This window comes from Polyodon spathula, chromosome 19 (genome assembly GCF_017654505.1).
Source record: "Polyodon spathula isolate WHYD16114869_AA chromosome 19, ASM1765450v1, whole genome shotgun sequence".
NCBI classification, from domain to species: domain Eukaryota; kingdom Metazoa; phylum Chordata; class Actinopteri; order Acipenseriformes; family Polyodontidae; genus Polyodon; species Polyodon spathula.
Window position 1 is genome coordinate 12,184,820 of NC_054552.1, and position 144,179 is coordinate 12,328,998.

The following is a 144,179-nucleotide window of genomic DNA, read 5'->3' on the forward strand; positions in this document are numbered from 1 at the left end:
AAAGCTTGCTTGTTGACATCGAGGAGGAGAGCATCCACTCCACGGAGAGAATTACTACAAGAACTATGACGTCTCTGCCCAGCCTGGACCGTCAGAAAGAGCCAGAATTGCTTAGGGGATTTAATCCCAAACTAAGAACAGTGAGGATTCATAATGTACACTGAACAAAAATATAAACACAACATGTAAAGTGTTGGGCCCACGTTTCATGAGCTGAAATAAAAGATCCCAGAAATTTTCCATACGCACAAAAAGCTTATTTCTCTCAAATTTTGTGCAAAACTTTGTTTACATCCCTGTTAGTGAACATTTCTCCTTTGCCAAGATAATCCATCCACCTGACAGGTGTGGCATATCAAGAAGCAGATTAAACAGCATGATCATTACACAGGTGCACCTTGTGCTGGGGACAATAAAAGGCCACTCTAAAATGTGCAGTTTTGTCACACAACACAATGCCACAGATGTCTCAAGTTTTGAGGGAGCGTGCAATTGGTATGCTGACTGCAGAAATGTCCACCAGAGCTGTTGCCAGAGAATTGAATGCTCATTTCTCTACCATAAGCCGCCTCCAATGTCGTTTTAGAGAATTTGGCAGTAAGTCCAACCGGCCTTACAACCGCAGACCACGTGTAACCACGCCAGCACAGGACCTCCACATCCGGCTTCTTCAACTGCAGGATTGTCTGAGACCACAAATTGTCAGAAACCTTCTCAGGGAAACTCATCTGCATGCTCGTCGTCCTCACCAGGGTCTTGACCTGACTGAAGTTCAGCGTCATAACCGACTTCAGCGGGCAAATGCTCACCTTCAATGGCCACTGGCACGCTGGAGAAGTGTGCTCTTCACGGATGAATCACAGTTTCAACTGTACCAGGCAGATGGCAGACAACATTTATGACGTTGTGTGGGTAAGCGGTTTGCTGATGTCAACGTCATGAACAGAGTGCCCCATGGTGGCGGTGGGGTTATGGTATGGGCAGGCATAAGCTATGGATAATGAACATAATTGCATTTTATCGATGGCAATTTGAATGCACAGAGATACCGTGACGAGATCCTGAAGCCCATTGTCGTGCCATTCATCCACCGCCATCACCTCATGTTTCAGCATGATAATGTACGGCCCCATGTCGCAAGGATGTGTACACAATTCCTGGAAGCTGAAAATGTCCCAGTTCTTCCATGACCTGCATACTCACCAGACATTTCGCCCATTGAGCATGTTTGGGATGCTCTGGATCGACATGTACGACAGCGTGTTCCAGTTCCTGCAAAAATCCAGGAACTTCACACAGCATTGAAGAGGAGTGGGATTCTACAGGCCAAAATCAACAACTTGATCAACTATACACGAAGGAGATGTGTCACGCTGCATGAGGCAAATGGTGGTCACACCAGATACTGACTGGTTTTCTGATCCACGCCCCTACCTTTTTTTTTTTAAGGTATATGTGACCAACAGATGCATATCTGTACTCCCAGTTATGTGAAATCCATAGATTAGGGCCTAATGAATTTATTTCAATTGACTGATTTCCTTATATGAACTGTAACTCAGTAAAATCTTTGAAATTGTTGCATGTTGCATTTATATTTTTGTTCAGTATAGTAGGTTCATGGAGCGGGGTGTTACTTTAAATGATACAATCGCTCACCGTCTGTGGCAAACTTTTGTTTTTAGCTTTGTTTTGTTTGCTTTTCTTTATTGTTGGTACCCTATTGTCAGGGTCTGTGTTGTTTATTAAATCTGCATGCCTCTGTGGCGTGTCAACACCCACTGCTCTGTGTCTGCCTTATTATTCAGTGATGACACACATAGGTAACTTCACCCTGTTACAGTCTCTCACCCATTTGTTTTTCATTAAATCTTTGAAACTTATTTTTTAAAAGATTTGAGCTCAACATGGATTTGACACTAAATGAGTGTTTATTTTTTACATTTATTATTTTAAGTATAAACTGCTCCTCAAAATGTTTCAGAGATGGGAAAAGACAATAAAACATCACTAGTAGACCTACTGCTGTGTTAATAACTAGTACTGTAGTTTTTTTTTAAAAAGATTATTGTTTATTTGTTGATACTGTAATTGTATAACTAAAAAAATAAAATGCTTGCATGTGTTGCATGTGGCTGTGTGTGTGATTATTATTCTTTTTATTTTATTTTTTTGACCCTCACTGTAATACCACCCTTGCTTATTGCCTGTTTTTGCCCATGGCCCTTACCTGTGGTATAAAGAGGGTTAGGGTTAGGGTTAGGGAAGATAGTGTTCCTCTATGTTGGGTAGTAATAGAGAATATCCAGGCCTATAGCTACCAGTGTAAGACAGCCAAGTCACAAAGCAATCAGCATCATATTTGACTTATAAAAAAAATCTGTTTTTAGACAGTGTTAAACGTGAATTTGCTTGATTTCAAAATTTGGAGCATTATAAAGTCAATCCATTTGTATAGAAATACTTCTCACTTTTTCTTTAGTATATCTCAAACACTGTATTTGGGTAAATAAGAAGTATAGTGCAAATAATGGTGTTCTAGTGCATGTATAGGGTGCATACTGTACATACGCTTACTGTGAGATTGACAGACATGAGCTTTCAAAACCCCTCTGATCACACTCTGCCTGCTCCAGCTCCAGAACTGACGCTTCACACTAACATCTCATTGTAAAGGATTTTGTCTTGAATGCAGCAGAAACTGTTATTTCATATATAGTTTGCACTGGTTCTACACAAGATACAGATAGTTTGTTTCTATATTAATTATAGAGCCTATTTATGACTGAACAGAGTGTTGCAAAACTGTATGGTGGAGTCAAGGGAATAATTGCTTGCTATCCCCCGCTGGAATATAGTGGTGGCAACTGCACATGCAGTATGTAACAATTTAGAGTTATGCTTATATATCTGTAGAAACACTTTAAAATGTTATGAAACTTGCGAAGGACCTGCTTTAGTTACTATCTGGGACTATATGAAGGTACTCAGTTGTCACAATGAGAAGTGACCCTATACTTCCAAGGGTAAGAGGTGTAAATTAGTCATACTCTTTTCTAGTATTATATATTATATAAATATATATGATATTAGATATATATATATATATATCATTATTATAGGATTATATCATATATATATATTAATTTCTTATCCCAAGGGTGGGGTTTCTTGTTGCCAGGAATTGATCACATTCAGTGATTAATTCAGATGTGAGGAAAGGGAAGATGAGAAAGCACCTTTCAGATTGGCTGAATCTTTTCTTGTGTGGGAATGTTAATCTAACTCAGTGGGAGACTACATCAAGATCAGGGAGAAGCGGGTGTGCTCGTAAAGTACAGCCTCCTCCCTTACATGTGTCATCAGCTAATCCTTTCATACAGAATATAACAAGTTCAGCAAAGTCAGCAGCAGCACCTTAAAATATACACACACACAGTGGCACTCGCACTCCGACTGCAGACTCCTCCACTCTAGGTGAAGCACTGTCTAATCCAAAAAAAAAAAAATGACTTGGTCACAAAACCTGCTTCTTTTAGCTTGCGGATTAATTGCACTTCAGAGTTCTTTAGCAGCTCAAGGTAAGATGGACTTTTTTATTTTTACAAATGGTATGTTAATTTGTTTATTTGTGTTCTGAAACACTATTAAACTGCTGCAGAAAATGTGTATCAATGAAAGATTTTCTCTCACCTTCTGAGTGTGATAAACAGTATCCAGCATCAAATATTGAGTAGGGTTACTACATTGTGATTCAGAACATGCTGCTTTACTGATTCCTATGGTCTCTTTGACTAAGTTTTGGCAGTGAATTTAGAAAAAAAGCTTACAAACACTTGAAGCCAGGCACCCAATTCATTTCTTTCTATTTATTTCAAAGCGTGATGAGGGGCTGTGAGGTGTTTTGGTAGCCTCATAGATTTCCTCAGGTGTTCTAACCTGCCTGGCAACACAAAAAAAAAGCCCTTTAGTTTCCTCGTGGATTGGGTGTCTCCTTTTCAATTTATGTTATACAATATCCAGAGGGGTTTTATTTAGGTTGGGGTGGGTGTATTCCACCGCAGAGGCCAGGCAGTTTATTTAGTGTGTGGTTCAAGGCAGTGATATGGGGAGTGTTTGCTGTACACACGTACCTCTTCTGCTTCAAACAGCCTGCTGTTGCTCAGGAGCAGTGGCATTTTAGAAATTCTGAAAAAATATAATACATGAATGACAAACATTTAGACTAGAAATCTTTTTTAATGTCTTCAAACATTTGTCATTGAATTTATGAAGTTTCTTTTAGTATTCCTAAACTAAGCGCTGTTGAGGGTTTAATATTTATGGACAATGCAGTGGCATTGTGTTTCTTTTCTCCTGCCTTTAGTACCCTTCAGATTTTAATTTAATTAGTCTCTGATTTTGGCCATGTCCACTCAAGGAAAGATAGATGTATGACCTGGACTTTTCAGATTTCTTATTGAGCACCGTAACTGTGACCTTGCTCCGACACTGAAACTTCAGCAGCCACAAACCAAATACACCACAAAGCTACAGTCGGCAGGGCATCTGACACTAGTGATTTTTTAAAATTGCTATTTAAAAAATATCAACCAGAGGGAGGACAAGCAAGCGTAGCAGGGATTGAGCTTGGGGGGAAAAAGGAGTCCAGGTTATTTTGTAATTTCTGAACTCCAACTGGACTCTTCACTTTCAATCAAATGAAAAGTATGCATTTTAATATTCTATGACAGTTTTGTATGGAATGAAAAATAAATGTATACATATGTTCAGTTGGCAGATTGCGGCTTAGCCTTTATTATGGGTAGACAATAGACAGTAACATAAAGGGAATCAGTCACACTTTATTTTAAGGGTACATTTTTGTAGTTTATTAACTGTTAACAATATGCTTACTAAGAGGTTAACATCTGCGTTTTCATTATATGTTCACAGTTAGTTAATATATTTATATAAACTAATGAAAAAGGTAGAATAAATTAAAACCTGGTCTTGTTTGTCAAACATTACTAAAAAGTTCAATCTTTAAAAGTGTTGAACAAATCTAAACTTATTTCAATAATATGATCAACTTGATTGGAGCTGAAAACTTGATAAATGTGAATCTGATGTTTGTTGAGTTTCAGTTGGCCTTGTTTTATTACTTTTATAAATAGGTTACTATGTCTATACAAAAATTGAACACCATACAAAAATTGAACACCAGTAGTATTTAAAAGTTGATAAACTAAAAAAGTGCCGCTTAAAAAAAGAAAAACCAGCACACATAGTAGTTACGTCTGGTGGCTTCGCTGTGGATCCGCAGTGCGAAAAGTTTCGGAGGACGCGTGTTTCGGAGGACGCGTGTTTCGGAGGACGCGTGTTTCGGAGGAGGCGTGTTTCGGAGGACGCGTGTTTCGGAGGACGCGTGTTTCGGAAGACGCGTGTTTCGGAGGACAAGTGTTTCAGCCTCCGTTTCAGTTGTGAACTGGGATGAAAATAATAATTACGCATTCCAAATTGTGGAGAAAACCGGAGTAAAAAAAAAAAAATGTTAATCAAAATTTTGAGACATGAACATTTAAACTTAATACGAGCATATCGAGCTTTGAACTATTCTTAATTCTTTAACTTATCTTACTAACTTGTTTTATTGCATATAAACAATTCCATTTGACTCAAGTGTTATTGCTGATTACCTCTGAAAAGTAAATTTCAATGAAGTTTATATATCACCATTCTTTAAATCTGTCAATCATTATTTACATTCAGGGGTGATTTATTGTGTTATAAGGAACGGTCTCATTAAGATAAACCAGGTGCCAGGTGTCTGTATAAGACAGTTCATTTGAAGTGACTCAGATGCTATTCTCCCTTGCAACAATTTATGATGTGCATTTGAATGTGAGTTGTAAAATATTATATATTCAACATATATATATATTATATATATATATATATATATATATATATATATATATATATATATATATATATATATATATATATATATATATATATATATATATATATGGACGTTAAAATGTCACAAAAGGCTATGACGGTGTATAATGTTGGACAAGGAGTCTGAAAGATGAAAAGAGAAATGTGTCTGATTGCTGCTTAGCCTATCGTGCATTAAATTCACAAGCATAAAAAATCAATACGGGTTGTTTCATCAATGTAAAATTAGGATCCCCTTTAAATTTAGATACTTATTTTGAATTTAAATAAAAGGGAACATGTTATCACAAGGAAATGTACATAACCATGGCAACCTACATAAATATAACTTAAACTTGTGGTTACCAATATTTCCAGGAACGGTTAGTTTACTAAGAATAGATAGTGACGGTAGCAATGTTTTATCAAGTATGAATCAACGGATGCAGATTTGCTGGCACTTTTACAGGGCTTGCTACTTCTTATTGTTTTTAATAAATTACTTAGCATTTGTTTAGTGGAAAACACCAGCGCACATGACATTATCCTCTTTTAATTCATCTTTCATAGTTAATACGATTATTTCTACGATTTCCCAGAGAATTCTAGACTAATAATTCTGGTATTAACCAATTTTTAACTGGGCAATCTTAGAATGATTAATGTATGACTTCTACACTGTAAAATATAAATGTATAGAGTCCATTTTTAAGGTACCAATAATGATAGCCTTTTCATGACAAAAAGTAAGTTCTTGATGGCAATCATTGTAATCTCATGCTGATGACTAGCTTCTAATACTGACCTTGTCATTCCTATTTTTTTGGGAGTGGACTGAACTTCTTAAATACAGACCTTCCCAGACAGGGGAAATCCATAAACACTGTCATGTGAACATGAGGAAATATGAAAAGTGAACAAGAAGAGGTCATTTGACCGATCAATGCTGGTCCATATCCCAGTAGTTGATTAATCCTAGAATTGTGTATGGTCATAGATTGGTAATGCAGTCCATACATGCACACCTCCCCACAGTGTATTATAGAATAATAGATGGGCTTCAGTGAGCTACAGGAAAATAATTCCATCTCAGGTTTATGTGGCATCATAAACTACGAGACTGTTAGGATGAGTAGTTTGTAAAGTCACAGAAACCCGAATGGAATTATTTTCCTTTAACTCACTGAAGCCTCTCTATTATTTTTATAATACATGGATATTAGTATTTGTAATAAAAAAAGACAATAAACAGGTGTTAAGGATACAATTTTCAAATGAATTTAATTAATATTGACGTAAATTGTCAATATTAAAGAATTGCAAATATAATTTTCTTTTTGATAATTCAGGAACGGTGAATTATACTTGAAAAATGAAAAGGTGATTCAATGGGGTATGCTTTTTTTTTTTTTCTTAATCGCTGTCAGAGTCAAACATTGTCTTGCTTGCTTGTTTGGTGCTCCCACTGATGGAGGATGATTGTAAATCTTCACAGAGACAGATTTGTTTAAAGTGCCTAAAAACCACGAATTGTGGGTGTTATCGAGTGATTGATTTATGTTTGAAAGTAGTCTTGGGGGGCACAGGAGTCAAATATGGGTCAAGGTCAAGTATAATCTTCTAGAGGAATATGCCATTTTGATGTCATTACTGCAGTATTATGGCTTTTTAAAATTTTTTCGAATGGCTCATATATATATTAGTTATTAGTAGTATGTTAATATATAGACAGACTATGCTGATGAGCTTTGACCTGAATTCAGGGCAGCTCTTAAATTACTAATTGCTATAAGAAACATTCATAGTGGTTGCAAACATCATAAAAAGGTAACAGAACTGGAAAAAAAATTTAAAAGTGTCATTTGAAGCTATTTAACATTAAATTGAATTGGCCTTAAATCCCATTGAAATTTACCGTGTACATTAATGCCACAGTTAGAACATGTTACAAGTTTGCTAATTAAAACTCTATCTGAAACTAAGAAAAAAAGCTTTTTTTTTTTTTTTTTTTTTTTAAATATCCCAAAATGGTCTTACTTCAGATCAATCCTCAACCTTCACAAACCCCTCTATCCATCATCTTAATGTGACTTTATTTTTTGTATTTTGTCCCGGTCAATAAAAGGACAATAAAAAAGATTTCTGACAAGCAAAAAACAAAAATGTCATCAAATTTATTATGTTTTTCTTAGCATTTTCTTTTTTAAATAGGCCAAGTACTGCAATTGGTGCCCCAAAGGATGAGACCGTGGGTCAAAGTATCTTGTTACTATCTATGTTCAAAAGTGGGTCTCTCTCTCACTCTTTGAATGTAAAATGGTTTGCTCACAGCTAAGTGCACACATTTTTCACCTGTTAGTTGTTTGTCAAATAGGGGTTGCTGAAGTGTGATGATGTGAACAATACCGAGCCATAGAAATTGTATATACGAATTGAATTCCCCACCATATGAAATGTTCAGAAGGCATGCTCTCACTCTCCACTCCCCTCTCTCCCAAGGTGTGATACGGAGCTGTAGTTATGGTGGGTTGTTCCACGTGGAGCAGAATGGGCGCTACAGCCTCACGTACTCCACCGCAGAGAAACTCTGCATGTCCATTGGCACCACTCTGGCCACCAAAGAGCAAGTCCAGAGGGCCTTTGACCTTGGCTTTCAGACCTGCAGGTGAGTTTCTTGAAGCTTGAAAAATCTAAACTTGTCCTAAGTGTTCTCTCAAGATGACATTGTCTGGGACCTGGCGTATTGTTTCAGATATGGTTGGATTCAGAACCACAGTATAGTGATCCTGCGACAGGAGCCTTACACCCTATGTGCCGCTAACAAAACTGGCATCATCATCATCAGCGACATGATCTCACAGCCCTATGATGCCTACTGCTTCAACGTATCGGGTAAAGAGACCACACCTGTATAATGAATTGCAAATGTAAAATAGTTGTCAAATATATAATGGAAAAGTGTCAAACTACTAATGTATCTGTGCAGATGTGTGAAAGGGGAAGATGACTGCAGAGGATTGGGACATCTAAAGGAAGTGTGAGCAAGCTAGTTTAGCCAGACAAGTGTTACACTTGTTAATTGCAGCTAACAAAATAATTTAATAAATCTTTTATTATTTTGTTAGCTACAATTATTTACAGGAATCCAATATATATTTGTATATTGAAGTAAGAAGTGTAGTTTGTACTCCAAGGTGTGACAGCTCATTGATTGCTGCTGGCATTGAGTAACAAGCGTTAAGATGTTTCATCATCGCTTACAATACGTAGATGGTTTTATGCACTGACACCACCTCATCTCTCTACAGATACAAAGGACAAAAACTGCGAGTTTTCGATCGTGCCGTCAAATACATTTGAAACATTCCTGGACGCCCATGTGGATAATGAAAGTACCACAGGTACCATTATGTTTGGAGATCTTGAGTATGACCAGAAAGGGTAATCCAAGACATCAGTCTCACATAAATAAACTTTTTTCCACAGACAATTTTAACTTCATGCATATTCTCCATACTGAAAATCCATTTTGATTTCCCAAGCAAAATGTATGTCATTCATTCAGGTTTTTTTTTAAGAGAAAATGACATATCAAAAAGATGTTAGCATGTCCCATTTTTATTGTAAAATGGAAAACAACAGCTCATAAGAACATTCTCAAATGATTTCTTTTTTTTAAAGTGTTAACTTGAAGGTAACATAATGTAATAAGTAAAAGAAAAGAAAAATACCAATAAACACATTGGAAAGACCTTTAAAATATTCCAACGTTTTGGACTTAAGACGACAAAGAAAGTTTGAAATATACAGCATATTCAAAAAACACCGTGCTGGGGTAATGGATACAATGGGTCCAGATAAACCATCTGGTTAGCAAAACAGAGCTATCTACTTTACTTGCACCTCCGCCTATGGCAAACACAATAGTGCCAAGTAAGAAGTATTACAAGTTGTTACCTCTGTGCTTAAAGGTTATTAGTAGTATGTTAATAGGTTGTCAATCATTCCTTGTTTATCTAACCCATATATCTCCAAATCTGGTTTGGTTTCTAGATGTCAAATAACAGAAAAAACCACCTCCACTGAAAATGTTTAGTAGCTAATTTGTATAATTATAAATTAACAGTTTGGACTGGGGATTAATAGTTAGGCTAGTGTGTAGAATTGAACTGTCCTGTATGATGTCAATACTTAGGTAGAGGGAAAGTATTATAAACAATAAAAGCAGGGAGAGACAGTAGACAATGAAAAGTGCATGGCTGTGTGACAGCTACTATATAGAGTGTAGGCAACTTTTAGGTCAGTCTTCTGGAGTGTATCAAGAGGTAACAAGGGTTCTTGTCTTCTGTGTTACTGCACCACACTTACATACCACTCCCAGGTTTGTCCGATGGGAATAACAGTAGAACAAGGTTGTTCAACTTTATAATTTATCATAAAGGGATTATTTTGGTTCATACATAAAAGCCCCGAGTTCCACTTGTGCTTCTTATTGGATTTTTGGTTGTAAATGTTTTGGACTATAAATACAATAACCTTGAATTCAGAAAGTCAATATGTTCTATCACAAACATCATCAAATAGAAGTAGCTCCTGTGGAAGTAATTTCTATATTTCTCCTTCTGGTTTACATAGAGTTCACCCCAGCATCACCTCGCCCTGAAGGGGAGCCTGCAGCGTTGCCCACCATCACAGAGACCACACAAAAGACAACTGCAGCGATAGTTCCACCAGTACACATGGGTGAGGACGAGGTCTCTCATACTGGTCAACATGACGATTCCACAACTGAATCTATGGTTATTGAACAAGACTCTGGAACTGGCACTGTTTCCACAACCACCTCTGCAGCAATAGTTCCACTAGTACACATGGGTGAGGATGAGGTCTCTCATATGGGTCAACATGATGTTTCCACAACTGAATCTATAGTTATTGAACAAGACTCTGGAACTGACATTGCTTCCACAACCACCTCTGCAGCTATAGTTCCACCAGTACATGTTGATGAGTACAATGTTGATACAGGGCCTCAAGACAAGCTCATCACTCAGTCACCAACAAGTTCAACCTCTGAGCCTCTAGCTGGAGAAGACAGCTGGCAAGATATCAATAAAGGTTAGTGGTTTAGAAGAATGTTTTCTTTTGATGTGGCTTACAAGTCAGCCTCGTCTGTGTCCAAGTTAATGAACGGCACTTTTCGTAACATTTTAGTATCTTATCTTGCCATAAGTGTGGCCTAGTGCACGGCAGACTACCAATTAACAAAAACTTAACATTACTGACTACTTAGCCCCAGATGGATATGGCTTACCTGAATGGGATAGACTTTATAAAATTAATTTCCTTGGCACTAGCAAGGCTATCTCTTATCTTTGTGAAATATGTTTAAATACACATGATCAAACAAGCAAACACTACTTGCTAATCTTTAAAAGGTAACATTTAAAAATATATACATAAATAGATATGATCCGTTTGGATAAGAACAATACTGTCTGCCAAATGTCTCTTACACGGTTTTAGGACTGCATCTACAGTCACAACATTTTGTGAAAATGGAATTTACTACTGTATATGTTTGTATTTAATTGCCCAAGACTTCTTGATGATCCAACTTCTGTATTTAAGAACAGACCAATCACCACAGCAAAATTTTATATTGATGGCTTATCACTGTAACAAATCTACCAGTCAAGTATAGATATTTATTTTACTTGATTATTTAAAAAAAAGACACAATCAGGTTTTTTTTTTTTTTTTTTTTTTGCTGTAGATCCTGAAACTGGCACTGTTTCCACAACCACCTCTGCAGTGATAGCTCCAACCGTACAAGTGGATGAGGATAAGGTCTCTCATACTGGTCAACATTTTGACTCCACAACTGAATCTACGGTTATTGAACAACACTCTGAAACTGGCATTGTTTCCACAACCACCTCCGCAGCGATAGTTCCACCAGCACATGTGAATAAGGACAAGGTCTCTCATACTGGTCAACATGATGATTCCACAACTGAATCTCCAAATGTTGAAGAAGACTCTGAAACTGGCACTGTTTCCACAACCACCTCTGCAGCGATAGTTCCACCAGTACACATGGGTGAGGACGAGGTCTCTCATACTGGTCAACATGACTATTCCACAACTGAATCTATGGTTATTGAACAACACTCTGAAACTGGCACTGTTTCCACAACCACCTCTGCAGCGATAGTTCCACCAGCACATGTCAATAAGGACATGGTCTCTCATACTGGTCAACATGATGATTCCACAACTGAATCTCCAAATGTTGAAGAAGACTCTGAAACTGGCACTGTTTCCACAACCACCTCTGCAGCGATAGTTCCACCAGTACACATGGGTGGGGACGAGGTCTCTCATACTGGTAAACATGATGATTCCACAACTGAATCTCCAAATACTGAACAAGACTCTGAAACTGGCACTGTTTCCACAACCACTTCTGCAGCGATAGTTCCACCAGTAAACGTGGCCAAGGATAAGGCCACTCCTATAGAGCCCACTGCTGGGGACACAACTGCAAATGACGTTCAGGAAGGTGATGACGCAGGGCCGGAGGTCACTACTCAGTCACATCACAGCTCAACCTTCCACATCTCAGCAGGAGAAGATACATCACAGTATGGGAATAACGGTTAGTGGTGTAGAAGACATTTTTCAGTTGTTACGGTGTATGAGAGTCGGCATTGTCTGTGTTATGTATTGAACACAAAAAGATCTGAGACAATGTTATTGTAGAGATTAGAGGCCCTCAATTTATGCACAGTAGATACCAGGAAAGTTGTCAGAGCAGAAACTTAGAAAGTAGGTCTTGTAAATAATTGTAGGCAAGGATGTTAATTATGTTGAGATCAAATGTTCAGATATTAGCCAAGTATCGACACTGGGCATGTAAATAGTAGTTAGCCTTTGTGCTTAAAAAAGTCATTTATTTAGTAGTCAAAATAGAATAGTTTTAAAAGCATTGTAGTGATTAGCCCAACAGTGAAGTAGCATCCTTGGATCAGAGAAACCTGCTGGTCTGCACATCCAGGCTGTGTGGATGGATGTATAGTTAAGACTTTGCACAGGCTTACATTGCAAAATAAATGTATGGCGATATATGCCCTGATTGGCTTTTGAGCTTTCTAAAAAATAGGAAAGCAATATCGAACGAGATATCAATGTATTGCAGGGACAGCATCATAATGTTTATTGAGAACACTGATAAGGGCATTATACAGTACTGCTCAACAAACATAGGAGTTAACAATTTTAATTACTCTTCAAATTCATTCACAATGGCAGTGATTATGTAATACATCACAAAATAAACATATGTAATAATACACCCTCAGGTTTCAACTGTACATTTATGACAGGAAATAATCTGCTTCTGACTCACTTGTGTTGGGGTTTATTTTTTTATTATTCCATGGCAACAAAAAGAGGAAATGTGATAAGAAGCTACGTTTACTTTAAATTTGAAACACTTTATTCATTAATACATTAGAACAGCTTTCTGAATATATTTTTTCGATATGCAATTTGTTGTACATAATTAGTTATTTGATAGTCACATACAGTGCCATGAGAAAGTATTTGCCCCCATCTGATTTTCTGAATTTTTGCATATTTCTGACACTGAATGTTATCATATCTTCACCCAAAATCTAATATTAGATAAAAGGGACAATGAGTGAACCAGTTACACAACATTTTGATACTTGTCCCCGTGTGAAAAAGTAATTGCCCCCCTTAGACTCAATAACTGGTTATGCCACCTTTAGCAGCAATAACCGCAACCAAACGCTTCCTATAGTTATTGATCAGCCTCTTACAGGTCCTGCCACAACACCTCAATGGGGGGTTTAGGTCTGGACTTTGATTAGTCCATTCCAAAACTCTGAATTTCTTGTTCTTCAACCATTCTGATGTAGACTTGCTTGTTTGTTTCCGATCATTGTCTTGCTGCATGACCCAGCTGCACTTCAGCTTCAGCTCAAGGACAGATGGCCTGACATTCTCCTGTAGAATTCTCTGATACAGAGCAGAATTCATGATTCCTTCAATAATGGCAAGTCGTCCAGGTCCTGATGCAGCAAAGCATCACCGAACCATGACACTACTACCACCAAGCTTGACTGTTGGTAGGAGGTTCTTACTGTGGAATGCAGTGTTTGGTTTTTGCGAGACATAACAGGGCCCATGTCAGCCAAGAAGTTCCACTTTTGACTCATCTGTCCATAGAACAGTGTTCCAGAACTCTTGAGGATCATCCAGGTGCGTTTTGGCAAACTTGAGACGAGCATTCATGTTCTTCTTAGTGAGCAGTGGTTTCCACCTTGCTCTTTGCCATGGATCCCATTTTTGCCCGGTGTCTTTCTGATGATGGAGTCATGAACACTGACCTTAGCCGAGGTGAGAGAGGCCTGCAGATACCTGGATGTTGTTCTTTGTGACTTCCTGGACGATTGTATGCCTTGCTCTTGGAGAGATTTTGGCAGGACAGCCACTCCTGGAAAGATTCACTACTGTTCCAAACTTTCTCCATTTGGACAATATGGCTCTGACTGTGGTTTGGTGGAGCCTCAGAGCCTTAGAAATGGCTTTGTAACCCTTTCTAGAATGATCGGCATCAACAGCTTTTTTCCAGAGGTCTTCAGGAACTTCTTTTAATCGTGGCATGATGTGCCTCTAGAACCTATGTGCTGACAACTTCACTCTGATGGTAAGGACCAAAGTTAGTCAGATTTATATTGGGCAGGCTGGCCCAAATCAGGCCTGATTGTTAACCAAAGTATTCAAACAGCTGACCCTAATTATCCCTTTAATTGGGTTGAGTTAACTAGGGGGGCAATAACTTTTTCACACCTGAAGATTGCATTTTTGATTACCTTGCACACCAAACAAATGAAAGAAGCACCACACTTTGGTGTCATTCTTTCTCTCAGACTCCCTCTATATACTACTACAACCCACAAAAAGATCTGACCAAATTCAATGTGAAAAATGTGCAAAAATGCAGAAAATCAGACAGGGGGCAAATACTTTTTCATGGCACTGTTTATTTTTAGTCTGGTTTGATATGGAATTGTAGTGAGTCTACACATTAAAAAGCAACATTTAAATGAAGTTCTATAATACTATGACAAAGGCAGCTGTTTCAGTAAATACATTCATAAGTTATACAAGTATCAACCTGTGGAATTTGGAGGCTGTCTGTCTTTGTCATACTAATATTCTAACTTATTCATGATGAAACTTGAAACAGGCATTATTTATCACAAGACATAGAGAGTAGGGTTAGCACGGTCGACTAGTCCAATAGAAAAGCGAGTTGACTAATTGCATGTCACGTGATTGTGAAGCGTGCGGCTTTACATGGACAGAAGTGTAGTTGCGGTTGCAATCCATTAACATATAAATTACATTTTAGAACACGATGTTATATGATAGCTCTTTGCATTTATTTTAATTTTTTTTTTTTTTATAGTAAATGTAAGTAAACACCTTTTTCTGTTGCAAAACCCCATAATTACAAAAGCATTACATCTATCTTGATCATACTAACACATCAGGGAAAGAATCTAAGTAATGTTTAATATACTGATTTTTATAATGTACTGGTAAAATGTACTACAGACCCACAGATCACAAATACCTAGAATCAGTTATTCAGGAGGCCAGTAATTCTAGCATTCTGCAGCTGTTTCTTACACCAATTGCGGGATCTTCAAAGTTATCCAAAACTTGTTATGTTATTAAACAGGTCAAATGGTTTGAAAACAAACATCTGTTGCATTCATCTGTGATCAAACTCTTGTACACCCTGCAAATCTTTGTTTCTATATAATTTGAAGCATTGTTAATTAGTCATGCATTTGAATATTGCAAAACCTCAAATGGTTTTGAATTAAAGGAGTGCCAACCATATTAAACCAGTGCCTACACCTGCAATTGGCTGAACAGACTTTTTGAATTCAGTATAAGTATGTGGGTAGAGGTTTACGGGGTGTCTAGCTAACTGCTTTAAAATCCCTGTTCTTATTAGAATTAGCAGTGTATGAGGCGTATGAGAGGAAGAAACTTTGGTATGCTCAACTAGATGCTTAAGTGGAACAGCGAGGATGGAGAGTCTGAGTTTACCCAGTGGAGGTGGGTTGTCGAGGATTTGTGGCACACTCTACAACCCGGTTTCTCAGAGATGTCAGGTTCAGTGGCCAGGTGTTGCATCGCACAGTGAGGAACTTATCTGAAGCAGCAGAAAGGAGCAGCAACTGGCTGTGATTGAGATGGAAAGTTTCTGGACTAGTCAAAGAAGAAACTTCGGTATGCTCAACTAGCTGCTGAAGCGGAACAGCAAGGATGGAGAGTCAGTGTTTACCTAGTGGAGGTGGGTTATTGAGGATTTGTGGCACACTCTACAACCTGGTTTCTCAGAGATGTTGGGTTCAATGGCCAAGAGTTGTGTTGCACAGTGAAGCAGCAGAAAGGAGCAGCAACTGGCTGTGGTTGAGATGGAAAGATTCTGGATGGGGATCTCAAGCACAATAGAAAGAAAGCAACGCTGATGTACGGGTAAGTAAGCTAGGCTGAGTTGAGTGGGGGTCTGGGGGGGGGGTGTGTGATGCTGGGATGCCAGAATCACTGTTGAGCCCTCTTGAGGTGTCATGGGCTAGTCGACGAAACACGAGGACAGAACGTGCCCACTTCAAGACCCCAGAGATGTACCCTACTTAGCTCAATCCAGACAGTTGTCATGCTGATGTGCTGGGGAGACCACACTGAGGTTGATTCCTAGAGCCAGCATCATAACCGTTGTGTGTGCTGATGTGCTGAGCAGGCAAAAAATAAGCAGATCCGTGGAGCCAGCATTACACTTCAGCCATCAGCATCAGGCAGAAGGATATCTACATCAACAGATGGAAAGAAACGCAAATGGATGGAGATGCAGATGGATCACATTAGTTCACGGTAAAGCTACGTCTTAGTTGATGCTTATCCTGGCGAGAGCCGAGTTCAAGTTTTAACGTCTACTCTCATGTAATGAAAATCAGCAGCGATATCATTATGCCAGCCTTTACTTGTAAGCTCCCCTTTGGAGGAAAGAAAATAAATGTATTTAAAATGATTTGTTATCACTGGAACTGATTGGTTGGGAGGCAAAATACTGGCATGCAATAAAAGGTCAACCCATGAAGAATAGCGAGGCGCTGTTTAGCTAAGGTGTTTCCAACAGGGAGACCTTTTACTGCAGGTAATGATTGGCTGCCAACCACTATAGCAATATTCCAAATGACCTCTAAAATATGTGTATTGTAAGATTTAATTATGTTTACTTACTGGTATGTTATATAACTTTACAATGGAAGTTGAACCATAGTGTTTAAGTGTAGGTTTGTATTGTGTATTTCCAGTACATATACAGTATATATATATATATATATATATATATATATATATATATATATATATATATATATATATATATATACAGTACTGTGCAAAAGTTTTAGGCAGGTGTGAAAAAATGCTGTAATGTAAGAATGCTTTCAAAAATAGACATGTTAATAGTTTATATTTATCAATTAACAAAATGCAAAGTGAGTGAACAGAAGAAAAATCTACATCAAATCAATATTTGGTGTGACCACCCTTTGCCTTCAAAACAGCATCAATTTTTCTCTGTACACTTGCACACAGTTTTTGAAGGAACTCGGCAGGTAGGTTGGCCAAAACATCTTGGAGAACTAACCAAAGTTCTTCTGTGGATTTAGGCAGCCTCAGTTGCTTCTCTCTCTTCATGTAATCCCAGACAGACTCGATGATGTTGAGATCAGGGCTCTGTGGGGGCCATACCATCACTTCCAGGACTCCTTGTTCTTCTTTACGCTGAAGATAGTTCTTAATGACTTTCGCTGTATGTTTGGGGTCATTGTCATGCTGCAGAATAAATTTGGGGCCAATCAGATGCCTCCCTGATGGTATTGCATGATGGATAAGTATCTGCCTGTACTTCTCAGCATTGAGGAGACCATTAATTCTGACCAAACCCCCAACTCCATTTACAGAAATGTAGCCCCAAACTTGCAAGGAACCTCCACCATGCTTCACTGTTGCCTGCAATCACTCATTCGTGTACCGCTCTCCAGCCCTTCAGCGAACAAACTGCCTTCTGCTACAGCCAAATATTTCAAATTTTGACTCATCAGTCCAGAGCACCAGCTACCATTTTTCTGCACCCCAGTTCCTGTGTTTTCATGCATAGTTGAGTCGCTTGGCCTTGTTTCCACGTTGGAGGTATGGCTTTTTGGCCGCAAGTCTTCCATGAAGGCCACTTCTGACCCGACTTCTCCAGACAGTAGATGGGTGTACTAGGGTCCCACTGTTTTCTGCCAATTCTGAACTGATGGCATTGCTGGACATCTTCTGATTGCGAAGGGAAGTAAGCATGATGTGTCTTTCATCTGCTGCAGTAAGTTTCCTTGGCCGACCACTGCGTCTATGGTCCTCAACATTGCCCGTTTCTTTGTGCTTCTTCAAAAGAGCTTGGACAGCACATCTGGAAACCCCTGTCTGCCTTCAAATTTCTGCCTGGGAGAGACCTTGCTGATGCAGTATAACTACCTTGTGTCTTGTTGCTGTGCTCAGTCTTGCCATGGTGTATGACATTTGACAGTAAACTGTCTTCAGCAACCTCACCTTGTTAGCTGAGTTTGGCTGTTCCTCACCCAGTTTTATTCCTCCTACACAGCTGTTGATGATCATTAGCACCTGTTTGGCATAATTGTTTAATCATACACCTGACTATATGCCTACAAAATCCCTGACTTTGTGCAAGTGTACCTAGAAGAATTGATGCTGTTTTGAAGGCAAAGGGTGGTGTGACGAAGTGCCACCCCTGTGTGTATTTTCTGGTATATGTTGCGTGTGATGTGTTAAATGTTGATGTATAGTCATTGGTACACGGGATATAAACGGGTCTGTGTAACACAAGTGTTTAAAATGTATATTTGTATTTAGCCATGAGGATTGCACAGCACTTCACGTGCAAGTAAAAAGTAATATATGAGCACGGGGAATTGCACTTTATTAATTCACGTGCAGTTGTACCGAGACTCCAATTGAATGATTGATTAGCAATCGAGTCTTGGTACAGCTGCATAAAAACAACATGTTTTCACCCACTCGGGGTTGGGTGTTCGGTGAGTGGAGAATGGGAGAGAGGAGAAATTATTTACAACAATTGCTATTGCGTGCTGGTGGGACCAGCACGATACTTGTTTATGTAAACTCACCGTGTTTGTCATTGTGTCTGTCCGTGCACTGTTTTGTTAAGTATAGTCTGTTTTTGTTTGTCTCTTTTATTTTGCCGTAGAGTGCCGTGTCTTGTTTTCTGTTTGTTTAAACCCTTTTATTTTACAATAAACCGGCGCAAGCAAGCGCCATTATCATTTCACATCATCTGTCCTGTCTGTGTATATTCCTTTTCCTGGTTCTGACGCCGCCCACTTCGGCTGCCTTTGTGACAGGTGGTCACACCAAATATGGATTTGATTTAGATTTTTCTTCTGTTCACTCACTTTGCATTTAGTTAATTCATAAATATAATCTATTAACATGTCTATTTTTGAAAGCATTCTTACTTTACAGCATTTTCTCACACCTGTCTAAAACTTTTGCACAGTACTATATATATATATATATATATATATATATATATATATATATATATATATATATATATATATATATATGTGTGTGTGTAAAAATCAAGCAACCTGCTTATAAGAATTATTTGGGGGCAATCAATAAAGCTGTGCTTTCGTGATTAAGCACGTACACAGAGTGTGTAGTATAATCACTGGACTGCAGCGACTCCCAGTAGAAAAAAAGCAAGTCGTGCAGCTTGTGTGTGTCGATATGGCAGGAAAAAGAAAGATGTGCTACTGTATTGTATATGTGCACTGCAGTAGCTGCATTTATGATAAGAACTGCAGTGTTTGTTTGCTGGATGGTATTGCTTGATGTTAACTTTGCTGCTTATAATAATATTATGACTGATCTGGGAAGAGGGAGAGTGTCGGTGACCCGTTGAACAGGAGTGGTTTGGTATAATATATCACAACAACCACGCTAGTGTAGTACAAAATGAAGCATTGTAAATGACTGCACTGTTCGCTGCACATGGAAGCAGTGGTAGTGTTGAGAATGGCAATAACCCCAAGCAGCTATACATCTCTCACTGCACAACTAAGCACAGGACCGCACAGCTCTGCACAGCACAGCACAGTGCTGCACAGAACCGCACAGCACAGCACAGCACAGCACAGCAGAGCGCTGCAAGCACAGTGCAACACAGCTGAGCACAGCAGAGCACAGCGCCGCACAGAACCACACAGCTGAGCACCGCACAGCACAGCACCGCACAGCACAGGCACAAGTCTCCATTTATCCAGATTGCCTTAAAATAAAGATCACAAATATGTGACCCTTGGTTGTAATGTAATGCATGTCAAATAGCAATGTTTTATATACGATATGTGATACCACGGTCTGCAGCTGCCACTGAGACTATCAGCAAATTCTATCTGCAAATTTGTGGATTATTTCATAAAATAACAGTAACTTCAACTCTGATGAAAACAATGACTCCAGTACCAGAGACAAACGTTTTTTTTTTAATCCCCCATGAGAAGGACAGAGCACGAGAATCACCAATGCAGCAGTACGGAAATCGATGTAAGATCCTTGCAGCATTCATGATCACAAAACACCCATACCTCAATAGAACTTTTTGTCTCTACATGTCCGTTGTGTCCATTTGTCAAATTGCATGGTAGTGACCTGTACCATGGCGTGCCCACCCCTAGGTGGCATACATTGAATTGATTGGTAGTGGCCCTGCAAGAGTGATGAAGAAGTACAAAGCAGACACACAGTCCAAGGATGAATCACACAAAATAATAGACAAAAGAAAACATGTTTACAATACAAAAGAAAGGAAAGGGTGATTACCCCTTTAAAGCCAGGGGTGGTCTTTCAAGAAGCAGGCTAACAAGGAGTCCAGTTGAACACAGCATCCAATGTTAGGGTTTAATTATTGTACTGCAACAATAACAAACCAGGTTATAGTCTGTGGTAACACACTTCAAAACAACAGGGTTCTGGCACTCCAGCTGGATCTTCTCTTCTTCCTTCCCAAGACTCCACTGACACTGTTACACAATCCCCTTATATGCGCCAAGCTCCACCCCTAGAATCAGTGACACACCTATCACTAGTTGAGAGGTGTATCAGATAATGGCTGACTATGAGGGGAAGTTCAGAACGCAGGTGTGCAGTTCGACTCCACCAAGATAGCCACCACATAGACTTAAGGTCTGTTCCATCTTGGTGAGGTTGCAGAGCTAGTGAACACAGTGCCACCAACAGTCAGGAGGCCAGACTTCACCAGCAGGGATAACCTTACCCTGTTACAAGCAGGAAATATAGTACTTACCCAGATATTACAATCTGCAGTCTATTCATGCCCCATCATCTGAAGTGCTTTAAGAAATCAAGTGTGTTGAGCTGTACCTGCAGAAACATCTTTTGTTGTTAAATGGTTTTGTGTTTTATGGTCTATTAAGGTTGAACCTGTTTAGGCAGATGCTAATGAAATTCAACATGATGAACCAGATTGAGCTAGTGGGTCCAAAACATCATGGTGAGCGCTGTTGGGACTTCATGTAAGACTGACGGGAACCTCATAAAAACATCTTGGGACTCTCGGGACAAATAGTTAAGGAATTATTGAACTGTCCGCAACACACATGGGACATTTCAAATGGATTATTAACTCTCTCCCTGCTACTTGAAGTTACATTACATAAATAAAAACAACTTATAAATGAATTGAGACAAATATAAATGTTCTTAATATATATCTCAGTAACCAGTGAACTAAATGATATGTACTCAGCAGCATAAATATACTCTGGGAAACAATGGGTAAAAAAGAGTGAAGTTGGCACCTGAATGTTGTCTATGAAGATGTGTGCAGGATTTCTTAAAGATTAGTTTCTCATTGCAGTGCAATGCCTTGTAGCAGCCATAACACCTCGAGTATGGTTTCATTTCTGATATCCATTACTTTGTTCTAAACAAGTGTTGCTGTTCAAATGCAGTATAAAGCACTGTGCTGAAGAGTGCACAACAAGATTGTTTAAAAGTAGGTCACTGTGACTCTAACCAGTGGAGCTGGCCTGGACTTGTGGTTACATCATCTGCATTGGGTTGTTTTGCATTATAAAGGACAATGACCCTCTGAGCATTTGAACAATTTTGAATATCCTATATTGAATATAACATCCACACCATTGAATATATGCATAAACAATAGTTTTCACATTAAATATGAATGATTTGTTTTTATATGTTTTACTGCCTAGCGCACTGCAACTATATACAGCTGGTCCAAAAATAGTTTCTTCAGTATTGTTTTTATTTATTATAGATAACAATGTTCAGTTAAAAATCTGTGTATTATTATTATTATTATTTATTATTATTATTATTATTATTATTATTATTTGAAGATAAATACAATAAATAATTGAATACAATTTACACATTTGGAGATACTTAGGGCCCGTTCACACTGGGTACGTTTTCCCCGAAATTCCGGTCTGGTTTGGTCCGGTTGGCACTGTGAAAGCCTGCTACATTCCCAGGTATGATTTAAAAAGAACTGTATTAAGACCACCTGAGGGAGATGCTCTTGGTACAGTTGTCTCAGCTTATTTGTGTGTCAGTGTGAAAGAAAAATGTACTCAGTTCAGTGCCAAACTCTCAGCCTTAGAGTTGATGGAGTACTCTGGTAAAAATAAATTAATGAATAAATAAAGAATTACATAAATAAATAAAGAATTTCTTACCTTGAAACTTGAGATATTCCCCATGGCTATAAACATGTTAACTTCCCAGCATGCACTTCAACGACATCATGTGTTGTTTGTGTTCTCAGTTGTGTTGCTGATGTGTAGTGTGAAAGGGATATGTTCTCAGTAAACTTGATAAGACAGAAGTGTATTTAATGTATTTACTAAAATGCCAAGAAAAATCCTGTTGTCAGCGCCATCCATCATTCCTTCAATTCTGACCAGTTTCCCAGTCCCTGCCAATGAAAAACATCCCCACAGCATGATGCTGCCACCACCATGCTTCACTGTGGGGATGGTGTTCTCGGGGTGATGAGAGGTGTTGGGTTTGTGCCAGACATAACATCTTCCTTGAGGGCCAAAAAGCTCAATTTTAGTCTCATCTGACTAGAGTACATTCTTCCATATGTTTGAGGAGTCTCCCACATGCCTTTTGGCGAACACCAAACGTGTTTGCTTATTTTTTTCTTTAAGCAATGGCTTTTTTCTGGCCACTCTTCCGTAAAGCCCAGCTCTGTGGCGTGTACGGCTTAAAGTGGTTCTATGGACAGATACTCCAATCTCCGCTGTGGAGCTTTGCAGCTCCTTTAGGGTTATCTTTGGTCTCTTTGTTGCCTCTCTGATTAATGCCCTCCTTGCCTGGTCCATGAGTTTTGGTGGGCGGCCCTCTCTTGCCAGGTTTGTTGTGGTGCCATATTCTTTCCATTTTTTAATAATGGCTTTAATGGTGCTCCGTGGGATGTTCAAAGTTTCGGATATTTTTTTATAACCCAACCCTGATCTGTCCTTCTCCACAACTTTGTCCCTGACCTGTTTGGAGAGCTCCTTGGTCTTCATGGTGTTGCTTGCTTGGTGGTGCTCCTCGCTTAGTGGTGTTGCAGACTCTGGGGCCTTTCAGAACAGGTGTATATATACTGAGATCATGTGACACTTAGATTGCACACAGGTGGACTTTATTTAACTAATTGTGTGACTTCTGAAGGTAATTGGTTGCACCAGATCTTATTTAGAGGCTTAATAGCAAAGGGGGTGAATACATATGCACGCACCACTTTTCCGTTATTTATTTTTTATAATTTTTTTAAACAAGTTATTTTTTTCATTTCACTTCACCAATTTGGACTATTTTGTGTATGTCCATTACATGAAATCCAAATAAAAATCCATTTTAATTCCAGGTTGTAAGGCAACAAAATAGGAAAAATGCCAAGGGGGCTCAATACTTTTGCAAGCCACTGTATGCATTCAAATTCAATTGTGTTCGTTGTCCGTAGCTTATGCTTGCCCTACCATAACCCCACCGCTACCATGGGGTGACATCGGCAAACCGCTCACCCACACGACGCCATACACACTGTCTGCCATCTACCCGGTACAGCTGAAACCGGGATTCATCCGTGAAGAGCACACTTCTCCAGTGTGCCAGTGTCAATTGAAGGTGAGCATTTGCCCACTGAAGTTGGTTATGACGCCGAACTGCAGTCAGGTCAAGACCCTAGTGAGGAAGACGAGCACGCAGATGAGCTTCCCTGAGACGGTTTCTGACAGTTTGTGCAGAAATTCTTTGGTTGTGCAAACCCACAGTTTCATCAGCTGTCCGAGTGGCTGGTCTCAGACGATCCCGCTGGTGAAGAAGCCGGATGTGGAGGTCCTGGGCTGGTGTAGTTACACATGGTCTGCAGTTGTGAGGCCGGTTGGATGTACTGCCAAATTCTCTAAAACAACGTTGGAGGCGGCTTATGGTAGAGAAATGAACATTCTGTTCTCTGGCAGCAGCTCTGGTGGACATTCCTGCAGTCAGCATGCCAATTGCACGCTCCCTCAAAACTTGAGACATCTGTGGCATTGTGTTGTGTGACAAAACTGCACATTTTAGAGTGGCCTTTTATTGTCCCCAGCACAAGGCGCACCTGTGTAATGATCATGCTGTTTAATCTGCTTCTTGATATGCCACACCTGTCAGGTGGATGGATTATCTTGGCAAAGATGTAAACAAATTTGTGCACAAAATTTAAGAGAAATAAGCTTTTTGTGCGTATGGAAAATTTCTGGGATCTTTTATTTCAGCTCATTAAACATGGGACCAACACTTTACATGTTGTGTTTATATTTTTGTTCAGTGTAGTAAAAACGAATGAATGATAATAAATGTTTAAATTATTGTATTTTTATTTTTTCATTCTCATAAAAAATCATTTAGGAACCCTGTAGCATATTTCAGTATTTTTGCATGTATTCCTCTATGATTTGCACTAGAGAATTCCACAGGGAAAGTACACATTTAAGTACATTCTAGCACCTGATTTACTTCCCCCCCTTTTTTTAAATCTACAGATAAGATGATCCGGAGTGGAGGACTTGGATTAATGACATCAGCCCCTCCAGCAAAACAGGCTTCTAGAGTTGCTCCAGGTAGGGCCCTATGGGAGAGGGAGTATGGGGAGGGGTTATGTTTACAACAGGAAGAGATTGCAGGTGCACTAGGGAGGCCTGTCTCCCTCAACACTCTTGGGTAACAGGATTGCATTTTTCATAGATGCAGTTAAAGTATGTAGTCCAGCTGTAAATTTGATTTTTTGAAGTAAACAAGTATCAAATTAACAACTTTTATATCATTTAATGTGGCGATATATTCAGATATGGAATAATCATACAGAGAACTTTCAAATGTACAGACAACTCATTGCTGTTTCTCATTCTTTTGTTCTCAGATTGGCTGGTTATAGTAGCTGTAGTGGCTGCTAGTTTAATAATAGTCCTTGTGTGTGCAGTTATCTCATCCAAAAAGAGGTAAGCATTAAGACATTTATTATTGTATTTCACGGGGCGTGAGCTGGGGGGTGAGGATAGGGCAGAAGAAGCAAAAGGGAGCGGTAAGTAGAACAGAGTGCCAGCTAGAAAGGACCGGACCTAGGATAGAAGAGCAGGCGAGGCCCTCTCTAGTAGCAGACCAGCGAAGCTGGACATGGAAGCTAGGATAGAAGGTGGTCACTGACTGAGGGCGGCGATGCCGACATGAGCCCAGGGGCTAAGGACCCAGCAACCAAAGAGAGGATACAGAAAGTGGTCACTGACTGAGAGCGGCGATGCCGACACGACCCAGGGGCGAAGGACCCAACAACCAAAAACACATATGAGGGTTATGACTCGGGGAGCCGCCCCTCGAAGGAAGACGGTCCCAGAAGACTGGGACACGAAAGGAGATAGAGAGGGATAGGTACCCAGCGTCTGAGATTTCTGTAAAGGGGCACTCGTTAGACCCCCAATTGGTCGAGACTTCACGCTGCCTGGGACCTGAGATAAGAACTGAGACAGAGTATAGAACAAAGCCTTGAGTGAGGCAAGATAAGTGCAGGAGCTGCGAAAGAACAGAGTGTGGCCAGGGGTCCGCTCTGACTCACATGGTGAGAAACCCCCTGAAGGTCAAGGGACGCTGAAGCCTGCCCTGAGGTCTGGGAAGTGAGATCACTTGCCCCCCAGAGACGACCGATGTGAAGACATGTATGAAAAGGTGGAGTAGGGAAGGAGGAGGAAAACAAAACGCTAGACAGCGAAGATGCAAGTGATCAGGGCTTAAATAGAAAATAGGTACTAATTGACAGGAAATTGGAAGCCCCCTGCTGCACGCCCCCTGAACCACTCTGGCTAACATTAAAAGATTAAATAAGCTTTCTTCAAATCAAATTGTAAAGTTGGTGCAGAAACTATTTCCATATGCAGATACAGTATTAGTGCTAGTTGTGTTCCGCCTTATAAGGAGAATGGAAGTGTGTGTTTAATGGTATTACAAGGAGAATGAAAGTGTGTGTGTGTAATGGTATTATGGGGCAAATAGCACCGCTGTATAACAGGTGCACTTAGAAACCTATTATAAATCATTAAATAAATTTAAAAAATAAATAAATAAGTAAACATTTTATATAGAACCTGTTGTGCAAGATCTACAGTCTCCTCAAAATTCGAAGTATATGGGAACGGGAATGGAACTACAACTACGCTTTGAGGGTGGCTTCCATTAGAAGCTAGTCAGCTGGCATGAATGGAAGATATTACATCAAGGGTAGAGATTTATGAGAAGCAGGTAGCTGCAGGCCAGGATCTGATCAAATATAATAACCCTAGTATTAAAAATAATAATAATACATTAAACGCTATGAAAACTAGGTGTGTCTAATTCCCTGCTTGTTTTGGGATTTAGTTACAGATTTAGTTGAATACCCTTTTTCTTTGCTTTGTTAATTCGACTCCACATATAAAGAATATGTCTGTTGGGGTGTAAGTTATAGATTGTGGGGGTAGTTTCTATTCTTCACTCGGGATGACATTTGTCTATACTGCATACTGTACCACCGTTGATTCTGGGTGAAGATCTCCTAATAGGTGGTCTAGAGCAAGTTTAAACAAATAGAATTGTTTGTATCTGTTTCTAAATTCAATTTTCCCCTAGAGCAGGTGTTCTTTTACCTGTAATAAATAGTGCATTGCTGTTTCTTTGCTTCAGGTGGTGTGGGAAGAAGAAAACTCTCGTGATCAATGGGAATGCTGGTGAGAAGGGGGGGAAGGAGCAGGAGATGGTGCAGCTGATGAATAAGGAGAAAATCCGGCAGAATGGTGCAGCCAGCGAGGAGTTCACCATCATCACCCTGGAGGAGCCAGCCGAGAAACGCAGTTAGCATAAGGGCGACTACACCACATCACACAGCAGCACGGAGGGAGGGAGCACCTCAGGGGCAAGGGAGGGGTGCAGTACAATCTGGAGTTAACAGCAATTCATTGAAGACAGAGCCAGCTAACTATTATTAACTCAGCGCACAAAGCAGAGGCGTTGAGCACCAATTACACGTGAGATCTTTTCAATGATTTTTGAGCCACTGTTATGAAACTCAGTCCTTCAGGTTTATTCCTTAGTATGGATTACCAATTGGCAATTTGGTGAGCAATGTAAATGTACCATTGTAAGATGGATCACCTGCATTATGAAAAGAGAACTGCACCTTTGTGGAGAAGTCCGATCTCCTCTGTGGACACAATCCCGTACACTGTTTTTGCAGAATACCATAGCAGGTGAAAAGAAACTCTGTCCAGTTCTCAAATTGAAATTCCTGTATCCTTATAAACAGGAGGTTTAGATCCCTGTTAATGAATTCCTGCATCTCAGTCCAGCATTCTCATCTTTATTAATAACTGTAATATAAATAACTCTGTGCCATTTTGTATCACAGCAAGATATTCAATATGAAAGACTGAACATATCAGACAAGAGAAGAGCTGTTTTCCTGCTGCCAAAACTATTGTCTTTTTTTGTTTATCTCCTTGTTTGGGGGATTGTTTTTCTTTTTGGTTTGTTTCCCTATATTGAAAAGAGATTTCTTTTGTATTGCTGTTAAAAAAAATAAAATAAATAAAATAAAGGGCATTATGCTATTTTTGTAGCTGTCACTAATATTTTGGTAAATGTTCATATTTTTGGTAATGATACCAAATGAGTGTAATATAATGTTATATTATTTGAAATGCAGCTTTATTCTCAAAGCTTTGCACTATTTGCTTTTATATTGCTGTTTGCAAATGTCTGGATGGATAGTAAAGATAGTGGTTTCTTTCTGATGGCTATAAGAACATAAAGAAATTCTAGAACAAGAAAAGATCATTTGGACCACCTATGCTTGCTCGCTTTGGTGCCAGCGTGGTTTGTTAGCACTCAAGAGAGGAGAAACAAAAAAAGCCCTAACCATGTTAGTAGGGGAAATGAAACCTCTGAGAATCCGAGGCAAAACGGACAGCCCTTCCTCCACACTACTAGCTAAAGGTCTTATTGTGGCCAGAGAGAGGGTTATACAACAGGAGACACATGTTCTATAAGTTCCAGTTATCTTACCACATCTTTTAATAGACCGTAATGTCTCCAGCAACACAGAGCAAATATTACTGTTACTTTCTTGTATGATGTGTTTTATTGTTAAAAGAGGTATTAATATAAAATACATACATGTCTTACAGAACACTACATTTTTTACAAGATCGCTGTGTCCCTTTTTAATCTCACATCATAAATCAACCGCACAATTCGTGTCAACTTATAGGCAACGCTCAGCAGGAGAAAAAAAAAAAAAAGGTCTTCTAAGGATTGCAGTGTATCCAGATCTCACTCCTTCCTGCAATGATGCTGGTTTTCTGTTCACACAATACACCACTCATTTCAATCAGAGCACCAGCTTTGCTGCAGGAGGACAACAGCAAAGCTACATAATATGTTTCTTGTAAACACTGCTGGAGTTTGGGTTACACTTCCAGCCAGATCAGAATTCTGTAAGTCGTTAAATTATCATCCTGAGTTGTTCCTCATTAATTTAGTAACATTACCAGTAGTATTTTACTTTTTGAAATATCGTGCAAATTTGACACTGGAGGTAAAAGCTTTGATAAATGGCTAATTCATTATACAGTCCTATATCACATCGCACATGTTTTTTCTAGATTGTTCAGATGTAGAAAATGTTTTCATTTGATTAATTTCGGACAGGATTCCTCAATTAGTACAGGGTCATTACATTTTAAAGTCAGCTCTAGGTGGGTAGGTATGTATTTAAATGCTAACACAACACAGAAAAATAGGGGCAACTCTTCGGACCCCTTGCTCATGGTCAAATCTAAACAAAGGGGGCACTTGCAACATTGGCATTGGAATCTATGGGAGGATTACGCATTTAATAATTGTGGCCTCGGAGGCATGAAATGCGAAAGAAGAGAAGTAGTTACTGTTATTTTTGTCTTGCACAGCATCACATAATTACTGGCTACCCCCACAATCAGTCACCTACTTGAAATGTAAGTATTGTTTTTTTAAAAAGGGACAAAAGTGTTTGTTGTACAGGAGTTTAAATAAAGTGTTGGGCTTATATTGTGTTTTGTGTTTTATGGGGAGACTACAGCTTCAAAAAGGAACCAGTGAATCCTGGGGGAGGCCTGATGGTTGTCATGGTGCCCAATAACTCAGAAAAGAGGGGAGATGTTGTGCATATAGAAAACCAACATATAGAATGTGAATTAAGAGTTTATTCAAGAACAAAATGTACTGGGTAAGTTTTTCCAAGTTTGTCACATTCAAAATATGGGCAGAATGAACAGAACCAGATAAACAAATCTGATAATGAGAGCTGTGACAGGGCACAAGCAGTGTGGTATTGCTGTTCTTCCAAATGCACGTGCAGACTATGGCTGGGATTTAATTGATTAATTAATGATTAATTAAGCCCAGCCACAGGTGTATGTAAGGAGCAGTCTCTCCACTGGTGGGAGATGAACCCAGGGCAAGGAGCACAGCACAGCAGAGAAAGGATTTCCTTTTTCCTCTTCTTCATGGACTGAACACAGGTAAGTACCTCCAGAACATCAAGAGACAATTACCTGCCAGCCCAGCCTCTACTGCTATGCCTGCCTACAAGCATCCATCTTGTTAAGTACCTTGCTCTACATGGAAGATTGTGTAAATAGTTGTAACATACTGTATTACTTTAATTTGGCGCCACATTTATTTTAAATTGATCAAAATGACTGCAGCCCTTAAACCAGGGTGGCGATTATACAAGAACGTCCTTTATTAATAATACTATGCTTTACAAACGCTGCAATATTAAATTGCATGATTTAAGGTATTTTATAAACAGTGCCGTGAGAGGCTCCGATCTGAAGCACTGTACTTTTGTGCGAAAGCCTGCTTAATTTTTGCAGAAGCCAGGACACAGTTATGCTCTGTATCAATCCTTCTTTTTTGCCAAAGACTGTCTTGGCATTTCAAGTCAACCAGTCTGTGGAATTGGAGGCTTTCCATCCACCTCCTTTCCAGTCTGACAGAGCGACAGCTCCATAAGCTCTGTCCTGTGCAGGCCTGAGCGTGTTATGTTGACAGGACGAAAAGTTGGAGGCAGCCAGAACCATTTTTTGTCTGTATGAGGTCCCATGGTCAAGCCTTGTCTAAACAGAGGCTGTCCAAATAGATAGCACATACAGTCAGGATTGCCTAGGAGTGAGCCAACTTGCCTACTCCAGAAAAGCTCACTGCCCATTCCACCAGGGGCATGACAACTTTGTGGACTTTTTCCCAGGGTGCATCTCTCAATGATGTGGCAGTGGTGTGGGTTACTCCCTATACCTTTACTAGATTCTACAGGCTTAATGTCATGGATCCTCAAAACCCCGGTTTTGTAACTACAGCTTTAAGCGCGTCTTCCCAATTGACCCTTACAACATAGGCATAGAGGTGTTGGACAATGGTTTGACATGCTGCTTTGGGAAAATAAAATTGTCTAATTATGTCTTCCTTCTGCTGTCTTCAGCTTCCTTTTTCTCCATAAATTCTGTTTTGGATTGTTCAATCTATTTATGACCCTGTTCCAACTGAGCTAGTATCGTTACTTATTAAAATATAATCATTCTGGCTATTTTGAGGAGTAGCAGCTCCTGAACCTTATTGGCAGTGTCCACTGGTTTTGTGGTTAACTGGCATCATCATTTTGGGGAGTGCAGCTATCGTGTCCATGGATTCCCTATAGTCAGCCTCTCCACTAATCAGCAAGCTAAATTATGGGCATGGGTACCTCAAAGGACAAGGCTTGTCTAAGCTTTTATAAATGTTGTTCTTGAACCTACTTTTCTGTGTAAACTACCTGCAACACCCCCTGCTCCTAAAAAACCTGTGATAGTTTGGGTCAACTGTCGCTATAGTAATTTCAATTACATTATTCCATGTATTTACTATTTTTGTTTTAGCCAGAGTTCTATATAAAACAATGGAAGAATATAATGTGCGATTTTTGTAATGATAGAACCAATATGCATGTTAAAATGAGCAGAATGTTTGGAGTGCAAGATTAAAAGGACTTTCTATAGAGTATGTGTTTGCACTTGTTGAAGTTTATTGCTCAGCAATTTGGATTGGACTCGTGAGCTACTGGGTGTGTTGTACAATAAGCAATACTTTAAGCACATCTCAGAAATTAAGTAGAGAGGGAAGGAGACATTTCTTCACACATAAAGTGGTTAGAGTATGGAATTTTCTGCCCAGTCATGTTGTTGATGCTGCATCAGTTGGATTTTGTAAGACCAAACTTGAAAAAGTTTTAAGACCAATCAGATACTAGGGACTGGATGGGCTGAATGCCCTCCTCTCAGTCATACTTTTTTCTTTGTTTTGCCAACTTTGGCTGCTCAATCATGATTGATTCATTGGCGTTGAATAAAATATGTAATATGCATTTAACCTACAGTGCCCATGGTACAGTAAGGATCTTTGGGCTATGAAGAAAGCAGGTTTAAAGACTGAACTTTGAAAAAGGGATTGTAGGATTGTTTGCACCATCGCGCATGAAATCAATTTTAGGAGGTATTCTGACTATCAGATGTTTCTCTGACATGACTGGAGTTGACCGTGGTCACCCCCAGTCCACAATCTAACCAACGCTTCACCTGGAAGGTAAATCAACCCCAATGAGAATTCAACTGAAAAAGGAGATTCCTGAACATCAGTATCAGAGCCTAGTTTCTTTGAACAGTGAGCAGCAGGGACTTTAATGCTAACAGTACCCAAATCCGTTAAAGCATAACATGTAGTTTACTCAGTCTGGGTTTTTTGCCTGTTTTTAAGAAAACCCTTTCATCATCTGGATCCATTTGTGATTCAAGTCCAGTGTTTGGCTGCTGCCTAAATAATAATAACAAAAAAAAACAAAAAAAAAACAAAACAAAACAAAAAACTGTTATTGAGAACCAACTTCTGCAGCGATTTTTCCTGGCAGGATTTCTAGACTTTGTTTTAGAAGTAGTAAAAGAACATTGTTTGAGAATTATTCAGTGACAGATGTTTCCACTACAAGTTGAAAAAGACATTGAGTGTTTACTAGTTTTGGACAGATTTCATTTATCCAAGATGTAGGTTTTTTCAATGATGCTCATGTGGTTTCTACATTATAGGTCTCTGGTTTGAGGGCTGTGTGTGTTAGGTGCCATTTTCATAAATTGTACGATAAATCAATAGACCCAAAACAGAGTTAGTTATGAATCAACATTTATTAGTTTCCATAGTATGTACACCAAAGGTATAACACGTAGTGATATGTACTGTATGAACAGTGTTTTTAACCTGTCTGGTATAGAAAGGATTGCTTGCGGATGTGTTTATTTTTTACATCAGTATTACAGCTACACAAAATAGGAAATTCAGAAAACAGATCATTATAGTATTTCAAACCTGAAGTGAGAAAAGTTTCTAAATACTAGTGCTACACTACTCTAACACTGTAGAAAATAGACGTGTACGTTAACTGACTCATCATATAAACATTGTGTCTACAAATACTTGCATGTGTTCAAACTGATACTTTTTTAAAAGTAATAGAAAAAAGCCGAATTTAACAGAATCAGATTTCAGCTGGAATACACTCAGGATATGCCACCCTGGCTGATTTTTATTTTTATGTAAGTAACAGTACATAAAAGCGGTTTTAATGCCCTGAATTAATTTATCAAGATGTAATAAATGAGATAGATTTTGCTACATTCAACAGATTTGAGGCAGATATTACTAACTTTCTAAAGCTGGTGGGAAGTTTAGATAAATTAATTCAAGGCAAAAAACAGCAGCATTTCATTTTTGTGTCTTTCGTGAATCTATAACTACAGTTCAGTTTTATGTTTCACAGGCAGTTTTCCCAATCGCACCAGGCACTGTCTGAAGATCTGAGGGAGAATTTTAGACAGGCATTGCCACGGTCACCTCAGAGGGGTCCTCAAATAAAATAAGCATTTAATAATGAAAAACCTGTTAATTTAATTAAATGTGACTTTTTATTTTCCTAGACAGGCTTAAACTGTAAATCTAGTTACACCTCACAACAATACCCACATTTCACAAACTGACACAGAAGTCACATGACCCCACTTATATAGCAAAACTGAACCAGTATGCGTGTCTGAACTGAGACTCTTTCATCAGTGCCCATCTCTGGAAAATTCTGGATTGCAAAATTGAATACAATAAAATGAATGCATGCATGACTCAATTTCATGGAACAAACATTTTAAATGTTTACATAAGATACAAAAAATAGATATGGATATATTTGACTAGTACAGCTATACAAGACTGCTATGCAAAACAGTTACTCAAATGCAGGACACATCTTTTTTTTTTTCTTATTCTTTGACAGAGCACATGGGAGGAATATCTATTGCTTTACAAAATAGTCACACAAATTAAACTATCTCTATTCACCATTTCACAGAAATTAGACATTTTTTACCTACAGTTTCTACAAAGTGCAAGGAGACACTTTATCTCATGCTTCAGAAAGTGGTACAAATTACATTTAAACTCCAAGCTTTTCAGGACAATCAGTACTTTTACTTTGTAAATAAAAAGAATGTGTTTTTACACTCAGTGCCCATCTGGTGAATACCTGCTCTGTCACAACAAATAACAGCAAGGTAATTGTTTGAGAATAAAATGGAATTTAGCTCTATAGATTATTCACACAGTATCGTATCGCATCAGATTTATAGAAATGACTTGTATTTTTTCACATTTACATCAACATTTCTGTCTTTGTCAACTGAATGTACTCACACTGCAGCAGTGAGATTGTGAAAGGGAATGTTAAAAAAAATGTCAAAGATTTTCGAAAAGCATTTATCATCTATTCACAGAGATAGGAAAGAGCTACAACAGTATATAAACTGATTCTGATATATTGTTTATACATAGTAGAGTTCTGTATAGAACCAACTGTATATATTTTATACATGTATATATTTCTGTCTCTCTCTCTCTCTCTCTCTCTCTATATATATATATATAATGTATGTACATATTTAATGTACACATGTATACAGTATATATGAAATTTCATGTGCTTCTTAACATTGCCAGTAAATATTGCAGGTATAAATCTGAAAGGAATTGATTGTAACAACACGAATGCCCAATTCAATTCTGTTTTAAAAAAAGAATGATTATGGTAAAAAATACTAATCATCACACTGTCTGCACTGTTTGCAGTTATAATCTTCAAGGCAAGGTTGACATTGAGAAAAAAACAAACACAAATACAAACATCTGGTCCCATGGTTTTGCCATTTGGTTCTATTGAGAGAAAAGGATTGACCCCTTTTTCCTATAAGGAATGTACTCTGTTTTTTTAATCTTCATATCAAGTCAGTGTTCTCCTTTCCTGATTATCAGGCCTGTGGCGTATTGCCAACATCAGACATACACTGTGGTGCTTTGAGGAGACTCCCTCAGGGGAGCTAAGAACAGTCATGAGCTTTAGGATAACAGCCTGAGCATGTGTCCCTGCACCTAGGGATAATCTCCCTATTAAAAGGGTGGTTATCTATAAACAGCACAGGATAAAGTTTTCAATGTTTTCCTTTTTCCTGTATGCAAGGTTCTAAGGTTGGTAGGGGGCACTACAGTTTCGGTAGGTGGATATTCCCTCAACCCAGACTGTGAGCCAAGGATGCTGAACTGAGACAAATGCTTAGATTCGGCCAAAGTAATGGTGAATTTGGAATGTAAATCATGACCATTTCTCAGACAGTAGCTCTAGGGCAGTGTGCTTTTCAAAACTGAATTCCAGTTATCAGCAGAAGAATTATTTGGTGCCAACTTCAAACACCCACACCTTTTCTCAGGGAAATGCTCCTAGAAACAGACATGCATACAGTAGAAAATTTAAAAAAGGAAGCAAAATAGCGACAGCCTTTGAAAAAAATAAAATAAAAAATAAAATTATATATATATATCTGTGAGCCAAGGATGCTGGACTTTAAATACTCTGTACAATTCCAGAAAAAATGCTGTGTATTAATTTTTCAGAACACTTTTCTCAGTTCCTTGGCAACAGCTGTGACCAATTCTAAATCAAAGCAAAATCCAGTTTTAACGTAAACAGATTGTACCATATACACTGTTCAAAAAGCAGCATTTTTAATTAACCTCCTGGGATTTCAAAGATGTTAAAAACAAAGCATTATAATCAAACATGTAAGCCCCAAAAAAGAAGCTACTGATGTGGCATTTATAGCTGGAAAAGATTAGTTTAAAAAAAGCCCCTGCAATTAAGATAACCTATTTATTTGCATTTTATAGGAGATTTTTATATAAGATAATTGTCTTAATGGGTTGTGCAACAGTAGAAACTGGGCCATGTGTACAAACAAGCAAACAAACGCATTACGATCCAGTTAAACCAAACATAAAAGCATCTTTCCTTAAGAAGAAGGCAGGAGAGTCAAATCTCCCCGTTGTGTGCATTACAAACAGGCTTCGCGGATGAAGGCCATGCATATTGGTTTAGCTCCACCTTGATTCGAAAGTACACTTTGCTCAGTTAACGCTGGCCTTTTGTGCCTCCCAAAGTTAAAATCGAAAAGGAGAAGAGAAAATATGTTTAGTTATAATGCTCCCAGACTGATGAACTCATTGCCTTTTTCTATTGGAGATACACGGTTGGTCAATATTTTAAAGTCAAGATTAAAGACTTTGATATTTCAACTTGACTTACAAACATAATTGTTTCTATTTTATTTCTTTATATCTGTTTTTAGACATTGTGTTTTACCCATCATTCTTATTCAGTTCTAGTTTTCTTCAATAGTTTTTTGTTATTATTGATATCATTATTATTATTTCCTGTTATTTTGTGATTTTTACTTCTTGATACGGCATACTTTTGTTCTTTTTCACCAACATGTAAAACGCTTTGAGATACTGTGTTATGAAAGGCTCTATACAAATAAATGCAATTGAAATTGAGGTTTGAAATTAAAATTACAGTTGAACCCCAAAATATTCTCCATTTTCCAGGAAAATAGATCAAGCAGGAGTGGTTAATTTGTTCTTAATTTTGTGATCATTCTGACATTCCATATGCTAACAGTCTGGACAGTCAAAACTGCAAAAATCAGTTATTTGGGGAACAAATATCATGAAGAACAAATATTCTTGTTAGTAGTACATATATAATATTTTGGATAGCAGATCATTGATCTTTCATTTTGCATGCATTTGAAGATGGGACAATGATATTTTCAGCGATACCAAGCTATTTTGTGAGCAAGCAGTCTGAATGGCCCACCGCAGTCATTTTGCATTTATTTTTTCTGTCTTAATAGTCTTGGAAGGTGATGAATATAGATATGAAACTGCACAGGAAAAATCTTAACATCCAAAAAGCAGAACAAAGTTTGTCATCTCCTAATGAGTAGTCGGTACAGTAAGAGATTCCTAAAATAATTATTAGTATATATTTACTTAATGAAGTTGCTTTAATCTGTGTTACACCTTTATGTGTTTTATATGATTCTGTTTTGCACTTTGACACAATCACTTCTTTAAAAAAACAAAACAAAAAAAACTAAAGCAGCCTGAAAGCCTTCTGGATACACGACAGAGAATCAGATAGAACGCTCATGCAATGCTGAGGAGCTAAGCCTACACTTGTTATGTTAAAGGTATAATTAAAACAGGCAACTGTAAAAAAAGGAGTATGTGAAATAGGAGAGGTGACACAATTGCTCAGTCCAATTAAATGTTTTTGGAATGTATAGTTATTGAGAAAGTGGCCATTGTTTTTTTTTTTTTTTTTTAGAGAAGAGTAAATAGCTTCAATTGCATTTGAATGGGTTGTTAATTTCCCCTTCATGTGGATCAGATCTGTTGCTCCTATAGGGACATTGAGAACAATCTTTACCAATGGCTCTACCCTACTTTAAAGCTAAATTCCCTCAAGACTTTGGACATTTTATTTGATTTCCTCATTTCAGAAAGTAGTATGAGTGGAATGCCAGATAGCAGTCCAAAGACAGGATGAACTTGGCTCAAATTTACTGGAGAAAACAAAGGGAAAGCTAATTTAAACTTGGAGCAACTAAATCACCCAATCACATCTTAATATGGTAAAAGAAAAAAAAAAATAGTCTTTAACATAGTGGTAAGGCGCTAAGGTTCTAGCAACCACTTACTCAATAACATTGGCTGCCATGTTTGGAAAAGTAAAGACAGTGCCAGCTATAAACATAGCTCTGCATTAAATATACACAGACCCTTGCTCATATAGTTATGCCATAACATAAAATGTCTTTCTAAACCATAACCCTACAATTGCATGTAATTCTTAATTAAGGACAACCCCTTTATTCCTTATTTTTTCCCTCGTGTAATACTATCGGTATACAGGAAGCTGGCTGCTTTATGAGAAAAGTGTTTTAATTGATAATATTGTCAGAACACCTTGAGGTAGAACTGATACTGCAGGGATGTTCACCTGAGTGCCTAAAGCGGGGATCACTGTCTTTTGATCCCCCAAAACAAACCCCTTAATCACTCCCTTATAAGTGTGGGTTCAATATCAGATTATATCTTCTTAATCTTATCTCCTAATCTACGCGTGTGTAGCTTCAGATTGAAGGAGTGATGAAGGGGTGGGGGAATGCTCCGAAAAGACAGGGAGAGAAGAAACGAGTACCATTCTAAGATTTTCCACAGATTTCTTTTTCTGCTTTGCCCACTTATTACCCTAAAGCTGAAAAGTTCTCCCCGCCCCTTTTGCTTGAAGCATGTGTGGCGAGCTGGCCCCTGGAAAACCACGAAAATAACTGTTTCTGATCTTCACAGCAGAGCCCAATGAAACAGGGTTTAAAGGCCTAATTCCCACCCAAGCCTGCTACAATCACAATGAATATGTGCTAGTTAAATAGTTAGTTCATGAATGGCTGAGATAATTAATAGAATTTTCAGCTAAAGTATTAAACCAATTGTTAGTTTGTTTGTTTTGTTTGTTGGTTCACCAGGAGGCAAGCTTCTGGAGCTCAGGATTAGCTGGAGCAGGGGCTTGTGTTCTTTATTTTTCATGTTTCCATGGTTCCTCCTCAACAAGTGTGTATTCAGCAGTGGAGCCATTTGTGGCCAGAGTGACCTGAAAGCAATTATTAGGGACATCGAACTCAATGACCAAGGCACTTTCAAAGACATGTTTCAACAGGTGTGGAGCAGAGAGACCTTGTTTTTCTTGTTCAGAGACAAAGATTATGGGTTGACAGAACACAGTTATATCACTCTTCAAAGTCTCTTTACAATCACTGATGCCAATGGAAAGGGAAGATAGGCTTCAACAAATTCTTTTTTTTTTTTAAATAATTCATTATATTAAGTAATTTTCCTACAGTGTGCATCAATAAATGATTAAAATAAATATAAAATACTGATTAAATAAATAAATATCAATAAATAAATACTGTAACTACATAAACGGGTCCCTTAAGAAAACAGTATCTCTGCTCCATTGTATACAAGTACATACCACTACTTGACAACTGAACTTGATGACAATCATTACAATACATGCTCACAGCCTCTTGGCTAAAACTTTAAAAAGAACACATGACTGGTATTGCATGAAAATATATTAAAAAAGAGAGTTTCATTTTCTTTGTTTCTAAATAATAAAACCTTTTGTGATATATTGCATGCATTATAACATATCTGAATGTCAGCTTCACAATACCAACTCTCTCAAAATTAAAACAAGCAAATGTACAGAAAATAAAAACAAACAGTGCATCATGAAATAGCAATCTTTATGCCTCCCAATCACATTTGTCAACATATTAGAAAGAGAAAGCTTATTTAGTGAGTAGAGAGAACTCATGCTATTGTGCCACCAATAAATCTTAACCAAGCCATGACTGCTAGAAACGGCGGTTCCCAGTTTACCTTATTACTGGACTTTATTTTGAATCCTTCCTGTTTTTAAGTTAAAGTATTTTGCATTTTACTACAGGACTTAAATTCTGACTTGAAACTAGATGGGTTATTTTAAAAGGAAAGTAGTGGGGTTTACCATTGAGTAAGTGTGTTTCAGTTCTATTTTCAAAAGACAGTAAGTTGTAAGGTTACACAGATGGTTTTCTGTTCAAATGTATGCTACATTAGAAGTAGTTTCTGACGTAACGTCATTCTTTCAGGTAACTACATTCTATTCAAAATTTAGTAAAGACAATGGACACATCATTTTACACCATCTCATATGAAAATGTAAATAATTACGATATATATATATATATATATATATATATATATATATATATATATATATATATATATATATATATATATGATTTTCAATAATTAAAAATCTAATTTCTCTGTTTTAAAGAGAGAACAAAGAAGGCAGCATCACCCTGACCCCGCAAAAAACTCATTTATTGGTTTAGAACTACAACTGTTGACCTTTGGGAGCTTCTCGATTCCCACACTGCCAAAAGCCATGCAATACAGTTTTTAAGTACTAAGCATTTCTATGCCACCGGTTTGACACCAGGTGTCTAGTGGCAAAAAGAAGCACTGAAGCTGTCCTGGAATAAATAATGGTGCATTAAAAACAGGTACTTTTACTAAACATTAGGGTTAAACACAATGAAATACCATTAAAGTAGTTAAAATACACACACTAACAAATGGTTACTAGCACTTGAAGTATACTGGTCTTATAATAACTGTTTTCAGGGGCGTGCCGTCAGGGCCTTCAGAGTATTCTCTCTTGACCAGAGAGCGCCAGCTAAACTGTCAACATCACTCAATTTACTGTGCTTGCTTATATGCTGAGAAACATACTCTAATATTTGTCTGAAGGGCCTGCAATGCCATCAACCAATAGATCTGCATTTTCTCCGCTGCAGTCCAAGAATAAGTGAGTGGAGGCAGGACATAAACAGTTGAAGGTATTCTCTGCCTCAACTGAAGGTCTTATGTAAGTTTAACCAATGGGAGAGTCAAAGATCTGCCCCATGTTATGCAGGTGTCCAATCATGAGTGAGCAGAGGCGGGACATAAACCATTGAAGGTATTCTCCATTTCAGTTGAAGGTCGGAAGTTTAACCAATGGGAAAGTCAAAGATTTGCCCTGGTTTTGCAGCTGACCAATCATTAGTGAGCAGAGGCGAACATAAATATGATAGGGTAAGCTGTGTAAGAATAGTTGAATTTCGCGTGATATTGTTATTGAGAATTATATTGAGAATTTCAAAGTAATATTTCGGATTACATCATAGTCGATTTGGTTCTAAATCAAATTTAAAGAACTTTCTCAGAAAAATTGGAGATTGTTAAAAAAGGGAGGCATACACCACAAATATCCAAAATGACACAGGAAGTGAAGGGATATACTTGCCACTTCCAAAATTCAAATTATGAAAGGTATCTGTGGCTTACCAGTACTAGTACCGGTCTTTTGTTCAGTACAGAATAGGCAGTATGGAACAGCACTCGCTACAACAATCTAGGATGTCTAACAAAGTCAGCACAAAACCACAAGCATTCCCAAGCTCACTTGCGAGCCACTGTAACACTCAAAACTCTTGGACAAACTGGATGAGCAGAAGTATAGGGATACAATACATCACAATGAGCAAGTAAAAAAGGATCGTGAGGTTCTTAAAAGCTTGATTGATTCTGTTGTTTACCATTACAAGCAAGAATTGGCATTCAGAGGACACGATGAATTCCTCAAATAGAGGTCTGTGACAGAGAGCGAATGAATCCAAATCAACAATCTCCCTCTCGACCAGTGAGGGCACTGTACAACAGGAGCTGCGGGCTTCCTACTGAATGGTTGGGCAGTTCATCCCAGGGACAGTCGGGAGCCGGCCATTCAGGAAGAGGGCGGCGTTACGGTACCTGGAGTCATCGCCCTAGTACGGTGAGCGAAGTTTCAGTCATGAATTGGAGGAGACGTGATTGAACTAGCTATCGGAGGGGGCGGGGCTTAGGGTACTTTAGGGGGACGTGACGCCGTAATTGGCTCCTTTGTTGTGGTTAATGGGAGGAGACAAGGACAGAACCTTGAATGAAGTGTGGGTTCATTGAGAAGTGTTGTGTTTGTTTTGCCAGACAGCTGATACGAAGCTGGAGCTGCAGCGAGAAGCCCAGATCTGAACGCGCACGAGCACCAGCAATCAGAGCACCACTCCTGCACCAGAGCACCAAGTTTGGAGACGTGTTTTTGTGTTTATTATTTCGGGACTGCAACCCCTTTGTTTTGTAGCTGGCAATACCCATTGCTGGGTAGAGCCAGCTTTATTATTTGAAACCCGGTTTAAAAAGGGCATTAAAAGAAACCTGACCGGTAAACTTTGTGTTTGTCCTTTGTTGGAGCACCTCAAATCACCTATACACCGGAGCACTACAAATCACTTTGCCACAAGGTCATTATGTGGAATTATTTTCTCAGATTTTTGACTACTACAGCATGTTAAGTAATCACTTGTCAACAGCCATAGTATTCTCGGGTGCCTCTAAAAAGATTCAGAATGAGGGTAGGCATGCGGGTGTTGACTCTGCTGCCCCAGTAGATTTTGTCACGGCACACCACTGGTTGTTTTGCACTTCACTGTTTCCTCATAATAAATCTAAAAGTAATTCATAATCTGCGAGTGTACAAAAAATACTAAAAAAACAGTAGCTTCTTTTTAAGACACCTTCCAGACCACATTGTAAAATACAAATGTCATAACTAGAATGTAACTAGAAAACAGGTGCTTTATGTACACCCATGTTTGTGAAACTCTGTGTTAACAGTATATACTGTCAGCGTTGCAGATAAGCTGCATACTGGGTATTTCACGAGTTGAAAAAATATTTATTATGCATGATATTTAAATTTAATGTGTAAAGAATACACACGGCAACTTTGTTGGTTCCTGGCGTCTAGAGAATGGATCATAGAAATTCCGGGGCAGCTAATTGTAGGGAATTGTCTGGGAATGGCCAGATTCTTGACACTTAGTTCCCCTCAACCTAATCTACCAATTTTCCTATCTGTCAGCAGTGTGTATCATGGTCCAGTTCAAGGGTATAAATAAGTAGATCACTGGCTACCACCATGAATAGATGGGGTCCCTAAAGACTGGAAGCTTGCAAATGTTGTTACATTATTTAAAAAGGGGGATAAATAAAATGATGTAAGCAATATTAGGAGGTAAGTTTGAAGACAATTATATAGCAACGGTATTATAGGGGATAGCCATCATGAGTTCAGAAGAGGCAAGTCATGCTTAACATACTTGACATTTTTGAGGATGTTACAGCTAATTTAGATGATGGCAAGACTTATGACATCATTTATCTTGATTTTCAAAAGCCTTTCACAAAGTCTCCCATGAAAGACTTATAAGTAAATTAAAATCATCAAGATTACAGGGGAGGTCATGTAATTGGATACAGAACTGGTTAAAAAACAATAATTGTGAAAGGTGTAAAATCAGATTGGGGTGGTGTACTTAGTGGGGTACCACAAGGGTCTGTACTTGGACCCTTACTGTTCATCATTTATATGAATGACTTGGACCAAGAGACACATGGCAAGATTGTCAGATTTGCAGATGATACCAAAAGCTAAAGGTATTTGGTCCTTCTCTGTAATTGGGAAAACTTGTGGCAAATTAATTTTAATGTAAAGAAATGTACGGTATTGTATATTGGGCGTAAAAATCCATGTTATAAAATGAACGGGATAGAAATAGGGGACGAAGACTTTGAAAAGATCTCTGGTTATAGTGGAGTCATCAGTAAAAGCATCTCGCCAGTGTGGTGAGGCAATCAAAAAGGTTAATAGAATGTTAGGCTATATTGCAACAAGCGTGGAATAGAAGTCTAGAGAGGTATTGCTATGTATTACACAATGCATTAGTTAGACCCCCATCCCACAAAAAAAAGACTCAAGAAGGTACAGATAAGGGCAAATAGGCTGATCCCAGGACTTAATGACATGAGCTATGAGGACAGGTTAAAATAATTAAATATCTTCAGCCTAGAAAAAAGAAGGGAATGAGGGGACTTGATTGAAGTCTTTAAAGTTATAAATGGTATAGATAAAGTTAACCCAAGACTCAAATTTAGCGGAGAGAGAAGAACACAAGGGCATAAGTGGAAGCTGATTAAAAGTTTAGAGAAGGTAGGGAGCACTTCTTTTTTTTTTTTTTTTTATAAATGTATGGAATAGCCCACCAGGTGAAGTAGTAGTATCTACAACACTGAGAATTAGTTGTTGTAAATTAGTTCTCCCCAGTTAATTGTGTGCTAACAAGGGATGAGCACTGACGGGCCGAATTCCTCTATTTTACTTTAGTGGAAGATAGGTACCACAATTCACCTGTAGCATGTGCACGTTATCGAGTAAGCACTTTCTCTGACCAAAATAAATATTAATTAGGGTGCAGACTGCCTTCTTACATGATAGTAATGTAAAACGACTTTCTTCAAAGTAATACTGCTCTACTATGTTCTGAAATTCGATATGTAACTGGGAAACTGATTCTTTCATGTGCGGCAAGTCCCACTTAAACAATGAAAACTACTCTTCTTCAAAATAACCCCCTCAAAGTGAAGCATACAAACAATTTGTCAAAACATTTGTTTTCTTGATTTGTACCTTACATGAGAACATCAGAAAATGTACGAGCGAGAGGAGGCCGTTTGGCTCCTCTAAGCTTGTCCAGTTTAGTATCTGACTCTTTTCAAAACTTTGTGAAGTTGGGTCTTAAAAGATCAAAGTGATTATGACTCAACAATATGACTAGGTAACCCATTTCATACCCTTACCACTCCCTGTGTAAAGAAGGGTCTAATTTTTGCTTTTTTCACACTTATGCTTTCTTCCTAGGTGGATGAAGTGACATACTTTGGTTTCAACCTGGAGCCAAAGGCAGTAGTAATCTCAAGAAAGAAAAGTAACAAGAAGTCAAATCAAATTGGGGAAAACTGAAGCTACCCTGATTTGTGAAACACATTAGATGTTTAAACCCTGTAACTGAAGGGAATTTGTTTGTGAGAGCCTCTGTGATAATCCCTGTTGAATTGTTCTGTTGGATCCGTCATATTTCAGTGACGACCTCTTTCAGCTTCTGAAGGTACACAGATGAAGTGTTCTTGTACAGGTGTGTATCAGCTTCATACTAACTTAAATTTCACCATGATTTTTTACAAGTTTAAATCAATACATTTGTTCGAGTAGACTGTCTGAAATCTTGTGAAAATTGTACACGTTTGTAAATTCAGCAATTTGACTGAAAGGTGTACTCAAGAACATATAACGACCCCAAAACTATTGTAAAGTATACTTCAGAAACTTACTTTAGATCATTAGTAAACTCTTTGACCAAGTTTGAAAGTTATTTTATTCCATCTACCTTTTTAGCTTCACATAAGGCCAGTAAGCATGATATAGTACTGATTCTCATGAGGTTACTGAAACTCTGGGTGGCACAGAGACTGCTGTTCCATTCATAAATAAATGTATAATAAAAAAGTGACAGTTTTGTTTATATATATATATATACACACACACACACATATAGAGAGAGAGAGAGAGAGAGAGAGAGAGAGAGAGAGAGAGACAAACATGCAATAAAAAGGAGGAGGCATGCATCACTATAGTCTCTAAATCCATAAATGGGAAATGTACCTTGCACTCATCTACTACGGCAGAATTATGAGCTGCATAAACACACTGGTTGGAGTTGTTTTCCTGGTGGTTCTTGAGGTCATCATACAGCGCCTGTGTTTTGGTGAGCTCCATCGCTTCTGGGTGGCCATGCTGGGCATCAAGGCTATCCAGTTCTGCCTTGGATAAGTGGTAAACAATCCCAGCGCCGAATGAATCCCCTACCACGTTCACTGAGGTCCGCAGTCTGTCTCTGAGGGGACACACAAGCACAGGTATGGCGCATTGATCACCTTGGGCGCAGTGCTTTGGTGGCTTGGACTGCAATGGGGTGCAGGGGGTCTCACGATAAACTTTATAATTCAAAAATGGTTCAGGCATGAACATGACACAATGACAGTAATGAAAGTTATATCCATAGGACACCTTTTTTAAGATCGTGCCAAGGCAAAAGCATTTTTTTAGTGAGGAATTAAACAACAGTACCATGCTTCTTGCTTTGTTTAAACTGTTACAAACTGTATAGTTTTATTAATTTAGCTTTTGTTTAAAAATAAAGACCATACTGTTCCTTCCTTGTGATATTTATCATTTTAATGTGAGTTTGAAAATGTAGGAATGCATACACAGCACATGTTATGAGACACTATTGAGGAGCCTTGTATTATTATTATTATTATTATTATTATTATTATTATTATTATTATATTATTATTAATAATAATAATAATAATAATAATAATAATAATAATAATAATAATAATAATAATAATAATAATAATAATAATAATTTTCTCTTTTTGATCAGCTCCTTATAAAGGCTAGCTCACAATTAAGACCACATACAGATACTGCACCAATTAGAACACACTCTATTAATACCATTCTCTTTGTTGGTTGTAGAGGGAGAGGGGATTTCTAATGTATTATATTACATACAGGGCTTCTGATTTTCTTTAAAAAATAAATCGGTATATGGTCAATAAACACCGGAAAACACCGGAAAAACAGTGGCAATGGTTACTGAATAAACATTGACCAACTCTTTCCCATTAAAAAACAAAAACCTACTTAAAAAAAAACACAAACTAACTTTCCCAGTGCAGCTTCCTGACTTTTATCTATCATTGATTTGCTCTGAATACTTTAAACCCACCCAACTATCGAGTGGATGCACATTTTTATATTTCTAATGGAGACTTTGCTTGCGAGATTTGAAACGAAATTGCAATTAGGAATGGAGGCTTCTTCAGGGGGATTTAAAGCTGTATCAGAGTTAACATATGGATGATTTAAAACAGAATTGCAAATTGTGGCGAAATATAAAACAATGCCTACATACAAAACCCCAGAAGAATGTACCCGTGACCATAGGGATTTTGTTGTGGAAGACACAAAGGAAAGAAGTGTGCAAGTACTGTTGAGTTACTACGATACATATTTTGACAAAAAAAATGGCCAAGCATTTTGGAAAGCATCAGAAAATGAAATTAATAAAAACCAAAAAACAGAAGCCCTAATTATACAGTAATTGTTATTAATACTAATAGCAGGAAAATAAAGCCTTTTTCTGCCTTTTCAAGGACAGAAAATATATGCAGTTCAACTTCCAAAAGCTTTTTGTTTCAGAGCAAAATATGTACTTGTTAAAGCACAATTTTAGGACTCTTGAGTGCACACATGCATCTCGGTTTGCAACAGTAACATTTGTATGTGCTAATGACACAGGAATACAGTGTTACTTACAGAAACCAGTCGACAGCCACTAGAAGACTGATGTCCTGGGTAGGCAGCCCCACTGCTGTGAGGATCAGCAGCATGGTGACCAGTCCAGCACTGGGAATACTGGCTGCCCCCACGCTGGCCAGGGTTGCTGTCAAGCTGGGAGAATGCATATTATTCAGTTTAGTCTTGTTTAGTTATTTGCCAGTGCATTGCTATAACTCCAGAGGAAGTGCAAATATAACACACTATAACTTTCTTTAACCTACCATGTACTTCTTTCAGAACTGCATACACAAGGTGATATTGACAGGTAATATTATCTCATTAGCTATAACCCCTTTAATGACAGATATTTGTTAAATCTAGCTATGCAAAAATCTGCCTTTTTGCTTCTCACTGAAGATTTGTTGATCAACACTTGAACCAACAGGGCTGCATTATTTCTAGTTTGTATGCAGTAATATGAAAAGAATTGGAGCAGAAGTAGGCGTCTCACCTGACTGTTACAATCTGCCCTGCGTCCAAATGGATCCCGTTCATCTGTGCGATGAAGATGGCAGCCACAGCCTCGTACAGCGCAGTGCCGTCCATGTTGATGGTGGCTCCGACGGGCAGCACAAAGCGTGTCACACGCTTGTCGATTCCAAGATTTTCTTCCAGGCAGCGGAATGTGACTGGGAGGGTCCCGGCGCTGTCGATAGACAGAGGCAGAGTGAGGGAAGGCAATTCATTATGAGTAAGACTAGTTTGAGCCCTCTTTCAAACAAACAAACAAAACAATGCCAAGTCATTTCTCATAAATACTGTCATCTTACATTTTATATTCAAGTTTAAAAATCTGTAGCTTCAAAATTGGGTTACCACATAGTATTGCTTAACAAAGTGTGAAATGTAAGTGTATATTCATAGAATTTATACAATGGCAAGAACAGAGAGAAAAATCTCATTGGCTAAAAAATGTTCCAAGCTGTGCAGATATGCCTCCAAACCTGCCTGATTACCTTGACAACCAAGGACAGAGTTGAGGGGGGTGCCATTTTATTAGTCAAATAGCAAACTCAGGGTGATGAACACAATAACACACTCAGGGGTATATGTGCTAAGATGAGCCAGTTGCAGCGCAAACACACCACAAATTTGCATTGCTGTTGGAACAATTTCCAAAGTATACATTTTGTCGTATGTTAATAAAGAGAGCCGTAATATATTAATTTTAATATTTGTTGCATCATCTTAGCGAGATCTCTAGCACCATTTTTTGGAATAAATGTTCGTGCAACATTTCTTTTTAATAAATAATGAAAAGTAGTTTAATCCCATCAGATTCTATAGTGGGGCCCCCACCATCACCCCCAAATAAAAAATGTGTTTCTCTCAAAAAGCTTCTCATAATCCTACAGTAGCCCCTCACTAAACCATATATGTTTGTCTGACATAAGGAGGTGTCGTGTTTAATGAAATACAATAAAATCACTCTCAGACACACACACACACACACACACGCGTATAGCGCTCAATGTATTTTAAATGTATAAATCATTGCGCTGAAATAACACTAATGTGTTTTGGGTAGGCTACACATTACATTATGAAAAAATATATAAATCTGTACAGTATACAGTACAGCAGTAAAATCAAATGAATACCTAGCACACTTTGTTTTTTACTTTCGCCTGTAGCTAGAGTACCGTGACACAAAAGAAATCATGCTGCTGCATTTTACATATTGCAAATGCAAATAAATGATTGAAATTGAAACTTAATGATTTTAATGGTTTTTAATTATTATTATTATTAACTTGGCATACTTAGTAACCTAGACAATTAATACAAAACAGATCATGGTGCCGCATTGATAAGTTATGATACTTATAGGAGGACAGTCAATTCTCGTGTATATGCACTTCACGCGACCAGCAACAAATATTGCATTACACCACTAATTAGTATTATCACGAGTAGCCTATAAGCCAAGTGTATACTAGTTTTTATTTAAGTTAGTCAGGGTGTACAGTGCTAAATTGAGCACAATTACAAATCACCTGCACATTAATAAAATAGGTGCGTTTCCTATTCCTATACAGGTGTTCAGAATGAGGTGGAGGGGAAAACAGAAATGCCATAGCAATTTGTTTCAAGGCTTGTAAGTACACCCTGCTTTTAGGGAAGAATAGTTATTGGGATGTTCGCTTCAAAAATGCTTTCAAAAGTTCTTAACAAATTGATGCAATTGTAAGTGTTGCAATTGTCGGCATCTTCAGTACATCTCATTATAATATCTGAGAACCAGTAATCCCCCCCCCCCCCCCCCCCCCCCCGCCCTCTTTTGTGAATTTATGCAGGAACACCTATAATTACATATTCATCTAAGGATGACCCACAAAGCAAAACTGCTACCCCAAAGCATTTCCTAAAAGGTCGCTAACAGCATTGCGCATGTTTAGTACATTTCACATAGACTTTTGACTCATTTGCAACTAGTTTGCGACTATTGTGACAGCCACAACACTTTAGTACATTTAGGGTGATGAACACAGTAACACACTCAAAAAATAGTTCAAAAATTGGTTTCACCTCATGACGAACAACATCATAATTGAACATCTTTTTAAATTTTTTTTAAAATTGGCAATTATTTGATTAGTTTCTCCCAATTTGGCATATCCAATTATTTTTAGGCACAGCTCACTGCTACCACCCCCGCACTGACTTGAGAGTGGCGAAGACGAATACACAATTTTTTTTCACACTGCAGGCTCACCATGCAGCCACCTCAGACCTACAGCATGGGAGGACGATACAGCTCTGGGCAGCTTACTGGCCTGACCTCCAGGCTATGGGATGCATCCTGCACTCCACTCGCAGTGCCTTTACCAGATGCGCCACTCGGGAGCCCCATAATTTAACATCTTGTTGTGTGTTGAAGCTTTCATATTTCCATGTGATACATTTATCATAAAAACAAGAAATAAATATAACACAACACAGCCTAGAAATATTCCAAAGAGACCCTGGAACATACAGTGCAATTTAAGTAGAGTGATTGAGGTATATCCTGAGAGTAGACAACAGAAACAAAATGAATGCTGTTGTTATGAACAGGGTACCTGGAGGCAGTGCCCAGAGCAGTGATCCAGGCCTGGAAGATGCCCCCAAGGAAGGTGAATGGGTTTTTGCGCACAAAGACGAAGTAAATGAGTGGCAGGAAGATCAACCCATGGATGACAAGCCCCACGATGACAGTCACCATGTACATTCCCAGCTGACGAGCTACTACCTCCAGATCCTTGATAGAGATAATCTTCCCACAAATCAAGCAGGCGATACCCAGCGGAGAGTACCTGGGGAACAAAAGCAGCATTAACCATTGCTTTACATGTACTATCTTATGTTTGTTTAAGGGTTATTTCTGTTTATATATGAGAACATAAGACCATTCACAAACAAGAAGAGGTAATTTGACTCATTTAAGCCCCCCAGTTCTCAGAACTTTGTCAAGTTGGGTCTTAAAGGGACATAAAGTAGGAATGCTTGTAGCAATGTATGCTAAAGCAGCAATGTATACAAATGTACTAATGTATACTAATGCAGCAATGTATACGAATGTAGCACTGTATACTAATGCAGCAATGTATACTAATGCAGCAATGTATACTAATCCTATACTTTAACACAGTAAGCCATGGCAATGAATATCAACAACATATCAGAAACAGATCAAAGATATCTTTATAGACAGCTGGGATTTGTGTAGAGCCTTACTGACCACATGATCATGATGACCAGCTTCATGACAATCTCATTGAGGATGTTGAAGAATTCCAGCATGAGCTTGGCCTTCTCCCCCATCTTCCCCATGGCAATCCCAAAGGCAATGAAGAAGCCAATCACGCCTGTGGACACACACCAGGGAACCATCAACATCAACACACATCACAGGAGACAGCGAGGCACAGGCTCAGACTGCCCATCAACACACATCACAGGAGACAGCGAGGCGAGGGCTCAGACTCCCCATCAACACACATCACAGGGAGATAGTGAGGCGAGGGCTCAGACTCCCCATCAACACACATCACAGGGAAATAGCGAGGCAAGGGCACAGACTCCCCATCAACACACATCACAGGGAAATAGCGAGGCGAGGGCACAGACTCCCCATCAACACACATCACAGGGAGATAGTGAGGCGAGGGCACAGACTCCCCATCAACACACATCACAGGGAAATAGCGAGGCGAGGGCTCAGACTCCCCATCAACACACATCACAGGGAGATAGTGAGGCGAGGGCTCAGACTCCCCATCAACACACATCACAGGGAAATAGCGAGGCGAGGGCACAGACTCCCCATCAACACACATCACAGGGAAATAGCGAGGCGAGGGCACAGACTCCCCATCAACACACATCACAGGGAGATAGTGAGGCGAGGGCACAGACTCCCCATCAACACACATCACAGGGAGATAGTGAGGCGAGGGCTCAGACTCCCCATCAACACACATCACAGGGAAATAGCGAGGCGAGGGCACAGACTCCCCATCAACACACATCACAGGGAGATAGTGAGGCGAGGGCACAGACTCCCCATCAACACACATCACAGGGAAATAGCGAGGCGAGGGCACAGACTCCCCATCAACACACATCATAGGGAAATAGCGAGGCGAGGGCTCAGACTCCCCATCAACACACATCACAGGGAGATAGTGAGGCGAGGGCACAGACTCCCCATCAACACACATCACAGGGAGATAGTGAGGCGAGGGCACAGACTCCCCATCAACACACATCACAGGGAAATAGCGAGGCGAGGGTTCAGACTCCCCATCAACACACATCACAGGGAGATAGTGAGGCGAGGGCACAGACTCCCCATCAACACACATCACAGGGAAATAGCGAGGCGAGGGCACAGACTCCCCATCAACACACATCACAGGGAAATAGCGAGGCGAGGGCTCAGACTCCCCATCAACACACATCACAGGGAAATAGTGAGGCGAGGGCTCAGACTCCTCATCAACACACATCACAGGGAGATAGCGAGGCGAGGGCTCAGACTCCCCATCAACACACATCACAGGGAAATAGCGAGGCGAGGGCTCAGACTCCCCATCAACACACATCACAGGGAGATAGGAGAGGGCACAGACTCCCCATCAACACACATCACAGGGAGATAGTGAGGCGAGGGCTCAGACTTCTCATCAACACACATCACAGGGAGATAGCGAGGCGAGGGCACAGACTCCCCATCAACACACATCACAGGGAAATAGTGAGGCGAGGGCTCAGACTCCCCATCAACACACATCACAGGGAAATAGTGAGGCGAGGGCTCAGACTACTCATCAACACACATCACAGGGAGATAGTGAGGCGAGGGCAAAGACTCCCCATCAACACACATCATAGGGAAATAGCGAGGCGAGGGCACAGACTCCCCATCAACACACATCACAGGGAGATAGTGAGGCGCAGGCTCAGACAGCAAGGCTGCTGCATGTCAGCTGCTACAGTTACAACAATTAAGGAGTAGCAACTCTAAAAAAGGCAATAAAATAACCACATGGTACAAGTGATGCTGAATACTATACTTATAAGAGTGCTTTGGTGAGTCCCCTTTTAAAAGGCCACCAGCAATGTCTAAAAATCAGTTACTTAGATTTGCCAGCCCATCTTACCCAGCACATTCATTCCTCCTTTGAACTCCAATGATTTTTTGGTGATAAACACAGGATCAGGAGGGACCACAGTAGCATTCACTGCCTCCAGGAATGGGTCCATGGTGGAATTCCCTTCCTTCCCCATCTCTGCTGGCTCTGGGAACACCTGCACCTTCTTTGTGACCGTCTGGATCTGTGCAGGCAAGTAGAGAGACAAGAGCCAAGTTAGCAAGGCAGGGGAGTACTGTATACTGGGAGATAGGGGGAGATGTTTACTGGTATCTTCATCATTAATATTCCTTATCCAGAAACCTAAAACAAAAGTCTGATCAGCTCCAGGTTTTTTTTTTTTTTTTTTAACCTCAAAATGCTCCTATGACAAAAGACCCAGTCAATCTTGGGATACTCCCAGAGGCTGTGAGTATCCCAAAAGCAATGTGAGAGCCCCATGGAAGAGGTTAGGTCATTAGTCTACCTGCTGGAAGCAGGCTTGCACAAGGTTTTCTGGGAAGAGGTTCCTTATGAGATCAAAGAAGGCGTCCAGGCTGGAAACCTCATCATTCTCGCTGCCTTCGCCCAGACGTTCCTTCAGTTTGGGGTTCCCAGGATGTATGATCAAGACCAGGATCACCCCCAGTACAGCCGCAATGATGGTCGTTGACATGTAGTACACCATGGCTCTGGTGCCCAGACGCCCACTCGACTTGGCATCCAACCCAGCCAGGCCTGGTGTGAGGAGGTTAGGAGAACAAAGAAAAATAATTTAAAAAACAAACCAAAGTGTGCACTCACTATCAGAAGCACATTCTCACATATCCCTTATTTTATTGTTGACCTTTTGTTTTCTAAACATTATTTTCACTTTGGCTTTAAGCAAATTCTAATTATCTTGGTCCTTTTCTCTTCCTGTGTTACAGGTAATAGGAACCTACAGTATTTTACTCAACATAGAACATACTTGTACCCCTATCAAAAACTGCCACAGTCCAAGCACAGCAATGTGTTTTAAAGCAGGTTAGCATTGTAAAGCCCAGAGACATATGTGAAAGTATAGCACAAAATATGGCAAACCATAGTTTTCTATGGTAAATACACAGTATGGCCATGAGAAAACTACAAAATTATGGGTACGTTTAAAGTGGTAAACTATTATAAGGGTAAGCCTTAGATGGGGTCCTATTAGCTGTAAAACACTTAAACTTAATGGTTTTAGTACACCTCAATATTACTACATTTAAAGTGAAAAATGTAAGGAAAATAAATGTAATACACAGCATATTGTATGATGAAAACAACACCAAATTAAAAGTATTTTTTGCAATACTACAGTCCCACATGTGATGTTTCTGGACATTTTTCTGCTTAGATAAAATGGATAGATTTTAAAAGCTTAGTTCAGCATACCAGTGGACCTATTAAGAGGAGTATGTAGGGATGGTACATGGCAAGGTGGGTACTGAACCTGTGATTAAACTGGAGATGATCAGCGGCAGGATCAGCATCTTGAGCATCCTCATGAGGATGTCCCCGGGGAAGGCGATGACCATGACGATGTCTGGATGGATAGGGGAGGCGTAGCGCAACAGGCACCCACACACTGCCCCCAGGATCACACCTAGAAACACAGAGAGGCTGCAGTTAGCACACAAAGCCATCACAGCCAAGGCTGTTACCCTGCCCTATAGGAGCAGTGCTGGGTAATAACATGGGGCTGCCAACTTTCTCTAAAGGAACATTATTGAGGCATCACCATTTCTGAGGGCAGTGAAGTACCCCATTAATGCCAAGGTTTTTGTAAGATATAGATAACCCGTGCAGTACCCCATCACAGCCAGGGCCCCGTCTCTGTAAGAGGTAGCTAACACCAGCCAGTCCTGTCAATATTTCTCAGTAAAATGAATGCCAGAAGCTGGTATGCCAGACAATGCCTGCTGTTTTGAAAGCCTGGGTCTCCATTTAAGTTGTGCCAAGAATTATACCCTCCGAGCTGAGATGGCCTGCACATTAAAATCATTTGTATTTGAAGAGGGGATGATTATCTTTGTGAAACAGGCAACACATGTCCCATCCACAGCACCACAAACCAAAAGGGCTGGTTAAATCATTTGATTTTAAATCATAGAAATATGTTGTTGTTTTTATATATTTTCCTAAACAGGGAAACAGTAGTATAAGTACTATAAATATCTTCTAAAGCCAGGTTACAGGAGATATTTTGCACTGGCGAATGGATACAATGACAGATTGGTATAGGTATAAATTGGTCTAAACTCTCCACATTAGATCAGACCCACTAGCTTCTTATAAGGGAACAGAAAACAAAGACTTTTCTAGCAATTCTTAAGATTGACTATCCTTGCTGGTACTGAGAGCACTTCCTTCAGTCTGTTAGTGGTTATTGTTATTTGCTTCAACACAGACCTTTATGCAATAGTATAAAAACTAAATCTCCATTATGAACACACATAGACCTGCCTGCTCACAGCCCCTGGGGGAGCAATCTCATTGGCTGGCCTTCTCTCCACCCCCACTTTCTGGAACACATTCATCAATTCTGGATTTTTCTCTAGGGGCTGAATAATTACAGTGATAAAAAATATTACAATATTGTGGGGGAGGTTGAATGAATCTTACTCCTTCAAAAGGTTCCTGGTCATTTTATTTCATGTATTTTTTTGTGTGATTTGGTCCACCTTCATGGGTGTACATTATACATTGGTGTATAATCAAATATTTTAAGAAATACAACAGAATTTGAACAGAATCTGTGATTGTACCTCTTTCATGTACAATTGGGTCTCTAGTATGAGGGCCACAGTAACAATGAAATAAAGACCCTATTCATAACATTGGACCCAGTTTCTATTTCTAGGTTGATTATAAAGAAACCAACAACAGATTATTGAATAACTGTAATTTCTTCACTAAATCATATTTTGAAGAATCATTTAAAGCTTTTATTTTTGTTATTTTTTAGCCTGCCCAGTTGTTTTACCGCCATTTCTCTCCCCAATTTAGAAAGTCCCTCACCGCAAACAACTCTCACAACCCATGAACTCTTTTCCACAGTTAAAAGACAACCGTAACCTTTTCATGGAGGACAACCTTAATGCAGATTCCTTCCTAGGTCCCGATATACATATTATTTTTAATTTTATAAACAAATAATAAAACCTCCTCATTTGTAATCGCTTGACAGTGTTCAGGTACATAAGATGCACATCTGTCAACATACAGAGCTTGGTCATTTTTGTGAAGTCTCTCTAAATCTCAGTCCTGGATCCCAGCATGCTTCTGTTTATTACACCTTCTCATTTGGCACCTACAAAGGATCACCTGTCTGTATGGCTCACACAGCAACTGTAGCCATTTGCAGAGACAGTTACAATTCAAAGCAAACTGGACTTACTGTATACGACAACTTGGTAACACTTTAGATTACACTGCACAAATAGCCATGTAATTACTATGTAATTGTATGGTAATAATCCAGTAATAATCCAGTTTTACTGGGTAATTACTAATTGTTTTCCGTTCTTTCATTGTAACTATTGTTGGAATAAGTAGGAAATTAAACTGACATAGTCTTGTTTCCTGCTATAATTACGATTTTAACAATTTGATGTTGCCTGTCGTCTTAAAGTGGTATTCTCGTTAATGCAGTTACTGATTGCAATGAGAAACAGGCAGCAAATAAACAGTTATTCAGTTGTAGTATTCCAGTCTATTCCAACAGTAATTACAATGAAAGAACGGAAAACACTTGTTATTTTCCCAGTAAAACTGGATTATTACCATACAATTACACAGTAATTACATGGTTATTTGTGTACTTCAGTTTAATGTGCTACCAACAACTCCAGCAGGCAAAATGAAATCTAATGGCATTAACACTGTGACCACTGTAGAAATTAGGACGGCTAACTGAAGTTTAACAACATGGGGCTGTGCAGTTGACTGATGTCTAACTAAACTACTATACCCAAGTGCTGCTTGTTAATAGTTTAGTGCAGTTTCACTTTGTATTTACCTTAGATTAATTTTGGTGTACTAGCTAGTGGAATGGGTATCACATTATTTCCAGTCTGCTAATGTAAGATTCCCAAGTGATCCTGAACGACTGTCACACATGATTTGTGGTTTCTTGGCAACCTCTTAATATTCACTGTTACTAAGCAATTTAGAAATTAACTACAAAATAGAGCAGCGAGTATCAAATGATTTTCTGTATAAAAATTAGCGGTGGGAAATTATATGAAAATGTTTTATCGATATCGTGTATGGATTTTGATATCGGTAATATCAAAGTCTTCCAAAAAACACAGAAAAATATAATCACACAATTGCAATACAAATATATACGTTAAATTATAAACACGAACACAGACATTAACAGACAGCTATATATGAGAAGCACCAGTGTACTGTGAAAATCCAAAGTTGCTCTGTGTATAAATGCTGACTCACGACACCTCTAAAAATATTAAGTATGGTGTCATGCCAAATTATGCACTATTTTGAGTTGTGCTTTTAATGATTTTATACAGTTTTGCTGTCTAAAAAGTACATCTCACTTATAATACCAAAAGTTCACGGTGATGAATAAATGAATAATAGCAAACACACAGAAAATTAAATTAAACACTGACACATGCAGATATCTTAAAATAATGTGGTACAAAATTTGGCACAACACCGTCAACACTGCGGACGGTCAACTGTGCTGAAACTCAATGCAGCATGTAAATAGTGTTTGGTACCTAAATGCAAATCAATAGAATAAAATGGTTGCATAACCAAATGGTGCTGTTTAAATGTCTTTAAACAGCACTGTCACTTACATGCATAAAGCAAGTACATGTGATATCTGTTGCCACATCCAAATCCTTTTATTCAATACAGACACCAGCGACAGTGCTAATACAGTACTGTGGGTTACTATAAAACTCTTCCCTCTCTTTCGTCACGAAATACTGTTACCTGAATGGCTGCAGAGCTGACAAAGCACAAGATTGTATTGCCCAAGGCTGTCAGGCTCTCATGATACTTGTTTTTTCTTTTTTCTTTAATAAAAAATCGGAATTCAAAATGATAACACTGGCAAGATGGTAGTAATAGTCTTTCTTTAAAATGACATAGTCGTTGAGCTGTGACTCATAACTCTTGTATCAGTATCAAATCCTGGTTATCCAGCTACAGTGAAGCACTGTTACTTTCAGCACACAGTGTTACTTATGAGCAAACAACCAGATAATAACACTAACATTACATATACCAGAAGGATATCATGAACGGTGTAACGTATTTATGACAGACAGACATACTTACCGAAGACGGTTAATGAGAGTAGCAGGTTCTTGAATAATTTCTGGAAGATTCCCCCACATCGGAGCTGGGCAGAAGGCTCCTGTGGTGGCAGGTGGCTCTCGTGCATTCGAACCTCTACTTGTTTAGGCATGGTGTTGGCACTAGGGGAGACAGAGAGGCACTTAATAAAAAGCTGATTCCCTCAAACCTGCCTGAGACCGTAAATTACTTTCCAGCAGAAGAAAACACTGTGTTCATAACCAGGAGAGACAGCCAATATCCTCTCATATACAAGAAAACACTGTTCATGACCAGGAGAGACAGCCAATATCCTCTCCTATACAAGAAAACACTGTGTTCATGACCAGGAGAGACAGCCAATAGTGTCAAGGCTTAAAAAGCCTTCTTTAACCTGTCTCCCCTTCATCTACACTGATTGACGTGGATTTAACAGGTTACATCAATAAGGAATCATAGCTTTCGCCTGGATTCACCTCGTCAGTCTATTTCATGGAAAGAGCAGGTGTTCCTAATGTTTTGTACACTCACTCTGTTATCTTAGAATATTAAATATGAATTATAAATCAACCCATTTCAATCTATTAGCTGCAACTATTCTTATAATTTCACTGAAAGTTTAGATCTTGCACTCATAATGTTAATGACAACAAATTCTAAATATTTAAACCACAATCATATATGCCTTTTTTGATTTTTATTTAGATTTAATGATTTAAAATGTTTATAACTCTAATATGTTTATACCTCTTAACTTGATTGTACCTCTAATCAAGTTAAGAGTGTATTTCCTCTTGCAGCAAAGAGAGCGCAAGAAATACTCTCTCAACTTATCAATCAATCTCAGATTAGGGGTAGCCATGAACACTTCTACAAATAGAATAGATGCGTAGAAGAACTGTACTGGCAAAACTAGATGTGCTGTTCTCTTATTGGATGAACACTGATTTGTTTGTTTGTGTGCATTCACTAAAGGCAGTTACAGCTGCAGGATCACACACATGAAAACTTTCCCTATGATACTCTGTGAGTAAATTAGGCAGCACGATTTTGAGAAAACATGATGGAACCATCTCAGGGTTTATCCTGTTGATACAGGATGAAGGAGAGAAATCCAGTGTCTTAATAACCAACTTGTTGCCATGGCCACGGACTTGGCTCATCCTGACTGATAGCTGCTGCCTGCAAAACACTTCTCCCTGTAATGTGCTGAAGCGTTCTAACATACTATAAAAGTGTAATTAGCATCGCATTACATAAGTGCCACCTTATCTTTTTAGAATATTTACAATTGTGCTTCTATTAATTACTTGATATAGCCATATTTATGCTTTAAGCTGACTTCAGGACCATCTGTGACTGTTCATGGTGTACCCTATTTATGCACCAAACAATGATGGCTACGAGCCATGACAGAGGTTGAGAGGAATATGTACATACACCTTTAGAAGTGGTGGGAAAGTTATTCATAATAGTGTTGACTATGACATTTATTGGAGATATTTAAACACATACAGCACTGAGTAATTAGAAGGTATGCAGATTTAGATCAATATTGTCAAAGAATATTAATATTAGTAAGCACATGAATAAAATACCTTACATAAGAATGGCTGGTTTTACACTCTATCAGATACAATTACACAGATAATATCTGTGCCTACTGTGATTTCCTGCACCATCACAAGTGCTAAGGCGACTTCATTAAACCGTTAAAATATAATTGGAAGCTAATTACTTTTAAACAGACTCTCTGTGGGAGAAAGGGACAGACGAGCTACAGCAAAAAGCAAAGACAAAATGTAGGATTACCCCACGCTATGGCCCTTCAGTGTCTCACTGAATGAAACAATGGATTGTCTGTCACTTCATCAAGCCGAAAGTATAAGGGCTTAGTTTAGCTTAAAAAAGGATTAGTGAGAATGGTAGACCCTTCCTTAAGGGTAGACCCTTACCTCTTAAGGAATCCTTGTCTGATCACATCACTAAACACAAGAGACTGAACAGTCTGGAAAAGCTCTAACAAGATTGCAGTGTGTCTAAACAGTCTGCTATAACATCTCGCCCTGTTATTATCCTGGTACTTACAACGTGTTGCTTTTAGGGATGGCTGGCCCTAGCTGCACTGTCTCTGTACAAGTTCTCTCTGGATGTCAGGTTTGCTTTGTAGATTACAGTCGCTACTATTATCTGTCCTCGTCTAGTGGAAAGGCTCTCAAGCCTCCACATGTGTCCCTCATCCCTGCGAGTGTCTCTATCATGTAATCGTTCACTCGTCGAGATGTGCAGTGTTAGCAGCTTCCATAAGAAGCTAACTGTTACTAATTATTTTCCATTACAAAACCATATATACTGTACAACTAAATAAGATGCACTGAATGCTTATGATTCATGCACTTTGATGGTCTGAGAGATTAATTTATTAATAATAAATTAAATAAAACACAGCTAATGTTTCAGAAAACACACTGACTGTCAATTGAAGACATTTTATAAAATGAACAGCTCTTCATTTCTTTTAGAAAAAATAATTAGGCTGAATTCACTTTCCTGGTTACAGTAAGAAATAAACACAGACAAAAAAACATACTTTTACTGATTCTGCCCCGTTGGCAGACAGGCAAGAGTTGTATTGCTTGTGCAAAGAGATCTGGTTCTTTAATACAGTAGCTAATACTGGTGCTCTCAGCAACCAATATACTGATCAAACATCGGACATTTGTAAGAGGATTCATAGACTACGATAGTTATTCCACAAATGAGGACAGCCAAATGAACACCAGAAAGGTTGTTTACAGCTACCCTTCTGAACAAATAACTATACAAGTACAATGCTTGGAAAATAAAGTGTGCTTAAACAAATATTTAACAGCTGATACCAGAGAATTACTTTTAGATCAAGTTCACTATTCGCCCCGTAATTTTGTCGTTGGATTTAAATGAATACAAGCTTGTTGTATAATCAATAAAAATCGGAACTGAGGACACTTTGTTATTCAACAGCAAGAAGAAAAAAACTCTTCTCAACAGACTGAAATATGCATGTGCTAGTAGTATAAACACACATATCTATTCATTGCTGTTGCATTTCTAGTATTTAGGGTGCTTAGGAAGCCTGCTTGGTGTGTATGTGTAAGTGTAAGGAGATATACTCTATACCAGTCTTTATATGTTAGTCTCAACACTACATTGTAACTTTATTGGACATTCTCAAGTCCATTGGGAACCAAGAGAGACAATCAGAGATTTACATTTCTCAGACACAGGCAGTCAGGGGTTAACCACTTGGTGTGTTCAAGTTTTACAGAACATCCTGCAGTGTTTACACGAAACGCATTACTATCGTTGCTGTATCCCATGTTATCCATATCGCAGCAATATACTTTTCAACATATACCTGATTGTTTTGATATTTTTATTCACACATCTTAGGTACATCAGCTAGGGAATTTTTTTGTTTTTCAACTTTCACTCAGGAATGTTTGCCAGGAGATAGGAGTTCATGCTCCTTCCTGCAGCAATGCCGGTGTTCTGATTGAAATGAGTAGTGTATTGTGGGAACACAAAACCAGAATTATGAGTTGCAAGCAGTGAGGCTACAATATAAATAAACTGAAAGGTTCAACAGTTCTTCATATAGTTGGATGTAACGCTTATCAATCTTTAGATTCAGAAAGGAGAAAACACCAATAGAATGAAAATGAACCATTTATTGAATTGACAGCTAAACATGCATGTACATGACTATGTTGTTATTTAAATTTGCCCAATGACCTTGCCCATTGGAGCTTGTTAGCCGCCCCTGTGCTGGCAAAACTATGATGAAGTTTATGAATTAGAATGACTAATGCAAGCAGGCAGGACAAGTGGCACTCTGGGCCACCTTCCCCCTAGACAAGGCAAGGTGGAGACAGGGGAGGAGGAGGACCAAACAGCAGAAACAATAAGGGGCGATGACTAAAGGGGTATATATCAGGTTTGATGATGAAGTATTTGAGTAATGAGTGGATTCTCTTTTAGAAACACAACCAAGTTTCGAAAAGAATGTTTCCTGAAATTGAAAACATTTAAATCTGATCTGATTTTTTTTATCATTTGCAATTCAAAAATTGAAAAATGGAAATTTGAGTCAGTGGTTCAAAATTACTGCTAAAATAATGGAAAAACAAACAATGGTAGAACTTGCCATTTGTGTAAGTAAAGGGTCACAATGGGTGATTAATGCTGGGGGAGAACACTGCAGACCTGCAAAGGCAAACAACAAAAACAAATATATACAGAACGCTTTGTATTATTATTATTATTATTATTATTATTATTATTATTATTATAATACAGTGCCTAAAGGAAGTACTCTCCCCCCTGGACGTTTTCACAGTTAGTTGTGTTACAACCTGAAATTGTGATGTATTTAAATGGGATTTTTTTCCCATTGATTTACACAACCTACTCAACACTTTGAAGAAGCAAGAGAATTTATATTGTGAAACAACAGTTAATGAAAAATAAAGTATTCACCCCCAAGACAATACTTGGTAGAATCACCTTTGGCAGCTGTGAGTCTTTCAGGGTAGTCTCTACGAGGTTTGCACATCTGGATCAAGCAATATTCGCCCATTCTTCTTGGCAAAATTGTTCAAGCTCTGTCAAGTTGGATGGGGATCGTTGGTGGACAGCAATCTTAAAGTCTTGCCATAGATTCTCAATTGGATTCAAGTCTGGGCTTTGACTGGGCCACTCCTGGACATTCACTTTCCAGTGTTGCTTTGGCTGTGTGCTTGGGGTCATTGTCCTGTCCAAAGGCGAATCTCTGTCCAAGTTTTAGGTCTTTTGCAGACTGAAGCAGGTTTTTCTCAAGGATTTGCCTGTATTTAGCTCCATCCATTTTCGCCCTCTACCCTGACAAGCTTCCCAGTCCCTGCCAATGAAAAGCATCCCCATAGCATAATTCTGCCACCACCATGCTTCACAGTAGGGATGCTGTTACCTGGGTGATGTGCTGTGTTGGGTTTGCGCCAGACATACCGCTTTGTACCTAGGCCAAATAGTTCAATTTTTGTTTCATTGGACCACAGAATCTTTTGTCACATTTTTTCAGAGCCTCCCACGTGCCTTTTTGCAAATTCCAAGTGGGATTTTACATGGGCTTTTCTCAGAAATGGCTTCCTTCTTGCCACTCTTCTGTACAAGGCAGATTTGTGGAGTACCTCAGCTATTGTTGACACATGGACAGTTTCTCCCATCTCAGCCATGGAACGCTGTAGGTCTTTCAGAGTTGTCATTGGTGGCTTCTCTGACCAATGCCCTTCTTACCCAGTTGCTCAGTTTGGGAGGATGGTCTGCTCTAAACAGATTCTGGGTGGTGCCGTATACCTTCCAGTTCTTAATGATTGACTTGACTGTGCTCCTTTCTATACACAGCTGTGAAGGGAGGCCACATCAAGGAGAATCCATCCCTTTAGGAACTATGCACAATATACGGAACATAAACTTCACATGCACCAAAATGAACAAGAGATTGAATCATAGTCATAGGTCATGATATGGATGGATTCAGTGGGAAGATCTTGGGGTTTTCAGTAATGGCGAGAAAAAATAACCTCACTATTAACGATGGATAGGCTAGCTCCTCTAAAAAGTCCATATTGTTTGTAGGAACTTCTTGAACATCAAAACAAGTATAATCCCAATTATCAATCATTGTTTCGATAATATATAATATAAATAATAATAATAATAATAATAATAATAATAATAATAATAATAATAAAATTCTTCATAATCAGTGTCCCTTTGGTGACAAGTTCTCATTTAATGTATTGACCTGTAACAACAACAATTATTATTATTATTATTATTATTATTATTATTATTATTATTATTATAATAATAATAATAATAAAATAATAATAATAATAATAATAATAATAATAATAATAATACAAAGCGTTCTGTAGATAATAGTTTTTATCGTGTACCTTTGCAGGTCTGTAGTGTTCTCCCCCAGCATTAATGGTACACTCTGATTGTGACCCTTTCATTTGTTGTAACATTGTTTGGTTTTCCATTATTTTAGCAGTTATTTCGAACCACTGACTGTTTTTTTTTTTTCTGAGAAAACAAAAAATAAATCTATGCTGATTTTCAAAACAAATTCTTTTTTTAAATTTTCAAATCAAATTAAAAAAACAAACAAAAACTGTTTCCTTAAATAATATAAAACCTATATTTCATATCTTCATATGTGAAGTAATGTATTCCAGATCACGTCTTTTTTTAAGAGAATAATTTCTTCTTGTGTGGAGTTTGAAACATATGCAAATTCTGAAAGATTAAGTGCTTATTCAAATATAAAAACACTGGAACAAATTACTTTCCATCTTTATGCAGTATGATATATACTATCCACTATATACCATCATATATCAAGGGTATCAGGGTCCAATATAATATAGAGGGACGTGATATAGCGAGTGATCGGAGGCGTCAGGGTCCAATATAAATCCTCTACGCAACCTGCTTTTTCTCATTTTTTGTAGAAATTAATAAATTATAAATTTAATGAGTCTTCCTCTCCTTTCTCAAATGCACAAACACACTGCATTGAAAGAATCTATTGCCAACAACAACATAGGAAGCTTGTTGCTAGGGAGCTGACGTCACTGCCTTGTGGCTTTTGCGAGTACATTGCTGCCACACGTGAACACCTCATTGGCTAAAATAAAAACCACTTCAACAAGTAGATATTTAATTTGCTTTGAGTTATTGTGTAATATTGTGTATGTGATAACAGTACAATATTAATGCTTTATTTTTAATTGTTTTGTACATTGTTAAGGAAGCACTGTGTTGTGGTGGTTAGTGCTGCTCCCCCACAGCTCCAGGGTCCTGGATTCGATTCCAGCCTCAGGGGTCTGTCTGTGTGGAGTTTGCATGTTCTCCCCGTGTTCGCGTGGGTTTTCTCTGAGTACTCTGGTTACCTCCTACAGTCCAAAGACATGCTGTTCAGGTTGATTGTTCTCTCTAAATTGCCCTGGGTGTGAGTGTGTATGTGGTGCCCTGCGATGGACTGGCATCACCGCAACCCTGTAAAGGATTAAGAGGTTAATGATAATAGATGGATGTATATTGTTGTTTGTGATGTGCAGTACGAAATAAAACGAACATTAATTCTAAGTGCCTATGTATATTGCAGCTTAGGCATATGTAGTTAGACAGTAAAAATGGGGAGCCAACTCCAGGACCGCGATATACCCGAATTCGCAGTATAGCGAGGGGCGATATAACGAGGGGTGGGTGTATATATAATTATATGTGTTGTACCCACAAAGCTTAAAAATCTGAAGAATTTGGTAAATTTAGAAAAAGAAATACTGCACAGAATAAAACTAGCCACTTGCAAATGTTAGTAAATGACTATCAGGACGTAGGTGATAAAATAGCACAGTACAGTTATATTACTAGCAACACAGTAAACCATACTATGCAAGCTACCACGAGAGGGAGCTTGATGTTACAGATTTTGATGATGATAGCTTATCTCGCTTGAGGGTTGTCATACCATTCTTACATTGCACAGATTACCACTTGATGGTGGGAAAATTGTTTTTATATAGCGCCTTTCATAGTGGACTACCATCACAAAGCTTAAACAAAAGATATTGTTTGCATCAAAGCAGTCAAATAAAAAATGCAACATGATCAAGCCACAGGAAATATTTATCCATACTGTCTACCAAGGCCTCAATGTTAAGCATAGCAGCATCTGGCAAGATCTGAAACCCTACCTATCTGACATAACCGTGACAGATGAGGTGTTGCTAGAATAAGGCATAAAAATAATTACAGATGAGATTGAGTGGCAGAAAAGGGTTGGGATTGCATGACGTGGAAAATCTATACACTTGCACAGTGTGCAACTTGATAGCTGGTCATCAAAACCAGAAGAGCAAACCCACAACTCAGCTCATGCAGAAAACGATTTAAAAGCTAATTAGGAATTTACTGCACAATTGATGGATCTATCCAAAACCAGCAAATATAGGGTCAAATGAGGTTGTTAAATGCCACTCTAACTGATCAGACACCAGCTGAAGTGTGACGCAAGCTGTGCCATCGCTGCTTAAGGCAGGAGAATGCAAACTGCACCCACTGTTTTAAATTTGGCAAAGAGGGACACCGGGCCATGGGGTGTCTTATAAAGTTTTCTGATCTGGAAAATGCGACCTGATTACTGAGGAGGGACTACCAGTGATCGGAGAAGAGGAAAGGGCTCAGTTGTGTGTGGTATACAAATTAAGGGCACAAGTTTTGTTCACAGTCCAACTAGTTGGAGGAAAGTGCTTGATTGTGTTACATGCTGTAAAGGTACTACTAGATACAGGAGCTCATGTCAGTATGTTAGACAGAAAATGGAGAGAAGAACACCTATTAAAGCATACAGTATGTCCACTTGAAGAGACATAAGTGTTTATTCCTCAATGTGCCAGAAAACCTGGTTTCTCAGAGCTGTCAGGTTCAGTGGCCAAGAGTTGCGTTACACAGTGAAGAACTTATCTGAAGCAGCAGAAAGGAGGAGCAACTGGCTGTGGTTGAAACGGAAAGATTCTGGCTGGGGATCTCAAGCACAATAGGAAGAAAGCAACGCTGATGTATGGGTAAGTAAGCTGGGCTGAGTTGGGAGGGGGATGATGCTGGGACGCCAGAATCACTGTCGAGCCCCCTTAAGATGTCGTGGGCTAGTTGACGAAACAATTGAAGAACCCAGAGATGTACCCTACTTAGCTCAATCCAGATGGTTGTCATGCTGATGCGCTGGGGAGACCGCACTGTGGTTGCCAGCATCGCAGTTGTTGTGTGTGCTGATGTGCTGGGGAGGGAAAAATAAGCTGATCCCTGGAGCCAGCATTACACTTCAGCCATCAACACTAGACAGTAGGATATCTACACTATCAGATGGAAAGCAACGCAAATGGATGGCGATGCAGATGGATCACAGTAGTTAACTGTAAAGCTAAGTCTTAGTTGGTGCTTATCTTGGTGAGAGCCAGGTTCAAATCAGCATAAAGTTTTAACATCTACTCTCATGCAATGGAAATCAGAATCACCAGTCAAGCTACACATATAGCCTCTTTTTGTTTCATATTAACTTCTGTTACTATATGCAACTAATCTTGCCAAAAATGTATAGTAATAATAGGTATAGTCATATATCCCTGGCAACACTGTAGCACATATTTTATATTGCTGAAAATGAAAAGTACTAAAACTGTTTTTACTTTTATTTTTTTATTTAGCCATTCCAACTGAGTTAGGAATATGCACTGCAGTGCGCTACTTTTATGCGGCCCGAAAAGGCTGCTACAGCTTAGTAATAGAACAACGCGTGATTGCATAGAAATGGGCTTTTGCAAAAACTACTGAACCGAATTTTGGAAATTGTTTGCGGACCACCTGGAGTTTACTTATGAACCACAAGTGTTTAGCGCACCACAGGTTGGGAACCACTGTACTAGGATAATCAAGAACATTATTTTTATAAAGTGATTAACACAGACATAAATGCTTATTCCTCAATGTGCCAGAAAACCATAAAAGCAAAACCACAACTGCACAATTGCTCTATCCAAAACCAGCAAATAAAGGATCAAATGAGGTTGTTAAATGCCACTCTAACTGATCAGACACCAGCTGAGTGTGACGCAAGGTGTGCCATCACTGCTTAAGGCAGGGGAATGCAAACTAAACCCACTGTTTTAAATTTGGCAAAGAGGGACACCGGGCCATGGGGAGTCTTAAAAAGTTTTCTGATCAGGAAAACACAACCCGATCACTGAGGAGGGACTACTAATGATCGGGGAAGAGGAAAGGGCTAGTTGTGTGTGGAGGAAAATGCTTGCTTGAGTGTTACGTGAATGGCGTTGCTGTAATGGTACTACTAGATAAAGGAGCTCAAGTCAGTATGTTAGACAGAAAATGGAGAGAAGAATACCTGTTAAAGCATACTGTACGTCCACTTGAAGAGATAATGGGTGTGCACAGTAAATTAGATGTGATAGCAGCGAATGGCAAATCTTTGATGGATGGGTTGATGTGCAAGTTGATTTAACCTGGCAGTGACAGCATCCAGCCTACTACACATGTACCCTTCTTAATTAGTCAAATCACTTGAGAGAGACCTATTTTGGGATTCAATGTCATTGAGGAGTTCAATAGAGCAAATAGTGAGGTTGAGAATGGTGTTAAAGGTCTGTCACATCTACTGAGCAAAGTAATAGGAATTGAAAAAAACAATGGCAATGCACTTGTAAGTTTGATTTCCATGGATAACAAAGAAGAATTGCACTAGAATACCCATTGGGCAGGTAGTTAATGTAAAGGGTTGAGTTGACTTCAAACACCACAGTATGGGAGATGTAGCCATATTTGACAATCCAGCCTTGGAAAGCCTTGTTGTTATTTAAGGGGTTATAAGCAGTCCTGAAAGCTCACCCTCTATAAGTACAGTACCTGTTTACACTTGCACGGGTCATGACATATTCATACAAAGAAGAACTGTTTTAAGAAATATTCAGTTTGTTTCTGCAGTTTATTCAGCCACTGAAAACAGGGCTGTGATGGAGGATGCCAACGTCACACCTGACAACCCGATAAAGGCAGCAGCCAGCATGCTGATGGGAAATAAGGCCAATCTATAGATTATTTGCAAGAGTCGAGTCAAGCAACTGAAGGGGATCTTTGGCAACCAGATGTAGACTTAAGCCACTTGAAACTTGAGCAGGAATATGTTGTCAGAGAAATGCTTTATGAGGAGTCGGGCACATTTGCCCAATGAAGGAGATATTGGTAACATTCCCAGTCTACAGCTGAAGATCTGTTTGAAAGATGACACCTCAATGCAGAAGACTTATACATCTATACCTAAACCACAGTACAGAGAAGTTAAGCAGTATATACAAGATTTAATGGCCAAGGGTTGGGTAGTTTGATCCAGATCTTGATACTCACCCCCAAAAAGAGATGGTAGCCTCCGTCTGTACATTGACTACAAGGAACCTAACCTGAAAACCAGATCTGACAGACACCCATTGCCCAGGATACAAGATCTGACAGATAAGCTGGGTGCTAATTCATGGTTCTCTATTCTGGACCAGGGAAAAGCATGCCATCAGGGTTTCATGGTTGAAGATTCAAGACATCTAACAGCATTCATCACAACCTGGGCATTGTGCGAATGGGTCTGTATCTCATTTGGTCTTATGAATGCACCTGCCGCTTTCCAGAGCAGCATGAAATAGAAATGTTGCGTACATTATCTAGATTACATCTTACGCTATGTTATTTGAAGACCATGTGTCAACAGTACAAAGAGTGCTGTAGCATCTGCAAAGAACTGATGTTAAACTGAGACCAGCTAAGTGTGTGCTTTTCAGACGGGAAGTCAGGTATGCAGGGCGCCTTATTTCAGAAGGTGGTATTCGAATGGACCCAAAAGATGTTGAAGCAGTTACCAGTTTGAGAGAGAAGCCAATGACAATTGGAGAAGTTCGAAAACGAATTGGGTTTTTAAGTTACTACTGCTTCTCTATACAGGATTTTTTGAGAATCGCAAAACTATTGTATGATCTCCTTCAATCCAGAGGTGAAGGGAAACAGAGTAAACTCACCTCACCACCAAAGAAGAAACAGCAACACAAGAAGTTGAATCAGACAGGTCAGTTATCTTCAAGGACACCCGTGACATGGAGAGAAGATGAACATCAGAGAGCAGGGGCAATGATATGCACTGATATGCATTATAGTATTCTGTCTGTACAGAAGGACTGTGCACACAAATCTAGTTTCTTTATCAAACAATGTCATGATTAAAATGTCGTTCATAGCATTAAACACATGTCTGGTTTCACAGAGGCGGATTAGCCCGGTCACCCATGTGAATGAGATGATTAATCTCAGGGGTCTTTCCATTATCCATCATCAGCCAATTCTGCTTTGACAGCTATTGTAAATACTGTATAGGGCAAGTGTGTATATAAAGAATGAATAACCACATTCCAGTTATTCTCCATCACTTCTTCTGCTGACTATCTAATGTTATCTTGTGAAACGAGCCAATGCAATTTAAAGTAAAACTAAAAAGTAAAACTAAAGAACTGAAACTCAGTTTTAAAATTACACGTTTGTGATACAGTTCCTTATGTACAGTACTGCTGCATTGTATTTCTTATTATACACTGAAACAGACAAATGCATTGCAGTGCTTTACTAAAATAAAACAGGTACTCAAGCATGTTATCTGAGGTCAAGAGATCAGAAAAACACCCAACAACTTAATTTGGAACCTGCCTATGAAAATACGTAAGCCTGGGGCAGCTGCAAGGATGGAGAAGGGGGGGGGGGGTAAGCAATACAATGCAAAAGAGGAGGGTATTGGCTAGTTTTATACTCACCTGACCAAGTGGGTAAGTGACTTTGGAGGTTTCCCTCTTCCGGAACTTCAGTTTCCAAACTACAATTATTTAAAAGCCAAAAAAGGCCAAATAACTAGGGTGACCAGACATCACCGTTTAGCCAGGACAGTCTCAGTTTTCCGAGAAACATACCATGTCCCAACATTTTTCTTGAAATCTTAAAAAAGTCCCAGTTTTCAGCCACTTCCTGTAGCGTGACACACTCTAAATACCTTATGTCATAATAACATAAACAACTGCTAAATAAAATAAAAATAAGGTACTAGGGTAGTGGTTCCCAAGCTTTTTCAATGTAGGGACCACCTTGGTTTTTTTCCACGGACCACTTGCCACGCATTTTTTCACATCAGCATTTTTAAACAATTTTTTATGTGTATAAGTATATGTACATGTAGAAAGTAAAGAAGATACTTTATATAACATACCTAAATTAATGAGGTTCCTGGGCTTGACTCTTCACTACCAGGTCCGCAAGGAATGTTGTCATTTGTAAATGCTAGTGCTGTTCCCCGCAACCATCACCTCGTGTCGCAAGTTAACCTATCCATGTCTAATGCAATGCATTACTCACCAACGAAGGCGAGACGGGTGGGGTGCAATTTGAAAAATTAAAAATTGATTGGAGATTACACATTTTTTCCAGAAGTAGTAATAGAATTTCCTTTTGGCATATAGTCTTGGCTGAATAAAATATAATGACATGGAGCTGAAATGGATCGTTCACACTGCAGTACAAGTTCACCAGTCAGGCTACACATACAACATACTCTTTTTGTTTCACATTAGCTTCTGTTACCATATGCAGCTAACCTCTTTAAAAACGTATAGAAATAATAGTGATATTCCCATATCCCTGGCAACACTGTAGCACATATTTTATATTGCTGAAAATGAAAAGTACTAAAACTGTTTTTATTTTTATTTCTTTTATTTAGTCATTCCAACTTTTAGTTAGGAATATTCAATGCAGTGTGCTACTTTTATGCGTAACCGAATTTTGGGAGTTGTTTGCGGACCACTTGGAGTTTACTCACGGACCACAAGAACATTATTTTTATAAAATGATTAACAAAGACATACCTGCATGCCATGCATTTTCATTTACTGTAGTTTATACTCAATATGAATTTCCAGTTATGTGTATTAGCTGTTCAATGGCGGAATTTAGTACAGACACCAGGCAGAGCAGCGAGAGGGTTACAAACATCCACATCGTCAATAAACTGAGTCGTCCTGATACATTGAGTAATAAAAGAATGAAAAATGCCAAAACGTAAATGTCTTTATAATGACGATCTACAGAATTAATTATTAAATGTATTATTATTATTATTATTATTATTATTATTATTATTATTATTAGCAGTATTAATAAACTCAATATAAAAGTATTAATACATAATGTATATAACACAATATGGCAAGTTAAACTAATTAGCCACAAATTGTACACCCGGGAGTGCACTGAAATAAACTAGCTGCTTAAAAAAAAAACCCAAAAAACCCACATAATACTAAGAGTGAGAGGATGGCTATTTAAATAACCATTAAATTAGCCTATATTTAAATAGTTTAATTAGTCTTATAAATTATTTAACAATGTGTCCCAGTTTGGAGCTTTGAAAATCTGGTCATCCTACAAATACACACACAATACTACAAGGAGTTATCCCCACTTAACGAATAAGTAAAGTTATTTAGTTACTCAGCCACACTCATGGTATACCATGTGTCAAATAGGGCTATTAGATTAGTATGAATCATCTTCTCTAAGGTCATTTCTTTCAAATGTATTGTCGTTCATTGTTTTTTTTGTGTGTGTGTGTTTTTTGTAACACTTTGGTGTTATTTGGTTCCTTGTCATATGTCTACAAGTCTATAAATAAGCAATAGCATACAACAGTGCTCAGTGTGTTATTTTACTAGTAAAAAGGCTTCTAAGAGATTATAAAATGCATTGTAAGATCCAGCCTGTGTGGAATATTTAAATGCCCTCATTAATTAGTGCATATACTGTGGTTGACCTGAATCATGGCATATAAGTCTAATTCAGTTGTAGTGCAAGTTTATCCAGGGCTATATGGCCATCATTACATAATATTTACATAGATTTAATTTGATAATATACATGAAGCATGTTTTATGTTATGCACCCCAAACGCTGTACAGAGCAACTTCTAATAAGTTTAAATAAAAAATTGGGAGCTAACAAAACTGGCTTTATTTGCCTATTTATTGAATATACATTTGGAGGCAAATGTTTTAAATGATCACTAAAAGCATTATCAAGATCATATTGCTTATAAGAAACATCCTGATACTGGGATCTTGGACAATGTAAGATTGAAAGGTGATGCTGTACACATCCCTCAGTCAAGAGCTTGTGCTAAAGAATGTCTTTACCAGCTTTCTCTACATATATGTAAACATGTGAGTGTGACATACATACATACTTCTATATCTAACAGACACCTCCTTACATTTAACTAAAAGCAAAGTCACAATTCACAAAAGCGGTTATTTAGATATATAACAGAAAAACATTCTGCCATCTTAAGTGAATCAAGGACCCATAATGGCTATCATACTGGAGTCTGAGAGATGTCCTCAGTGAAAGCAAATGCTCAATTTTCTTTCAAGTGAAAGAAGCTGTGGTGTGAAATGGTCAGTGCTAAAAGATTAGCACTTCAACCACTGACATGAATGGCATTACACAATAGGAGAGAGCTAGGAAATGTGAACCTGTCAGCTTCCAGGGTGTCATTAAGAAGCAGGACTACAGAGCTGTACAGCCGGGATTATGGTGTTCCTGAGGTCAAGCATGCGGGGGGCATACAGAAGTACAAGCTTCCTCCTCCAAGAGGTCCATCTGTGCTGTTCAGTTCTTGAGCTCAAGTGCTAATTTCAGCCTCCGGTAACTAGACAGATGTATTCCATGCATAACCTTAAACCCCTTCTAACCGCTTAGGACAGAGTCCAGCAAAAGCAAGGGATTCAGAATTAGCTACACTTATCTACACTGCCATTTCTTCACATTTTTTCAATATAGTCATTCTCATATATTACACATACAAGTCATTGGGAGAATTGTCTAGTCAAACTTTTGTTATTGAAACAAACAGAAATAAGTTAATTATTAGTCAGTTTAAACATAAATTCAATCATTTATTATATAATCAGTTCAGCGGGACAATGTTTAGTGCCAAGAACACTAATGCAGTATTTTGTAATGGCCATGAAGCACTGGTAATCAGAATTAACAACTACTCTTCTATGTTGCAGTACAAATGCAAGTACAGTTCGATGCGCAGTGTACTTAAAGGTTGCCAAAGGTTGCTGAGTTTTAAAAAGCTCTCAGACCCACCTTCTTTGCAGATTTAGTTTAGGGCAAACCTACAATGACACAGTATTTTTAATGATTGCTATTCATGTTTTGATTATGGAGTATGGTTCAGGATTTGGCCTCAAACTCACTTGGTTTGAGGGTCCTTCGTCTGTCTGTTTGGACGAACCACAGGGTCATTGAAAAGAAAGGTTATTGGGTAGCTATATATATATATATATATTATTGTTGACTGATAGGTGCATGGGCAGCAGACCTTCCTTTTTAAAAAGGAAAACTGCAAAGAAAAACTAACTATACGAAATATAACTTCTTCAATATGTACTTTGCTTTAAATCTAAACTAAACAAAATGGAAATAGTTGTTTTGGGAAATATGGTAACTCCCAGCAGCAAATCACAATGCCCTTTGAAAGTACAAGCTTTCAGGCTGCTGACAGGGTTTGATGAGAAGTCTCCTGCTTCAAAACAGTCCTTTGTGCCATGAAGAGTAATTGCTGCTCATGCCAGCCATTCTGACATTTTCTCTAGCTCTGCCAGCCAGAATACACAGGATGAAAAGAGAGCTGCGTGTTGAGCATACAAGTGCATTCAGTCCAGGGGTCTTTGTGATGAGACACATCAAGCGTGAGAGTGATGCTCAAGCATTCTCCAATCTTCCGGACACAGTGAATGAATAAACTTTTTAAAATGGAGTTTAACTATTGTCTATCTAATCTGACTTGATTATACCATTTGGATACTGCTTTCTCAGAGTTTGAGTTATAGTGTTTGGAACCTTTGAAGAGGTTTGAGTTTTTTTGTGCAAAAAAAAAAAACAAAAACCAGGAAGCACACTGATTGCTTGCTGGGAAACTGGCTTTGAATGATCCTGATTGAACTCTGGTATATGATGGCTTATTTCAGGGTGTCATTAGAGGAAAACACACACTATGTGGGGGAAGCTTCACGTATCAAATAGGTCTGGATCCTAAGTACTTCATGTAATTCTTGTGTATGGTAATGTATACAATGTAACATCCGATACATCCAGTGATCTTCACTTGGACACCCATGTAAACAAGATGATTCATCTTAATGGGTTTTTTCCATCATCAGACAATTTTGCTTGAATAGCTATTGTTGGTAAACACTGTACAGGGCAAGTGTGATTATAAAGAACGAGGAATCGCATCCCAACAATCCTCTTTAATTTCTTCTGCAGACACAGAAAGATTCTGTTGAACAGAGGTCTTCTCCAGCAAGCAACCGGAGCACTTCAAGGCCTTCAAAGATGTTCTATATACCAAGATACTTGACTCAGCCTTTACTGTTGTCACACTGTGCACAAAGGGTTATAGGATATAAAGAGAACTCAGGAGAAATGTTTCTGCTGAAAGTCAATGGGGCATTGTCATATTTTACAGATTTTCGCTTTTAAAAAATTCAAAGAACTTTGAATTTCACTTTTGACTATAATTTGTACCCTTTTAATGCCACATAAAACCAGTTGCCAGGTTAATGCAGTGTAACAGGTAGTGCATCAATAAGGTACACATTTACTGTATTAATATGTAAGTGACATAAAATATGTATATTTACACAAGGAACTACATATTTCACGGAAATCGTGAAATCATTGATAATCATGAAAAAAATACAGTCCTAATGATACCTCTCTGAAGATTGTGGGATATCCTTACATGAGACTCAACTTTACCCGCTAGTCTTTATACCAAAGACCTCCTCGTCCAATTCAGGGAAATGTGAGTAAAACTTTGTCAAAGTGCACATGGTACATTTGTGGAGGCAACTGCACCCCATTCTGCCTTCTGAGGGTTACAAAACAAAACATACAGTACAGTATTAAAAAAATACATTATTTTATAATTGTTTCCGTGTTCAGGGAAATGAAAGAAGGCATGTCATATACTGTACAGGCTGCCAGGTACAGCTCCTGTTTACTTGCAGAATACAGCGCTGAGAGCTGCAGGGGACCATGGATAGATGTAGAAAAGATGTACCAGTTCAAAAATGATTGATTGAACTGTACAGGTTCATTTTTTAGTCTTGTGTAGTCTATTTCCTATCTTTAGAATGAGTAATGTTTACTGTACCCTGCTCATTATTAAAAAAATATGACTTAATTACACGAGTTGCAGAAAAGATGTCTTTCATATACTGCACTAGGCTACTACTAATGCGCTGGCCCTGAGGACCTGTAGAATCGATGAATGAGAGACGACAGGCAGTTTGGAGTGGAGATTTGAAATTTGAAACTCTGACAAAGCTGCTGCTTGGATTGACATTCTTCCTTTTTTAGAGGGATGGAGCTTATCTTTCTTTTTTTGCTATGTATGCAAGTGCACTGTTTTTTATGCACTGTCATTTTTTTAATGTTAAACCCACTACTGAGTGGCAGCAAATTCCTACATTTCTATCGGAAGATTAAACACGCTTGCAAGATTTAAAACGAGAGTACAATTAGAAACGGAGGGAACGCTTGTGGAATTTAAAACCAAATTGCAAATTATGGCAAAATGTAAAAAAACAAACAACGAAATTAATAAAAAATGAAAAACAGAAGCCCTATATATAATATTAATTTTTGTAATTTATATTTGTGTTTGTGGCATTTTAATGGCATTTACTACTCATAGAATGTTTTTTTTTTTTTTTTAAATAGATAAAATCTAAAAAAAAACCAACTGCTTAGCACTTAAAAATAATGTTTATTCAATAGAGAACTGTTAATTTCAATTGCAAGTCAGCTTGGAAAAATCCTGCTCTCTAGTTAGCAGCCATATGATAGTCCCACACAACTTTTCAACAGACACATCATCTTTGATTCAAACTGTTTCGCCACTCATCAGTTTCGTGTTGTTCTTTTGCTTTAAATGATAAGTTAACCGTGTTTATGTACATAGGGTCCATTTGCACCCCTTTCTGCATTCCATGTGAGCTCATTTATTGCTGCTGATGAAGGGTTATGTTTTGCCAAGTAATCAATGTTTTTTTTAATCTTCATTCCAGTTTCCTTTTGCACTGGACATAATGGTCAACCAGTCACCCCCACCAATAACAGGTTTTAAAGGGAAAGTATTGTGGTTATGAAAAATCCGTACACGTCCCCACATGTTGCTTCAGCTGTTTAAATAACATACCTGTAATTTTTATTTTCATTGTTAACATCCTGACTACTTTTTACACTTATAACTACAAAATCTGTTTCAAAGCTCTTTTCAAAATGTCTGCAGTGTAAGGATTATTGCCCACATGGTCAAACAAGTAACACAGCAATTATGATCCATGATGTTGTATGGAAAAGAAAAGCCGGAGCACTTCCTGCAGTAATTTAGAGGACAGACCTCAAACCCCATGGACAGTTTGAAAAGAGCTTTGAAACAGACTTTAAAGTTATAAGGATAAAAAGTTGTCAGTATGTTACATTGAAAAGAAAAACTACAGGTACGTTATTTAAACAGTTGTAGAAACATGTGGGGACATACAGCGTAATATTTTTCGGAACCCCACTACTTTAATAACTGGTGAGCAATTTTTTCAATGGGCTCATCCAGTTGCTATCTCCTGTAATAACTGTCCAGTTATTAGGGGAAACACACGCTCATTAACAACAGAGTGTGACCCCAGCGCGAGCTGTCAAACTGAACGGAATTCCAACTGTACCTCACACAGCTGCTTCTCTCACTTGCTTCTCAGCTGACAAAATTGCTCATCAGAAATTATAAAACATACTACATGGGGTAGTGTGTGATAAATTAGTCCCTCGAGGTGGGATGCTTGGATACATTCTCACATCACACACTACCCCATGCATTATTCTCCATTTCTTACTTTCTAATGCTGGGCAACCCCACCACATCTATTTTGTCACTATAGTACATGGAAAACAGTTAACAGTCATCCGAGGGTCACTATTATAATGTCCAGTATACTGGTTACTAACGGTCTATGGGAAAAGCCTAGTTTACAATGTTTTACCCTGTGAGTTTGTGTGACAATATCAATCTAAAAATGATGGTTCAATAGACCTTACTATTATCGTGACATACACTGTAGTACCACATAGTCTTCACCTAGGATGCTCCCCCTGCTGGATTTTTGATACTGTTTGCGTGTCTTTCACATCCCCCACCCAGGCACTTCACAGCTACACATGCATCTACACACCTGCTGTCACCTGCTAATAATTTAAATAAAGTTACACTCAACTTCTAACTCAACCCCTAGAAGCATTATAATTAAAACAATAATCCTACTTCATCTGGTCTAATCCAATGAATACACGAGTGCTAAAATGTGCAAGTAACAAAAGCTAACACATACAGCCAATGTCTCAGAGGGGGAAAGTATGACCTGGGGGTTTGAGCAGAAGGAGCCCTCTGATTAGAGTGGAGGGAATGGGGGGGAGCAGTGTGACCTCTGGGTTTGAGCAGAAGGACTGGACGGGGAATGTGTGGCCCTGTGGTTTGCGTTGAAGGAATGGATAGGAAACTGTGTATTCCAGTGGTTTGAGCTGATAAACTAGGAGGAGGCAGTGTGGCCTAGTGGTTAGAGCTGATGGGCTAGGAGGCAGTTTTCAAAACTGAGAAATTGTAAAGAAGTGTGTCCTAGCTTTTAGGGCTGTGGGGCTAGGAGTAAGTCATTGGCTTGTAACTGAATACACATCTTTAAATGAATGTTTCAAGTACAGCAACATTTCAGTGAAACTATGATGTGCCAGGACATTCCCTGTGGTACAGTGGTTGGCAAAAGGTCAGAGAACACACTCGACCCTCAGCAGCCTCAATGACGCTTGCTGGCTGCAGATTAGACTGTGGCTGAGCTTTTCAGCTTTCATTGGATTAATTGAGCAACAAAGTCACAAAGGTTATGACCCCATGTTAAAAACCGATATGAAGCAGTTATATAAAATGTGTTTATGGGGTGTAATTTCTTTTTATTAACTCATGTAAACCTATGTAAAGCAACATCTATTGTATTTGTATTTGTAATAATGTCAATAGTCAATAACAGATTTCAAGACGGTGATGAAATGCTTAAAAAAATTAACAACATTCCCAAGCAAAGGCAAGTGCTTTCTATCTTTTTTATTGCAGGATATTAGGCTTTTTTGATTGATGGTCAGGAAATAAACCAGGTTTACTGACTTTTAGGCAAATTGTTTCTAATTTAATTTTATATGTTTCTTTTAGTATTACTTCATACAAACAACCTGTACTAAAAAAACAAAATTCTTACCTCAAAAGTTGCCTCTACTGTTTTTTTAATTTATTTTGTATTTACTGGAATGCCTCATATGTTGACTTTTCAGTCTGGTAAGAAGTAGCTGTTGATGAGTCTGAAACCAGTGTTTGGGGTATATTACTGTATAAAACAGATACAGTGCATTTGTCAATGTAGGATTCAGTTCATGTGCCGCAAGCTATTAGGACGCCTCGCTTACTTATAGTGCGATGTGAGACAAAGTGAAAATAAAGTTAAGAAAACTGAACTAACAGACTACAAATGGATCTGTGAGAAGGTTCTTGGTTATGCTATTTTTGTGTAAAAAATTTTGTTGATTTTTCTTATTTTAATAATACAGTACCAGTACTGGGAAATTGCTCCACAGACAATCCTGTGTATAAACCCTGAGAGATCGGCCTCATTGCAGCAGCCCACTGGGGGTTATAATTTGTGAACTTGCCTTCTGTGGATCTGAAGGTCTCAGTGTTAAACGGTGCTTCTGTATTGGTCATGCTTCACTGAGTGGAATCCTGCTACTGTCTGTGTTTAGTTCATGAAGGCTAGCTGCTTGAGTTACAGGTCACATCGTAAAGGAACTGCCTGTAGAAAAAATCTACTGTTCCTTCTTAAACTTGATTTACTTATCGACAATAACTTAATCTCCCCCAGAACCATAGGTACCACAGGGAGGCAAGAGCAGCCCTTTGAAAGATGATTGAATTAGAAACTGGGGCTTCCCACAAAGTTAACAGAGAAAGTTATTGGCTTATTTAGTTGTACTTGTGGCTTGTAACTGTCTGTCTGCTTTATGGGGCAATCCACTGTCTTCTGGACTAAGGGAGTCTCCCTTAAGCAGACTTGTAACAAGCTTGCTTCCTGACTGTTGCCAGTAATGAATCGTTAAAAGGGGATTGCTAGCATTTCAGACCCCACTGACGTGGGACAAATATGTTTGTTATACCACCTGGGTCACTATGATATTGTGCTATCTTCCAAAAATATGAATGTGTTTAATACTAGACCCAGAACTTTCCAGCTTGGATTAGCCTGTTTAGACGTAGATCAGTTTTAAACACATTTGAGTTCTAGTTAAAATGTCTTTCAACTAAATCTCCATGTTGTACAATTTGTCCCAATGGCCTGGTAGCACATTAAGTCCACCTTACGGGTGTTAGTTATAAACATCCCCTTACCGTACATCTAGATTAAGTGGCTTTTGAAACCCCTAATGGCAGTCAATAATGAGATTGCGACATATTACATGGAAGAAAATAGAGTCTTGACTGACAGACTCTGCATATATTTTACATGAAGTAAATTGCATGATCTAAACAATTTTATAATTTTGTCCAATCTAACAGATGAAGTATCATATCTTTACCTGACATTCTCACTGCCTATTTGTATTGGAAAGTGACATTTCTAAACATAAAATGTGATTCCTGGACATTTTCTGCATGTTGCGCTTATAGAATTTGTAGTAAAACAAGGTAACCTAGGACAGCAAATAAGAAATATGATAGACTGCACTGAAACATAATATCAATTCATACTCGCTTAAATACCAGTACATTTTAAGTACAGGCATTATTAGTTCTGTGTTTTTACTGTAGAATAACTGCATTTGTTTCTCTAACGACTACAGCTGTCAAAGATAACTTTAATCGTTTAGCATGTTAGTTATGCCACCATTGTACAGATTAGATTCAGTTATGAGAATTGTAAAATATATACAGTACTGCATCTCAGTATAAACAGCCTGACTTTGTATTTTTTCTAATACTTGTGAATTCCGTGCTCATGAAAAGTCAAGAACAGTGCCCATAAAGTACCATGAAAACTTCTCTTCACAGTTCTGTGAGTGAGCATGTGAACTTCAATCCTGATCTGACCCCCTAGATATTCAGCTCTGTGAGAGTGAGCAGTAAACTTCAATCCTGATCTGAACACCCCCGAGCTATTCAGCTCTGTGAGAGTGAGCATGCGAACTTCAATCCTGATCTGAATACCCCCGAGCTATTCAGTCCTGTGCCTCTCTCAAGCATAGACTGACCATTTAGCCATGTTGTTTGGTTATTACACCTTTAAATCACTCATCTTGTCAATGAAGACCCTTTAAATAGTTTTTAAAACAAGGTTAACTGGGTTATTATTCAACGATGTGTGTATCCTCTTGTTTCATCACCCTGTTGCTCATTAATAAAATGTTGCTTTGCATAATTTAAGTTTAGATAATAGCCTAAAGGGAGTAGAGTGAAGCTGAGCGTCTTGACTCAACACACTCCTCCAGGACATCAATAATGAGCTTTCTCTGTATCTGTCAATTCATCACTGCCTCTTTGAGACTTTCACTGAGCTGTGAACAGAGTGCTGGGATTCTGCCTCTATTGATATTTCATCCCATTAAGGAAACAGCACAGTCAAGTATTAACTGCTCAAACGAGTTGTTTAGTGCAGCTTCTCCTACACAAAGGCATAGATTTTACTACAGCCAATTTGGCAATATCACCAGCTTAATCCTACTTTAGCATCTCATCAATTGCTCTGTTCTCTTTTTCTCAGATACCTTGTAAAGCACTGCCATTTGCAGTAATGCAGCTGTCTACTGAAGTGGCATTGTTAAAGCTGTATTGGGATATACCTTCCAGCTGGCATTTGAACATCTCTTTCCTGACACAAGGGAGTAATTAAACTGCCAGTAATTTCTCATCACACTACTTTAATCAAGCTTAATGAATGCGGTAGCTGGAAGAATCTGTGATTGTTAATGTACACAGGCAACAATCTCAGCCTCTTAGTGCTGGAGACTAGGTGGCGCTGTGGAGTAATGGGTTCAAAGCAGTACCAGTTGAACACACCACCATAACTACTACCTAATTTAACAGGGTTATGGCAAACAAAGATAGATTAAATAAATAGTTTCTTTCAGTTGGGTATTCAGACACCTCTACCCCCTGCACACACTGTGCTATGGAAATGGCTTGCTGAAAGACTAACAGTTTATCAGCTTTGCTGCTAGTTGCCTATAATTGCCTATAATTTCTCACCTCTACAGTGTTATCATACAGTATCATTAACAGCAGCCTGACAATTAATAAAGTCATGAAGATGAACGGCTTAACTATGATAAGATGATAAGATGCTCTGCACTAACTAGACAGTGAGTGGGAAATCACACTTCACATTCTTGATGCCACAGACACTGCAAATAAATTCTAAATTCCAAGCTGGCCTTTTTTTAATGAATGCTCATCAAAGCAATAGCCATGGCAACAGCTCTCCTCATAGCTCTGCAAGCACAGTCTAACCCAGACACCCTTGTGCCCTTCACCCCAGCATAGCCCTATAACTGTACTACATTGTGTGGTGGTTTGTGATGTGTTAGATTAATTTCCTAAACATCTGAACTTCAACATACTTGAAATATTGGTAACCATTTAGAAAACCCATATTAGAAAGCACTCTAGCAGAGTTTACAATAAACTACAAGTCACCATTTGTTATGATGGCAATAATTCATTTTCACTGCTGGATTTACTATTTATTGCATCAGAGCCAAGGGCAATTCACAAACTGGAAACTATATTTAAAAATATACACTTTCCACAACATCTTTATAATTCCTGCACTGTACTGTTGAAATGTACAGCCACTCAATCTGAGGATATCTGCTATTCACTATTACAATATTGACAGCACAGTGTTCTCTCAAGGTTTAACTGATAAAAGGATTATCCTTCATGGGAACAAACCAGTGCTTAGCATTCTGATTTGTAGCTTTCAATTATTTTGTGCATTTTGCCTAAGTAAATACTCTCTGACTCTGACTTTTCCTTGAAATACTCTACATTCCTTTGGTTGAACCAGGCATGTCAGTGACATTCATCCCCAGCCATTGCCTTAAACAAAAAATCAGTTAATAATCCATTGTATGCACATGTACAAATCTAAGTTTGACATACAGAAACAAAGACAGATGTCTTCCTGTACCCTAGATCATAAAACTCTCAATAGCTAATATATGTTCCAGAAAGTTTTGTTCCAAATGAATGAGCAGTAAACAAAACTATATGTATCAGTGTCATCTTGATCCCCGTGATCTTGGCACATGTAAAAATGAAGCGTGATGGACAGTTTCCTCCATGTAGCTCCATGCCCTGATACTCTAATTCATATTTGCTTATGAAAATTCATCCCCACTTGTCAATGAGAATCCACTGGCACTGTCCTGTCAGCACCACACCTCCACGCACACAGAATCAGACAGCTGACAATGGTAATCAGTGATGACACCTCCATTCACCCCGTTTTTTTATTTTGTTACCCTATATTGTAACAAATCAAATATGAGTAAAAAATACAACTGCAGGCTTCTATTGTACCTCTAAGTCATCGAACCAGAAATGATCATGATGTATAATTGGGCATACTTTATTAGTATTAGTATTCTGAGTACTATTATTAATACTAGTATTCTGAGTACTATTATGAGTATTAGTATTCTGAGTACTATTATTAGTATTATTTTCTGACACCTGGTTTCCCATGTTAACTGCCTAACACATTTATCTTATAATTGGATGCTTCAAATATCACTATTATTAAATGCATTGTATGGACCTCCCATACCTGCATGTCAAACAAGAAACTGTAACCTATTTTGGTCTCACAATTCTTTGGCATCATCATTGTTATCGATTGTAATAATAATAATAATAATAATAATAATAATAATAATAATAATAATAATAATAATAAAACCCTCTCCGCCCACTACACAGCACATAGGGTTTCAGAGCATAAAAAAAAAAAAAAAAAAAAAAAAACTAGAGAAGAAACTAGAGGTAGGCTGCATTCAGGATCAGATTTTGCTATTTAAATTTAAATTTTAAATTTAAATAATGCCGTCAGACGTTTGGAAGTTTTTTTTACAAAATAACAAAATGGAAAGGTAAAATGTGCTGTTTGTGGAGTTTTAATGAGCTTCTGTGGTAATACCACTAACCTGCGGGATTATTTAGTAAGACAGCACCCGACAAAATACAACAGTGGGAACACAAGTAAAAAACAAAAGGAAGCAACACCTTTAGTGACAGCTTATTTTAGAAAGAAAGTTGATTCAAAAAGCATCATTGCAAAAGAAATAACAGGCCTGATAGTGAACGTCGTCACACATGATATCAGACCTGTTAGTATAGTAGAGGGCGCTGCATTTAAAAAATCTGATTGCGACTCTTGCTCTGTTGAAAGACGATCTCCAAATTCATTACTCTGGATCAAGAACGTGTAAAGGAAAAGCAATTTTATTCATGCATAAATCTTAGAGGTGCTGTCCAAGTTAAACATGAATATATTCACAATTATTTAGAATAAGCAGGACTTTCTACCTAGGTTAATCACTTCTTGTAATCATTAAACTAGTACTAAATGCAGTAAAGAAACTGTAGCAACCAGTGGAGCTACATACAGAAGGTCCTTACCGTCACAAGCTACATCAATCTATCAGTTTAAACTTTAATAGTTGCATTATAAAAACTGATGATTTGTAAAAACGTACCTATGTCAGCACTCACATATCCAACCCTATAAAATATATAAAAAAACTACAATGATGGTTAAATGAGTGTGACGCATATCTTTCATTTTGACCCGCTACAACCCTTGTCCATGCTATCAGGGCACACAAAAAAGATACAATGTCAAAAATACATAGCTGTAAGGACTGATTTAAAATAAGTAGGCCTCTATTTAGATGTAATGTAGTTTGTTTTGTTGGTACAGTATTATATTTTCAACAGAATAAGTATTTTAATTCAGAACAATACGATTCTGAAAATATCACTTGTCAAAGGAGATGGCACGTGGACTGTAATACAGTGTAGCGGGGGAACAGTTGATTTGCAAGACAATGTGGGAATGGACCTGATTATGGGGAAGGGTTTATGGTTTATGATTATGGGGAAGGGTATGGGAGTACTCTGTAAATAATGTGTGTTTGTAAACTGTGTTATTCTTATTCAGATCTCTTAGCGTTCTGTGTGTTTTGGTGCTTGTGTGACTGAGAACTGAGACTGTGTTTCAGTGTGTCACAGAGGGGGGTGGGAGCAGGTCTGACACGACTAGTCAGGGATAGGGAGTGTTGGACCAATGAGTGAGGAAAGGGGAGGGACTTGGGGGTGTGTGTGATGACAGTCGAGAGAGAAGTGGGACCTGACGGTGGGAGAATTGAAAGACTTGAGAGAAGAGGTTGAGTGTGCGAATGAGAGGAGAAGAATGAGAGCCATTGTTAACTAGAAGCTAAAATTAAATAAATAAATACAGCGGTTTCCTACTGCCTTGAACTACAACTAGTGTCTGTCTCATTATAGCCTGGAAACACCGCAGTTATAATAATTTAAAATCTGGTACGTATTGTAACAGTATGTAAAATTCCCCATTAACGACCCAATAGCAAAATTAAATCAAAATGTTACCTACGCACAGAACTGCGTAAAACGTAAAATGCAATGCAATTTAGCAAAAGATTAAAAAAACAACAATACTAGTTTCCAGAATTAAAACTGTATCCAAAGTCTGTATTCACAATTGCAGAATATAGTGCTCGATAAGGCCCTAATATTACAGTTCACTTGCAAATGAAAATTCACAGCGCTTTGTTTTTGCTACATTTTCGTCATGTGAAAGTGGAGGAAGCACTGTGTAACTGCACAATAAATACAGACTGATCTGGCATCAAAAAACGCGTGACGGGTTTTTTGTTTGGATTTCCAGCAATGGGTGATATCTCTCAGTAATTGCTAAGGATACTTAGTTTACTGAAATAACAAAGGAAAATGAATAATTCAAGAGAATATGGCACTAACCTGTGATAGCAGTCACTGTGTGTTTTCTCCATAGTTTATCAAGCACTTCTTTATTTTTAGTAAACTTTTCTAAAGAGTGTTTTAATACGCAGCTAATCCCTGATGCCCACTTCACAAAGCTGATCCCTTCTATAAAACAGCGATTTGTGCTTCATAACTGAAATGACTCCAAATCTCTTAGCTTGGAGTAATCCCCTGTGGAAATCCCAGTATTGCGCAATCCAGAGGAACTACTGAAGTTCAAGCTAGTATTGGAACAGATACACCATTAGGAGAGCAATGTGTGTTGGTGTGTGTTTGTGTTATGTGCATAGCAATATGTGTTGCTGTTTGTTTTATTATGTGCATAGCAATGTGTGTTGGTGTGTTTGTGTTATGAGCATAGCAATGTGTGTTGGTGTTATGTGCATAGCCATGTGTGTTGGTGTGTGTTTGTGTTATGTGCATATGTGTACTTTTGCATGCATGCATGCAGGGTTGGGCAAAATACTCAGGAAATGTATTTTCAATACAAAATACAAAATACTCAGAAAACAATGTATCAAAATACAAAATACAAATTTCTTTGCAATCACTGTATTTTCAATACAAAATACAATAGTATTTGGGAAAATACAATTTGAAATTACAAAATACATAAATGTTTTTGATATTTTTGATAATTAGGCCTGAACCTGGACATTCTGGAATGCTTTAGATGGTTGTTATACGTGTAACCCTTAAAAGTTGTTCTTTAGGAAATATGTGGGTTTTTTAGCATTTTCATAAAGGACTCTTCAGAGACAATTACTGTTCCAAGCACCTTTATTTTTTTGCTGTCAAGATGCAGTTTTAAAATAAATAACAATTTTCAACACCAGAAAGTCTTAGAACTTTTTTTGTTGGGATGTAGGGGGAGTAATTCTATAGCAAGCAAAAAACTTTGAATATGCATTCCACAAAGCAGAACATTTGCCCATTGCTGAATTACTGAGATGGGACAATGTTGGGTACTCTATCTGTCTATATTATATCTGTCTAATAATAACCTGTCTCTCTCAAACTTTAGCCAACATCTGCAATTTTGCTAAACTGTCTTGCTGCTTTAAAGTTACTCCCAATCAAATACGCGATCACTATAATTAAATTTCATACAGCTGAAGGTTAAAATATTTAAACTATTACTGACAATGTATTTTGGCATATTTTGAAATTACAAAATACTCAGGAAATGTATTTTCGATACAAAATACAACATACATCTAAATTTGCATTTGCATTACAAATTACAAAATACAAATGTAATGAAAATATGTATTGTAATTACATGTATTTTCAATACTGCCCAGCTATGCATGTGTGCATGTCCATGTGCTTTTCCCCTTGCTCCATCACCCTGCCTCCTCTCCACTCAGCCTAGTTTTGTAGTGGCTGTGTTGAGATCAGTTCACACACAGAGTTAAGCTTTTAGCTGTAATTGGCCTTCAAATTTCAAAAGGCTATGTAACCTCAAAGCACAGTTCACAGAACAGCCAGATTAAGCCATTGGATTCATAATAAAATGATTGTCTTTGTATACAAGATGTGTCCATCACATGTTTACAGATCTCTCAGCAGTATGAGTAAAGCTGCAATAAAGCATTTTGCATTAAAGAAGAAAAAGCAACAACCAAAAATACATAAATAAATATCAATAAACAATTCTAAACTTGTATAAGAACCTCAATTTCATATTGCAGTGTCAAATACTGGAATAATTTCTTGTTTTTAAAACCTGTCACAGCTCTACAAGCAGACAATACAATGATCAATATTATCTGTACAAAAAAAGTAGCAGTGGGAATTACAAACAAAGCAGAAATGCTAATTTGGCTCTCTTGTAGATGCCACTATACTTACATTTACTTTAGTTTTTTACACATAGAATGTTTTTGTCACTGTGTATAGCTATGGTCAAAAGATTTGCATCACCTTAGAGCAAGGTTTTTTTAAACCTTTTTTTGAAACCATACCCCTTTCTCTCTGGAGGTTTCAGCTCAAGTACCCCTTTACACTTCTGTCTCTACTGAATGGTACCACAGTTGCAATAAAAGGCAGAATAATCTGAATACCACATAATCTGAATAACAATCTTTTTCCCCTTTTATTTATGTCCTAACTGTTTGGGACTGACAAACTGCTGGTTTAGGACAGAATACCAAACAGTAAACTACATGTCTTTGGATGCACAGAATTAAAAATGATCTTTCTATTCTGCAAAATTATAAATAATTCAAAATTGTCTGCACTGTAAATGTTTACTTCCCATCATAATAATGTGTGCCATTTAAAATGTTTACAATATCAAAAACATTAATCTCAACATAAAACTAATAACTGACAGACTTTTTTTTTTTTATTAAATCCAACATAAAAATGATCCAAAGGGTTCGGTATAACTTTCTGTCGCTTTGCACTTTCTGTAGACTGTGTTTTCTTCCCTCATTTTTCTTTTGCAAATAACAAATGTAAGCATTTCACACAACGAAAACTATTTCAACCAGGCACTATCGCTGGTACTAAAAAGCAGCCGCATCAAATAAATCAAACAAAAAACATCAAAGTATGAGTAATGTAATTATTATTTATGTTTACCAGAGCATTTGTACTTCTCAATAATGCAGAAAGATTGTGAATTGATTAGGATTCAATTACACGACGAGTTGAAAACAGCAAAGTTTGTGAGCAGCACAGTGTACTGTCTACAGGCAGAATCACCAGACGCCTGCTTCACTGTACTACTGTATGGCTTCCAGTAGACTTTTGCGATATCACCTTGTAGTTTATTTGATTACATGATGTTAAATAAAATATCTAAATTATCAAAATTATATTTTTTAATTATGTCACAATCCTAAAATTCTAGGGGATGCAAAACCTTTGGCCAGAGCTGTACAATGAGTGCACAAATCCAGTCCTTGAGATCTGGTCCTCTAGATTTTATAGGAATTAAGACACAGAGAAGAACTATTTCCCCACAGGTTTACTAATAAGTCCTATTCAGCTGGGAAGCTGCTTCTGCCCTACTTTGACAGGCTTTCATCCATTTCTTAGGATTTTTCTCCATACGGTATGTAAAACCTGGTCTCAGGCTGCTTATTTGACATTAATTAACTTATTTGTTTAATTCAGCTGTGGAAATATTACTCTGAGCTGGCAAGGGCCTCCATGGACTTCTACCTCTTTTCAATGTGATTCTCATATTGTGGTTCAAGGAATTATAAAAAAAAATGTAAGTGGTTAAATATTGATCAGTTTTAGTGCTTAACATTTCTCCATAGACGTTAACAGTTTGCGTATTGATGAACAATTGAACCCAAACAAACAGATCTTCCAGTGCAAGGAAGCAGACCAATGTGACGCTGTTGCTGGGGGTCGTTGGCAGATGGGGGAGGGCCAGCACACTGAAGGGATTGTCACCAGAGAATCAGGCAGTAGATATTCAGTCATGGGGTTTCTATGAGATTTTTTTACACAAGAAAAATGTCTTGTGTAAAATGGTTTTTTGGTTTTCTGTTCGCTCATTATTTTACCCGAGTAAACTGGGCTTTTTACCCGACGTCATGCAAATGAATGGGAAAGGTGGTGGTTGATACGTAAATTAACTATGTGTAAAGAACTTGTACTGTTTTTGAAGATTACTAGTGAAATTTTGTGAAAATGGGGTTTCCATTTGCAGAGAACTGGTACACGAGTGAATCTAGGCTGCTGTAATAAAGCAAAATACCTTGTGCCTGGCTGGTTAATAATGTGTTTTACTACTCTTGCCCAAATTGTTTTTCAAATTTCATTACCGTGGTGTGATGTCTGTTTCAACTAATTTAACTTATGACTCATTAATTAAAAATGAACTTGAGTATAAAATGAACTGATCAACAGGTATTGCAGACCACCATGGCTGAAAACCGGCAGAGACATACATAATGATTTCCTTTACATGAGAGTAGATGTTAAAACTTCATGCTGATTTGAACTCAGCTCTCGCCAAGATAAGCAGCAACTAAGTCGTAGCTTTACAGTAAACTAATGTGATCCATCTGCATCTCCATCCATTTGCATTTCTTTCCATCTGATGATGTAGATATCCTTCTGCCTCGTATTGATGGCTGAAGTGTAATGCTGTCTCCAGGGAGCAGCTTATTTTGCCTCCCCAGCACATCAGCACAGAGAATGGCTGCGATGCTGGCTCCAGGGATCAACCACAGTGTGGTCTCCCCAGTGCATCATATATATATATATATATATATATATATATATATATATATATATATATATAATATATATATATATATATATATATATCCCTTTCATTCAAGCAATACAGAATATAGGGGATCAGGTGATGCTGCATACACTACCCTTGCTTAGAAACCCTAGCTGTCGGGACAGGTGGTGAGGAAGCATTCAACACCCTGCTTGGGCAAATATGGCTAGTGAGTACTTGAAAGGGAGGTGGCAGATACTGATTAAACTGACTGAAGTGCATTCGTTCGTTCCCAACATTGTCACTGCCTGCTGTATCCTGCACAAACTCTTGTCAATAACAAAATGAGGTGTTCAGGAATCAGACTGCCTGTGAGATATACAGGGAAGGTTATCAGTGTTGCAAAGTCTCATAAGAAAAAAAATGGCACTGCCTTTCTAAACAAGCCTAAACAAGCCCAAAACAACAAGCCATGTTAGAGTATGGGTGCTTATGCAAAATCCAACCAGCAACTCTCAAAAACAAGCCTAATTCTGGTTATTATAAGCGGACTTCGCAACTTGGAAGGTTACCTCAGCCGCCAGTTTCACCTGGACAGATTCTCTCCTTTCTTGTAAGTTGTGTTGGATTTACTGTTATGTTAAATATTAATGATGCAAACAAATACAACACAATCAATATGTTCATTTGCAATTTTATTTGGTCATTTCTGAGAGGGCATTAACAACCTGGATGTTTTGGGCGCTCGAGCTGGTTCATGACATCCATTTCACCAACTATATTTATTAACGAGGAGGCCAGACACGCATTGTCTGGACATAGCTGGTATCAAAAAAAAAAAAAAGGATGGGAATTAATTCAGTTGGACATTTAAGCAGCTCACTTGCTCTTCGTGTTACTGTAGATTGCCATTGGCTACATCAATGCTGCAATTGTGATGGGCAAACCTTACACCGCAGCATTTTGTTTGTTATTGTTCCTGCATTCTGGCCTGACGTCACCACAAAGCCAACCTGTCACAGAGAGAAATTCTCCTTCCAAATGCAAATGACCGAATTAATATTAAAATATGAGAGGGTATATTTAAATGTCTCTGTCAGTGATCCAATTTGGCCTTGCGCGACGACAGATAACGCACCACTTTCTTAAACTTAGCTTGCGTTGAAGAACCACAAGTACAGCCTGCCTATTTTGGCCACCATATATATATTATAATTATAAACCTATTACACATGAACATACAGTATATAATTGTGACAGAGTCAGAATGACTCTTGGTGATAAATCTCCCTCCCAACCTGTGAGGCTGCAGTATGAAGGAAACGAGAGTGCCCTGGACTGTATGGCCTGACAATTCATTCCCAGGGTTAGGTGGAAGTCGGCCATCTGGAAAGGGGGCATAGCTACGGTACATTATGTCATCGCTCCAGAGGAAAAGTAATATCGCAACCGCAGATTGTCTTGTCTAAAATCTATTTGTTTGTTGTTATTAGATGACTAACATGATTCAGAGCTGTCACTACAGACCAACAATGTAGTTGTTCACGATAAACTGTATTTTCATCACAAGCACTACAGCACTCACTTTGGACTTGTGACTGTGTTTGTGTTTACTGTGTGTGTTTAAATACCGTGTTTATTGTTTCAGGACTAAACCTGTGGATTTAACTGAATTATTATTATTTTTTTACTGTTGTCATCAGACTTTGGATTATAAATAAATCATCATTTCACCAGTACTGTGTTGTTTGTCATTGTCTTCAGCACTGCATCTCCTCTACACCTGCGCACTGCAAAACAATAATATATACAAGTTTTCCTATAGAACCGTAGCTTCAGCAATTTTGATCCTTATGGTAGTCTAAAACGGAGCATAAAATCCAGTACTTTTGGTTATTGATATACAATGTTTGCAGTCAAAAAGTTTAGTACAGTACATTTTCAAAATACTGTTAGTAAATCTACAATAGTCCACCTCAGACCCGACTGTCCCTGTTAGTTTTTTTTAATTGGTATTTTCTAGACCTTAAGCCGTAGGTGAGTTGAAAGGTATGTCACTAAATGTCTACATTCACTTTTTTGGGGCAAGATGGGGTAGGTGCCCTTGGCTCTTCCAATCCATTCCACTGCAGGTCTTTGTTCCAACCAGACCCTTAATTAACTGGTCAATTTAATAATAAAGGGTCTGGTTGGAACAAAATGCTCAACACATTTCTTAGTAGTCTAATCCACCTGGGCATTTTTGTAACTTTCTGAAGCTTTGTTCTGTAAGTCTTGCTGCAAGATGATGTTAAGCCCTATATTTGTCTTTTTGAACAAATTTGTGGAACTAACAGATTTATTTTCTTTTTCATTCTTCTAAAACATAGTTTATGATGTCACATGAACTGTAACTCACTAAAACCCATCTATTATCCTGTATATATCACAAATATGGTAGGATAGGGTAGGATCAATTTTTGTTATTCCACTTGAGTGGAGTAACATGCTTACAAGGACTAGTCTTGAATGGGTCTTTGCTTCCATTCCAATCCAGTGGTGTGCTGCTGAAATTCAGGATGGAGCTGCGCTTCGGTAGCTCAAACAACACTGTCATATACTTTCAGATTGCTATTGTTATTGTTGATTTGCATGTTATTTTAATATAATCAGTTTAATTTTTTTATCTATTGAAACTCAAAGTTAGTTCTGTACTCACAGTAAATCAAAGATTGACTTCCAGTTAAATAATGAGTGGATTTTTGCACGTTAAAATACTTTTTTAGTGGTTTAAAATACATTTTTTTAAGTTAAGATGTCCCGATGGATACCCAGATAAGTGATCGAATTGTTTAACTTTTTGATTTGGGATCTGATGTGTTAAAGTAAAAAATGCCATTCACAATCTTTCCAAGACTCGTTGGTATCGCTCAGCAAGACTGGCGCTGACTTGAGAGATGCTACACAAGTGACAACGCTCTGAGAAGGAGTGGTATTATTTTGTATTATGAATATTGTTTTAATAGCGTTTATTATTAGGATTAGGGATGGGAATTTCGAATAGCTTCCTATTTGAATAACCTGGGTGCAACATTTTTGTGTATTTGATTACCCAACTCTTGTCCCTTATGCTCCCAAAAATAAAAGGCAAATGGGTGTGCACAAGCAGACAGCATAACAGTGTAAGCCAGTAAAGTTTAGCCGGGTTCTCAAAGTATACAAAAAATGTCCAAGACAAGATTTCTTCGTTCAATACCCTATTTCTTTAGGCACAAGTTTTTCCTTTTGTTTGTTTACTGAATTAAAATACAGAACTCAATGAGCAGCAACGTCACAGCGCTATCTCTTCCAATTAAAGCAACAGTAGCATAATATTGCGCAAACCACCAAATAACAGTTTTTGCTGTAGTGTATTCAGAATAAAGTAACACCTATCATATAGCAACTTAAATATTCTACATCTGCTTAATTCTAACAAATAATATTTATAAATTAATCTTAATAGTGTAAATATTGTAACCTGGCCAAAACAATAGAAAATACATTACAATAGTTCAACATTACTAATTACAAATAGCCATCATGCACTGACATCAGATGAATTAGTCAAGTTACTTTGTTTATTTAATAACCTGTAAATAATTCAAAACAAGGATCCCTGGTTGTGCTTTTAATGGTCAGTGCCGTTGCTCCATCCATTCACAGAAAGTCAACAGTAGTTTTTTACATTGAACTGCAGTCCAGAGTTAAAAAAGAACTCCTTTCCAACTTCAAGTTTGGATTAGTTCTTTTAGCACTTGCTATATACATTATTTTATTTCAGTTTACACATTCAAAGTTCGCTGGTGCCATTCTCCCAAAAGCTGTTTCACGACTGGCTAGCAACAGCTGCAGAAGCTGCTGTATGCAGTCATTACAGAGGAACTCATGCAGGCATCTGTTAACATTAGCTAAAAACAAGGCAATATTGCATAATTAATTAGGGTCCTTATATTAAATATGCAAATAAAAACAGGTTTAAGACATAACACTTGTTAAGCATCAGCATTAAAAAATAATTAAATACGTGTTTGCTTCTACTAGTAGGTAATGTATACGTTTTTTTTTTTTTTTTGTGAATATGTAATACGCTATTCAATTATTATTATTTGATTTTTTGGGGGGTAATCGTGTATTTGACTGCATTGACCCATTCCTAATTAGGATTATTATAATTCAGTTTTAGAGTTGCTGTGACCATATGGTAATAGCTTAGTTGCAGGTTTGCTTGTGAAAAAAATGAGTATCATTTGTACACATACATTTTCAAATCTTGAATACAGTATTTTCATTTTCTGACAAGCACACAAATGTGCACATGTTTAATGGCTAAAGTAACATATATTGAAAGGCTTCATTTAGCCACTTTCTTTTGAGGCGTGGGCTCTCTTTGGTTACCACACACAGTTAGAAACATACTGAAAGTAAAAACCATTATGAAAAAATAAATATATTGGGCCAGATAAAATTTCATCCAGGCCAGTAAAAACACTAGCTCAGTGGCCCAAGGGGCCAGTAGTTAAAAATCTAAACGTAGAGCCATGATGGATCATAGTCTAAAGGGGTTTACTGATGATGAATATCTTTATTCATTTACACATTTTCAAGTTTTAAACTTAACATTCACAATCACCAATAACTATATCTACTTGATAGTTTGACTTGCCATTTGTAATGACTTTCGTGAACACAGTGGTTTTACAAGCTTGTGAAGTTCTACTTTCAAGCGACTTCAATGAATACTGTACTCAAAGCTATTAGTCAGTCTATACAAGGAGCCGGTTATAACCCTGTTAGCATGAGGGCTGAGAACAGCCAGCCCTGCATCTCCCACAAAGCAAGCCTGGTGGCACCCTGGCAACGTATAGGTTCCCAGGAGGATTATTCAGGACAGAGAGAGCCAGATTTACACAGGCCCAGTGAATACACAGAAAGATGGGAAGCTATGTGTATGGCAGCATAGCAGCCAGCCAGCCAGAATTCCAGGCTGCTGTCCGCTCAAAGCGCAGGGCTCAAAGCTAAATGTGCTGCAGAGGCTGATGTTGATGTTTAGAGATTGTCATGTTCTCAGAGCAGGGCTGATCTGCAGCAGATGCTGGAAATTAGCTGTTGAGGATTTGATAGAAAACACTGATGAGTACTCCTCTACCACAGCTCACTTCTCTCTCTGTCACACATACACATTAAACTTTTAGCAAACACACCAAATAATTAGCTTTCTCTTTCAATAGTAACCTGAATAAAATAAATAATATACCGTGTAAACGTTACTGTAAAATCTGAAAATGTGTACACACACGCACGCACACACGCACGCACACACACATACTCACGCACGCACACACGCACGCACACACGCACGCACACACACACACACACACACACGTAGTCAAAAGTTTACATACCCCAATGGAAATATATATTTTCTAGAAATTTCTCGAAAAATAAGTTTAGTACAAATCTTATGTAGCAAAGGTTTTGCTTTTGTGGATGAGGAAAAAAAAATGACAAGAAACAGATGTCTACAATTATTTATTTCAGCAGTCTGCAGCCACATCCTCCACATCCACATCCTCCTGTGGTGTGTGTATATATATATATATATATATATATATATATATATATATATATATATATATTATATATATATATTGCCTATATATATCACCACAGGTGTCCTCGTATATAGTTTTTAAACCTTAAGAAAACATTTTCTGAGTGTAAAATATTTCTGGTGTCTATACAGTATAACCACTATACTATTTTATCACCAGCCCCAGACAAGATATGCTTTTACCATCCTTAAGCAAATGCACATTTTCCTAACATTTCTAACCAAGAAAAACCTGCATAAAAAGCTGTTATAAACTTGTGACTGAATAAACAGTTTCAATATTGTAAGGTTATCAGAATTGGATTGTCAATTGCCACAGGGTTAAGGTAAAAGTTAGAATTGTTTTTCTGTATTTTATATTTAATTGTGACTGAATTACATGCTTTCCATGTACAGTATATAGAAATGCATTGTTTTCCTGGATTTGTACAGCATAGGAAGTGTATACCTATATCTGTTTTTCATCCCCCTATAGAAACTTGAGAAAGCTGGCTGGTGGTTACCACTGGGGTTTTGTATTCCCAGGGTCATGTGATTAGCGTGTTATTTCCAGTGATGTTTTCATTACGTGTGCTTTGAAAATATTTGTTTACTATATTTTTTGACCATGTTAATATTTCATGTAAAATTAATAAAAGTTTTCGGTTTTAGCTCACCCATTTGACACAGATTACATAGCCTTTTCTCTATTAAATATCTGAAACAAATCCATGCCTCTTGTACCACTTTTCCTACATCTGCCCTTACCTCTTTATTCTCTCTCTAACCCCCACCCCTCCTCATTTCTCTTACACTCATTAGAACCCATTCTATTTGCATTCCCAGGCTTGTGAGCTGAACACAACTAATACAGTCCAAACTGGTACAGCGTTCAACTGACTTATATGTGCTCTAAATATAATAACAGCGTCCCAGTGCTATTCAGAATACTCACGCTATAGAAATTTACATTTCAGCCATACCAAGTCTGTATCCTTGATTTCTCAGGACTGTAACTCAGCCATTACGTCTTCTGCTTTAACTCTCCTGCACAGAGGAATATGTACATATATTTATGCCTAAGCAATAATACAGCATATCCTGAATTACAAAAAGCAAAGAAACAACCGATATTCACTGAATACAAGCGAGACAAGTGATGTTAGCATGTCCTTATTTAGGAGCCACTTAAGATATGTGCATCATACAAGGAGAATACTATAATGAACAGGCACTTCACCCCAAAACACAAATCAGATATTTCAAAGACCAACGTCTTACTATTTAACTAAAGAGCCAGTTCTGTAAATGAGAGCTAAGTATGTGCCTTACCTCTTAATGTCAGTATTTTTAACTCATCATCTGCTATGTGGAAATTGCAGTATAAAATACTGACATGTTTCCATGTTACTAACCAATTATCCTACTGAATGAAACTGCAGCCATTCTTTCCTGTTAGCAGTCAAACCTGTCAAATGACTGCTATGGTTTACAGCTTCCCCAGCCTCTGTGATTAAAGGCTTCTACCAGTGTAAATGTGGCCATGAAATATTGATGGGGCTCGCTGCACCAGCTATTGCTGTATTATGTGCATTTGTATGTCAGTGTGTAGAGTGCACACACATAAGCACACATCTATAAGCACTGTAAATATTTTTGTGCATAGGCACAGAGGACTGGGAGCACTGGTATATATGGACGTGAAGGGCCCTGTAACAGGGATCTTGCTTGTGAGTGTGCATTCGCTGCTGAGTGACTGGCAGGAGATCAAGACAGAGGTTGAAGTTGACACACCCGCAGGCAAACAGGATTTATTTACACAAACACACACAGTGAGAACAGCTCACGTGACACTACCAACCATGGCAGCTCACTGAGTACATAAGGCCAGCGTACAAAATAAACAATACAAAAAAACTATAACACAAAAGGTACACTAAAAATTGTGTGCGCTGCTCCCTAATGCATGGAGGTCCCGCTTGCTCACCTCACTATACTTTATGGGGATCCCTGAACTAATCTTTATGTATCAACACAAACCCTGACTCCGGCTGTCGCCGGTATTGGCTTCTTCTTTTGGCTCCGATCCCGGTTCACCATCACGGTGATCGGAGGATTTTAGTAACATATTTCGGTCTCTATGCTCGGGTAGCATGGACGTTCTTCAGCCCATTCTCCTTGACTTTGCAGCAGCCCCGAGGTGAACAAACAGGACCTCTTTATACCTGACGCCGTGTTGGAACACACCTACCTGCTGATTATCCACAGCTGACAATCACACACAGCAGGAAGGCTCTCCCAGGAGCATCAGGTACTGCATTATTCAATTCCAACAATTACACACATTTACACAATACTATTTACAATGTACACACACAACCCACTCTTCATGTGCAGGGCTCCTGCCCTGCTACAGGCCCTTATACAATTTAATGTCAACATGTAGGCCTAACTGTGAATTAAGCAAATGAGTGAATTATGGAATTGTGAAATATCGAGGGAGTACTGTGTATTAGAAGCTCTAGAGAAGGGGGAAGAGGGGAGTCACAGATCACAGACACTGCTACCCAGAGAAGCTCTGGACTACCACTGAACTTCTTACTCACAAAATGCTTCACATAAACCATTGAGCCCAGCCCACAAAACGTCTTTCAGTTATGTAACGCAAAGAGAGGTAAATAAACCACTTAAAAAAGTTATAGAATAATGGTGATAATGAGAACTACAGGGACAAGTTGAATAGACTATTGAAATAAAGACAGAGTTCAAGTCTTGAACTGCTGAAACATACCTGTCAAGAAGATTGGTAAAGGTTATCCTACTGACATGTACAAAAACATGCTAGGCACGTTGTCTTTATTTAAGGTACTGAATTTATTTACTTCTAGTATGCACTCTCATGTGTTTTTGTAAAGAATCTAATGACTTACTACATATTGTCTTTTATAACTCAAAGCATCTCAGTCAATTTAAATGTCAGTTAACTGATACAATATGCCGGGCAAATGTACTGGCTGTAGTGCTTCAGGCAATACACAATCTGTGTGCATCTAGCCAACTAGAAGTAGCATGTGGCGGAATCTCTATCTCTGCACATCTAGCCAACTAGAAGCAGCATGTGGAGGAATTAATATTCCAAACTGATAAGCTGTGTCCAACAGGCTCAGCAAACACAACATGCTAAAACTAAAGGTTCACATAAAATTACCATACACTGTTAAACATGTCCTATATGATTCCTACAGTATTCCAGTATGTTTTTAAATGACTTAAAATAAATCTAAAACCCTGTATTAATGGCATAGCACCTATTACCTATTAGGGATAGACTACATTACAAAGGTGGCCAAACCGTGGCCTGCGAGCCACATGCAGCTCTTTTGCAATCAAGAGCGGCTCCCAGTGAAATGCTGGGTGATGCACACTTTGCGGCTCGAATGAACTGAAAAAAAAAACGAAGAGAAAGTAAAAATAAACACAATGAGTTTATTATTTTTGTTCTCCATAGTCTCCTCTCCCATTCTCTCCTTTTCTCTCTCTCGTTTCTTTGAGCCTGCATGTTAATTTCAAGGATATTTTGTCACTTGTTGTGCAGATGCTCCTTTCTGCGTTCAGTAAAGCTGATGTAACGACTCAAGCAAGCTTTGTAAGGCATGGAACATCACTCACGGCAAACATCCTTATTCAGAATTAATCTTTTTATAAAATTGAAGTGTTGGCGCTAGACTAGAGAATGCATATTTAAATGTTATATTGCAGGTCTAAAATTTATAATATATTTGAGCAGGTACTGTAATCCCTTTCAAAATAAATACAGTGCATTTGTCATCCACAAAGCTCTCAAAAGTATTTTATACATGCAGCAGTCATACATAAAAAAATGCGTCTTTTTTTTTTTTTTTTTTTTTAAATCCAGCATTCAGATCTTCAAGGGAAGAGCTTGTTAAAAAGAATCCTTACAAACGTGTGTTTTTATGTGCTGTTTTTGGTGAAATCGGGTCAGTCATTGTATTTTCTTCATAATATCTGAATATTTTATTTAAAGTGTGTGATACATACAGTATAAACAGAAATAATGGAAAAACACCAGTGTGTTACATTTAAAGTTTAATACACTGTAGATCTACAGTACAATACAAATTACACAGGAACTGTTAGGGCTCTGCAGTGTTCTATCCCTTGTTCTTGTGTATTTTGCTGTCATCAAGAGATACTACTGTACTGCACAACAATGCTAGTATTTAAAATGTCTTGCTTGCAAACATTTCATGTTTTACAGTATGTGTCTTTCGGCTCTTGACCATATGGAAATTTTGGAATGCGGTTCATAGGGTCAGGAAGTGTGGCCACCCCTGCTATATTATGTAGGATTCATAGTTTTACTATAAAAACAACGCACCAAAATATAACACAATCCTAATCAAACACTGTATTATATGAATTAAAAGTTTTCTCTTTAACCCTAAAGGCCTCTACACACCAGATGCGATGTGACAAGCGAAAGTGTCATACGACACACCGCACCACAACAAAAAAAAAGAAACATGTTTTGAGTCACACTGCCTGCAGAGTGACAGGGCAACACTTAAGTGATGTGAAAAAATAAGATTGGTGTCTATTTTTCTCAAGCAGCAGCTAGGGAACTGGCCAATGAGGAACAGCTTCCCTTGTGTGCCTTTTTTTTCAGTAAACAATGGTGGAAGAAAATATCATTCTTGCAGTATCAAAATACCCAGAGCTGTACAATAAAGGGCACAAAAATTATAAAGTTATAGCTTAAAAAGTTGTCTGGATGAAAATAAAAATTACAGGTATGTTATTTAAACAGTTCTAGCCATACGTGGGGATGTGTAACGCTGTATTTTTCCGAGCCTCAGCACTTCCTCTTTATTTTTTAAGAACTGATGCTTTGAACACAGCTGGTACTAATATGTTGAGTTTCCATATAGCTTTGATTACTCTAGCCCTTCTTTCTAAATAAAAGGGATCCTGGCTGTACATAGAACATACAGGTGTTCTAAACATGGACAATGCAATTGCTGAATCCCTTTTAAATGCACTGTTTTTTAAACCCATTATTTAGATCCATATGTATGGTTCAAAACAGTGGCATAGTGTGGCAAAGTGGCTGCTGCTTGTGTACAGGTGATGGGTGATGCAGGTCAGGTGTAATCGCAGGCAGGCAATTGTAATCCAGTTAGAAATACTTTATTTTGTAATTCCCGGTCTGGTGACTAAAACAATAAATCTCCTGCAATACACACCTATGTGTAACGCACAGAGGGTACTTACACAAATGGTTCTGCACAACCAAAATAATAACAAAGTATTTATCCGCCCCAAAATAATACAAGACATGGTACCAGTCCGGGTGCGTGCTGTAGTGCTCGTGGTGGGTGATAATTTATTAAAGACAGTGAGTGGAAAGTGCAGTGATGATCCGGTTTAGTGCTGGCCCAAGGCCACAGCTCCAGATTCATGCTGTCTTGTAATTACAAAAAGACACAGGCAGTTACTAAACACACAAACAAACAAAACACTCACAAACTCTTTTCTATTTCAAGGGACAATCTCCCGGTCCTTCCTGTTCCTCGTATTTTAAACCAAGAGAAGGAAAAGATTAGCGTTTCTCTGGCCCCTTTTATGCTATCCCGCATGACCCCTTGGTAAATGATTGCAGCTGCGTCTATTGATTGCAGCCGTTACCTCGTTTACCTTCCAGGTCAATACGTTCCTGCAACAGTTTCGCTTCCTTCCAGGCTGACAGACTTCCTGACCCTGGAAACGAACTGTCAGGTCAGCCCGTCCAGACTTCTCCTTTCGCTATTTAGCGCCCTCACAGGTCGGGAGGGAGATTTACAACCAGACCTCATTGTATTTCTGTCACACTTAGGCAGGACTTTTTTTGTTTGTCTGTTGGCGTGAAAAAGAAAGGCTTATTGAAGTATTGTATCATTTTTAATCAATTTGTAATATTTTAATTTTTAATTTTAATTTTTTTATTTTTTATGTTTTGAGTCGGCACAACAGATATTTAAAGGCAAGTACTTTCGGCATGAATAAAATGTTCAAACCTAATTATTACTTCCTGTGGCAAAGTGGTTAACAGTGTGCAGGTGCAAGTAATCAATGAACAGACAGACAATTATAATCCAGGTGCAAAGTTGTTTAATGGGTTTGTATGTCCAGTGCCTGACGGAAAAACAGACAGTAAACAATAATGATGGTAAGTAATACAGCGGCGTGTATTACTTATGATGTAATCCCCGGATTGGTCTCGAAATAATAGTCCAGTTTATTGTACGCTCACAGGAAACACAAAACACATACAGTCTGCTAGTGCGTGAATTAGTGCTCATGGTGCAAACACAGTTATTTGTGATACAGTGCAGTGCTGTTCCAGGATTGTGCTGTCCTCTGGCGACAGCTCCGGAACATGTTAGCTGTCTAATGATAACAAGCAACAATTAGACAAAACAAACAAACACTCACGATATGGATACACAAAGCACAGGTCCTTCTGGGTTCTTTTTCATAAACCAAAACGAAGGAACAGATTACGTCGCTTCGACCCCTACTTATACTGTCACTCATGACCCGTTTGGTAAACGAGTGCAGCCGCTCCTCCAATCCACGACTGCCACATCATTTCCCACCCGGGTCAATGAGTTAATATACCAACGTTCCATCCCTTTTCTAAATGACCAACTTCCTTTTAACCCTAGGAATGAAGTGTCAGGCCAAGCAGTCAAGGGTACTCTGTTCCCGGTACTTAGCGCCCTCACAGGTTTACCACAAAGAATTATTGTCTTTCTGTCACACTTCCATATAAAATAAATCAAACGAAAGCCAACAAATGAAACAAATTAAATGAAAGCATACAGAACCATTATTATATCAAACAAAAAGAAAAATAAACAGTCTGCTACACTTCATTACTATTCACTGGAATATCTCTGTGAATGTGGAGACATGCAAGCCCAGCTATTCGGTTTTTATCGGTCGCATTGCGAAGGAAGGCAGGTCTTTAATTGCCTGTGAGGAAAAAGATCTTTCTGAATATGCTGTTGACACTGGTAGGGTAACTAAGATTTGCAGAAGCTTGTGCACATTTGGATAAATAGTGCATCACACTGCCAATATCACAGACTTTGGTTTTTCTCCAGTATTTTTACATTTTTGACACCACAACTTCATTTCAGCAAATACTACTGACTCAGGTTAATGCAGAGCACAGCTTCAATACATGGTGTCCACCAGGGTGAAGCAGAATCCAAAATGACGGAGAAAAAAATAGCACTTGCCGTTGAAAAAACCCTTGCAATTATAAAGATACAGACAGGAGAGATAATATATATAGCCTATTTTGAAGGAACTGGATAAGCCTGGTATATATGATTTATTGTGATAATATGTTGAAATACATTCATAGAAAAGACTCATAATTTCAACATCAAGTTGTCGAATATGTACCAGTCTTGATCATTGTTTTGTCAATAGCCATTATTAATAGTTTTATAGATCTGGCAGTTTCTTTGATATATATATATATTATATATATAGATCTACTATTATAATATTATAATAAATATATATATAAGATATGTATGTCTACGTTGAACTTTGATATATACCTTCAACTAAACTTGATTTGAATATATATATATATATATATATATATATATATATACACACACACACACACACACACACACACACACACAATTAAGTTGCAGTTGCCATAATGTTCGGGCGGTTTGTGAAGTGCCCAGCTGCGGCGGGCAGATGTCGAATTAGCTTTGAATTATATGTAATTTTGTAGAGATTTTTAACAGATATAGTGTATTACTAATAGAAAGTGAATTACCTTTGTTGCCTTTAAGTGCAAAAGTTGTGCAGTATTGTGGGGAAAGACTGTCCAATGTTCTTGTTATAATTTGTTTTGATTATTGTAAGTGCTTTTATTATTTATTTGACAAACACTGTAATTGTTAAAACACATCCTGTGTTGTTTTGTGCAGATGTGAATGTCACCTTGAGAGGCTGAGTAGTGCCCTGGGGTGGGGGAAGGGCTGATTGCTTGCTAACTGACTGAATAAACCACATTATACCTGAGAGCATCGTTCTGTGTCTCCAGTCATTCCCGTTCAAATTACATTTTGCTGCCCTCCCTTTTCACTCTTTTTTAAAATTACACACACACATATATATATATATATATATATATATATATATATATATATATATATATATATATATATATATGCGATAGAGGCGCTAAGAGGCTCTACTGTGTGGTAGATGACCGCGACTGGAGTTATGCGTCCCGAGCCGTAGGCCTGCATCGAGAGGGCTCTATCGATATTAGAAAACAATTTATTTCTTTATTTTCGCTTTAAAAAAAACTTTACAACCTATATTTACCTTGAACTTGTGATATTTCGGCAGGTATCATTCCGCAGTCATACAGACAGTATGTGCTGTGTTAAACCTGTGTGGTTTATTTTGTTTATGTGGCAGGTAAATGGCTAATAAAAGGTAAACAAGGTAAATATTAGTAAGGGCTCTATATATATATATATAAAATCAATGTATAAACAAATTATTGTACTCCAGATTGTTTTTTTTTTTATTTTTGTTTTTTTTACATCATCACAAAACTATATTCAATCACCACTCTGGTTACAAACGGTAGTGACATCTACTGTCAGCTCTACAATGCAATATTTATGATCAATGGATTCTACCACCACGGCTTAGTTATAAATAACAACTGATACAGGATACACAGGTTACTTCAACCCCATGGTATTTTCATTGTACCTTATTTGTACAGAACCATACTGCGTTACTTAACTACTATAAACGTGCTGGTTAGTGATCATATAATCGTGCACAGCAAATCCTCCAGCACTTTTTCTGTAGGCAGATCCTTGACTTAAGAATTCACTTTAAAGAATTAGACTCTTTACTGATGTGTTATGAAAATGCTTAAATGGCACTCAGCCGCCTTTCAGTGCCTGGGCACCGATGAAGCGATCCTCATTGCGTCAAGGCAATAAGCCATGTGGAAATCAAATATTTTTTTCTGCGCCTTCAAGCAGTATTGCCAATTTAGCGAATTTCTCACCAAATCTAATGACTTTAAGGGCTGACTTGGCGAGATTTGTTGTTAAAAGCAACTAGCTACAAATTTAGCAATTTCCAGGACAGTCACCTGAGAATTTCAGAGAAATAAAATCGGTAAAGCGTTTTGATTATCCTGTATTAGCAACTTCCTTTTATAAGAACCATTGTCAGGGTAATTAAATAAAATCTAATAATGCCACGGCCCATTTCAATATGCAAGGAACTTCAATATGTTCTTTGCTTAGCAACGGGCTCAACAACCATGAGTCTGTTCCCAGGGGAGACCAGATTTCAGAGTCATGATCACCCTGCCCCCCCAGCATCCCCGTACTTCCGCATTTAGGACGACACCACTGCTCAGGATAGGGTTCTGTAACATCAGCAATAAGTTTTGAAGAACAAGAAACAGTGATCTAAGATGTTGAACATTTTACAACTAAAGAAATGTGAAGTATAAAATGTAATTATGTACCGTTGTTGCCCCCCCCCCCCCCCCCCCCCCCCCCCCCCCCCCCCCTTCAATTTGCCGCCCTAGGTGTCCGTCTGTTCTGCCTATATGGTTTTGCCAGCCCTGCCTGGACTGCACCTGGAAGCCTGTAATTGGTGAGCAAGTCCGAGGGTAAAGGTGAGGCTGGCAGGGGAGAGTATAGTGTGCATGGGGGTAGGGGTCAGGGCTGGTAGTTGATGCAATCTCGGGTTAGCATCCCACTTTTGCCTGTGAGAAGCCGCTGCCCGCAGGAACTGTAGTTCAACACCAGTTATATATATATATATATATATATATTATATATATATATATATATATATATATATATATATATATATATATATATATATATATATATATAAACAAAGAGTCACACCAAATCACAGAAATTCTGGGAGGTGTTTGAACACCCTGAACACCCCCGGGTTCAAAATATGAAACAGATAACAGCTCAAATTGTATACAGCATTATTCTCAAGCACGACATGACACTAGTTTGATTGAAATAGTCCTGGTAATTCAATGTGTACTTATGGTAGTGTTGAGTCCAAATGGATGTCTGAGTCCCGTGCAATCTTAGATCGCTGCAAATCTGCCATGCCATGTACTCAATCCACAGGTACCCTTCTATCAGTCTTAACACAATACAGACCCACGCACAATACATGTATTTTACTGAATAAAAACGTAATAGTACAGAACAATATTTCATTTGAATCGACCGCTCCACTTGTTTAAATGCTGGTCTGCTAGGGTATATTGAATTCAACTGTGTTTTTTTTTTGTTTTTTGTTTTTTTAACGCTCTGCTGTTTTTATTTAAGCAAAGGTTATTTCCAATAAGAGAAAATACTGCAGTTTGCCACATGTCTATGAAACAGTTAACACTAATGGGAATTTTATCTTTTCTTGTGCATCTGATGCCCTAGGTTCATCCTCTCCTGCCCTAATATGAACTGACAACTGAAAGCTTGAAGACGTTAAATGCTATTTACACATAATAATAATAATAATAATAATAATAATAATAATAATAATAATAATAATAATAATACTAATAATAATAATAATAATAATAATAATAATAATAATAAATAATAATAGACCACTAAACAATTTCACATAGTCATGTTTTCTTTCTTTCATGCTTAGCTGTTAATCTATCTTCCTATCTATCTTTTTGTCAATCTATCCCCTTGCTTCGTTCGTTAGTGGTGTAGTGGGCTATTTGCGCGATTACAATGTATTTAACTGACTTTCGGCAATGCACATGATTTTCCAGCGTTATTCTATCTGCCTACTATTCTATAACCTGCCTCTCTACAGCTTTGTCTGCGGGGTATAAACTAGAGTCTGCGAGTCTGTATGCGAATCTGTATGTCCGCCTGCCCGCTCGTCAGCGCAGATTCCCCTGATGCGATGTGGCAGCGTTGGGGGATGATATAAGACGCGTAACAGCTGCTTTGCTGATGCACTATATCAAGACAGGCATCAAACATCAGCAAATTCTTCACTATAGCTCCTGTTCCTCGACAGTTTTACATATATAATAATCTGGTACATTGCAGCTATGCATTGTGTTTTTCTTGGATCTTATTACGTGAATGGGTATTTCATTATTAGGCACTGGAAAGTGTTATTTTTTAATTAAATGAAATCTCCAACAGAATGTTTTAAGAACCAGAATTCTTGTTATAGAAAAAAAATACCACTCTAGAAAATTATGTTGACACGCCTTCACTCATACAGTCAGATTGCTATATATATATAATATATATATATATATATATATATATATATATATATATATATATATATATATATATATATATATATATGTGAAGACAGCTTTTTACATTATGTTGTCTACTGTTTACAACAATCAAAATAAAGAAAGAAAGAAATCACAAAAAACTACTCAGTCGTAATCACATTTCTTTCGTTTTTCATGTTTGTTAAAGCTGTCAAACAAACATCAGAATATGCGAAACCCTACCTTTATCTCCCTGCTTACGGCTTCTCTGTGAGAAAATTGAACTTTCTGGTGATGTTTCCTCGAAGATTTGCGTCTTCAGCAGTTACTCGATGCCTCCTGAAGTTGCAACTCTTCAATGTGTGTGGAATACGGGCTTTCTGTTTTTTTTTTTTGCTTTTGTTTGTTTTTTGTGTTTTTTTTTTTTCGTTTTTTGTTTTGTTTGGTTTTTTGTTAAACACGTCCGTAGTTGAAGTCGGCCGAACAGTTGTACTCGATACGTTTCTCTGTAGAATTTGCCCTTAACCCTAAGGAGCGCTTGGACGTCAGGCGCGTCGAGCCGAACACAATACGGGCTTTCTGCAGTCCGCGCAGCTCGCTTTACAACAGTCACGCCGAATGAAAACTCTCTCTCTCTCTCTCTCTCTCTCTCTCTCTCTCTCTCTCCAGCCCCCCTGATAATTATTTTGAAGTCACCCACCCCCCACCGTTGATAATTTATTCAGCTGTTTTTGTTTAGTCCTCTCGTTTATTCTCTGTGTTTTATGGGGTTCAGAATTTCCCGTGCTTGGTAGGGGTCAGACTTGAAGGAAAGACTTCCAGCCTGGTGTCACAGATGCACTTTTATGTAGGGCAAGGGAGTGTAATAATTCAAACTGGGAATGATTCAAACACACATTGTACAGTTGTCTGGTTTTCCAAAAGTGTGCAAGTTTTATGTGATGCTCACTTATCACTGGTGTAGTTGCCAAGTACCCTGGCTCTTGCCACGACTCGTTTATTGTAGAGAACAGTGCCTTGTTCAGGCATAAAATATATGTAACAAGCGCATACAAATTTTTAGAGCAGGCATGCGCCCCACCCCCACCGCGGTAAAGTTAGCTTGACATTCGATATTCAATTGATATTCGCCTCACGCTTAGTCGACATAAATGAACATGGATGTATCTCCCCAACCACATCAACTACAGTGTTCAAACCAACTTTAATTTAAAGGAGACCAGTTGTGAATTGTTTCACAGCTTCTGTTTTACATGTGAATCCTAAGAATAATATGTGAAAAACAAAACATATCGCATATGCGGACACTCTTGGCTTGATATCCCCAACCACAGCAGCTAGCGTTTTCAAAAGAACTTTGATTTAAAGAAGACCAGTTGGGAATTCTTTCACAGTCTCTGTTTTACATGTGAATCCTAAAAATTATTTGTGGAAAAAAAAACAAGATATGTACGATAGTAACCCAACCAAATTATGTAATTCCCAACCACAAAAGATAGCGTTCTCAAAACAACTTTAAATTAAAGATCTATTGTGAATTATTTCACAGTTCTACGTGTGAATCCATGTAAGTTACTATGCCTATATACATATACTAACCCATGATAAAACCCAAGATTGGTATTTCAAACACAATAATTGCACTTTTCAAACCAACCTCAATTTATAGAAAACCAACGGGGAATGTTTTCACAATCTTCACTTAATCTGTGAATGGTTTTCAACAACTACTTCTATGTGTGGGGCGATGAGGGTTAAAAAATCACGTGACAGTACGAGCTAGGTAGGCTAATTGTGCATATATGCGGTATGTTATTGTTTTTCACAAATTATTCTTAGTATTCATGTGTAAAAGAGAGCATGTGAAATAATTCACAATTTGTCATCTTTAAATTAAAGTTGATTTGAGCGCTAAGCTATTGCGGTTCGTGAGATAAATCCCTTTTACGCGTGTCAGCTAGGCAGTGTGCGTATATGCGGTATGGTATTGTTTTTCACGATTTGTTTGTTTGATTCACATGTGAAGGAGAGCTTGTGAAACAATTAACAATTGATCTTCACATAAAAGATGGTTTGGACACTCTAGCTACTGTGACTGGGGAGATAAAGCTATTTTACCCGTGTCTGGTTGGCTAAGTGTGAGTATATGCGGTATGTTATTGTTAAACGCTAGCTGCTGTGGTTGGGGATATGATGCCTTTTAAATTGATGCTGGGTTAGAATGAGTCGAATATCAAACAAATGTCGAAAGTCAGGCTATCTTTACCGCGGTCCCCAACCACCGTTATTTTCTTTTCTTTTGGAGTGTTAAAAGTTGGCATGGTATCTCCTCGCGTGCCATCGTTTTTATTGTTATTTTTCAGAATCTCTCCTTTAACATGCTTGAAGGAACAAGACAAAAAGGAAAGGAACTTGTTTGGACGTCTTAACTGCAAGGATATATTTCCTGCCTCTACCATTATTCAATCCACACATTTTCAGTAGCAGCCAATGATAATTAATTTATGTATGGTCATTTTTTTGTTAGTTAGGGCTGTAGTTTAGTTTTTGACACCTCAGTAAAAGTTAAGGCAGAGATGAAGTTATGTGCTAGGATGATTAAATAGTTTTCTTTTTTCTGATCAAATGAAAACTTCATCAGTAGGTGCACCATTTGTGGAATTTTAGCAGTGTCGCTGTAAACAATAAAAACTACTGTATGATTACACTGTGTAACAAAAAAAAAAAAATAATAATTTTGTTCCTGGGTAGTAAGTGTTATTTCTTAATTGCTTATGCCTCAAAAGTATAGAAAATGGCTATTATTCCCCACAAACTTTGCTTTTGTGACCAGGACAGTGATATTTCAAAATATCACTATTTCCAATGGGAAAACGGGCAAATGTGTGTCTTTTCGTTCACATAAAGTCAGAAAAAAACAACATATGAATCCAAATTAACATGTATTTATACTAAAGTAATACAAAAATGACTACAAAAGATTTAGAAGTGAGTAGTTTTTTGAGATTTACAGTTATACTGTAAATACAATATAATTGTAAATCTCGAAAAACTACTCACTTCTAAATCTTGTGTAGTCATCCTTGTGTGTGTGTGTGTATATATATATAAACACCTATTATACACGTACATACAGTATATAATTGTGACAGAGACAGAATGATTCTTGGTGATAAATCTCCCTCCCAACCTGTGAGGCTGCAGTATGAAGGAAACAGAGTGCCCTTTGGACTATGGCCTTTGACAATTTATTCCCAGGGTTAGGCGGTGGAACGGCCATCACAACATTATACATTTCATTACATTTTATTGTAGTGCTGGTCCTGAAGATCCGTTAAATAAGCAATGTGACAGAGACAGATTGATTGTAGTGCTAAATCTCCCTCCCAACCTGTGAGGCTGCAGTATAAGGAAACAGAGTGCCCTGGACTGTATGGCCTGACAGGGAATTCCCAGGGTTAGGTGGAAGTCGGCCATCTGGAATTTACATTTCATTACATTTATTGTAGTGCTGGTCCTGAAGACTGCAGGAGCGAATAAATAAATAAGCAATGCACACCGCATGGGAACCAAACCACACAGATGTGCCATAAAATAATAATAATAACGAACTGGCGACGCTATGGTGTTGGTTTGTGTAGAACCAGGTTTGAGGTCATTAGGAGGTGGTGGAGGCGTGTAGTCTCCTGCGGCAGAGGTGGGAGCGACGTGTAGTCTCCTGGTGGGAGGTGGGAACGACGTGTAGTCTACCCTTATTACAGGGGACTGGTGCGGCTCTCCCTCACTTGCAGGGGACTGGTGCGGCTCTCCCTTACTTGCAGGGGACTGGTGCGGCTCCCCTCACTTGCAGGGGACTGGTGCGGCTCCCCTCACTTGCAAGGGACTGGTGCGGCTCTCCTTCACTTGCAGAGGAAGGTGATGGAGGCAGAGGAAGCACCTGCTCCTCTCCTCCAGGTAGTGATGGTAGGGGAAGTGATACCAGCAGGCAATCACCCTATGCTGGTGAAGATGGGAACAGCTCTCTCTCAGGCTTTGGATCCCCGCAGTCCCCCCATCTGGGCACTGGACTCTCGTGGTCCCCCCATCTGTGCACTGGACTCTCGCGGTCCCCCCGCCTGGGTGCTGGAGACCCTGCTACCTGGGCTGCTGTTCTGTTTATAGCTACCTCCAGGTAGCAGAGGACCAACTCCACACTTTCCTCCAGGGAGTTTGGGGTGTGTTCCCTCTCATACGCCTCCCATCGCTCCCTGTCCATCAGCCACTGTACCCGGATGGCTATGGGCATGGACTGGGCCTCCAGCCCAGCATTGTCCTGGATCCAGTCCCTCAGCCTGATGGCGTCTTCTGACTTATTTTTTTTGTCGTTTTTTTTAAACAAGAAATTGTGGTTCCTGCTCTGGTCTGCGTCTAGAAGGCGCTGGTAATCCCTCTTCTGACACCATGTGTCACAAAGTCGGCTGCAGTGGGTGACATCAGACCAGAAACAGGAAATAAACGACAGAGAGAGGTGAAGTTTGGTGGAGCTGAGCAAATGGTTTTGCTCAGCATTTAATAAATGAACAGACAGCCAGAAAATAAACGGTTGTAACAAACACAAAAACACAGGACACGGCACATTCGCCAAACAAAAGAGACAAACAAAATGGACTAACACTACATAAAACATGATGAGAAGATATTTTAACTTTACATTATTATTTTATTATTCATTACCTCGGTCTCCAATCCCGTTCTCCACTCACCGAACATCCAACCCCGAGTGGGTGAAAACATGTAGCTTTTATGCAGCTATACCGAGACTCGATTGCTAATCAATCATTCAATTGAAGTCGTGGTACAACTGCACATGAATTAATCAAGTGCAATTCCCCGTGCTCATATACTATTGCGTTTTACTTGCACGTGAAGTGCTGTACAATCCTTGTGCCTAAATACAAATATACATTTTAAACACTCGTGTTACTCAGACCCATTTATATCCCGTGTACCAATGACTATACACCAACATTAACACACAACATATAATACACACAGGGGTGGGCAGTTTGCCACACCGCATTACAAATCTCAGCCATGGAGGCACCTCTAAAGAGGGCCCGTGACGTAGCCGCATCTCTCGTGGAATGTGTGGCCACCCGCCCAGGCAATCCATTGCGACAGTTGCTGCTTCAAAAGGGGCTGTCCCAGGGTCCGTGACCCGTGGCAGACAAACAGCTGGTCAGAATGACGCAACGCTCTCGTCCTATCCACGTAGCATCCCAATGCCCGAACCGGGCAGAGGAAATTCAACTTCCTATCCTCTTCCGAAGTAAATGGTGGTGGATGAAAGGACTCCAGTTCCACAGATTAATGTGGAAGGTTGTGACCACCTTGGTGAGGAAAGCAGGGTTTGCACGCAGTGACACTCTGCTACCATCATCCCAAATACATATGCAGGAGCTATGCACAGACAGCGCCTGCAGCTCACTAACCTACTTTGCGGAGGTGATAGCCAAGAGGAAGGCTGTCTTCATAGACAGATACTTCAACTCAAGGGAGTATATAGGCTCCAACAGGGCCTGCGTGACAGCCTCCAATACCATCTCAAGGCTCCATTCGGGGAGAGTAGCCCTCCTAGGAGGGCTCAACTGGTGAGTGCCTCAGAGAAATTGGGTAGCCAGAAAATGCATGCCCGGGGACACTGAGTCAACAGGGGAATGGCAAGCAGGTATATAAATAGCCACTAGGTATACCTTCAGTGTGGAAGGTGATCTACTAGTCTCAAGCAGATCTTGCAGAAACTGCAAGATGACAGGCATGGGACAAGAGATTGGGTCTTGACTGTTAGTCCAATCCTGGAAATATTTCCACTTATAGGCATACAACAACCTAGTGGAATGCGCCGTAGCATTCTGAAAAGTACCCCCAACCATGTCTGACAGCCCTAAAGCTGACCAGCTGTCCCTTTCAGGGGCCAGACCCACAGCTGGAGTCCCGGCCTCACCAGATGCTCTGTCACAAGCGCTGTGTGGGCCACCGCTCCCTCTCATGACTGGGAACAGATCAACCAGTCGTCCAGGTAGTTCATCACTCTGACCCCTTGAAGCTGCAAGGAGGCCAGGATAGCGTCTATGCACTTTGAGAGGCGGAGGTATTTCCTGTGCTCTGGACGAATGGGGACGTGAAAATACACGTTGAGGAACCGCAGGTCCAGGATGGGGCGAAAGCCGCTGTCCTTCTTCGGCACCAGAAATTATCTCAAGTAGAACCCCTCCCCATGAAAGGTGGGGTCTACGAGACGAATGGCACGCTTGCACAGTGGATCTGAACGTAGTCGTGACCCCACGAAAGGGAAGGGAAGAGACCTGTGGTTCAATGAAGCTCCTTTTCACTGCAGGCAAAGGAAACCCTCCTCGCCTGTACAATTATTACTGAGTCATTTATCTTAGCAGAAGCTTTTATCTAAAGCAACTTACAGAATAGGGGTGTGTGAGCGGTGTGAGTAAAAATGGATTTTCCAGACAGCGATTTACGTGTAAAAAAAATAAAAATTTTATTTAATATTACACGGAAAAGAAAAAAAACAATAAAGAAGGATGTGAGGGAGGGAGTGCTGGAGTAATCAAAAATAAAGGAACGGAAGCCTCTTAATCCTCTTCGTGATCTGCTCAATCCAAAATGAAACAAAAAGGAATAAAAATAGAAAAGAGCAAAGTTAGTAAGGCCTCCGTCCGTAATTAAAAGTAAATAACACAGTCCACCCCGCACGTACTTCCCTCCAGCCTTTTTTTTCTCCGCCTCTATTCCTCAGGACCAACCCCGAACACAGTAGCACGTTCCCTTTAGTATGCAAACCCCGCCCCGGTAGTCAGTGGATCACCAATCCCAGCCTGACAGGTATCCTTAACTTCACTTGACTCCAGTGGCTGGAATTTACATACTCGTACTTCCGCCCCTCACCAAGGTGCCGCCCCTCAAAAAGATGACTTTTGTCATGGTCACAAGACCTTGGTAAGGGAAGTCCCGAGTTGGTTTGATGCCTTCTACTGTTGGGAGGCTGAATTCCAGACCGAAACCCCTTTGACTCATCACATATCCCACCCCTCAGAGTGGAGCCGAAGGAACACTCGGAAACCTCTAACGCCTCCTTTTCCCCTCCCTCCCGGGAAAAAAAATCAGCGTTTTGATGTAACTTACCTGCACGATGCCTTATTTGAAAGGCGAAGGGTTGGAGCGCCAGGTACCACCGCGTAATCCTAGCGTTTGAATCCTTCATTGTGTCTAACCACTTTAAAGAAGCGTGATCTGTGATGAGTACAAAGGGTCGTCCCAGAAGATAGTATTTTAAGGACTCCACCGCCCATTTTACTGCCAGGCATTATTTTTCTACCACAGAGTACCTTTGTTCTCTTGGCAGTAACTTCCAACTAATATATAGTATTAGGTGTTCTATACCATTTTTTTCCTGGGACAGAACCGTCCCCAGACCAGTCTGCGATGCATCGGTCTGAAGGATGAACTCTCGGCTGAAATCCGGGCTTACTAATGCTGGGGCCTGACTCAAATTAGTTTTAATAGATTTAAAGGCTGTCTGACACTCTGCACTCCACTTAATTTTATTTGGAGCGTTCTTTTTAGTGAGATCAGTGAGAGGGGCGGCTATAGTGGAAAAGTGTGGAATAAAGCGGCGGTAATAACCAGCCAATCCCAACAATGATCTCACCTGGGTTTTTGTGGTAGGTACTGGTGAATCCAACAAAGCCTGGACTTTTGAAACCAACGGTTTCACTCTACCCTTACCCATTATGAAACCTAAATATTTTGTTTCTTCTTTTCCAATAGCGCACTTTGCCATGTTCGCTGTGAGCCCCGCCTTCCTCAGAGACTGTAGGATGGCTTTTAATCTACTCAAATGTTCTTTCCAGGAAGAACTGTATATGACTACATCATCGATATATGCAGCTGCATACTCTCGATGAGGTTGTTATACCCTGTCCATCAGTCTCTGGAAAGTTGCGGGAGCTCCATGAAGTCCGAACGGCATAGTACAAAATTGAAAAAGACCATCTGGGGTTGAGAATGCCGTTTTCTCACGAGAGGCTTTTGCTAATGGAATTTGCCAGTATCCTTTCGTCAGATCCAAAGTTGAAATAAACCGAGCTCGCCCCAGCCTGTCTAAGAGTTCATCTACTCGAGGCATGGGATATGCATCAAACTTAGAGATAGCACTCACCCTCCTAAAGTCTATACATAACCGTAGTGACCCATCTGGTTTGTCTATTGGTACAATTGGGCTACACCACTCACTTCGGGAAGGTTCAATTATCCCAAGTTTCAACATACACTCCACCTCCCTCCGGACAGAATCTCTCCGACTTTCTGGAATGCGATACGGTCTCTGTCTAACTCTCAGACCTGGCGGAGTGATAATAGCATGTTCAATCAAATGCGTTCTTCCAGGCACGTTAGAAAACACATCACCAAACATTTTGATTAAATTGCTTACCTCTTTGCGTTGATCAGGAGTTAATTGTTCCCCCATCGGAACCCCAGCTGCTGATACTGGCTCAATTGAGGGTCCATAGTCCTCTCCCTCCTGTTCGGGAGATATAAAATGGACCTCCCGTTCTTTCCACGGTTTGAGGAGATTAACATGATAAATTTGATTTTCCTTCCGACGCCCAGGCTGTCGGATCTCATAATTAACTTTTCCAATTGCTCGAATGACCTCAAAGGGACCCTGCCATTTAGCAAACAACTTAGATTCTGATGAGGGAAGCAACAACAACACTTTGTCTCCAGGTCGAAAGTTCCTAATTCTTGCATTTTTATTGTAGCTTTGCTGCTGCTTCTGCTGTGCCACTTTGAGATTGTCATGTGCCAATCGACCGACTAATTCTAAGCGATCGCGTAGCTGTAATACATATTTCACTATATTTTTAGAGTCTTTTGACTGTTCTTCCCAGCCTTCTCTTATGAGATCCAAGATACCCCGCGGCTGCCGACCGTACAAGAGCTCAAACGGAGAGAACCCCGTTGAGGATTGTGGTACCTCACGAACTGCAAAGAGCAAGTAGGGAAGCAGTTTAGCCCAATTACGTTTCTCCTGATCTACGAAGCGGCGCAACATACTTTTTAAAGTCTGATTAAATCGTTCAACAAGCCCATCCGTTTGAGGATGAAAAACTGAGGTTCTAATTGAACGGATTTTCAATAATTTATATAATTGCTGAATACAGTCTGACATAAAATTAGTGCCCTGATCAGTGAGAATTTCTTTCGGGATTCCCACCCTAGAAAATATTTTAACCAATTCATTTGCTACTACTTCTGCACTCATAGAACGTAAGGGAACAGCTTCTGGATATCGTGTTGCGTAGTCCACTACTACCAAAATATACCGATATCCTGACTCTGCTCCCTCCAGAGGGCCTACTAAATCTACACCAATCCTCTCAAACGGTACTCCAATAATTGGCAGTGAGACCAGAGGTGCGGGAAGAACTAACTTAGGGGCAGCTAATTGACATTCCGGACACTCAGATACATACTTCCGCACAAGACCATAAACCCCTGGCCAAAAAAACCGGGCCAGAATTCGTTCCTGGGTCTTTTCAGTTCCTAAATGACCTGCAAATGGAATGTCATGCGCCAATCTCATGACTTCCGACTGAAAAGGCCCAGGAACCAATAACTGTTTTACGAGCTGTCTCGTCCCAGGAGCCCGGGTTATTCTATATAATAAGTGCCCAGATACAGAAAAATGTGGAAATACCACTGGTTGTCCTTCCTGCATATCCTTCCCCTCAACATATCTAACCTGTTTCCGAGCATACTCTAACGTGGGATCATTTTGTTGTTTATAGCCCAGGTCAATATCTCAGTCCCAATGATTAGGTACGCTGAGAGGAGTGTCTTTTATTATGTGACCTTCCACATCAGTAACCTCGCAGCCCCGGTCACACTGAACACCTACTCCTTTACCCTGCCGTTTACAAGATTGGTTTACCTTTGAGTCAGACCCCTCCCATTGTTGTCTCAGAGTTCCCTTATATTTTTCCACCCTGCGCTCTCTCTTTGTTTTTCTCAGGCGGATTTTAGGGTTAAACAGGTCGGATTGCAACGGGAAAATCTCGCCAATTGTTTTCTCCCATTGCTTAGATTGTCCTCTGGTAGAAACTAAGACCATTTCCCGACCTAAAGTATGATAAAAAAAACGGTCAGCCTCTTCCCAGGAGAACAGGGTATGGTAAACATTGCGCTACAGACACTTTAACGTAAGCTGAGTAACCATCAACAGTAAGTCTAACTTTAGTGGTGGGATAAACCCGAGTTTCTCCATGGATACATGAGATAGCCACTTTACCCTGTGGCTCCCAGGTTACCCCCTCCAAAAGAGCTTGTCGAATCAATGTTTGTGCACACCCAGAGTCCGCAAATGCATTAGTACTCTTATCTCCGACCTGTACTCTTAATTGATAAGGGCCCTCCCGACATTCCCCAGTATTCTTACCTGTTACTGCTGACCAGGATCTTCTTGCCAGGTCTACCTCCATCATCGGACAATCCCTGGCTATATGTCCGGGCTCATTGCATCGGTAACAAACTGGGGTAGAAGGCACCAACGGAGTTTGCTTGTCCTGTGAGTCAGTGACCGACAGGTTAGGGGTTTTTTCTCTCGTCCAAGATGGGGCTAACCTCGACCTCCATGGTCTGTAGGTCTGGTTACCTCCTCTGGGCTTCACTGATGAGTTGGTCCTAGTTAGTTTAGGCGCAGGAGGACCAACCCCGAACACAGTAGCACATTCCCTTTAGTATGCAAACCCCGCCCCGGTAGTCAGTGGATCACCAATCCCAGACTGACAGGTATCCTTAACTTCACTTGGCTCCAGTGGCTGGAATTTACATACTCGTACGTCCGCCCCTCACCAAGGTACTGCCCCTCAAAAAGATGACTTTTGTCATGGTCACAAGACCTTGGTAAGGGAAGTCCCGAATTGGTTTGATGCCTTCTACTGTTGGGCGGCTGAATTCCAGACCGAAACCCCTTTGACTCATCACAGGGGGAAACTATCATAATCAACAATTTTACTGCGGTCACTTACAATAGGACCTTGGTTTTACATCTCATCCGAAATCGACATACTGTATTTAATAAAATACTGTTCACAATTTTAAGATTTGCTTGAGAAGATTCTTATTGACAGTCTCTTGTTGACAATGTTTAATACATTAAATTCATATATTTATATTTTGTTTTTGGGTTTTTTACCTCAGCATAAGGCAAACGCAGTATATTCTTTGGTATTGTTACTGTATCACTCTAACTCTTTAACCAGTACGTCTTGATGAAAGCTAAACCACTTCACCGGATTTTGGTGGCAGAACCAGCTAGGAATCAGAACACCTGACTGAAATATGTATTGCCACAACTAAAAAAAGGGTTCAGGTAAATTATACAATTCCGCTGTCACAGTAACATAATAACCTTACACAACAGCATGTTAGGGGGCACAGTGCACAATTTATCAAAATGATTTACAAGAAGCAGCATCCACTTTGTTCATTGCAACAGTGACACTAGAATATTGTGATGCAATCATTCTGTTCTAAGAGGCAGCGAAAGGGCAATGGTAATTCTTTCATATTTTGACATATCAATGGCATCTCATAGATGAGAAACATACATGCTGTATATTACAGTACAATGGTACCAGTAAGGATCATAAATGCTGTGGTCTGCTAATTCTTGTTCTAGGATTTGTTTAATGTGAAACCTAGTGAAGAAACTGAGGCTATGTGTATAAGAGATACAATCCAGTAGTCTGTGAATGTGTTTGGAACCTGGACTGATGTCTTTACCTTAAGCATTAGCTGTATTCTGTATTCTGTTGGTGAGTTCATGAATTATTGTGCAATTTGTGTATTTATTACAACCAGGTGGGAAATTCTCAACAAAAAGTGCAGGTGCTCATATGTGCAGCTGGGTGGAGCAGACCTGTGGTTCAGTTCTTTTTTTCCCCCTACACCTAAACATTAGACAATTTGAGTGACAATGAATATATATATATATATATATATATATATATATATATATATATATATATATATATATATATATATATATTATACACAATACATTTTTAAATACAAAATAAGCCTTCAGAAATAACTGATGAAATATACTCAAGTTACCATAAGCAAAGAAGCTGAAACTAACGACAGCTTTGTACCTCTGCATGTATCACACAGTCATGTACTGCAATATAACACCAAGTATAACACCTTATTATTAAACATAAACAAATATTACACCATGCAGTAACTGCCATAGAGACAGAGTTTTGTTTATGATATCCTAAAAAAGGATGATGTTTTTTTAAAAAAAAGAAATAAAAAAATCTGTGCTATGAATAAATTGTACAAAATGGTCTAAGTCAAACAATGCATAAGAGGGGCTGAAATACTGCTGAATTTCTTTATGCAACCGGCACTACCCTTAAAAAAAGGACATTTTAATCACCATAGTATTCTCTGAAATCATCCCCATACTTTCCAGACCCTGGGTACTCACCTACAACAGGACCTGGCCATGCTACAATAATAGCCTTGGATTAGAACACACCGTTGTAGTCAAAAGTTTACATTCCCCAGTGGAAATGTATTAAACAAAGAATTATAGGAAAACTCTTTTGGAGCAAAAGTTTTTTTTTTTGTGGATGAGAAAAAAAGTTACCAGAAGTAGACCTTTACAATGATTTATTTCAGCAATTTTTTTTTGCAAAGCTCCATCATACATTTTGATTAACAAGTTCCCCTTATCTAGTCAGTGCGACAGGAAGTGATGTACGAGCCCTGCGACAATTAAGCTTTTTAATGAGAAATGTGTTAATTAACGACCTCATTGACTCCATTTCAAAGTATTAACGGATTCATTTTATAAACACATTTTGTTTGAAAATCACTTGCTACCAAAGCTGTCGTTACTATACTGCGAGTAGTTTAATATTTTTTATGTGACATGAGTAAAACACTAACTCCCAGGAGTACTGGAACTTGAAGGAGGAAGAGAAGAAATGTCTTATTTCTGTTTATACATTCTCTGTTGCTCTGTTCACTCACAGTTTAAGGACTTTTTTGTGTAGAGGGATTTTGGAGCATTAAAATGTTGGACTGGATGTTTTCATACTTATAGACACTGAAGCCAGCCTTTTTACTATTGAGCAGAAATAAAAAAAGAAAGTAATTCTAAAATTAAACATTGACACTAAGCATTAAAGGAGTCTCGAGATTTACGACTTTCAAAATGAGACAACTGTAATCCAAAATATCAGGTTACTTGTAAAACTTTTTTTTAATTGTATAATTTTTAATTATACAAAAAAAACAAAAAACAAACCTGTGTGATCTTGTTCTGTATAGTGCTGAGGGTCAATTTCTGCGGCCTATCTGTTTGAACTGATGATCTTGCTGCGTCCTGTTTAATCATACTATGTTACTCAGAAGATATTCTGACCAAATCTGCACTAATCATGCAGCTGGTTCCATAGCACCACTAATTCAGACTCTAGACCTGTTCAGATCTATCTACCAGAATATGGGAGAAATAAAGAAGCTTTCTACCCCCAGAAATGTCTGTGCAGCAGCAGCTGCTAAATCTTTGCTCTACAGTGTACACTGATTGAGATCTTCATACACTTGATGATCATAGTGACTAGTAATAATAATAATAATAATAATTATTATTTATTATTATTATTATTATTATTATTATTATTATTATTATTATTATTTATTATTATTAACATTAACACAATATGTATATGGACTTGATCACAATAATGGGGATAAATGTTAGGATAATCATGTCAAAAAATAGGTATTCAAAAAATATTTTTGTTCTAAATTCTTTGAATGTCTTATTACTCTACTAAAGATAGTTAATGACAAAACTGTTGATTAACTAGAATACACTTGTTACCATTATAGTATAACTGTAGGAAAATGTATTTCTCTTTATCACAGATGGCTGGGTTGTTGACATCAGCAGACCAGGAAATACACAGGCTCAGTACTGTGGGGTGAGACACATATGCACTCGTTCTTTCTTAAATAAATTAAACAAATGGAAAATAAACAAAATGGCGAGGTGGACAAAATAAACAAACACAATAATCCAACAAATATCGAGCTGGTCTAAATCCAGCATGAGTAGTAGTTGTTGTTGTAAAGGTCTTCTCCGCACTCTCCCTTTCTTTCTCCTCCTTCTTCTTCTATGAGTGGCTGGTATGCTTTTATATACATGGCCATCTCCAAAGTGGTATTCAATTTGGACATGGCCACATTATGCACGAGTTTAGCTGGATGGAGAATTTAACCCCATCCTCGGTGCAAAACAATAATAATAAAACATAATTTTTAACAAACACAAGTTTGTGGCAAGATATTTACAGCCTAAATTCTAACATTAAAGTGTTCCAGAACACCCGACAAGGTTTACAGGAAAAACATTACCTTACCTCAGCAATGTCCCGTGTTGTCTGTTTGATTGTGTCACAGTGTTATATTGGTAAACATCTTGCTGATTCTTCTGAAATGTTTAAATCATGCACCCACATGTCACAGATTTCTCAACATTTTTTTTCGGGGTATTAACTGGATTGCAAGTTTCCAGGTCATACGCCCTCCTGCAAAAAGGCTGCTTTTCCCACAATAAACCACTCATATCAATTAGAGCACCAACACTTGTTGCAGGGCGACCATGACCTTGATACCCTGCGATGTTTTTAAGACATTTTTTTCTTTTAGACTGGTGTTCTGAGCAGTGTCTGTGGCAGTGGAAACATAACTGTGATGCCATCAAGAGCTATAAACGCATCAACACACACGCCATCAAATCTTATTGTCTCCTCTTTTGCTGATTGCTATAGTATTGCAGAATGAAATGCATTACACTTGTTTGTTAACATTAACATAGAAATTTCCACTTTCAAAAGCTCTGAGGATAGGCACTGTAGGTACAAAGGTGTCGATTCCTGTAGAACTGTATTAAACATCACATGTAGAGTACAGGGTTTTGTGAACTCCCTTCATGGTGTTTTATGGAATCTACTACTGTTTGGCTCATAGTGGAGAGAGTGTGTGTCTTAGCAGTACAATCCAGATACAGTCATGGAAATATTTGACCTATTTCAAAATACCTATTTTAAAATAGAAATATAATTTTCTCTTTGTGTTTTAAATATAATTTTCAGAGACCTTTTATTTAGAAAGGACAATAGAAAATAGGTTTCTTTATACAAATTTGACTTTTATGCCTGAATAGTAATGGGACATGGATGTATGGGGGGGATAAATGGTTATGCCACTTTGATAAAAATGCCCGCTATTGGTGGGTCAAGTGGTAGTACTGATTCTTTAAAGCTAGCATGGTTGTGCTCAGTTTTAGAGAGACTGCAGTTTGTGAAACACATGTCAACTGAAAAGTATGTTGCTGTTGGAATCACAGAAACTTATCTTAGTCCTGAAGATGGAAAAGAATTCCACAGGCAGGGATATGAACTATTTCGAAAAGGTAGACTGGATAGGAGAGGAGGAGGTGTAGCTCTATATGTTAGGGATGGACTAGAAGCAAAAAGTGAATCAAGTTTTCTTTTCGATTGGGGTATTTACAGACCCCCAGGTCAGAATAGAAATGAAGCAACTAGAAATGCAAGTAGGGTCAAGAATAATGTAATCATGGGTGATTTCAATTTTCCCAATATAATCTGGGAAAGTCCAGTGAGGTATGGCAACTTAAAAACTGAACTGATGCAGTAAATGACTTTGCTTCCTGACCAAGTGTGTCAAAAACCAACAAGGTGCAGAGCAATTTTAGATCTAGTGTTCACAAACAGCTGGCACATGCTATTTAATACAGAAGTAGTAGAACCACAGAGGTCAAGGGATCATAACTTGGTTACATTCAAGATTCCTAGGATTCTTGGAAAAAGGCATTTCAGAAAGGCTAATAACTGAAAGAGGAGGTGAAGGTATTAGGGGATGAATATGATAATGAGGTTTAAGAGTACTGCAAAATATCTCATGTATTAAACATATATTTGTTTTTGTTTTTAATGTTTTCACCAGAAGGGATACAAATAAAATGCCACCAGTGCCATCCCTTTGCACACACACAGGTCTTGAAGATTTTAGCCTCAGTGAAGTAGAGGCATTAAATAAGATACAGAGCTACAAAATAACAAATCACCATGCCCAGATATGATTTATCCAAGGGTGCTTAAGGAAACAAGGATAGACATAAGTAGATCACTGGCTACTATCATGAATAGTTCTATAGAAACAGATGGGGTCCCTAAAGACTGGAAGCTTGCAAATGTGCCATTATTTAGAAAGGGGGATAAGACAGACCCAGGTAATTGTACTCCCATAACATGCAAAGTGATAGAAGTAATATTAAGAGGTAAGCTTTATACAGCAACAATATTATAGGGGATAGCTAGCATGGATTCAGAAGAGGCAAGTCATGCTTAACTAACCTACTTGACATTTACAGCTAATGTAGATGATGTCAACACTATATATAATGTATCTTAATTTTCAAAAAGCTTTTGACAAAGTTTCACATGAAAGCCATAAAGGGTAAATTAAAGGTAGCAGAAATACATGGAGAACATGTAATTGGATACAAAACTCGTTCACAAACAGAAAGCAGAGAGTAATTGTGAGAGGTGTATAATCAGATGGGGGGGGGGGGGTACTTTGCGAGGTATCACAAGTATCTGTACCTGGACCCTTACTGTTCCTCATTTATATGAATAACTTGGACCAATACACATTGCAAGTTTGTCCAATTTGTACATGATAGCAAACTTGGGGGACTAGTGGACTGAATCTGCAGGCCAGCTAATTGAAACAGATTTGGACCTTCTGTAACTGGGAAAACTTGTGGCAAATTAATTTTAATGTTAAGAAATATAAAGTATTGCATATTGGGCATGAAATCCAAGTTATAAGTATAAAATGAATGGGATGGAAATAGGCACGTGGACTTCAAGATTTCAGGGTTATAGTGGAGCCATCAGTAAAAGTATCTTGACAATGTGGTGAGGCAATTAAAAAGTGCAAAATGCGTGGAATATAAGTCTAGAGTTAAAAATTGTAAAACATGGAATAGAAGTCTAGAGAGGTTATGCTAAGGTTATACAATGCCCTAGTTAGAACCCACCTAGAATGCTATGTGCAGTGTTGGTCACCTCACTACAACAAAGACATGACTGTACTCGAAAAGGCACAGAGAAGAGAAACTAGGCTGATCCCAGGACTGAATGACATGAGCTACGAGGATAGTTTAAAATAATTAAATCTCAGCCTAGAAAAAAGAAAGGAACAAGGGAACTTGATTGAAGTATTTAAACTTGTATAGATAATGTTAACCCACTGTTATAGATAAGGTTAACCCAAGACAACTTCAAAGTTAGCACAGAGAAGAACAAGGGGGCATAAGTGGAAGCTAAGTAAAAGTCAATTTAGAACAGGAGGTAGGAAGCACTTTTTTACACAGTTATAAATGCATGGAATAGCCTACCATAGCCTTTTCTCATTCTCTGACTTTTCTTATGTTCTTATGAAATGTTGTGTTCAGTGACAGCGCTTCAGATTGATTGATGCCTTGATGTGAAAGCAACTTGACAGCATCACAATCCTCCGGATGCTGGCTCTGGTGCTGGTGAGAAAAGATCTTTTCAGGAAGGGGTCTCGGTTTGATTAGGCATATGGGCTGAGGTTGGCTTGTTTCAGTGCATTGTGAAAGCAAAATCTGCTATGCCCTTTCTTGGGTAAAGAACCAGCTAAAAAAAAAAGTAAAATACTGTATATGAAAATGAATGAATACATGGACCGATTAAGAGATGGGTTAGACTCTCAGCATACAGAAATTAGTAAATTAGTCTTTCATGGTTTTCAAAATAAAAGACTGCTTTACTAATTGCCAATACTTTAAGTAAAGTATAGTAACCAGGACCAGAGGACACAGTTGGAAATGAAGTGTCCAATTAGGAGGGTAGGAGATTCTTCACACAGAGTAGTCAGGGTATGGAATGGGTTACTGTGACAGGGCGATGATGCTGATTGGAAGGCTCGGCCAGGGCTTGTTATCCCATACGGAAAGAACACATATTTTCAATATATTATAAATATATGCAATGTAACCATTTTATATGTTACATATGTGCATGACATATCCATGTATTAATGTACATATATTCTTAGTATGTTTTTTAAATATAAGCAAAATAGGAAGATACATGACCAAAATTAATGATATAATACAACTTGATTAGTATGCCAGATAAAGATAGATGAATATATGTATGCAGTAAAGCCGGACAGGGGGGTTGGTATATGACTAATATATGGACGCCTCAGGGTGTTCTGCGACACTAGGTGAAGCCGAGTGCCTCCAACTCCTAGAAGTCTGTATATTTGATGTATACGGACACCCTGAAGGGCCTTATTGCATTTATATTATTTCAATGCTGTCTCAGATTTCATCACTTTATCAAGGTCTGTGACCCGGAGGTGGATAATGTGCAGAACTGTCTTTTTGTCTTCTCTGTAATGTTACAAACTGCTAAAAAGTCTTAAAGTAATGAAGTCGGTTGAGTGTGTATATTGACAGATTCCTCAGTTTTGTTTTAATTTAGATAGCAGTTTATTCCGCCTAATGTAGCTTGACATTTTATATTCTTCTCCTTGGGCATTTCTTACATTTCCATAGAAATCTCTTACTACTTGATTAAGATTTTCTAAAGATGTGCATTTCCACAGTTGAGACCATTTGTTTCTGTTTCAGCCAGCCCTGAAAGAAGTGATTTTTATGCATTTATTTATTTATTTTTAAAATCTGTTTTAATAATATATATATATATATATATATATATATATATATATATATATATATATATATATATATGGTTCTTTGATTAAATGCCTAATTTACGGGTTAAACTTGTGTAAAAATAAGTCTGGGTTTTTCTGTTTCACTTTTACGTCTTTAAATGTACGTCTCAAGTTTTGCCAATTTTTATATTGGTATATTTTGTAAGTGGTTTGTTCCCCGTATATAAATCTGATATGTTATCTATACCAAAAACCATATATATATATATATATATATATATATCTAATATATAGCCTCATATAATATTAATATTATATATTAGTTAAAATCAAATTTTATAAAAATATATGAAAAATACTATAAAATCAGGCCAATTTTATAACCAATAAGCATATAATTTATATATGAACATATATGCATACACATAAAAAAAAAACAAATGAAGACAAATAAGAGCCATATAAGTGTAACATATATTGTTTTTAATATATGTACAGTAGAAGTTTTTTCCATATTGGTTTAACTGGGTCAAGTGGAAACAATCTTTAGATGTAAAGACACTTGGATATTATTGCATTAGAACATTTTGTTCTAAATAGGGGTGTTATAGACTTAATACACATGCTCTTTATCTTCAAATGAAACTATTTTAACAACTGCTTCCCTTATACAGCAACCCACTGTACACAGTATGTCTGGTCCTTGGGAATCGATTTGGTGTTTAAAAACAAAACAAAAAACAGCTTAATGTAATTAAGCAGTTTGCTTCAGGCTGTTAGAGGAAACTAAGGAGTGTTGTCTTGGGTTTCCAAACGTCCGGCTTGTGCCTGAACAATCATAAAATTCAACGTTCTTTTTTTCTGATGTTGGGAAAGGTTCACACACTGCCGTTTTCTATCCGGTGTTTTCTTAACAGTTTAAACAAATGCTGGTCCTGTCTCCCCTCTACATTCCTCACATTCACAAGTACTATTTAGATTTCCTTTTGGAAAGGCTCCTTTTCAGAGGAACAATATGCCATCTTACAGGAGCTCTTTTTCTACCCCAGCCTTGAAGCTCACTGAGTGGTTACTGTGCAGAAAGTGCACTGGAACACACTACTGCTTTTATTATAGAACTCGAGCGAGCTGTGCACTCAGCCATCCATCATAGCTGGGTGAGCACTGGACAGGCCAGGATAGCGAGAGACTTCAACACAAAACATGTTGAGAAAGAGAGCAAGAGGCTGTCACAGAAGAGAGCAATTGACTTGATTCATGGATGTGTAGACAGAAGCTTGTCGAGAGCACTAATAAATGGTTTAAAATACAGCTTGACAGAAAAACAGATTGTTTTATATATATATATATTTATATATATATACCACACACACACACACACACACACACACACACACACACACACACACACACACACACACACAGTATATTGTTATTTATGTTGCTATTCTTAGTTATCAGACTATCCATAAGTCTGTAAAATCCATAAATATGACACCTATACAGAACACCAAAATATTTTTGGATATAGTAAAGATTCAAGATGACTTACTGCTCAATAGATCAGTTTGAATAGCTCAATACTGCCTTTGTTTCACCACCTTGTTCCACTAAGTGCAGCGCTCTTTTCACCACCCTGTTCCACTCATGCAGTACTAGTCTGGGCAATGGACCAAGAACCTAAATGTTTCCACCTTATTTTAACTCCACTAGTTAGATATTTTATATGTAAAACCTTATTTTATTATTTATGAAAATGACATAGTCCCCATCTGACCTTTGTTCCGTATATCAAAACCGCTCCAAGGCCTTTTATTGATCACAAAGGATAGTTAACTGTTATTTGAGCTCATTGCTGAATGTCAGTGTCCAACTAAAAGGGGTGGGGGCCTGACTAAATGACTTGAAATGGCCAGTAATTATTCAATGGAATGATGGAAGAGCCTGGTTTTGAGTGAAAGAGCAGATTGGGTGTGCTATAAATAGTTTCCTAATGTGGCCAGGGGGTATCTGGAGGGCATTAATATTGCAGGGAACTGAAATGGATGCAAGGAAGAGAAAAGGGGAGAGACAATGAAAAAGGAGAAGCAGGAGCAAAAAAAGACTCAGTTTAACCCTTTCTAGTATCTGTTGCTCCAGATTTTCTCAAATGTTATTCTCATTTGGTCAGTAGAAAGTAATTTCTTTGCTTTAACCCTGGATTGTAAAACTTTTCAGGCAGATGTCATTTTTACAAGGTACCCAAACAGCATCAAAGGTTTTATAATACAGAGGATTATTCAAATTGATTATTGCTGTCATAAACAAGTATTATATTAAACTCCACTTACTCAAAATGGGCGGTAAGCTTATTGCTTGAAAGCACAGAGCTCCTCAGGAGTTGCATTTTCCCAGTGTATATGATTCTCTCCCCAACACAACCCAACCACCACACACACACACACAATGCTGTGTATTCTGGAATGGAATGGAATACAGCTACTGGTATGGGGAATAATAACAATATTCCACATTCAGAACATGTTTGGCCCTATTCATAAAGCTTTAACAAATGTCACAGTTAATTAAATAAAAATATTATAGAAAAGCTTATGCATGTCAAACTTTATTGAAGTATACTTTTTGACATGTAGGAGGAGTTTCCCAATATTTGGGATCATCCTGTACACCTGTTGATGAAAGTGGAACAGAAGAGATTAGTTAATGTTTCTAAAAGTAACAGAACCAATGATAAGTGTCGAAACAGTAGTATAGCGTAATTACGCTTGTTAAATTAGACACAATCCTGATAGATATTAGACCGAAGACCGTAGATATATAGATAATATATATATATATATATATATATATATATATATATATATATATATATATATATATATACACACACACACACACACACACACACACACACACACACACACACACACACACACACACACAGTGGCTCTCAAAAGTATTCAACCCCCCTTGGACTTTTCCACATTTTATTGTGTTACAACATGGAATCAAAATGGATCTAATTAGGACTTCTTGCCACTGATCAACACAAAAAAGTCCATAATCTCAAAGTGAAAAATAAAATCTACAAATTGTTCTAATTTAATTACAAATATAAAACAGAAAATAATTGATTGCATAAGTATTCATCCCCTTTGCTATGACACACCTAAATAATCTCTGGTGCAACCAATTGTCTTTAGAAGTCATATAATTAGTTGAATGGAGTACACCTGTGTGCAGTTAAGGTGTTTCACATGATTTCAGGTTTAATACTCCTGTCTCTGGGAGGTCCCATGGTTGGTTAGTACATTTCCTAACAAAAACTACATCATGAAGATGAAGGAACATTCAAAGCAAATCCGAAATAAGGTTCTTCAAAAGCATCAGTCAGGGATAGGATATAAGAACATTTCCAAGGCATTGAATATCCCCCAGAGCACAGTAAAGTCCATGTGACGAAGTGCCCGCCCTTGTGTGTATTTTCTATTATATGTTTTGTGTTTAATGTTGGTGTATAGTCATTGGTACACGGGATATAAACGGGTCTGTGTAACACGAGTGTTTAAAATGTATATTTGTATTTAGGCACGAGGATTGCACAGCACTTCACGTGTAAGTAAAATGTAATATGTGAGCACGGGGAATTATACTTTATTAATTCACGTGCAGTTATACCGTGACTCCAATTGAATGATTGATTAGAGGTCGAGTCTCGGTACAGCTGCATAAAAGCAACATGTTTTCACCCACTCAGGGTTGTGTGTTCGGTGAGTGGAGAACAGGTGTGGAGAGGAGAGAATTAAGAACAAGAAAACTTAACAAAGTAACTTATATGACCGTTGTTTTCACTCACCTTGTTTGTCTGTTAGTCCACTGTTTGTTTAAGTGTTAGTCCGTTTTGTTTGTCTGTTTATTTTGGCTTCACGAGCCGTGTGCTGTTTTTGTTACAACCTTTTTATTTTCTGTTCTGTTTATTTATTAAATGCCGAGCGAAAAGCATTCGCTCAGCTCCACCAAACTCCACCTCTCTCTTTGTTTATTTCCTGGTTCTGGTCTGACGCCACCCACTCCGGCCATCTTTGTGACACGTGGTGTTAGAACCGGGATAACAGCACCTCCAAGCGTCAGACCAGGGATACCGTGGGTGGAAAATTCATAAAAAAAATACATTAAAAAAAAATGGGATGGGAGGAAGAAAGGCAGCCATGGCGTAATTGCCAGGAGGAGTTGAAGGAAGGAGGAGCTCCATGGTGTGCCTCCTGCTTAGAGTATGGGCACCTCCGGGAAGTTTTCCCCTATGAAGACCCTCTCTTTTTGAAGGCCCTTGATCAGGGAAAGGTGCAGGATGCGGAGGAGTGGCTTTGTCTGAAGGCCACAAGACCAGTCCACCGCCAGGAGCTGCCTCTGCCTCCTCCGACCGCAGTTTCTGATTTAAAAACAAAAAAAACAAACTACACCCACATCCGCCACCAGGAGACTACACGCTGCTCCCACCTCCCCTGGCAGGAGCAGAGCAGCAGGAGCTGCCTCTGCCTCCGCCACCTCCATCAGCAGGAGCAGAGCTGCCTCTGCCTCCTCCACCTCCATCAGCAGGAGCAGAGCAGCAGGAGCTGCCTCTGCCTCCTCCACCAGCAGAGGGTGAATACCTGCTGGGTCCCTGTCTACCAGGAGAGGGTGAATGCCTGCTGGGTCCCCGTCCACCAGTAAGGGTGATTGCCTGCTGGGTCCCCGTCCACCAGCAGAGGGCGAATGCCTGCTGGGTTCCCGTCCACCAGCAGAGGGTGAATGCCTGCTGGGTTCCCATCCACCAGCAGAGGGTGAATGCCTGCTGGGTTCCCGTCCACCAGCAGAGGGTGAATGCCTGCTGGTATCACTTCCCCCACCAGCAGAGGGTGAATGCCTGCTGGTATCACTTCCCCCAACAGCAGAGGATGAATGTCTGCTGGTATCACTTCCCCCAACAGCAGAGGATGAATGTCTGCTGGTATCACTTCCCCCACCATCACGTGGAGAGGAGCTGGAACTGCCTCTGCCTCCATCATCATCAGGGGGAGAGGAGCAGGAGCTGCCTCTCCCTTCACCAGAAGGACCAGGACTAGATGCTGGCAGTCCTCAGCAGCCCTTGTATAGGCTGCTGAGGGAAGCACAGGGAAGAACCGCCCCGCCGCAGTGGCCGAGAAGAGGGCCAACACCTGCACCCCAACTTGTCCTGACTCCCTGCCTCGCTTTGCCAAAGGATGCCTGCCTCGCTTCACTCAAGGATGCCTGCCATGCTTCACCCAAGGATGCCTGCCACGCTTCGCCCAAGGATGCCTGCCTGGCTTCGCCTGGGGTTGCCAGCCGCTCCGCATCGCCTGGGGCTGCCTGTTGCTCCGCATCGCCTGGGGCTGTCTGTTGCTCCGCATCGCAGCAGGAAGTACTGGAGACCACCAACCCCAGCAGCAGTTTCGCTGCCGGAGATCGTGGGGAATGTCAGGAGACCTGCTCCCACTGCAACATTTTCACTGCCGGAAGTACTGTGGTCGGAGCCCCACCAAGGGGAGCTGCCGGCTACGAAGAAGGGGGGAGGTCAGGAGACCACCCCCAAGCAGTCTTTCCGCTGCCAGGACTACCCTGGCTGGAGGAGCCAGACTGGGGACTATTAATGTCTCTGCTGACGGCATTTCCGTTGTCAGATGGGAAGCTGCCGGCATTTCCACCAGCAGCAGAAGAGTGGCAGGAGTATGCCACCTCGCTGTCAGCATTGCTGCTGACAGCCTTACGAGCTGTGGGCCCCTTGAAGCCTCCGGTCCTGGCCCAGGCCTTTGTGCTGGACTTTTGGGCTTTTAAGGGGGGAGGTGGCCATTGAGGCCTAGTGTGCTTTGCACAAGGGGGGGGGGGGGGGGGTATATGTGACGAAGTGCCAACCCCTGTGTGCATTTTCTGTTAAAAGTTGTGTGTTTAATGTTGGTGTATAGTCATTGGTACACGGGATATAAACGGGTCTGTGTAACACGAGTGTTTAAAATGTATATTTGTATTTAGGCACAAGGATTGCACAGCACTTCACGTGTAAGTAAAATGTAATATGTGAGCACGGGGAATTATACTTTATTAATTCACGTGCAGTTATACCGCGACTCCAATTGAATGATTGATTAGAGGTCGAGTTTCGGTACAGCTGTATAAAAGCATCATGTTCGGTGAGTGGAAAATGGGTATGGAGAGGAGAGAATTAAGAACAAGAAAACTTAACAAAGTAATTTATATGATCGTTGTTTTCACTCACCTGGTTTGTCTGTTAGTCCACTGTTTGTGTAAGTGTTAGTCCGTTTTGTTTGTCTGTTTATTTTGGCTTCACGTGCCGTGTGCTGTTTTTGTTGCAACCTTTTTATTTTCTGTTCTGTTTATTTATTAAATGCCGAGCAAAAAAGCATTCGCTCAGCTCCATCAAACTCCACCTCTCTCTTTGTTTATTTCCTGGCTCTGGTCTGACGCCATCCACTCCGGCTGTCTTTGTGACAGTCCATTATTAAGAAATGGAGAGAATATGGCACAACTGTGAATCTGTCTAGAACAGGCCGTCCGGGAGGCACTAGTCAGGGAGGCCACCAAGAGGCCTATGGCAACTCTAAAGGAGTTATAGTCTTCCACGGCTGAGCTGGGAGACACTGTGCTTACGGCAACAATAGTCCGGGTGCTTCACAAAACTGGCCTTTATGGGAGAGTGACAAAAAGAAAGCCATTGTTGAAAAAAACACATCAAATCTCAGCTACAGTTTGCCAGAAGGCATATAAGAGACTCTGAGACCAAATGGAAGAAGAGTCTGTGGTCTGACGAGACCAAAATAGAGCTTTTTGGCCTCAATGCTAAGCGCTATGTTTGGCGCAAGCCTAACACCGCACATCATCCTGAGAACACCATCCCTACCGTGAGACATGGTGGTGGCAGCATCATGCTGTGGGGGTGCTTCTCTGCGTCAGGTGCTGGAAAGCTTGTGAAGATAGAGGGCAAAATGGATGCAGCAAAGTACAGAGAAATCCTGGAGGAAAACCTATTGAAGTCTGCAAGAGACCTGGGACTTGGAAGAAGATTCATCTTCCAGCAAGACAATGACCCCAAACATATAGCCAAAGCCACACTGGAGTGGCTTAAAAAAAAAGGTCAATGTCCTGGAGTGGCCCAGTCAAAGCCCAGATCTCAATTCAATTGAGAATATGTGGAAAGAGTTGAAAATTGCTGTTCACCAAAGGTCCCCATCCATCTTGATGGAGCTTGGAATTTGCAAAAATTGCAGTGTCCAGATGTGCAAAGCTTGTAGAGACTTATGCATGGCTGTAATTGCTACCAAAGGTGCCTCTACCAAATATTGACTCAAGGGGGTGAATACTTATGCAATCAATTATTTTCTGCTTTGTATTTGTAATTAATTTAGAATAACTTGTAGATTTTGTTTTTCCCTTTGACATTATGGACTTTTTTGTGTTGATCAGCTCCTAATTAAATCCATTTTGATTCCATGTTGTAACACAATAAAATGTTGAAAAGTCCAAGGGGGGGGGGGGAATAATTTTGAGAGCCACTGTATATATAACAGGACAGAAGGGTGTTTTCACTGAATTAACTGATTTGTAGAAAAATGTAAAACTGCCTACCTTACTGACTGCTCTATTTATTCTGTTCACTCATTTGTATCATTTTGTGAAAAGAAAATATAAAATAATGCTAACATGCATTCAAAAACCTTAAATGAAGTTTGTGGTTCATTTCTCACTGGGTTTGTAACATTGCCAGTTTTATTATCCTTTGGTAAATTGTACACAAGAAAAAAGGATAAACAGGAGCCTGTGAAATGGTACAGGTCATGTGGTATAACACAAGGAAGGTAGTCATGGAGGCATCTCCTTCACTGTGCACAGACCATTATTGACAGTAGCAAGATAAAATGAACAAAGCAACTTTTTGTTCTCTGTCAGTCAATTAGCACCTCATTATCAGGCAGGGATGCTGAGAACAGCCCGTCCTGCCACAAGGCCATAGTCTTTTCCAATTCCACTAACCATAATAAAGCTTCATGTCAAGTATATTGAGGAATGTGTTTCAATTGTAAAGCATGCACAATCTTGTTGACATTCACAAAACATATTTTACATATAAAAGCATTTTATAGCATTAAAAACCACTGCTTCAGATTATACTACTGGTTAATAACAGAAACAAAATTTTTTTATGGTTAGTGTTTCACAAAAAAAAAAAAAAAAAAAAAACCAAGCCCAAATAGTGTGTCTTCATTTTGCAAAAAGTTGCGATGGTTATATACCTCAAGAGAGTTGCGGTTGATTTCCTGTGTTAATTCGTGTTAATTTATTAATTTCTGCAGCGCTAATTGCAGTTTCTCTGCAACTCTGTTAGATTTCTCTCACTTGTGATTTTACGCAAAACATTCGCAACGCAAGCAGAGTTGCGAGAAAGATAAGAAATTTGCAAGACCTTTGAACATTTGCCCCACAGTGATTTGCGAGTAAATTAACTTTTTAATTTAGCTTGTGGTGGTGAACCTGCGGGATTATTCAGGACATCTCCTCCAAATTTGAAAATGGAGATGTTCCACTTTTCTAAGGCACTGCTGTTACAAAGGCTCAATCGGTTAGGTTGATAAATGCCCTCATATTAAGACATGGCTTCACTAAGGAGGCTACAGCTGATCTTGTAAAATTAATTGAGCTCACATTCCCTGGTGTATTTCCACCTAGTATTTTCCAATTATCTCAGCATGTTACAAATTATAAAAACATTTGCGATATTCACTTTTATTGCAAAGTATGTCTTGTGTATTGTGGAACAAATCCATCTTCTACCAGCTGTCCACATTGCAATTCAGACATCTTCATGACCATATGGAAACTGGTGACTTTTTCATGTCTCTGCCTATAGAAAGACAGCTTCAGGATTTTTTACAATTCACTGATGCAGCCAAACTCATCATAAATTGTCAAGAATCTCCTCGTACTGATGCAGTTAGTGATGATTATGTTTTGAAAACGTAGGACAAAAATTTTAATTTAACAAAAATTACTTCTCACTTGTTGAATCTATTCATCAATAAGCTATGCAAGGCAGACTAGAAAGGAAAATTACACAGCATGTTTCCATGGAAGACTTGCTTTTATTAATACTGGTATCACCAGTCAACTTTCCAGATAGAACAGATGTTGTTTACAGCTTATAAAGAAATTCAGTGGAAGGTGGCAAAATTATCCTATAAAATGTCTGTTCTTATGTGAAGTGGAAGATACAGACAAGGAGATTGCAGTTTCACCTTTGGATTTAGGTAAACAAACAAACAAAAAAGTGTCTTAATGAAGATAAATGTATATTTGTGCAATGCCATTGTGGAAAGGTTGTGGGTAATTCACTGACCAGGAGACAGACAGGTGTACTTGAAAACGCCACACAGGTGCCAAGTTTTATTTTGAAGGGCGTCTTATTTCTTTTTAGCCCGCAGAGGGCACTGTTGGTCCTTGGTCTGCTTACCAACCATGGTAAACAGAACCACGGGAATACCATATGATGGTACGACAGTTCAGGGTGCACGCGCACTTGCAGGTGCTTTAAACAATAATTCAAAAATAGAAGGCAGAAAGAAAAAGGGAAAATAAAACAGTAACAAAACTATAAAGAAAAGGTGCTGCACATTGCAGCAATATCCCGGTCGCCGCTGCCCGTGCGACCCGGATCACCATCCTACGCTGCCGGCTAACTAGCCTGCTCAGCTATACTTATTCGGTTGTCTGCCCAATGGTTCCCCTCCCTCACTGTCTCGCTCTGAACCTCCGTTCCGTTCTCTCCAACTGGTTCTCGGTCGTGGACCAGCGTTTCCGCACTCTCGGCGCGTTTAAAAGGGCAGACCTGAGGAAACAACAGAGCGTTAACTTATAGGGCTAACAATCTCCCCAGGACCCGCCTCTCAGCCATTCAGAGAGGGGGAAAGTCCACACACCCACTTTCCCACCTCCCCGTGTCACTGCTATGACTCACAGGCGGTTGTTGGACGACTGCTGCCCTCTTCCTGCAGCACCGTGAACACGCCAGCAGAGTCAGCACAGACCTCCCCCTGCTACAGCCATATTCTTTAGAGAATGACTAGGCTTTTTTAAATTAGCTTCACCCTGTGCCACATGCTTTATACATAAGCACACGGTTTATGCAAATGAGCAACTTGCTTTTAAAAGAAAATGTGGTATTCACAATGTAGCCAACTAGTGTCACTTAAAATATACTACTCAACTTTTGCTAAGGATCAACTTTTTGGTCAAATTAAAAACATTACTGGTTCATTAAATTCCTATTTGTGACTGATATTGACTGTCAGTTATTTTTTTTCATTATTTCTACGGGTTCATGAGGCTGGTAAGAGGTCCAGAAAAGATGACACTGATGAACGTTTGAGATGGGCTAGGGATCAGCCAGCGTGGTGAACATGTCTTGTCGTGTCATGATGCAGAACACAATAGAAAATGATCTAGGATGATCTTCTGATCTGAACCCTATTAAGCATGTGTGGGAGATGCTAAAGAGAGTGATAGCAGCCCGTCCAGTGCAACCAAGCACTCTGCAGGAACTCCAGGATGCTCTTATCCAAACATGGGCCCAGCTCCAACAACAATGTGTACAGTACCTGATTAGTGGGACATGCAGGGTGATGATCGTGTTCAAAAACACAGGCAGTGGATCTTTATTTTCTTTATCTTTATTATGCATAATTTTTCACAGGTTAAACTTTATATTAACACAACCAACCATTCAATTAATGTCACAGTGTGAAACTCATTTTTGTTGAAAATCTCTAGCAAAAGTTGAGTAGTATGTAATATTTTTTATGCTGACTTAACTTGACTTAAGTTACCAACCTTTAAAAACAACTCCATCTGGGTCTAGAACTCCTCACCTCTGTGTGCAACTCAAACAGTTTAAATTGAACATGTGCTGTTGGGCCTTTTTTATTTTGCATTGCACTGTTTAACCCTATTTACTGTCAATGTCCTGCACTCTGATTGGTTACACTATGTAACACAATTTTTGTTCTTGGGTAGTAAGTGTTATTTCCTAATTGCTTATGCCTCAAAAGTATAGAAAATGGCTATTATTCCCCACAAACTTTGCTTTTGTGACCAGGACAGTGATATTTCAAAATATCACTATTTCCAATGGGAAAACGGGCAAATTTGTGTCTTTTCGTTCAAATAAAGTCGGAAAAAAACAACGTATGAATCCAAATTAACATGTATTTATACTAAAGTAATACAAAAATGACTACAAAAGATTTAGAATGAGCAGTTTTTCGAGATTTACGATTATTTACAGTAATTGTGTCACAGAAAAGAAATGGAAGGTACAGTAGAGACTATAATAAATACAATTCTGTTCAGTTGGATAAGCAATCTAAATAGCACCATGTAACAATTTTTTTTTTTTTTTTGTTCCTGGGTAGTAAGTGTTATTTCCTAATTGCTTATGCCTCAAAAGTATAGAAAATGGCTATTATTCCCCACAAACTTTGCTTTTGTGACTGTATTTACAGTATAATCGTAAATCTCGAGAAACTACTCACTTCTAAATCTTTTGTAGTCATTTTTGTATTACTTTAGTATAAATACATGTTAATTTGGATTCATATGTTGTTTTTTTCTGACTTTATGTGAACGAAAAAGACACACATTTGCCCGTTTTCCCATTGGAAATAGTGATATTTTGAAATATCACTGTCCTGGTCACAAAAGCAAAGTTTGTGGGGAATAATAGCCATTTTCTATACTTTTGAGGCATAAGCAATTAGGAAATAACACTTACTACCCAGGAATAAAAAATAAATAAAAATTTGTTACACGGTGTTATTGAACTGCCCCAGCATGTGCAGCAAAGTGGGACATGTTTCATGGGATGTCAAAATTAAAAACATAGTGACTGCAAGCTGAGTTGAAATACTCACTTTCTTTTTTTTTGTGAGTGTATGTGTATGAGTGTGTGGCGGGGGCGGGGGGGCTGTGTAAATCTGTTATGCCCTTAGTGGACTTTATTTGCAATTCTATTTAACATGCCCATTTGTTCTGCTAACATCTGTATCCATTTTGTTTCCAGATAACATAAGAAGGGGTCTATATAAATTTCAGTGTGTTAGCAAACATAACTCAGTAATGTACTATTTTGCCAAGCACGCTGTCTCAGTATAACTGAACCAGCAGATAATGTGGTCAGGGGATTTTCATGTGGTAAAACTTTAGGAAACTAAGTCTAGCAGATACATATTGTGGTAGAAGTCTTTATCAATGTCTTTATTGTTACAACCAGTAAAGAGATTTATAAGGGCTACTATAAATGAAATATTTGTCTGCTTGACTTTTCTTCTTGTATTTTTACTATTAATTTACTGTTTAAAATTATAGATAAACAGTTTATATTAAATGTCCTAGTTTAGCTCTATTCATGTTCTATCATGTTTTAATGCTCAATGACATCCGGATGAATTTTAAAGTATTTTATTCAGGAAACAGTGTTTAAAATGTCTCATAAGTATAAGTACACGAGTATCAGGATGTTTCATGGAATTCTTCATGTAAGAGAGAATTTGAGAAGTTTATTTCTTTCTTTCATTACTTGTATTACTAATTACGGTCTGAATTTACAATGCACAATTACTAACAAAATATAGTTAAGCTTAAGAGTTATTATGAGGATGCAGGCTAGATTAGGAAAATACTGCAGCAAAACAAGGGTGTAGCAACTTCTGCATTTTAGCTGCTTCCTCTGCTTTTTTCTGTTAATCAATGCTGTCTGTAAGCAGAAGTTGCCTGGAGTTGATAAACATCTAAAACAGATGCCTCAAGAGAGAACAAACTGTAAGAAGAGGGGAGGTTGGGATGGAGACTGGGATGGGGGACGGTCCTGCCCCCTGGGGACCTACCCCCGGGGGGGGGGGGCTAATAGACCCTTTCATAACTCTTCCTTGAGAAGGAACAGCAAGGTAAATATATATATATATATATATATATATATATATATATATATATATATATATATATATATATATATATATATATATATATATATAATGTATTTTTATAGCGGGCATGGGCAGTATTTACTGTAAATAGGCAGTTGATTAAAAAGAGTGGTGGACTGTACGTTACTGTTACTGCCGCTAATGAGAAATGATGGTAACTAAATTATTGTTCAGTGTGAGGTCTGTTTATGTCAAAATGTTTAATATTAATGTTTAATAAAAAAATATGTATGTAGTTAAAACATGATGTGTACTACACTATTACTGATATACATCTATTTGAGTTGTTTTATTAATGTGTATCTGTAATAAAACTACATTTGTGAAAAATAAGACTAAAGATTAGAAAAAAGAAAAATAATTTCACAGGGCTGTACTTATATGTTACGGAATTTTATAGAAACCTGATGTAAAGAGGTAAACCAGATTTCTCATTCAGTCCCTTTCTAAGGCTAACTCATGTTCTGACCCTTGCTTCTTGGCTCTTCATGAGTCGATATAAATTCTTGCTAGTGCCTTTTCATATTTACAGTGCTCCTCGCTATAACGCGGGTCTCGGGGGACACACAATATGAGCGCAATAACCGAAGAGCGTTATAAACAGGGATGGGGGGCACCGTGAGGACACATAAGAACACACATCTGACTAAAATACAAAATAACTCCCTCTCTATAATGCACATATAGTGAAGCAAAAATGTTACTTTCTGAGAATTAACCATGTGTAACAGGGTTGTAGTTTCACCAGTGTATCCATAGAAATAATGTTGTATACTGTATATTTTAGAGCGACCTCTTGTGGTCAACGAGTGGAATGGCAAGCGCTAATAAGAATGCAGATGGAGAAAAAAAAAACCCACCCAAAACCCAGTGTTTCTAGAATAAGAATCTCATCTGAATTAATGTTTATAGACATCCAGTTGTATATCTGTTGCCTTTATCGGTTCAATGACGCTACAGAGAACTGTTTTTATATTAGAAACTTGGGTGTGTCCATCTGTAAGAAACCACCGTCACTGCAATCACCGACTGCCGAGTTTGTTATGTACTTGGTGTAGGTAAGTTGTCTTTTCACACTGCGCTTTTACTTCTCTGGATTTTTTTTATTTTTGTTTTAGTTATTACTAGATTAGCTGGTTGAATTATTGTACATGTCGTTATTAATGTGTTTGTATATGATGATATGTAGTGGGAAAGGGTTATTTTTAGTCTTTTTTTAAATTTTTATTATTGAATATATATAGATACGAATATAATTAGATAATAGAAACGTAACGAATATAAATGTCCATGTATATAGAATATAGTAGTTTTGTTTAATTGTAAATGTAGTAATGTTTAAATTGAAATTATAATGAGAAAACATTTTAAAAGTTTATTTAGAAATCAATAGCCATTAAACGGTGTGATGCGCGTGCAGTTTAGATTTGAATGTGCGCGCGCACGTGTGTGTGAGTGCGATGTTTAAAGCAGTAACCGTTATTCCCTTTCAATTCGAATGACAACCATTACCGAATGGGAAGAGCATCTGACCGTCACTCTGAGCAAATATACAAAAGCTGCCCTATCAGGGTCCTGCTGTGAGGGTGAAGTCCCTCCCACCACCTGTTGAAGGGGGACGTCCTCACAGTAGCACATCGCCATTTTTTCTCTCATCTCTCTGAGACAGGTCAGATTGCTTTTGCTTTCTTGAACCGAAATTGGCTGATTTGTTGGTTTTATCTGCAAATTAAAAACTAATTTTCCACGGTAAAATAGCGCTTCGAGCGTGTCTAAGAGTGCTCCCGCTTTATTCTCGCATCAGTTTTTCTGACTCAAGGTGGTTTCGACCCCTCTTAAGGGATTAGCGAGCGACCATTGCTCTTTCACTACACAAGGCCGTGTAGTTGATACACCATGTGGAGAGCTGTTATGGTGCTGCAAGGAGACCCCGCGGGCTCACGGCGTCGTCCTCTACGCCGATTTAATCGGTCACAGCGACCAAAAAAAAAAAAGCCTAGCGCCCCTCTCAAACTTTGGGCTTTCCTAGCGCGGCTGCGCTTGCCCTTGGCGACCACGCCGATTGAATCGGCTGCATACCCCGGCATCGACCGGGGTTTTTCCAGCCGATTGCAAGGTTGAGAAAACAGCACCTATCCGGTCCCGATTGACTCGGCAACGGTGTAAACATCTTCGGCGCCGCCTACAGCGTGGCCCCAACTGTGCCTACCATCGGCACCGACCTTGGAACAATTCCACTCAGCACCGACTGTCTCGGCATCACCAGCGCTTTTCTCTGCGCTGTTTCCGGGACCAATTGATTTGGCACCGGGGAATAGCTTTGAGGCCATCTACAGCCCGGCACCGACCGCACTATATGTTGGCATTGACCTTGGCGCCGATCGACTCAACGCTGACCTCGGCACCGACAGCGCTCGCCTCAAATGGTAAATCATTTTAAAAACGCCAGTATGACCGGTGCTCAGATAAGCTGCCCAGGTAGAACGAACATTGTTCCTGCCCAGGTGCCTAGGGCCTGAACACGCGGCTAAGGCACTGGCAGGTGAGCTGGACTGCTGTCCATGTCGGTTCTCGAGGAGAACTAAGCGACAGAGAGCAGTCCTATCCCCAGCAGAGTTTCTCTTCTCCAACCAGGGGAGAATGAGATCAGTGGTCCAAGAACCTCCGCAGAGGTCATCCAGGACCCCCCCTGCTACAGTGACCAGGGAGGTCTCACGCTCATCTGGGTCACCCTCTCCTACCCCACAACCGGTACAGAGGTGCAGACAACTCTCAAGGGAGGCGAGATGGTCACCGCCGAGGCGGTACCACTCGAGGGGACGCTCACCAGGGGACAGGCAGTCGTCGCGCAGGCACTGCTCCACTTCCCCAAGGGACAGGTGGTCTCCGCTCAGGCACCGCTCCCCTTCTCCACACAGGCGTAGACATTCACTGTCACAGTCGCCTTGAAGGCTCCCAAGCTCGGCCGAGCGCCGCTTCATGGAGCTGGCAGAGACAGTAAGGGCTCAGCAGACCATGCTGGGGACCCTATTGAAATCTCAGGGCAGGCTGCTCCCTACCACCGGACAGCCCCAGCCCCCACAGTCTTGTTCGCCGTTCCCTCTGCCTAGGCCCCCTAGCCCTGACGAGCTGTTCTTGTCCGCGTCCAGATCGGACGTCTCGGACCCAGCCACCTCCATCGGGCAGGCCACAGTGGAAGGCACCTTAATGCCCTTGCCACAAGTGTCGCAGAAGGAAGAGTTCCAGGCCCTAATGCAGCATGCAGCTGCAGCCACAGACGTTCCCTGGTCGGCAGAACAAGAGGGAAAGGGGAACCGCTTCCGCCAACAGAAAGGACACCCACAGCATGCCTTCCACCTATGCCAGGACTTCTAGGAATTGGTGTGTTCCTCCTGGAGCAACCCAGTGTCTGTAGCCTCGGCCTCCAGAACAGCAGAGTCTCTGCTTCTTACTGCAGGAGCCCAAGAAGCGGGCCTAGGCGTATTCCCCACTACCGGGGACACGGTCACGGTTTTGGTGCAAAGCTCTACCTTCACCAAGGGGGATAAGGACCCAACCTGTCCATCCAAGCCTTGCTGAACGACAGATGCGATGCCTAAAAAAGCTTACACATCGGCAGCGCTGTCGGCCCGAGCAGCAAATGCCATGGCCATACTGGTGCTCTATCAGTTGGCAGAGAGGCTGCAAGAGAGAGCTACACAAGCAGACAAGGGGGAGCTGCAGGCGGTAGCTAAGGCGATGACCAACCTAATATGGGAGTTAGGTCAGGCATCAAGTAGGTCGCTGCCGGCGCTGGTGGCCGCCCGCCGGCACTTGTGGCTGACACAAGCCAAGATCGTGGAGACCGAGAAGGTGGCGCTACTGGATTACACCTGGGCAAACTTTTGGGGCGACCATTGATGTGAGCCTTGAGAGGTCCCACAAGGCCACAGAGGTCGCCTCCAAGTTTTCGCCTTCCAAGGTGGCATGGAATATTAATAGAATATTGAATATTAATAGAATATGGAATAGACAAGCAGGCAGAGGCAGAGGCAGGGCCAGAGGCAGGGGACCATTGCAGGCCAGGGATAACCGGTTCTCCAGTTGGAGACCGAGGCCAGGGCCTAAGAAAGACCCGCCCCCTTCTAAGCCCAATGGAGACCGCCCCTCAGGGGCCCCGGATGCCACCAAACCACCCCACCCACCCCCCCCCAACCGGACTGACCAATGACAATGATCCATGGCAAGGCTGCACCCAGGACTCCTGGCTGCTATCGACAATGAGACACGGATAAGCTTTACAATTCTGCATAGGTCCGCCACCCTTCAAGGGTGTGCTCCCCACCACCATCGAACCAGCGAGGGCGATACTCCTTCAACAGGAGATTGTCAATCTTCAAAGGAAGAATGCTGTACGCTTGGTAAGCCCAAGTGATGCACTCAGCGGCTTTTACTCCAAGTACTTCCTGGTGCCCAAAAGGGACAGCGGTTTCAGACCAATTGTAGGCCTCAGGGTCCTCAACTTGTTCCTCAAACAGAGGAAGTTCAACACGTTGACAGCACAACATATCATCCAGTCTGTCCACCTGGTCGATCGACCTGCAAGAAGCCTACTTTCAAGTCCCGATCCTTCCTGCACACAGAAAATATCTGCTCTTCGCCTTTCAAGGCAAGGCGTACAAATTCTATGTGCTGCCTTTTGGCCTCTCGCTGGCGCCCCGCACTTTTTCAAAGTCCATGGATGCAGCACTGGCTCCACTCAGGCTGCGGGGTATTCAGATCCTGAACTATCTGGATGATTGGCTAGTTTGTGCGCATTCAAAAGCACACACAAAGGCGCACGCAAAACAGATCATAGATAATGTGACGAAGTTAAGGCTCTCAATACATCAACAGAAGAGCAACTTCGTACCGTCTAATTCCACAGTGTTCCTGGGGATCAAACTGAGCTCTGTGAGCATGCTTGCCTCACTGTCGGAAGACAGGATTTGGTCTTTGGAGGCCACACTGATTTTGATAGAGGGTGCTGTTTGGATCCAACTGATGACAGAATTGTGGACTAATCATGTCTTGAGCCTTCATTACGGTGCTCTGTCACAGACATG

The 144,179-nt window shown here is 39.0% G+C and overlaps 2 protein-coding genes across 2 annotated transcripts; one reads left to right on the plus strand and one right to left on the minus strand.

The window, feature by feature from the left end:
• Nucleotides 1–3,331: 3,331 nt before the first annotated feature.
• Nucleotides 3,332–28,264, plus strand: LOC121294841 (CD44 antigen-like). The gene is made up of 9 exons (XM_041218965.1): nucleotides 3,332–3,581; nucleotides 8,422–8,587; nucleotides 8,675–8,814; nucleotides 9,231–9,323; nucleotides 10,558–11,040; nucleotides 11,699–12,583; nucleotides 25,188–25,265; nucleotides 25,565–25,643; nucleotides 27,355–28,264. The coding sequence occupies exons 1-9, from the start codon at nucleotides 3,509–3,511 to the stop codon at nucleotides 27,524–27,526; spliced, it is 2,169 nt and encodes a 722-aa protein (XP_041074899.1). The 5' UTR covers nucleotides 3,332–3,508; the 3' UTR covers nucleotides 27,527–28,264.
• A 4,635-nt stretch (nucleotides 28,265–32,899) lies between these two features.
• LOC121294711 (excitatory amino acid transporter 2-like) lies at nucleotides 32,900–107,540 on the minus strand. The gene is made up of 11 exons (XM_041218742.1): nucleotides 107,417–107,540; nucleotides 58,072–58,211; nucleotides 54,206–54,358; nucleotides 53,219–53,469; nucleotides 52,762–52,936; nucleotides 50,838–50,964; nucleotides 50,179–50,412; nucleotides 47,568–47,762; nucleotides 47,093–47,227; nucleotides 45,368–45,599; nucleotides 32,900–38,824 (listed from the first exon to the last, which is right to left on the minus strand). The coding sequence occupies exons 2-11, from the start codon at nucleotides 58,199–58,201 to the stop codon at nucleotides 38,750–38,752; spliced, it is 1,707 nt and encodes a 568-aa protein (XP_041074676.1). The 5' UTR covers nucleotides 58,202–58,211; nucleotides 107,417–107,540; the 3' UTR covers nucleotides 32,900–38,749.
• Between the last annotated feature and the right edge of the window lie 36,639 nt (nucleotides 107,541–144,179).

Coding starts and splice junctions, on each gene's coding strand:
- LOC121294711 (XM_041218742.1), bottom strand. CDS start 58,201: ATGCCTAAACAAGTAGAGGTTCGAATGCACGAGAGCCACCTGCCACCA. Junction 52,937..53,218: donor TGCAAGCCTGCTTCCAGCAG/GTAGACTAATGA, acceptor TTGCCTGCACAG/ATCCAGACGGTCACAAAGAA. Junction 47,228..47,567: donor GGGCAGATTGTAACAGTCAG/GTGAGACGCCTA, acceptor GCATTCTCCCAG/CTTGACAGCAACCCTGGCCA.
- LOC121294841 (XM_041218965.1), top strand. CDS start 3,509: ATGACTTGGTCACAAAACCTGCTTCTTTTAGCTTGCGGATTAATTGCA. Junction 3,582..8,421: donor GAGTTCTTTAGCAGCTCAAG/GTAAGATGGACT, acceptor CTCTCTCCCAAG/GTGTGATACGGAGCTGTAGT. Junction 25,644..27,354: donor GTTATCTCATCCAAAAAGAG/GTAAGCATTAAG, acceptor TCTTTGCTTCAG/GTGGTGTGGGAAGAAGAAAA.